This window comes from Amphibalanus amphitrite, unplaced genomic scaffold (assembly GCF_019059575.1).
Source record: "Amphibalanus amphitrite isolate SeventyFive unplaced genomic scaffold, NRLGWU_Aamphi_draft 000736F_arrow, whole genome shotgun sequence".
NCBI classification, from domain to species: Eukaryota; Metazoa; Arthropoda; class Thecostraca; order Balanomorpha; family Balanidae; genus Amphibalanus; species Amphibalanus amphitrite.
The window spans coordinates 217810-355220 of NW_024882230.1; the positions used below are offsets into that span (position 1 = coordinate 217810).

Here is a 137411-nt window from a genome sequence, read left to right on the forward strand (position 1 = left end):
TATACCTACCTAGAGTTCACCTATGCAGTTACTACTACTAGTGCTTATACATCTCGCCGAGCCGAACGACCGGCGCAGCGACGGCCAGCCGAAGGACAGACGAGGCACAGTAGAGGCACGCATTCAAACCAAATTCCACAGAAAATGGAAAAGAGGGAGACTGGAGTGTGGATAATGCCGAGCTTACGAGTGCATACTGGCTACTGCATATCAAAGTCGACGTTCTCATAGAAAAGTGGCTTAGTATGGAAAACCTTCATTTGTGGCGCCGTGAATTGGCAGGCTATGTAGGCCGTGCATGTAGGTGCCTACAACAGAAATTTAATTGTGTTTACTATAAGGGTAACTAGTAATTTCATAGGGAAACGTCCTGAAAACGATACCAGGGAAAGTTTTGTCGGAATCTTTAATTCTCGCAATCAAAGGGTTACGTGTTGCTACTTACGATGAACGATTTTATACGATTGAGTAACAATTTGCAAAAACTGCATTTGCTTTCTCAGTCCAATTTCATCAACACATTTAGCTATGCCTATTATGTTTCATGTTTGGTTTTGCGCTACAGTGAGGTGAGACACTTAAAAAATATGTCGGCCTCATCCACTTAAAGGAAAAGGGCCACCTTCGCGAAATATGAAGATATCGTTGTTTTTCATTTTGACATTATTATTTTTCATTTTCTTTTTAAAACTGGTGCCAGAAGTGCACAATTCGCGAAAAAGTATTTAAAACTATTTAACATATTGGTACTATGTTGATACTCTCTACGACACCTACTGTATGATGGCATAGCGATGACGTCACACTCAAGCCAATCAGCGTTCAGAAGACAGACTCGTCGGATTGTGTCAGATAAGCTGATTGGTTAAAGCTGAGCTGGTTGGAGCCGATTGGTAAAAAACCAAAGCCTCGCCGCGGGTGGCTGTATTGTCGGATAAGAACGCATTCCTGGGATAAGAACGCATTCCTGGCGTATTTTCTTTTAAAATTGCCGATAACTACGAATGGAGGCCGAAATCGGCCGTAAGGAGGTTAACAGATAGGTTTTCGGACACGGGCTACAAGATGGCTATCTTAGTTTCAATCCCCATGTTAAAGGTGGCCCTTTTCCTTTAACCCGCGAGTTGCTGGGGGGGGGGGGGCGTTAAACGCCCCCACTTTTTTCGCTGGGACATAGCATAAAAACGGCGCACCGCAGGCGCGCCAAATTTTGGGTACCTGTAGGAATTTGATTGAAGTTCATTGTGACAAAGTTTCAAAAAAATCGGTCGGAAAATTTTTGAGATATCGAGGTTTTAGTGACGTCATGATTTCTGAGTTTTCGACCAAAAACGGCATATGTTCAAAAAATCATATAAAATCACAGAATAGACATACAGACATGCCGTAAACGCCATTAGACTGCCAATACCATGATCAATCACATGGCTATCTTCGATTATTGATTATCGTTCCGCATTTTCCAACATCTTGAACTGAATCTTGGCAATTTTTCGTGACTACTTCACGACCATGATACATGAATTTCTTAAATTGAACTTTTTGAGCCAAACACGTACACATATGATAAAATGAATGTCACCATCGTGTTCTACGCCACAAATTACCTATAAAACATGTGTCACAGGCTGCGAATATCAGTTTTGATTTTCGGGGATATGTGCCTACCCGGTTGACCTGACCTTGACCCTGACCTATGCTTGACTGACCCCTATATGGAGCTGACACTCTTGTAGGCCTTATAAGATGGATTATGCACCGTTTTGACAGAGTTTATGGCGAGAGGCGCCCATTGCGAAGTCCTGAAGTCCATGCTACTGAAAGCCCGATTTCAGGTGTTTGACCTGACCTTGACCCGACCTGTGACCTCAAAATTCAACTTTAAAGTACTCATCTGAAGCGTCTCGTCGCGCTCTTTCGTTTGCCGCCTCGTGCGTTTCACTGCGCCTATTGGTTCTCGAGTTATCGGCTGGGGGCGTTTAACGCCCCCCCCCCCCCCCCAGCAAACGGTGGGTGGCGAAATACCCCAGCAACTGCCGGGTTAACTACCTACTGGTTCATTGGTTTGTACACGGCAGTGTTCCGATGAAGATAAAATGACACTTGTCAATTTCTATTTAGCTCCTACTATATAATTGCCTGTTTTCTTACACTTCATAGACATAAAAAACGTCAAATCGTCCCAGAATTTGCAATCCCATTCTTTCTCTCGCCCCGGCCCCCTATACTCTACCCGGCCCAAGCGGGTCCGCCCGCGCTCCACGTGGTCCGGCCCGGCGGCTGGTGCTGTCCTCCCCTCATCCGTGCCGCTGAGCTCTGAAGCGCGGGTGCCCTAAAATCATGAATCACACCCACCCGGCCCGAGCGCCGGCCCGAGTAGGCCCGCATGGTCCGGCCCGGGCGGGTCTGGCGGCTGTGGATGGCACCGGCCTCGTCCCTATCGCGTTGTTGAGGAGTGTACCTGGCAAAGCACAGTGGAACGGGCAGCCTCATTGGTCAACCGCTAGCCAATCAAAACCGTCGCTTTTTTGAACCGCCTAAGGGCCTAATGGCGTCAGGCTCCCTGTAGCACTTAATCGCACTAACGAGCAGTCGCACTTCTGAATCTGTAGCACTCGTGTAGTATTTGCACTAATGAACTGTCGCATATTTGATATACACCCGGCTGCACGTGGTCGTGGTAGGTAATCGGTAACAAGGCCCTATATACATCGGTAATGCATGGCGTGGGGTTCGACTTGGTTCAGTTTTTTATCTTTGGGGGGGGGGGAGGCTTGTGGTGGTTAAAAAATAATTTAGCCTGAGATCCAGCCTAAGCTGAGATGGTCTGGTTCGACGTTTTTTGGAAGGGAGGACAGACCGATCGTTAAGCGTGGTCTGGATGTTTGACTGCAGATATAGGTATTCAATCTGAACAGTGGAAATAGTTGGGAAGTGGGAACTCTTCGACAGAAGCTTGCGTCCCTCTGCACCGCAAATGTCAACTTGTGAGAATGAACGCAAAAGTGGACTATTGCTAACCCCGCATTTGCAGTCTCGGATGACGATTTTACGTTGTCGGAGACTCAAGACAGATGCATTGTTGCAGGGAATGTTTAAGTGCAGAAATAACTCTGTTTCAAATGCTGTTACATTGCTGGTAGGCGACAGTCTTACTTGTCCTCCTGGCTTCCACAGATAAATCAGTAAATTTGTACTCCAATTGGCAATTTTTGCAGAGCGCTGTTCGGCAGCCGGCTATTTTGTGTGCAGGGTATGACCGTATGACGCATTCCGCGAGCCGATGTCACGGGCGATGACGTCACCTCACGCGCGAGCCGAGTGCCAACGTCAAACTAACGGGAACCCTTGGACACCCTTGGGGCATAAACCGCGGAGTAGCATATTGAGCAAGTCTTATAAGGGAAATTCATATATTTTCGTTTCTCAAATGATAATTAGGGTGTCTGTTACCTTTTTACGTATCATTTAGGCTTACCTAACACTTCAGTTGCCAAATATCTGCAATTTATTCAAACGAAGGTATTTTCAGTAAATATCAATGCTATAGACCGAAATCTTTTGACTAAAAACTCCAACCAATAGAAATAAAAATAACATTTTATTCCAACCTTTGCCTCCAAATTAACAACCTAACAACTCACTTTTACACACACCATTCATAATAAAGCATACTAACACGCAGCTTTTGACAATTGTGGCGTCAAGTGGCGCGCTGCTCTTTTTTGATCGCAGAGACCCTGCACCCGCGCGAGCACACTACGTTAGGTCCGGGGGGCACAGGTATATGAAAAATCGCAGTGACGTAACACTTTTCTCGCTTCTCATTGGTCAATAGCCCATTGCCGGGGTAACATGCACGTATGTGAGCGCGGGCAAGAGTACTAGCCGACCGCCGATCAGGGCTCAGGTGTCACCAGTTACACAATTTGGGATCCAGTCATACGGCAATGCATGAGTCATGTTCATAAGTATGATGAGATGCAAGCTAGAAGTTAACCCTGGCAATGTTTTCTTTTTGCTATTTCAGCAATTCAACTGGTTGTAAACTTTCACATTTACTAAATACTGGGATCATTTCCCTCTTTTGCACTCTTTTAAAACTGAAGAAATTCACAAAACAAAATCATGAAAAAAGGAAAACATCATTCTCAGGTAGAAAAATGAGATCACACATAGCTAGATACTTACAATACTTTTTACACAAAATATTTATAAATTTCACCCAACCACTCGTTGAGTCAGGTAAGGTTGTGTGGTACCTATGTAGGTAGATTTAGGTTGTAGGGAAGTAGTAGTATAAAGTTGAATAAAGTTGAATAGAAAGTTGAAAGTCCGTATGAAATGAATCCAAATGTTGTAGGGTATGTATTAGGTTGTTTGATGTAGGTTGGTAGGTTTAGGTTGTAGGTGTAGGTTGGTAGGTTAGGTAGGTTAGTAGATAAGGTTAGGTCCAGTTAGATTAGATTTTTTTATTCCTGCTTGTATTGTACCTGATTTTTTTAGCATTAATTGATTGTATGAACAATTTTCTAGGTTGATACATGGTTTGTGACAATATGGTGTGGGTTTTATTCAATTTTGAGCCCAGGGTGCTAAAGAGGGATTTTACCCTTACTGTCACCAAAATGTTGGATTGTGCTCCAAGTGGTTCAAGCTGATCACCATAATTCATATCCCTTCTTTCAGCCAACAGAGAAGCATGGGAATACTTGGTTTTACATCCTTTGTGGACCATAGATGTAAGGCACTTCTGCAGCAAGAGCACATCAACAGCTGCTATTTGGTCATTGATGGTGATAATGTTGCTCACCATATATTCAAGCGCAAGCCCAGGTCCACTGGGTGGGGCACAGACTATGCTTCGTATGCCAGTGACATTGAATCATTTCTTCTAGATTTGAGAAGGTAAGTTGGTATATCTGTATTCTAGTAGTAGTAGTATTAGTTGTGTAATTTGGGTTATTTGTTTGCTGAAATAACCCGCTCCCCACTGGGGGGGGGGGGGGGGGGGTGGGGCAGAATCTTCCCCCTTCCGTTTTTCGCCAATAACTTCTAAACGCGTTACGTCAGCGACGTTAAACTTTCAGTAACTTATCATACATTAATTTAACAAGTTCCCTGAAAATTTGAGCAAAATCCGTCGGAACTTTTTTGAGAAAATGACGTTTAAGTGGCGTTATGTCACACCATTTTAGCTTAAAAATTGCAAAACTTCAAACGCTGCTAACATCTTCATTTTTAAAGGAATCAAGACGTAATTAAAAAAGTTGCCTGCGATTCTACTTTGTCTATCAAATGGCTATCTCGTTTTTTTTTTTTTTTACAAATTTTGGATTTTAGCCCAATTTTATTGACTTTTTTAGAAATTCAACATAAATCCAAAATTTTGTGTTTATAAAAAAACCGGAATATTGTTAGAGAAGTGGTCTATGTGCAGCTACATACCAATTTTTAGAAGACACAATTTAAAAATGTGGGAGTTCTTTAAACTTTTTTGACGCACAACACAAAATTTTCGAAAAATGATTTTGTTTGGAACTTCTAGACCTGATACGGAAACAAAAATTGCACCATTCGATTCGGCGTGAAAAACTGCATCAGATAAACACCTTTTTAGTTCTTAACAATCAGCTTTAAAATTTGACCTCACTTGACCAACCTTGACCTGGCCTCGACCTGAAATTCATCCAGATGTGGTCCATATCACTAATTGAGTGTGCCCGCTGCCTATTGAATTTTATGAATAAAATAACCCATAAAACATGTGTCGCACATGCCCTCTTCTATATTTCGTATTTGGTGACCTTACCTGATCTTGGCCTTGACCTTTGCATGACATTGCATGCAGCAAATTTTGTCTTGGTAGCCTAAGAACACGTTTTGGGTCTCAGTCCATTCTTCGGCAACTACGGTGCAAGACCCGATACTGTAGAAATTTGCATTTTGTACGCTTTTGACCTGACCTTGATCTGACCTCTGACCTACTCAAGCAAAAAAAAAAACGGCTATATAGATCCGCCTTTTGAGAGCTTTCGATTGCCATTTTCCCCGTCTTTATACGATCATCGGTTCCGAAGTTGGGGGGGGGGCAGAATCCCCCCCCCCCACAGCAGGGCGCGTATGGCTGAATAGCCCAGCAGTGTGCGGGTTAAGCTTTTGTTACAAAATGGCCGATGTGACCGCTACCGCCTCGGACCGGCCGGTCTCCGACCGCCAGTTTCTTTCTGTTCGGCCATCGGAGAGTGTGACATCACTGATCACACTCAAGATTGGGCCCTGGTGACTGATTCGTCAGCCAGCTGGTCGTGAAACGTGGGGAAGATTGAAGAATCTCGCGCTGCGGTCAGCTGGACGGGGGCGGAACGCGTGCTTGCTAGAATGATCGGGAATAGTGTGGACTATGGTATTGTTCTTAACCTATTTGGTGATCATGCCGGAAGGTATAAAGAGGACCACGGGTGGAGAATTGTGCTGGACTGGGGGTGCTCGAGATCTCCCAATTCCACGCCGGCCACGCCGGCTTGGCTTTGGAGCCGCGGCCGGGCGGCGCGGGTCAAGGTCACCGCTAGGCGGCGGCGGATTTGCTGCGCCCGAGCACCCCCAGCTGGTCACAATTCTCCACCTATGAAGAGGACTCAGTGTGAGTAAATGAGTTAGTTATCGCCATACCATTAATTTCGTGCATCAGAGTTTTAGACGGGTCGCAACTCGGGAAGATTCCTGCCTGTTTAATATTTGACGAACTGTGAAGCGGATTAGAAGAACCACATACGCCGAACGACTGTAACAATAATTTTGCACTTTTTCTTGTATTTGTCTGTAGTATATTAACGTAAAGCAAGAATGAAATACATAACGAAAGAGTTCAAATAAGCGCCACAAAAAGAACACATCAGCCTCGACCGGCCGCACCGCGCGCACTGTCTGACCCGACCGCCGCGCCGGTCAGCTCGGCGGGGTCACCGTGGTCGTGGCGGCTGCCGATTGGTCCGCGCGCTCGAGTCCGCGCCCGCGCTACTCGGCCGGCGCCGCCCGGCGCACACAGGCACGGCATGATGGAAAGTTCCCAACACAGGATCACGATACCACACTTTTCTCCCCCCTTAAACAAAGCGATCCGGCGCACGTACGACACGTCCACTACGCGTTCGATACGGCGAAGCCGGCTCCGAAGATGACGCCGACTCGTCACCCGCACGCTCGGTCGTCGTCGTCCCGGTTTCCGCCTGGTGATCTCCTCCAGCACGATGAACAGCACCATCGCCAGCGTCGCGAGGTAGGCTAGGCGCTGCGGCTGCTCCGGCGACGGACGACTGCTCCGACGTCACGTCACCAGTGGCAGCGCTGGCAGCGGCGTCGACTGCGATTGGCGCTCGCCGTCGCAGCCCGACGGTCGACGACGCAGCAGAGTCTGTGACTGGCTGACAGGGCAGGTCCACCTCGGCCTCCGGTACTCCAGTGCACTCAGGAGACGGTGCAGACCTGGGAAGATCGGGTGGTGAGCAGCGAGACAGGCGCTCCGCGTGGACACGCACTCCACCCTCCAGCTCATACGAAGCAGGTCCACGACGAGCAGTTACACGACACGGTGACGAGAAACGCGGGCGTCCTTTACGTGGCCGCGGCATCACCCGATACCGGACCCAGTCTCCCACCTGGATGGTCGGTGCACAGACCCGCTTCCTGTTGTCGAAGTGTCGCTTCATCTGGCGCTGCTTTCGGCTGACCCGTTGTCGCAAGGCGGCGTCTCCGGTGCTGCCACCTTCCGGTGCGACTGCGCTGTCCAGGTCCGTCCGCATCTGCCGGCCGTGGAGCAGCTCGGACGGGCTCCGGCCGGTCGTTCCGTGCGGCGTCGCTCGGTACGTGCGGAGGTAGGACTGCAGGTACTGTCGGCGGTCCACCGACTGCTGGTCCGCCATCTGGAGAGCAGATTTGATGTCACGATTCAAACGCTCTACAGCACCACTACCTGCAGGGTGATACGGTGACACTCTGACATGCTTGACACCATGCTTCTTCAGAAACTGTCCAAACTTCACAGATGTGAAGTGAGTACCGTTATCAGTGACAACCTCCCTTGGCCATCCCTCCCGTGACGTCACAGTCAGCAGAAAGTCAATGACAGCATCACTTGACGGTTCACGGACAAACGCCATCTCTGGCCATTTCGAGTAATAGTCTACGAGGACTATCGCATACCTTTGATTTGGTGGTCCTGTCATCGGGCCGATGAAGTCAAGTCCCACCTTATCCCAGGCTGCAGCTGGCAGGGGAACAGGACTGAGTGGTGCGAACCTCGTCTTCGCCGTCTTGTCGGCCACGATGCAGGCTGGGCACTCCTTGATGGTCGTCTCCACCGCTGCGTCCATTCCGGGCCACCAGAACAGCGCTCGAAGCCGCTGTTTGGTCCGGACGATACCCTGGTGGGATTCATGTGCCAGCGTCAGCAACCGAGGTCTGAGCACAGTGGGAACCACGATCCGTTCACCACGCAAAATCAGCTCACCGTCGATAGCTAGCTCCTGCTTACAGCGGAAATACGGCCTGAGGACGTCATCAACATCACTGAAGCGACGGGGCCACTCCCGAGGGATCTGGTCCATCAGGGCCCTTACCTCAGCGTCTTCCCGTCCCGCTACCGCTAGCTCCTCACGGCTGACGGCTGACGTCTCGTCGGCGAGGCAGGCCACCAGCTCGGACTCGTCATCCTCGACCTCTTGCTCCGGTCCCGGCAGTCTGGAGAGGCCGTCAGACGGGTTCAGCTGGCCCTTGACGTGTTCCACTGCAAACGAGTAGTTCATCAGGCGCACCGCCCAGCGAGACATCCTCATGCCGGCACGACCAACACCCCTGACAGTCAACAGCGATTTCAAGGCAGCATGATCGGTACGTAGCACAAACTCTTGACCCCACAGATATTTGTGCCATTTTTCACAGGCCCAGACGCACGCTAACCCCTCACGCTCTGTGACACTGTACCTCCGTTGTGCAGCGTTGAGCGTGGACGAAGCGAAGGCGACGACTCTCTCGCCCTCAGGATGCACCTGGCTCAAGACGGCTCCCAAGCCGACGTCACTGGCGTCCGTCGTGACAACGGTCGGCAGGCTGGGGTCGAACATCGACAGGGCGTCAGAGTCGAGGATCGCCTGCCGGACGTCGTTGAATGCCGCATCCATCTCTGGAGTCCAGGCGAACTCTGGAGCATCCTTCCTCAGCTGGCGTCTGAGAGACTCGACGCGGGTACTGTAACCTGGAACAAACTTACAGTAGAAGCCCAGGGAACCCAGCACAGCCTGCAGCTCCTTCTTCGACTTCGGCACCGCCAGGCTACGCAAGCCCTGGACGCGCTCAGACGACACGGAGATCCTGCCGTCAGTCACGGTGAAACCCAGGAAGTCCACCGACGTCACTCCGATCTTGCACTTCTGACGGTTCAGCGTGATGTTGTGGTCCTCCAGTCGCCGAAGAACCTGTTGGAGGTGGTCATCGTGCTCTTGCCGGCTGCACCCAGTGACGATCACATCGTCGAGGTACACATGCACCCCTGGCACACCGGTCAGCACACACTCCATCAGCTTCTGGAAGCATTGCGGCATGCTCTTCAACCCAAAGCAGCATCTTCGATACCTCCAGGTCTGGCCGTCGTGGATGAACGCCGTCAGGTCCCTGGACGACTCGTGGAGCTCCAACTGGTGGTACGCCGACTTCATGTCTAGAGTCGACATGCACTTCGCACCACGCAGCTTCTCCAGCATCTCCTGCATGTCAGGAATTGGATGACCATTTGAGATGACAGCTCTGTTCACCTCAGACAAGTCGAGGCAAATCCGTAGACCTTTACCTCCCCTTTTACGGATGGCTACGATCGGTGAGAGCCATGGAGATGCAGCACGATCCACTCGCTCAATGATACCCTGCCGCTCCAAGTCCTCCAGATGGGCACCTACCTCATCTCTCAGAGCGTACGGCATTGTCCTCAGCGGCAGCTGCACGGGGACGGCGTCAGGTCGAAGACGTACCTTGTGCACGTACCCTCTGATCGCTGGCAGCACCTGACTGCTCACCTGACAGACCACGTTGCCGTGACGCACGGTCAGTGCCAGCTGCTGCTGCAGGTCCCTGCCCATGAGTGGCAGCTGTCCCACCGCGACGTAGATGTCTGCGAGCACCTCTCCAGAGTCAGGTCCACGGACGGTCACCGTCATCTTCCCCAGGACGTTGATGCCGCTGCCGTTCCACTGAGACAGCGGACCAGCTGGCCGCAGCTGAACGCTGCTGAAGTTCTGGTGGTAGAGCCTCGCTGGAATGATGCTTACCGCAGAACCGGTGTCGACTAGCATCCTCACTGGGTGTCTGTTGATGGTCACGGTGTAGTATGGACATGGCACCTCACGAACAGCATTGACATCTTGGGCAGACACTGACAGAATTTGCACAGCATCGACACTCTTACTCTGGTTGGGACAACAGTTGCTGAAGTGGCCCAGAGACCCACACTTCCAACACTTCTGAGACTTGGCTCGACAGACTTTATCCTTAGCCCAGTGGCCCTTCATACCACACGCCCGACATGTCCCAGACTTCCCACCTGCAAGCTGTTTCTGTGGTGTCCTCCGCGCTGGGGCGCTGTTCCGGCGTCCGGCGAACGCGACCTCCACTGGTGCTGGTGACTGGAAGCTCACGGTGCCCTGCAGCAAGGCCTTCCGCTGCAGACCACGATCGTGCGCGGCGGCCAGTTCCTCCAGTTGGGAGAGGGTCAGTCGGTCAGTCATGATCAGTTTGTCACGTAACGGATCAGACATGCATCCTTCAATGAAAGCATCGCGCAGCATTTCATCAGTCAGTTCCCCAAAATTACATTTTGCGACTGCCTCCCTCAGGTTTGCCAGAAAGATGACATTGGACTCTCCATGACGCTGCTTAATCTGTCGAAACTGCAAACGTGCCGAACGAACATCAGCGTCACTGGCAAACAGTTTCTTGAGAACGCTTACGGCCTTATCAAAACGTAGGTGCGTTCCGGAATGATCATCAGACACGCTACCTTCGCTCTTAAGGTCAGCATCGTCAACTGAGACTGCAGCGCGGTACAGACGACGTGCCTCTGCACCGACAGATGTCAACAGAAACGCCGTCCTGCGGAGGTCAGACCAATCAGACCACCCGCTGGCCTCACCGTACATGATGAAGTCCTCGAACCACGCCTGCCAGTTACCAGGACGCTGTCCCGGCTTGGAGAGGAACTCCGGCGGAGCTGGTGCCTGATACATCTTGATATCTTGAGCGCTATTAACTTAATTCTTGATCCTCGTCGCCAATGTAGTATATTAACGTAAAGCAAGAATGAAATACATAACGAAAGAGTTCAAATAAGCGCCACAAAAAGAACACATCAGCCTCGACCGGCCGCACCGCGCGCACTGTCTGACCCGACCGCCGCGCCGGTCAGCTCGGCGGGGTCACCGTGGTCGTGGCGGCTGCCGATTGGTCCGCGCGCTCGAGTCCGCGCCCGCGCTACTCGGCCGGCGCCGCCCGGCGCACACAGGCACGGCATGATGGAAAGTTCCCAACACAGGATCACGATACCACATTGTCTCATAGGTAAATGCCGTTATTTAGATATGGATGGAAGTTGGCCATGGTCACCCGTCCGTCGTTTCCATCCTCAGGACATTCAAATCCTTCTCCACGCCGCAAGACTCGGTCCGGGCCGGACCGGCAACTTTATCTCATGCGGGCTACTCCCTTGTCCCGAGGGAGCACCAGTGGCGGATACAGGAAAGCTCCAAGGGGGGGGGGAGGCCATGAATAGAAGTGGTGCCCCTACCTATACCCAAAATTAAAAACTCAACGGATTTCGGCCACTTCGTTTTGATGGTGCCCCTATTTTCAGTTTTTTTTTATATTTTTTTAAAAAAAATTTGTGTGTGTTGCCCCTGGTGGGCCTGTGGTATCCCTGCTAGGCCGCAGGTGCCCCTGACAGGTTTGTGGTGCCTCTGGAAGGACGTTGATGCCCCTGACAAGCCTGAAGTGCCAACGACAGGCCCGTGGTGCCCCTGACAGGCCCATGGTGCTCCTGCGAGGCCGGTGGTGCCCCTTCTAGGCCGCAGGTGCCCCTGACAGGTTTGTGGTGCCTCTGGAAGGACGTTGATGCCCCTGACAAGCCTGAAGTGCCAACGACAGGCCTGTGGTGCCCCTGACAGGCCCATGGTGCCCCTGACAGGCCCATGGTGCCCCTGCGAGGCCGGTGGTGCCCCTTCTAGGCCGGTAGTGCCCCTGGCAGGCTTGTGGTACCCCTGCTAGGCCACCGGTGTCCCTGGGCCCTGACAGGACTGTGGTGCCACTGACAAGCCTGAAGTGTCCCCGACAGGCACGTGGTGCCCCTGGCATGCCTGTGGTGCCCCTGACGGGCCCAAGGTGCCCCTGCGAGACCAGTGGTGCCCCTGACAGGCCTGTGGTGCCCCTAGAAGGACTGTGGTGCCACTGACAAGCCTGAAGTGTCCCCGGTAGGCACGTGGTGTCCCTGACGGGCCCAAGGTGCCCCTGCGAGGCCTGTGGTGCCCCTGCTAGGTCTTTGGTGACCCTGACAGGCCTTTGGTGTTCCTGGAAGGACTGTGGTGCCCCTGGGCCCTAACAAGCATAAGGTGCCCCTGACGGGCCCGTGGTGCCCTTGCTAGGTCTTTGGCGCCCCTGGCGGGCCTGTGGTGCCCCTGCTAGGCCGCTGCTGCCCCTGGGCCCTGACAGGACTGTGGTGCCCCTAACAAGCCTGAGGTGCCCCCCACAGGCCCGTGGTGCCCCTGACAGGCCCAAGGTGCCCCTGCGAGGCCGGTGGTGCCCCTGACAGGCCCAAGGTGCCCCTGCGAGGCCGGTGGTGCCCCTGTGATGCCGGTGGTCCCGTCGGTGACCTCCGTGATGAATTAAAAAAAACTCCGTGATGGTGCCCCCTGGGAGGCCCAAGGGGGGGGGGTGGCACGGCCCCCATGCCCCTCCCTGGATCCGCCACTGGGGAGCACACCCGTGGCCGGGTGCAGGGAGTACTTGGGGCCTGTATATTCGAATGGGCTCAGTCCCGGTGACTCGGTAGGGTGCCTGCCCAGTCTAATGTCTCCCCCAGGCCACCGCACACTAGCCATTCGGCCGGTTCATTCGGCCGTTACAGCAGCGATTTTCTCGCGCGAGTCTTTATATCGGCCGAAACAACGAACCAACGACGGTGCATTCGGCCCATATTATTCAGGCATTCGGCTCAAGCGATGTTCACGCGACGACCGAAAAAAAGTTCGACCGGTTGAACTTTTCTCGCCGAAGCAGTCATTTAGCGGCCGAAAATCAACAGCCGCCATATTGTTTTCATACAACCTTGACAAGTCCGGTTGTTTACATTCCAATCATTTTCGATGTGAGGGGCTCGTGTGGTGTGGAGTTGTTTGCGATGGAAATGAAGTAAGTATTCGAATGAATATCTGTGTTGTGTATTTTGTCAATTGCATATGTGATTCAGATTGAAATGTTGTTTAAATATTGGTTTCAACCATCTCTGCTCCACTTTTCATTTCAATTTCAATTTCCATTTCCCCATTTTCTCCATTTGCCATGATTATACATAGTCAGTGGGCATAAATTTGTCTACTACTCAATGCCACAGTAGGTATTCTTGGAAAATGGCCATTTATTATCCATATAAGCAAATATTTTCTGCTTTTGCCAGTTAACTTGAAATGCTGGACACAAGTTCTAAGTTTCAAGGAGCTATTCTTAAATTATTCCATCAAAATTCAAACCTTGCAAGTCAAAGACATTGAAAGTACCTGTAATGTTCTCATATAATGTTCTTACCATGCAATCTGGGTTTTTATTTATCATTTTATTCACATTGCCTCCGACAGGCTACTGTCGCACTAATGTCAATGTGTCACATATTAGATATGTAGGTACTTCATGGCATGGTTGGTGAAAGTGTTGAGCACAACTCTTTCTTATGGTACAAGAAGTGCCATAATTCAAAATCTTGATCTGAGTTGTCAAAGTATAATAGAAATTCCATTTTCAGAGTATTTTTTCCTTTTCTGTGTTTCTGCCAGATCAAGATGTTGGTTGTGTCAAACGCGGGGCCATGAAAGAAAAGTCTGGAACATTGTAAAGGCTTTATGGGATGCACACAAACACTTGCATGCAATATTTGCATTGAAAGAGTTGTGAGATCAGCATGCTGAATGTGTTTTTTTGTGTTTTTGTCTGCTCTACAGGAGCTCATTTTATGTTAAATAAAATGTAATGGCACTGAAATATAAAAATAGCCACCTGTCCTTTCTGTAGTAGGTAACTATTCACCATTCAATACTGTTTTGTGTATCATTTATTCCCCAGAGATCTTTCACAATAGTGATAGTTTTCTTCTCTGCCGGGTCAATGAACCAGGTGTCCACTCCAACCAGTGCAGATCCACCTTTGTGTACAGTTGTACACATTTCAGTGTGATGAGCGGACCTTTGATAGCTGTTCCACCAACCCGCCTTTAGATGGCGCGCGCGTCTCCCAGCAGGCAGCAGAGGCGACATCTACTGTCGGCTCAGCCGGTGTGGAGGGTGTACCGAGTGTCATTACCTGATACCTATAAACACGCCATTGCAGTGGCCTCACTCGAGGTGGGCTGGACCCAAGAGGATGGATGACTCGGGCTAAAACGATGACGCGGGTCGTGGGCCCAGCAGCACAACAGGTGGCGTTCAAAATTAACAAAGTCCCTATGTTTTCAGTTGGGTCGGAGAAGTGGATCTCATTCAAGCGGTACACAACAAGCCAGTTTCATGAAACACGAGTCTTCCTGGACGATGCGGCACCAGCTGAACCGCAAACGGCCGGCGCACCAGCTCTGTCCCCGGGGCCGGCGCCCCGGCAAGCAGCACCAGCTCCAAGGCCGGCGCTCGGGCCAGCCCCGTCTCTGGAGCGGTCGGTGCCGGCATCACCAGTGTCCGCAAGGAGCAGCCGTGCCCAGTCGAAACGCTCGCAGCACTTCAAAGTGTACAACAGGTGGCTAAACCGTTGAATGATGCCGACCTGACTTTCGGTCAGTGTGTAAAAGCGGTTCGAAAAAAAGCCATCGCTCCCGGAACTTCCGCTCACTGGCGCGCGACGTCTCCTCCGTCGGCTCCGGCAGGTACACTGCACCGCGGACGTTCACGATCGCGCAACAGATGTACACCAACGCGCGCGTGGTCGACTCCGCGAGCCGGTAGCTCGGCGCCAGAGCGGAAAAATCAGCCCCCGACGCCAGATAGTGGAGTGTAATCGCCAGCCGCAGCGGTGCGCTCACCGGCTGGAGGAAGGTGGTGGTCGAGCGGGTGATCTGGCTCTCCAGCTCAGTCGGAAATACTGAACCTGTGTCGCTGGGGGTCGTTGAGCCGAAGCTCCTGCTCTCGGTTGGCGTGCTCGCCCGGCTCGTCTCGGCGCTGTAGCACGTCGCTGACCCCATGCGCCGGACCAAGGGTCTGCGTCTCTCCTGCACCCTTTGGAGTGCCAGCTTGAAGTACAGTATCGCGATGGCTAGTTGAAGTGTGTACGGGTTGTTTGGTGGCTCAGCATGCAGATAACTAAATCTTTTGGTCCCAGAGCATCAATACAATGCACATTAATGTTGCTAAGTTTGGTTAATCGCTTGCGATATGCTCAGACCATTTAGACCTCAATAGTCGGTGTACTTTGCTCAATGTTTGTTTTTAACAGCCAATTTGTTTTCATTATCAAGCAAGCTACATACTCCAACTGCAATTAACCTCTAATTTTGTTTCTTTTTTGAACGATGCACTAAATATATGAAGCTGGATTCTATTTGGTCTTTTCCAATATTCATTATAAAACATTCATTACTTGCGCTCTTGGAATTCGGTTACAACAGTTTAGGCGATATTTCAACGACGATATTTCTGCTCTAAGCGATTCGGCCATTCGGCCGATATAGACACTTGCGCGAGAAAATCGCCGCTGTAACGACCGAATGAACCGGCCGAATGGATAGTGTGCGGTGGCCTTTCCCAAGGCCGTATACTAATTCCTATAATTCTCCCGGCTCTGAAATGGTCTCGTCGTCAGACCGAAAGAGCTTAACCCAACAAAATAGACAAGAAATGGCCATAGTGTGGACAACAATGCTTAAATCACTGGTTTTCAATCAAACAAAAAAAGCTTACCTGCTGACTATTTTAGTCCTTGCTTAACTGTTATTGACACTTTACTCTTACCCTTTTTACCGCAATTTTTGTTCAGTCATAATGGTCCTAAAATCTGAATGTCTTCCAAATTTTAACCCGCGACCTGGTGGGGGGGGGGGCTATTTTTTGCCCCCCCCCTCCAGACTTTTCGATATATCTCCAGAACCGCTGCGCCGATCGTCACCAAACTTTCAGTACCCTCCCGGACATCAATTTTACACATTGTGACCAAAATTTTCCAAGGGCTATGATAGGTTGGCCGGAAATGACGTCAGAGTGACGTCATGTTCTGCCGTTTTCGACCCAAAAAAGGGTTTCGCGGGAAGAGCTGTCAGGCCTATAGCTTTGCAAATACAGAAAAATGATAAAGACATAAAAGCTGTAGAATGGACAGGGCTACAAAACTGCTATCTCGGATTTTTTAAATTTTTGGATTTTGACCCCCAAAAATCAAAAAATATTTTTTTTGGATATGATAATCGAAAAATCCAAAAAGTTTTTTGAATTTCGCAAAAACCGGAATATATGTGATAGTCCTTACCGCCTTCCATCCACATACCAAATTTGAGATTGATACCTCTTTTTTTGGCGAAGTTATAGCGAAAGAACTGTTCAAAATTGATGACGTCAAATTTTCAAACTCAATTTTTAGCAATTCTAGACCCCGTAGCGCAAAACAAAGACCACCATTAGACTCCCCGTGACGAGCTGCATCGAATCAATACCCATTTTATGCAAAACTATCAACTTTAAAATTTGACCTTTTTTGGCCTGACCTTGACCTGACCTTGACCTGCACTTCACCAGAAAGTGACCTAAGCCGTACCTGATAGTCTTTCAACCAACACCATTGAGTTGGAAATGAAAAATTGGCCATAAAACATGCATCACACAACCTTAGTAAAGTTGGGCTCATGTGACCTGACCTGTGACCCTTGGTGACCTGACCTGTGACCTGAACTGGTATTGTCAGTGACCTCTAACAGCAACATATCTACTAGGCAACTGACGCCCTATCGCTGATTCTCGACAAAATGCGTTTTCCTCGGTGTTATAGCGCATTCCCTAGAAGACCCGTGAACGGTGAAACATTTCATCTTTGACCTGACCTGTGACGTCATCGGTGACTCTGAGGTCAATGAAATTTGGTTTCCTTCGACAAATTTGACAGGCCTTTCGAACGCCGTTTGAATTTTGCGGATCCGTCCAGTAGTTTCGGAGATACGAGGGGTGGGGGGCAAAAAATAGCCCCCCCCCCCACCAGGTCGCGTTATAAACAGACCTCACCAGGGCGCGGGTTAAGAAAACACAACATGCGGCATATGCATTCCTTTAAATCCACATCATCCACATCGATTCACATGCATAGGTATGATAGGCACACATACCAGGAACGGTCGAACGGTAGAACAGGAACGGTCCACTAAAATATGCATGCCTCGTGCCTGTTCCGCGGTTTCAGCTGTGAGATATCTGCCGTGGTCTTGCTGGACGGTGCCAGAGATGCAGCGGGTGCCAAGCTGCCGAGACAGCTGGGCCGGCTCACTGAAAAGGTGCACCGGTCAATTCGCGTCGCCGCCTCCAGACAACGCGAGGACATCTTCCCGCCTCTTGCTCGCACAACGTTCGTACAGGTAAACAGACTGGCTGGATTTACCTTCAACAGAAGGTAATAATCTTTAATCTCACCAAGTGCGGTAAACTCATTTTGCGGTAAACTACCCCGGAATGAATCTTACCAGTGCCGTTATTTTCAAAGCTACCGCATTTTCTTTTTTATATAACTCAACGTTTTTTTCTAACCGGTTCTAACCGGGTGGCCCATAGAAAAACGTTTCCAACTTTGAATCAACATTTCTCGAAAAGGGATAAATATACAACAGTGAAACTTCAATGTCAACAGTGAAACATCAATGCTACACATATTTTCAGTACATTGTCTGACTTCATGCTATTCGGTGAAACACTTTGAACTATTCGTGTTTCAATCCCTGTCCCTGTAGTACAATGCCCCGCCTGTTTCTGTTGTAGGTGGTCCGCCGTCTCTCTGCCCCGGTGATACAATGTCCCGTCTGTTTCTGTTGTAGGTGGCCCGCCGTCTCTCTGCCCCGGTGATACAATGCCCCGTCTGTTTCTGTTGTAGGTGGCCCGCCGTCTGTCTGTCCTCAGTCCTGTTAGTACAGTGCCCCGTCTGTCTCCGTTGTAGGTGGTCCGCCGTCTCTCTGCCCCGGTGATACAATGCCCCGTCTGTTTCTGTTGTAGGTGGCCCGCCGTCTCTCTGCCCCGGTGATACAATGCCCCGTCTGTTTCTGTTGTAGGTGGCCCGCCGTCTCTCTGCCCCGGTGATACAATGCCCCGTCTGTTTCTGTTGTAGGTGGCCCGCCGTCTCTCTGCCCCGGTGATACAATGCCCCGTCTGTTTCTGTTGTAGGTGGCCCGCCGTCTCTCTGCCCCGGTGATACAATGCCCCGTCTGTTTCTGTTGTAGGTGGCCCGCCGTCTCTCTGCCCCGGTGATACAATGCCCCGCCTGTTTCTGTTGTAGGTGGTCCGCCGTCTCTCTGCCCCGGTGATACAATGCCCCGTCTGTTTCTGTTGTAGGTGGCCCGCCGTCTCTCTGCCCCGGTGATACAATGCCCCGTCTGTTTCTGTTGTAGGTGGCCCGCCGTCTGTCTGTCCTCAGTCCTGTTAGTACAGTGCCCCGTCTGTCTCCGTTGTAGGTGGTCCGCCGTCTCTCTGCCCCGGTGATACAATGCCCCGTCTGTTTCTGTTGTAGGTGGCCCGCCGTCTCTCTGCCCCGGTGATACAATGCCCCGTCTGTTTCTGTTGTAGGTGGCCCGCCGTCTCTCTGCCCCGGTGATACAATGCCCCGTCTGTCTCTGTTGTAGGTGGCCCGCCGTCTGTCTGTGCCGGTGATACAATGCCCCGTCTGTCTCTGTTTTGTAGGTGGCCCGCCGTTTGTCCGTCCCGGTGATACAATGTCCCGGAGAGGCGGACCGCCGTGCCGCCGCCGTGGCACGACGTCTCGGCTGTGCCGTGCTCAGTGACGACTCGGACCTCTGCGCCCTGGGCGCGCCCGTGGTGCGGCTGACGCCCTGGCAGCGGCCGTGCACTGCGCCGCACGCGGCGCCGTTCATGAACTGCGTCGTGTTCCGTCCTGAGAGGTAGGTGGTCCGTGACCGTCTGTGTGTGGGGGAAGAGGAGTCAGAGCAGTGCAGCCGGGGCCCGGGAACCTGGTACTCGGAAAATGGGGGATAGTGTGTAGTGACCAATAGACGGTCCGGCCATATTTTGTGTCACAGTGTCCTCAGCTTTTGATCGTTCACTACTACTTAATTCATATTAGTATTTAGTTCGTAACAGGACTGAATGTCACCTGTTAGAAAGTAACTTTAAAAGAAGTTTTAACGATATAGTAGTGCAGTAATGATTAACCACGAATGATGTATCCTAAGCTAAAGCATCCTGTTTTCGATTTTCTCTGCGACACTAATTAGACGCGGTTTCATTGTCGGCATGGTCTGCGTTTCCCCGGTCGTTCCCGACAGTGGCGGTGGCGGGGTGAGCTGAGCGACCGCCGCGGCGCGCGTCCGAACCCCGGTGACGCTGTCAGTGCACGGGCGGCAGGCTGCTGAGCCACTACAACGTCTCTGCCGAGCATCTGCCGCTGCTGGCCACGCTGCCCGGCAACGACACGGTGCCGCCGGCCGCGCTGGACCCGTTCTTCCGGCGACTGTACGCGGCGCACGGCTCCCGAGCCGGCGGACGGGAGCGGCCAGGGCAGAGGATCAAGACGCTGCTCCGCTGGCTGGCCACGCAGACATCGCGCCAACAGGCGCTAGACAAGGTTAGCCGGGTACCGGCCGGTACCCTACCTTATAAGGAATGTGCTGACTTCTGTGAGCTCGAGTTATGCTGTTCTTGGCCCGACATTGACCTTGATTGCGCTAGGGGCTCCACCCATGGTAATTTCTGCCGCAGCCCTTGACTTGTCGCCGACATTAATTAACGTTGACGTTTGCTATTGCCAGGTGCTCAGCACGCTGCCGGAGAAGGACCGCGCGGTGGTGGAGGCGCACGCGGCGCTGGTCGCCGCCGCCATCGCCGACGACTCGTTCGAGTTCCTGCGTTCGGCGCAGCCAGAGCTGTACGGTGTCCTGGTGGAGCGCTCTCCGCCCGCCGGGGATCCGCCGCCGGTCGGTGCCGCTAGTCTGCCGGTGGCGGGCGCGGTGCTACCCGCCTCCGTGCTGGACGCGGCCGGGGGAGCGCCGGCGCTACTGGAGCCGGCCGTGGAAGTGTCGACGGCGCCTGCCGCGGCTCTGGCGGCGGCGCCGCTCCTGGCGCGGCTCGCCTCGCTGCTGGCCGGCCGGGAGCGCGCAGTGACCCTCTACCTCCGGGAGGGCCGGCGGGTGGCCGAGCGGACCGTCGCCGCCGCCTTGCCGCCGCTGCAGCCGTCGGGGCCGACCGCCGACCCGGCCACGCGCGAGCTGGAGCTGATGACCGTGCTCGGCGTTAGCCCGGCTGCCGTGGCTGGCGTGCCGGCGCCGCTGCGACTGCTGGCCGCGGCGCTGGTGGTGTGGCGGCGCGCCACGGCCGGCCGCAGCAGCCGCCGCGCAGTGTGCGCCGCACTGCTGGCGTGCGTCGCCCTGGCGCCGGAGGTCACGCTGCCGCCGTCCGCCGACAGTGCAGCGCGCTGGCGGGAGAAGACTGTTCCGCTGCGGCAGCGGCCGGCCTCCGCGGCGCCCCCGCTGGCCTCGGTTCACCTGCACTACGAGCTGCAGTATGTGCTGCTGATGGCTGTGGCCGCCAACGAGGCGCTGGGCGTGCCTCTGGCAGCGCTGGATGTAGACCGGGTGGTGCACGGGCCGCTGTCGCTCGCCCTCGGATTCTGCGCCGTGGAAGAAAACGGTACGTCAGTGATAGGGAGAGGAGGCGCGATGTCGGCGGTTATATTGCGTAATTTCTGGCACAGTGGGTGGCGGTCAGGCGTTGATATTTGTCGTTATTGAAGTTTAAACGACTTTTCTCAATTTGCGACATTGTGACAGCACGACCAACCTGATTTGTTTGTTTTAGTTTTTGAATGATTAGTGTCTTGCAATCATCGATTGTTCTTGCTCAGTGACGTTAAAGTCGAGTTCTTACCTACCAACTCGCTGTCGTATGTCTCGTTCCTAGACGCTAATAGCGGGGAACTCAGTGCTCCAGAGACCGGCCCGCGACCTGATGCTGCCCTGGAGGCGTTTGTCGGCGGGATGGCCGACCTGGTCGAGGAGGAGGCGACGAAGAGGAGCCACTCTCCGCCGCCGCTGACCCCAGGTGAGTCCCACGCGCTGCCGCCGGGCGCTGGGTACTCACTGAGCACAGAGCACGTGTCCGCCGGGAGCCGGTCCCGTCAGCTTCTTCGTTGCCGGCTTGGGCCTGGTCTCGCGGGATTCGGGATCCGGCCCGTCTCCACCATGCAGTCCCGAATGAGTCCAGCTTCGGTGGAGAAGCGGTTGGTCCCGTCTTCGGACCGCCGTCCCTGTTGCGACACAGCGAGCACTCTAGGACCGGCTTATATTGTCCGCTCTTCCCGAACACCGATCGAAAAGTGTTTTATCCATCAGCCACGTGTTCTATATCCTTGCTCGTCTTGTAATTGCCGGTGGCGAAATAGCAGCGTTGAAGCATCTTCACTCCAATTGTTTATTCCAACACACAATATCGGAATGCAACAGGCTGCACTGATGCACAGCAGTTAGACCGTTGCTCCCACCGCTGCACTAATTCCTATGCATTTTATGTTATTTTTTATGTACATTCGCCTCGCCAGCTACAGCCATACCTTAGCAATGCCAGAACCGCATGGCACAAAGGAATTTCAGATACAGATTCGTGTATTTCGGCTTCATCTACACAAAGTGAGGTTTCCCAGTTTCCATGTACAAAGTGTGTGTTGAACTGGTGACGCGCACACATACACATTTACTCAACAGACACGCTCTGCCGTCCAAAGGCAAAAGCACGTAACTAGCACTTTCGGAACTTTACAGGAGAGCGTTTTTTTTCATGTTTTGTGGTAATAAGCACGATCTTCAGGCTGCGAATATACAGGCGCTGGCCAGACTCCTGGGTGGCCTTCAGCTTCGAGGCGCTGAAAACTTCCGACGACGCCTGCACGAACTGCTCAGGCTCGAGAGATGCAGTTCTGACACCGGAGCATCCATCGATCAGGTCGACGTAGTCGCCGAAGTCTTCGATCTTTTTTGCCTTCTTCAGTTTTTTGTTGATTGTTTGATGCGCAGCATCGGCGCTCATGCTGGTGTGGCCCCGTGTCAGGTATTTGATGGTGATGGTTTCTGCGGCTAAAGCGGTACTGTTTACCGCCTGCAGCAAAAACCCAAAGAAAACCCAGCACTTATTTTGCGAGCTGCAGTTGTCCGTGAATATGGTTACTTTGGTCATGTTTCTGTTGGCCGTTAGAAATGCCCAGTAGGCAGACACCACGTCCGCGGCGTCTCGGCCCGCCACCCCCTCGTGCCACAGCACTGCCAGCTGTGAGGACTGTCTCCGGTGTTTGTCTTTGTCTTTGGGCTGTAGCGGACTGAACGTCTCATTGAACGCCACGACTCGTCGAGTAAAGAAGCACAATTTTTGGGAAGCTGCGGGATGTAACTGACGCGCATCATATCTGCACTGACAACTATCTCTCCTTCTTCCCATTGCTTCTCTGCCTCTCGTCGGTATTCCGCTCTTGACAGCCTTACTTCTTCCATGTGTGCCTCTTGAGTCGTGCACACTACGCAGTCCTCCTGAGCGCACTCACCCCTTCTCTCTGCTTTATGAACCTCATGCTTCGTACAGGTCTCACACTCTTCACCCCCTAGCTTCGTAAAGCCGATATTCAGCTCCTTGACCACTTTCCGATAAGTTTCCATAGAACAGCTTTGATCCGGATGCGCAACTCTGAACTCTCTGTACATCTCTGATGTTGTTAAGTCATGTGGCAGGTACCTACGGTGTGGGGCGTGCATGTATCTGTAGTGTGGCGTGACGGGCTCGAAAGACAGAATGTGTTCTCTTATAATGTCTTTGTCTTTCTTGTTTGACGGGCGATGAGTTCCCCGCCGATCCGACGGTGCTGTGGCTTGGGAAGCGTTGCCTAGGGCAGTCCTTACAGGTCCGTCTGACCCAGAGTTCAAACCCATATTTATGTTGAAGCAAACGACAATGTTAGATATTTTAATAGTTATTAAAACATATGTTAAAAGTTAGAACAATATTGATGGTACGTTGAACAGAGCCACCTCAGGGCGCACAAATGCTGAAAAAGTCAGCAATAAAAAGGAAATATCGGCATTTCTCCAACTTACCGAAATCAGCGTATAGGCTCAGGCCTGCAGCAACTGAGCGGCTCAGCACCCGAGTTGCAATACTGACTGACATTTTCTTTAAAGGGACCCTCCCACCTTAACATTAGATTTGAGTTGAGATAGCCAAAATGGGGTCCCTGGCTCACAATTACCGGTTTCGGCACTCACAACATCGAGAAATGCCTTAAATCGGAAATATTGAATTTCAAAATTGCAGCATTTTGATTCAGAGGGGCTAATGCATAGGAATACCCCTCTGAATGTGTGACGTCATCGCAGATATCTAACGATTTTTAAATGTTTGACTAAAACGTTTTGTAGCACGCGGTGGTATAAGGTGCTTTGCGCGCAACAAATGCCGCACTTTCAAATAAAGTCGCTAGGAACAGCGGAGATCCCAAAAAGTAAACAAAAGTAAAAGTCTAATATCTTGAAAACCGGTGAATATTTTTTCGATGAAATTTGGTAGATATTCGTTTTTGCTCTTTCTGAACCGAGCGACATCACTTTCATGCCAATTCATTAACTTTTTTGAAGGTGGGAGGGTCCCTTTAAGGCATCAGGATGTAGATACACCGACTTCGGGACAGCTCGCAGCGATCTGCTGCGGTCGGCTTCAAAGAGAGCGACGATGTGACTCCAATTCGCCGTTCTCCCGTCCACCTTGATGTCAATAGTTCATCATCACGTTTCTGACACACTTGAAAAGGTGTGGCATATCAAAGAGCGCCACCACTCGCACATTGTCGTTGAGGAAGCTGTGGCTCCCATCTGTCATACCCAGCATCCTGTAGGTTTGCTGATTGGTGGCGCCCATGTCACAGACACTGGCCACCACCTTCATGCCAGCTTCTTTCAGCTTAGTGATGCAGTCCAAGAGCAGGCTCTTCAAGATCACTGCTTTCACTGGTCCATTTGATAAGAAGTAGCCCACGCTCTGCTTCCACCGACCAGTGACACCGCGCACCATGAACACAAGAGCATGGGTTGCCACTCCCGAGGACCGGCCCGAGGACCATTTATGACCAAAACACGCTTGAAAAACAGTGACATTTTTATTGAAATTTGCCACATTCTGTCACCAGAAAAGAAGAAAAAAAAACGATATATGTCACCGGCACTTGCCGCTTTGCCGGTAAGATTGTGCAGCTCTGCCGGCCCTCACAAACTGTCGGTCGAGAACTCTGGGGGCCACGGGCCCAGTATCGCCAGGAGGAGCTGAATACGCGGTGCTCATTGCTACGTCCCGTGGACAACTGATCGCTGCCTGCTGCCGTCATATGCCTGAGGTACCAACCATCCAGCCTCCCCCCCCCCCCCCCCAGGCTGGGTTGAGAGGAGCAGGCCTCCCACCCCGCTTATCTGTCATGTCCATATCCTTGGCATTTTTTTTTGCAGCGCCGAGGGAGTTGATAGGAGAGCCTGGCCTTATGACGCATGTAGACAGCATAGAAGAAACTCGGTAGCTGTCTGACAGTGAGTCAGACTTTCAGCAATGGGTTTGTTTTGTTACTCTTTGATGGAAGGCGAGCAATGCTGACTACCCCCTGATCACGATTTTCCTGGAGGAAGATTTGAGGTGTTTCTGATACTAGCTCCGGGGCGTATACGATGCCTTCCACCTGGTTGAGGCGGTCAGAGAGGATTCCGGAGATCTCCTCTTCAAACAATGTCCAGGCCGGAAGGGCATCTATTCTACGCGCCACATGCAGCTGCCGGCGCCGCTGCGCGTTGAGAGGTGGCCAACTGGGATTGCAGCGCGGCGGCCTCGCGGTCGGCTGCCTCCTTCAATTTCTTGAGAGCGGCGAGCTGAGCGGCGGCTTTGCCATACTGCTAACGGGCCTCTTCCATCTCCACTCGCACGCGCCTAAGATCATCGGCCATTCGGCCATTCTCCAGCCGGAGACGCGCGGAGCGACCGATACTGGCATCCAACCCGCTCGAGATGGCCTGCTCGTCATGGGCGGTGAGCGGGAGACACAGCGGCTGGGACGCGGCCAGAGTAGCGCGCGCAATCTGGATGGCGCCGCTCTCGCTGGCTGTCCAGGCTCTGTAGGACGAGCGATGGTCGAGGAACCAGGTGGCAGATAATTTGACCAGTCTGCGAAGCCGTTTTCCCATCGCCATTTTCGAGTGAATTCGCCGAATTTAATCAAATCACGTTAATTCGTAGTGGAAAATGGAAGCCTTTTCTCTCCGATAAGTGGACGCGATACCGCAAGTACCGGCACGTTATACGGTTTTTCTTCCGTAGTAGCGAGGGCTGCATTTATGCCCATGTATGGTCATCAAAAGTCTATTTATTGACCAATCAATTTTTGGATCTTCGCCTCGTAGTTTCCCCAACTGATGTTCGCCACCTTCCTCCAACACCAAACTCTCCATTCCGGATCAATGGCTTTGCCTGAGAGCTTTTCTTCTGAATTAGTTTTTTTCTATGCCTGAACATCTGCCTCCTTCATGAGATTTTCTTACATGCTGCTTCAGGTACATTTGCTTGCCTGTCCATTTGCACCCATTTTCACCACAGCTCACAACATTCCGAGACGGTGGACCCATAGCTACATCAAATGTCCCACATACACGCTAAATCCGAATAACACAAATTGTCTCTGCCACTGTATCTGCAGAGAAGCACACTTATTTCAATTTTCAAATCCACCGTCGTAGACGAATGCACATACGCGAGGAACTGGCGCGATTAATGAGAAGGAAAAACCTTCAAACCTATCAGCAAAGGAAAGTGTCACCTTTACACGATCTGCCGGCGGCATGGATTGACGGCGGGCGCGTTGGTGACAAGGGAAACCCCCATTGGGTGTCACCGCCAGCCGATGACAACGACACTTTCTGCAGCGCACGAAACGAATGGGTGAAGTTTTTCACTACCGGTAAGAAAAAAACTAAAACGTATAACTGTTGCTCTGCTAATAAAGTGCAACATTTATGACCAAAACACGCTTGAAAAACAGTGACATTTTTATCGAAATTTGCCACATTCTGTCACCAGAAAAGTAGAAAAAAACGATATATGTCACCGGCACTTGCCGCTTTGCTGGTAAGATTGTGCAGCTCTGCCGGCCCTCACAAACTGTCGGTCGAGAACTCTGGGGGCCACGGGCCCAGTATCGCCAGGAGGAGCTGAATACGCGGTGCTCATAGCTACGTCCCGTGGACAACTGATCGCTGCCTGCTGCCGTCATATGCCTGAGGTACCAACCATCCAGCCTCCCCTCCCCCCCCCACGCTGGATTGAGAGGAGCAGGCCTCCCACACCGCTTATCTGTCATGTCCATATCCTTGGCATTTTTTCTTTCTTTTACAGCGCCGAGGAAGTTGATAGGAGAGCATGGCCTTATGACGCATGTAGACAGCATAGAAAAAACTCGGTAGCTGTCTGGCAGTGTGTCAGACTTTCAGCAATGGGTTTGTTTTGTTACTCTTTGATGGAAGGCGACCAATGCTGACTACCCCCTGATCACGATTTTCCTGGAGGAAGATTTGAGGTGTTTCTGATACTAGCTCCGGGGTGTATACGATGCCTTCCACCTGGTTGAGGCGGTCAGAGAGGATCACGGAGATCTCCTCTCCAAACAATGTCCAGGCCGGAAGGGCATCTGTTCTACGCGCCACATGCAGCTCCCGGCGCCGCTGCGCGTTGAGAGGAGGCCAACTGGGATTGCAGCGCGGCGGCCTCGCGGTCGGCTGCCTCCTTCAATTTCTTGAGCACGGCGAGCTGAACGGCGGCTTCGTCATACTGCTGACGGGCCTCCTCCATCTCCGCTCGAAAGCGCCTAAGATCATCGGCCATTCGGCCATTCTCCAGCCGGAGACGCGAGGAGCGACCGATACTGGCATCCAACCCGCTCGAGATGGCCTGCTCGTCATGGGCGGTGAGCGGGAGACGCAGCGGCTGGGACGCGGCCAGAGTAGCGCGCGCAATCTGGATGGCGCCGCTCTCGCCGGCTGCCCAGGCTCTGTAGGCCGAGCGATGATCGATGAGCCAGGTGGCCGATATGTTGACCAGTCTGCGAAGACAAGATGTAAACATTGTAACACCATAAATGGATGGACGGTAAAGCATTGCACTGATTTGACTGTGCTAACACGGCCATATGGGACATGGAACACTGGAACAGTTTCCGTGCTCGCAGAGCACGAGTGCACGAGTTGGTACTGTTAGTGGAAAACATTCGAGCAGGAGGTCTTCTGTGTATTGAGGTCTTCAGTGTCCTGAGGTCTTCAGTGTAGGGGAAGGTGGGGTAAGACGGACCAGCTAAGGTTTGAGGCCGCATATCTTGCTACACTGCTCTCGTAATTCATATTATTTATAGTCTTCGGAATGCTTGTTATTGCCTATTGGCATCAAATGACCAAATGTTCGATACGAAAGTTCTAATTAAAATGAGCAATGCGGTTTATTGTCAATCACATTTGACACTATAATGATGGTTGATGGCGAACGAAATATCACTTGAATTTAACGTCTTCGTTTCGTTTCTTCGTTCGTTCGTGTCGCTAGCTCATTTTCGCATTATCGTTAATTTTCGTTTCGAGGTTTCGCCTTAGGTCATTTCGATATTTCGATTTCACAATTTCCTTTTCTTGTTGTCACTGGCCCAAATTAAAATATTTGAATTTTCTTTCACGCGCGTTCGTTGTCCTCCAAATCTTCACTCAACTTCTGATTTCGGGATTTTGTTTCTTACCGCACTAACACCCTCCCCTTGAAGCCTCTCGGGGTCTTGAGGGTTCAATTCAGGCTTGCGTGATCTTGACGAGCTTTGTGACAGGACGCTCTAAAGTTGTCCCTTTGACGTTCAGGACAGCCGAACGCACCAAGCCATCCGCACTGTGTTTCACCATTGATACTTTACCTAGTGGCCACTGGCCTCGAGGCACACTATTGTCAACAATGAGTGCCACGTCTCCCACAGCAAAATTTTGCCTTTCTGTAGCAAATTTTGGTGACCGTTCTTGGAGAAACGGGAGATATTCAGCTCTCCAGCGTTTCCAAAACATGTCTGCATAGAATGCCGCCTGCTTCCACCGCTTACGACTGTGACAGTCTCCTCTGTCAAATATGTTTGTGGGCACGAAATCGTACCCATTTCCAGCGAACAAAATGTGGTTTGGTGAAAGTGGTGTAGTGTCACGTGGGTCGGCTGAAAGTGGTGTCACTGGTCTGCTGTTGAGAGTGTATTCAACCTCACAAACCGGACAAAATTCGAGTGGTCTTTGACTGTGCTGCTCAATTTCAAGGAATATCACTGAACGACTGCTTGCTTCAGGGCCCGGACCAAACGAATACACTTTTAGACGTGCTTTTACGTTTTCGGATGGAGAGGATCGCTTTTATTGCTGACATAGAGGGCATGTTTAACCAAGTATATGTCCACGAAGCAGACAGAGATTTTCTGAGGTTTTTGTGGTGGTGGTGGTTTTTATGGTGAGCCAGTCTTTAGATATGCTTGCCGAGATTCATAACGGGTTGTTTGAGGCTATTCAGTTGAATTGTTTTAAATTGTCATCTTAGTTGACCCAGATAGTGATCATAGTCAATCACTCGAGCGACTCCTTGGGGCCCACGCGCTTCTTGCCCCCCTTAAAGCTCCTCTCGAACCTCTTCTTGTGCTTGTCCATGTACCTGGTGGCCCTGGTTACCAGCCCCTCCCTGCTGGTCCTCCCCCTCTGCCTGATCGGGATCGAGGCCTCAGCCGCCATGGTCTCGGGGACGCTCACCCTCTCCGGGGAGCTAGTGGGAGTGAGGACGCTCAGGAGCGAGGTGGAGTCACTGGCCTTGGAAGCGCCCGGGCCGGTGTATACCATCTCGACCGGGACAGAAGTGGTGTCCACAGTCTCTCTGACGTCGCCGTCCGATGCATAGGGGGACTCGGCCATCGGGTCGGATGTCTCCATCCAGGACTGGTCCTCAACAGGGAAGGGGGTGCTCGGAGCGGAGCTGAGCACGAAGGGGATAGGGGAGATGCCGATGGACGCCCTGGTCCTCTTCTTGATCGAGTCGAGGTCCTTCCTGAACACGTGCAACTCCTTCTTGGCCCTTGCCCCGACCGCCTCGACCTCGGTGGGCGTGGAGGTGGATACCTCGGCTCTGCTCACCATCTTGTGGGTCAAGCTCTCGACCTCCTTGTCCTCGGCGAGTCCCTCCTCCTCGGCGCTGGGCTCTCCGCCGTAGTCCAGGGGCTTCTCTTCGGGGGAACTGTCGTCGTCGCTATCCATGTCACCGGCCTCGGGGGCAGCTTCTGCGCCCCTTGCTCCACGGCTTGGGCCTTGGTCTCCGTCTGGGTCGCCATCATCATCAAGACCTCCTGGGGGCCCACGGCGAGGGTGAGGTCCTAGACCCTCGCCGCCTAGACTTCCCCCGACTCCTGCAGCCACTCGGTGATCTGGGCCTTGCTGTAGGGCCCCTCGTGCGCCGGCAGGTACTTGGTCATGTCCCACTTCAGGAGCGGGTACCTGTCCTTGGACTTGTTCTTCCAGAAGCTCTCGTGGAACCCTGGGTTGTAGTTCCTACCGCCCGTCGTCACCTGGTTCTCCCAGAAGCTGGTCTCCCAGGCCTTCTGGTCCGCCATCACCTCATCGTTCACGTAGAGCTGGGCGACCCAGTGGTTGGCGATGAAGTTCTCGTAGGTCCTGTCTTCAGCATGCTTAATGCTCTTCCAGGCCAGGGCGGTGATCGGCGGGACGCAGCCTGGAATGTTGACCACGGGCAGGAGCTTGTTGGGGCCTACGTTGTCGCTCAGCTTGGTGACCGTGCTGTTCAGATAGAAGTTGTAGACCGCGTTCCTCCAGGACTTGTCCAGGAACCTCGTGTTGAGCTCCATGACTATCCGCTCCTTGTTCTTTACCGCCGTCGCCAGGATCACGATCCACGTTCTGGCCTCGGCGTCCAGGGTCTTGGTGGCCTCCATGAACAGCTGTCTGTACACATGGGAGACCTTCATGCCGAACCCCACCATTTCGGAAGGGTTCACGCTCTTGAGGGACTCCCTGTCGAAATGGTCCACCATCTTCCCAAGCTCGGCCATCTCCTTGAACGCCATCCTCTCAAACTCCCTCCTCACTGTCTTGTAGAACACCTCGTTGAACTCCTCAAACAACCCGTTATGAATCTCGGCAAGCATATCTAAAGACACAAAGTCTTGAGCACATTTGGAGATCGATAAGAATAAGAGCACATGAACCGGGGAGTAGTTTTAGGACTTTGTGTCTTTAGATATGCTTGCCGAGATTCATAACGGGTTGTTTGAGGCTATTCAGTTGAATTGTTTTCTTGCAAGATCTTGAAGAATTTTCTTCCCACGAAGGATTGTCGGCGCGATCACCCCTAGCGGATCGTAGAGGCAACTGACTGCGGATAATAATCCTCGTCTGGTCATCGGTCTTGATTTCAGACTTGCAATGTCCAGTGAGATGGACAAAACATCTTCCTCGGTTTTCCAGACAATACCCAAAGCCTTTTCATCAGGGCGATGACCGTCGCTATTTATACAGTTTCTCAAATTTTTGGACTTGTCATCAGGTGAGATCGTATTGACTACCGCTTGACTGTTGCTTGACATCTTTGTAAGATTAAAGCCTCCCCTGCTACATAGCTCCTTGAGCTCATGTACGAGACGAACAGCAGTCTGTTCGTCCGAAGCTGACTTCAATACATCGTCAACGTAAAAGTTTTGTTGAATGGTCTCTATGGCCTCCTCAGAAAAGTCTTCCTTGTTGTCTTCTGCTGTTCTCCTTAATGCGTAACATGCGACACTTGGGGATGATTTAGCGCCAAAAATATGTACTTTCATTCGAAGTTGCCGTATTTCATTAGATGTGTTACCATCTTGCCACCACAAAAACCTCAGAAAATCTCTGTCTGCTTCGTGGACATATACTTGGTTAAACATGCCCTCTATGTCAGCAATAAAAGCGATCCTCTCCATCCGAAAACGTAAAAGCACGTCTAAAAGTGTATTCGTTTGGTCCGGGCCCTGAAGCAAGCAGTCGTTCAGTGATATTCCTTGAAATTGAGCAGCACAGTCAAAGACCACTCGAATTTTGTCCGGTTTGTGTGGGTGATATACTGCATGGTGGGGTAGTAACCATACCCTGCCGTCATTTCTGTTCTCACTTCCCTTTGGTACCACTTCTGCGATTCCCTTTTCTAACATCTCGCTCATGAATGTTTTGTAGTCAGAGGCAAACTGCTGATCCCTCTCTAATCGTACTTTCAACTTGTTTAAGCGTATTCTTGCAATCGAGACATTATTTGGCAATTCTACATTCTTGTCGGCTAATGGTAGAGAAATGCTGTAGTGATGGCCGAAATGCGAAATAGAATTTTCGACCATTTGAAGCCATAAACGATCTTCCGCCGATAAGCCCCTCCGTGTACAGTGAAGACTCTCCTCATACTCGTGGTTATACAAAGACTTAATCATATCTTCTATTGCTGCACTTGCAGTTATGGTTGTCTTAAAAACCGCCGTTGTGTCCGTTCGTTCTCGCCTTTGATTTAGGCCGCTGACTATCCAACCAAATCTTGTTAATGTGGCGTAAGGGCTGCCATGAGCACTAGGAATAACCTTCAGTGGCTCCATTGCTAAAAACGCGTTGGCTCCTAACAGCAAACCAACGTCGGATATATTTGAGTCCGGGAAGGTAACGTCTTGTAAATGAGTCCACCGTTCAATGTCGTGCATATTGGGGAACTGACTGGGGTCAACTGGTATACTCGCCAGAGAGTAAAGCGGAGGCAGCTGCAGCTCGTTGCCGCCCTGGAGATCGGTAATGGACAGGCCGTGTGCTATCCGCGTTGGGACAGAGACAGCACGATCTACCGTAGTCAGTGCCAGCTGCCGACTAGGAAGGTGCTCGATACCGAGCTGGCTCAATAGTGACGTCGATATAAAAGAATGCGTTGAACCGCTGTCAAGAAAAGCGTATGTAGTGATCTGCCTGCAACGGCTGCGGATTTTAACGGCGACTAGAGGCAAAACAGCGCCGCCCTTGGGCTTGATGGTCGCAATCCGGCAGGATGTTGCACTGGCCTCGCCCACGTCCTGGTGTATCTGTGTCTGGTTCAGCGGTTTCTGCCGATCTCTTCCAGTGCTCTCATGAAGCGCCGTTGGGTGGTTTTTGTGACATGTTTGACAAGTAGCTGGTGTGCGACACAACGCACGTCTGTGTCCCTTCCGGAGGCATCCAAAACACAAGGCATTACTCATCACAAAATTTCTCCTTTCATCAGTTGAGGCGCCGTTCAATTTAGTGCATTCCACTCTGCCATGGGTGTCCTCGCCGCAAAACAAACAATTATGCTTGGTGCCAGCCTGTGAATTCGTTACTGCAACGAAAGGTTTCTGGTAACGCCTAGAAACTTCTTTATCAAATTGCTTCGTCTTGTCTGCTTGTTGGCTGTCATACCTATGCTGTCCAAATGAGGCATTTGTCGCTATTCTGGCCTCTCTTGCAACAAAATCAACCAAATCTTCGAATACCGCTGGCCTTCCCTGGTTTTCTTCTAAATCGTCTGCACGACGTCGCCATCTATGGAGTAGTGGTGTTGCAGTGGCGGATCCAGGGGGGGGCTGCGGGGGCTGGCAGCCCCCACCCAAGGAAAACTGGCGCCACTGCGCCGAAGGCGCAGTGGCGCCAATTTTCAATTCGCAACTCATCGGAGTGCCGCATACTAGGACTAGGATGCAAAAATCAGTCGAATAACGTCGTTTCAGTACGCTCCGCACCGATATTTCCAATCGTGTGGTACATACTGATCCTGGGCGCCTCTTGTCAGGGCCACTGGGCGCCAATATTTCAGCGCCAATACGATGCGACTATGGCGCCCATCCGGGGCGTGGCGCCCAATTATGACCTGCAGCCCCTCCCCAGTGAAAATCCTAGATCCGCCACTGTGGTGTTGGTAATTTAACTGTTATGTTACGTAAAGTGCGAGGGTCGCTCATAAAGCTGCAGTCGTTTCCCAGTGCGTTTTTGCAGCTAAGAAGTAGTAACGAGAACTTGTCTAGGGCTTCGCCGTTGTCTGCACTGAGCTGTTGCCGGCTGGCTATTCGGTCCATGAATGCTGCCGCAATTGTAGTCCGCTGGCCATAACGCTTATTCAAAATTTGCATCGCTTGCTGGTATCCATCTTCCAGATACATGCAACTTTCAACGATAGTGTGAGGCTTGCTCCCAGGTGTTAAGTTTTGCTCCAAATAATGTAGTTTTTCTCTGTCATCATCGAGCTTTGAGGCAATCTTCATGTCGAAACTTCGAATAAACTGAACGAATTGAGTGATATCACCCCCGAATTTCTTTATTTTAATGGGAGGCAGACGCAATGGGAGGCAGACTACGTCCCGTGCTGATCGCTGCCTGCTGCCGTCATATGCCTGAGGTACCAACCATCCAGCCTCCCCTCCCCCCCCCCCCCCCAGGCTGGATTGAGAGGAGCAGGCCTCCCACACCGCTTATCTGTCATGTCCATATCCTTGGCATTTTTTTTTTTTTTTTGCAGCGCCGAGGGAGTTGATAGGAGAGCCTGGCCTCATGACGCATGTAGACAGCATAGAAGAAACTCGGTAGCTGTCTGACAGTGAGTCAGACTTTCAGCAATGGGTTTGTTTTGTTACTCTTTGATGGAAGGCGACCAATGCTGACTACCCCCTGATCACGATTTTCCTGGAGGAAGATTTGAGGTGTTTCTGATACTAGCTCCGGGGTGTATACGATGCCTTCCACCTGGTTGAGGCGGTCAGAGAGGATTCCGGAGATCTCCTCTCCAAACAATGTCCAGGCCGGAAGGGCATCTGTTCTACGCGCCACATGCAGCTGCCGGCGCCGCTGCGCGTTGAGAGGAGGCCAACTGGGATTGCAGCGCGGCGGCCTCGCGGTCGGCTGCCTCCTTCAATTTCTTGAGCACGGCGAGCTGAGCGGCGGCTTTGCCATACTGCTAACGGGCCTCTTCCATCTCCACTCGAACGCGCCTAAGATCATCGGCCATTCGTCCATTCTCCAGCCGGAGACGCGCGGAGCGACCGATACTGGCATCCAACCCGCTCGAGATGGCCTGCTCGTGATGGGCGGTGAGCGGGAGACGCAGCGGCTGGGACGCGGCCAGAGTAGCGCGCGCAATCTGGATGGTGCCGCTCTCGCCGGCTGCCCAGGCTCTGTAGGCCGAGCGATGGTAAAGGAACCAGGTGGCTGATATGTTGACCAGTCTGCGAAGACAAGATGTAAACATAGTAACACACCATAAATGGATGGACGGTAAAACATTGCACTGATTTGACTGTGCTAACACGGCCATATGGGACATGGAACACTGGAACAGTTTCCGTGCTCGCAGAGCACGAGTGCACGAGTTGGTACTGTTAGTGGAAAACATTCGAGCAGGAGGTCTTCTGTGTATTGAGGTCTTCAGTGTCCTGAGGTCTTCAGTGTAGGGAAGGTGGGGTAAGACGGACCAGCTAAGGTTTGAGGCCGCATATCTTGCTACACTGCTCTCGTAATTCATATTATTTATAGTCTTCGGAATGCTTGTTATTGCGTATTGGCATCAAATGACCAAATGTTCGATACGAAAGTTCTAATTAAAATGAGCAATGCGGTTTATTGTCAATCACATTTGACACTATAATGATGGTTGATGGCGAACGAAATATCACTTGAATTTAACGTCTTCGTTTCGTTTCTTCGTTCGTTCGTGTCGCTAGCTCATTTTCGCATTGTCGTTAATTTTCGTTTCGAGGTTTCGCCTTAGGTCATTTCGATATTTCGATTTCACAATTTCCTTTTCTTGTTGTCACTGGCCCAAATTAAAATATTTGAATTTTCTTTCACGCGCGTTCGTTGTCCTCCAAATCTTCACTCAACTTCTGATTTCGGGATTTTGTTTCTTACCGCACTAACACCCTCCCCTTGAAGCCTCTCGGGGTCTTGAGGGTTCAATTCAGGCTTGCGTGATCTTGACGAGCTTTGTGACAGGACGCTCTAAAGTTGTCCCTTTGACGTTCAGGACAGCCGAACGCACCAAGCCATCCGCACTGTGTTTCACCATTGATACTTTACCTAGTGGCCACTGGCCTCGAGGCACACTATTGTCAACAATGAGTGCCACGTCTCCCACAGCAAAATTTTGCCTATCTGTAGCAAATTTTGGTGACCGTTCTTGGAGAAACGGGAGATATTCAGCTCTCCAGCGTTTCCAAAACATGTCTGCATAGAATGCCGCCTGCTTCCACCGCTTACGACTGTGACAGTCTCCTCTGTCAAATATGTTTGTGGGCACGAAATCGTACCCATTTCCAGCGAACAAAATGTGGTTTGGTGAAAGTGGTGTAGTGTCACGTGGGTCGGCTGAAAGTGGTGTCAGTGGTCTGCTGTTGAGAGTGTATTCAACCTCACAAACCGGACAAAATTCGAGTGGTCTTTGACTGTGCTGCTCAATTTCAAGGAATATCACTGAACGACTGCTTGCTTCAGGGCCCGGACCAAACGAATACACTTTTAGACGTGCTTTTACGTTTTCGGATGGAGAGGATCGCTTTTATTGCTGACATAGAGGGCATGTTTAACCAAGTATATGTCCACGAAGCAGACAGAGATTTTCTGAGGTTTTTGTGGTGGTGGTGGTTTTTATGGTGAGCCAGTCTTTAGATATGCTTGCCGAGATTCATAACGGGTTGTTTGAGGCTATTCAGTTGAATTGTTTTAAATTGTCATCTTAGTTGACCCAGATAGTGATCATAGTCAATCACTCGAGCGACTCCTTGGGGCCCACGCGCTTCTTGCCCCCCTTAAAGCTCCTCTCGAACCTCTTCTTGTGCTTGTCCATGTACCTGGTGGCCCTGGTTACCAGCCCCTCCCTGCTGGTCCTCCCCCTCTGCCTGATCGGGATCGAGGCCTCAGCCGCCATGGTCTCGGGGACGCTCACCCTCTCCGGGGAGCTAGTGGGAGTGAGGACGCTCAGGAGCGAGGTGGAGTCACTGGCCTTGGAAGCGCCCGGGCCGGTGTATACCATCTCGACCGGGACAGAAGTGGTGTCCACAGTCTCTCTGACGTCGCCGTCCGATGCGTAGGGGGACTCGGCCATCGGGTCGGATGTCTCCATCCAGGACTGGTCCTCAACAGGGAAGGGGGTGCTCGGAGCGGAGCTGAGCACGAAGGGGATAGGGGAGATGCCGATGGACGCCCTGGTCCTCTTCTTGATCGAGTCGAGGTCCTTCCTGAACACGTGCAACTCCTTCTTGGCCCTTGCCCCGACCGCCTCGACCTCGGTGGGCGTGGAGGTGGATACCTCGGCTCTGCTCACCATCTTGTGGGTCAAGCTCTCGACCTCCTTGTCCTCGGCGAGTCCCTCCTCCTCGGCGCTGGGCTCTCCGCCGTAGTCCAGGGGCTTCTCTTCGGGGGAACTGTCGTCGTCGCTATCCATGTCACCGGCCTCGGGGGCAGCTTCTGCGCCCCTTGCTCCACGGCTTGGGCCTTGGTCTCCGTCTGGGTCGCCATCATCATCAAGACCTCCTGGGGGCCCACGGCGAGGGTGAGGTCCTGGACCCTCGCCGCCTAGACTTCCCCCGACTCCTGCAGCCACTCGGTGATCTGGGCCTTGCTGTAGGGCCCCTCGTGCGCCGGCAGGTACTTGGTCATGTCCCACTTCAGGAGCGGGTACCTGTCCTTGGACTTGTTCTTCCAGAAGCTCTCGTGGAACCCTGGGTTGTAGTTCCTGCCGCCCGTCGTCACCTGGTTCTCCCAGAAGCTGGTCTCCCAGGCCTTCTGGTCCGCCATCACGTCATCGTCCACGTAGAGCTGGGCGACCCAGTGGTTGGCGATGAAGTTCTCGTAGGTCCTGTCTTCAGCATGCTTAATGCTCTTCCAGGCCAGGGCGGTGATCGGCGGGACGCAGCCTGGAATGTTGACCACGGGCAGGAGCTTGTTGGGGCCTACGTTGTCGCTCAGCTTGGTGACCGTGCTGTTCAGATAGAAGTTGTAGACCGCGTTCCTCCAGGACTTGTCCAGGAACCTCGTGTTGAGCTCCATGACTATCCGCTCCTTGTTCTTTACCGCCGTCGCCAGGATCACGATCCACGTTCTGGCCTCGGCGTCCAGGGTCTTGGTGGCCTCCATGAACAGCTGTCTGTACACATGGGAGTCCTTCATGCCGAACCCCACCATTTCGGAAGGGTTCACGCTCTTGAGGGACTCCCTGTCGAAATGGGCCACCATCTTCCCAAGCTCGGCCATCTCCTTGAACGCCATCCTCTCAAACTCCCTCCTCACTGTCTTGTAGAACACCTCGTTGAACTCCTCAAACAACCCGTTATGAATCTCGGCAAGCATATCTAAAGACACAAAGTCTTGAGCACATTTGGAGATCGATAAGAATAAGAGCACATGAACCGGGGAGTAGTTTTAGGACTTTGTGTCTTTAGATATGCTTGCCGAGATTCATAACGGGTTGTTTGAGGCTATTCAGTTGAATTGTTTTCTTGCAAGATCTTGAAGAATTTTCTTCCCACGAAGGATTGTCGGCGCGATCACCCCTAGCGGATCGTAGAGGCAACTGACTGCGGATAATAATCCTCGTCTGGTCATCGGTCTTGATTTCAGACTTGCAATGTCCAGTGAGATGGACAAAACATCTTCCTCGGTTTTCCAGACAATACCCAAAGCCTTTTCATCAGGGCGATGACCGTCGCTATTTATACAGTTTCTCAAATTTTTGGACTTGTCATCAGGTGAGATCGTATTGACTACCGCCTGACTGTTGCTTGACATCTTTGTAAGATTAAAGCCTCCCCTGCTACATAGCTCCTTGAGCTCATGTACGAGACGAACAGCAGTCTGTTCGTCCGAAGCTGACTTCAATACATCGTCAACGTAAAAGTTTTGTTGAATGGTCTCTATAGCCTCCTCAGAAAAGTCTTCCTTGTTGTCTTCTGCTGTTCTCCTTAATGCGTAACATGCGACACTTGGGGATGATTTAGCGCCAAAAATATGTACTTTCATTCGAAGTTGCCGTATTTCATTAGATGTGTTTCCATCTTGCCACCACAAAAACCTCAGAAAATCTCTGTCTGCTTCGTGGACATATACTTGGTTAAACATGCCCTCTATGTCAGCAATAAAAGCGATCCTCTCCATCCGAAAACGTAAAAGCACGTCTAAAAGTGTATTCGTTTGGTCCGGGCCCTGAAGCAAGCAGTCGTTCAGTGATATTCCTTGAAATTGAGCAGCACAGTCAAAGACCACTCGAATTTTGTCCGGTTTGTGTGGGTGATATACTGCATGGTGGGGTAGTAACCATACCCTGCCGTCATTTCTGTTCTCACTTCCCTTTGGTACCACTTCTGCGATTCCCTTTTCTAACATCTCGCTCATGAATGTTTTGTAGTCAGAGGCAAACTGCTGATCCCTCTCTAATCGTACTTTCAACTTGTTTAAGCGTATTCTTGCAATCGAGACATTATTTGGCAATTCTACATTCTTGTCGGCTAATGGTAGAGAAATGCTGTAGTGATGGCCGAAATGCGAAATAGAATTTTCGACCATTTGAAGCCATAAACGATCTTCCGCCGATAAGCCCCTCCGTGTACAGTGAAGACTCTCCTCATACTCGTGGTTATACAAAGACTTAATCATATCTTCTATTGCTGCACTTGCAGTTATGGTTGTCTTAAAAACCGCCGTTGTGTCCGTTCTTACCTCGTATTCTTACCTCGTTGGGTTCCATCATGTCTTGGGTTTCAGGATGGCAAGAAGGAAGGCAAATGAGGAATGAGAGAACCCCAAACACAAGAGACGCGCCAGTCCTACGTTACAAAGGCTTTCCTAATTCGTGCAGTTTAACATTGACTGGAATTGTGCGTCTCATCATAGTAAAGCCTGTTGCTTTTCCTATGTTCAGAAAAAACATACATACAATATGAGCACATTGTCGCAAGCATAATCACAATGTCGGGTACCTGTCAATCTGAATAGTTATAAAGGCTGTCTGTTATACATGTGTCAAGCAAGCGTTTGAAACTGGTAACATCTGGTGCGCACACAACATCATATGGCAACGAGTTCCAGAGTGAAATACATCGAATGGAGAAAAATCGTTTTCGCGTGTCGGTTGCTGTGACAGGGGGAAACACTTTGTGGCAATGACCTCTAGTTCTAGCAAGGGATGGGCGTAGGAAAAGATCAGCGGGTGAGATACAAGAATAACCATTGAAAATTTTCCAATACTGGATCAAGTCTGCTCGTAACAGCCTGCCTTGTACCGAGTACAGTTTCAAACTTTTTAGTCGTTCGCCATACGTAAGGCCCTCCATACCGTCGATGTGCTTCGTCCACTGCCGTTGAATACGCTCTAGTGAACGAAGATCCATCGCGTATCCAGTGTTCCATACACATGAACAATATTCTAAAATTGGACGTATGTGTGTTGTGAACAGAAATATCATGAAATTTGGGGTGCGACACACTGTAGATTTCAGGAAACTCTGCGCCAGCCCTCCCGCTTTGTGGACGGTAGATTGTATGTGATCATGAAATCTCATGCTAGTGTCAATTATTACACCCAAGTCAGTGGCCCTGTTAACCACTGGGATCAGATTTCCATCCAAGTAGTAGGAGGGCTGGGTTAGGTTGGCACAGTGTCTTGAGAAACGGAGTACGGCACATTTTTTAACATTCATGTTGAGGCCCCACGACAACGCGGTAGCATGGAGAATATCTATGTCATTCTGCACGGCCGCGTCAGACAGAGGGTTTAAGACGGGCCTATTACTGTGTTTGACACAAGTATAAATCTTGAGATCGTCGGCAAATATCTTATAACTGCTTTTTAGTGAGGATGCAATAGTGTTAACATAAATCAGAAAAAGGAGAGGACCGAGTACCGATCCTTGCGGGACTCCGCTAAGTACCGCTTTAGGTTGACTTTTGTACCCTTTGACACACACTCTCATGGCTCTACCTGTCAGGAATGATCTGATCCACTTTAGGACATTTCCCTGAATTCCAATGCTTTGAAGTTTGTCAATCAACAGGTCGTGTACCACCACATCAAATGCCTTGCTGAAATCGAACAGTATGACATCACTGACAGCCCCGATATCAATCTGTTTAGATACTGTATCATACACTAGGAGCAGCTGGTCCATAGTAGTCCTACCTGCTCTGAAACCAAACTGGTGGGGATTCAGGAGTTGGTTGGATTCTAGGTAAGATGTAAGAGAATCACACAGCAAGCGTTCCATTCTCTTCGAAGAAACGGATGTTAGACTTATAGGTCGGTAGTTAAGTGCTTCATATCTTTGACCCTTCTTAAAGATGGGAACAACCAAGGATGTTTTCCAGTCAGAAGGTAAGGAACCCTCCTGGAGTGATCTGTTAAAAATAACTGCAAGGGGATAAGCTAAGTGAGTGGCACAGTTCTTAACCCACGAGCCGCTGGGGGGGGCATAAAGTTGCCCCCCCTTTACGTTTTGTGAAATATCTCCGGAACCTGATGAGCTACGAACGTGAAACTTGGCACAGCTTCAAATGAACACCTAGGCAATGTTTGAGGAAAGTTTGGTGGTTGTAGCACCGAAGGTGACGTCACAGTGACGTCATAAAGTTTTGTCGTTTTCCGATATGGACCGTTTCTGATGACGCTGAGCATGAAACTCGACTGTAAATGAACTAGACAGCACCTGCTGTCATCCTAAAACATCTTACTACACTTCCATCTAGTTTCTGACCAATAATCGGCCCTTTTTATTCGGTCCCATATATGTGATGTATCGTGAGGAATATGAGAGTCGCAAATCTATAATTTCACTTATGACGTCACTGTGACGTCATTTCAAATGGAATCGACACCAAATTTGGACACAACCTCGGCTAGGTATTCAGGAAGATGTGTGCAAAGTTTCGTTTCTCTATCTCTTCGCGTTGCGACGATATCGTCGCAGAAGTAAAGGGGGGGCAACTTTATGCCCCCCCCAGCGGCCGGCGGGTGGCGCGTAGGCCCAGCGGCCGCCGGGTTAAGTAAGAGTGGGTGGATGTTATCAGGCCCCATGGCAGAGTTGCCATCTAGATCTAGAAGTACTTTGAGAACATCATTCTGGGTAATACTGATGTTATGAAGTTCCCCAAGGAATCGCTGGTGAGGAGCAGGGTTTCCTGGGATTGCTCTGGTGTAGACAGAGGAAAATGAGTCAGCAAATAGTTCAGACATACGACCGGGATCATCAGTAAGTTGTCCTGAAGGAAGTCTCAATGTTCGTTCTCGCCTTTGATTTAGGCCGCTGACTATCCAACCAAATCTTGTTAATGTGGCGTAAGGGCTGCCATGAGCACTAGGAATAACCTTCAGTGGCTCCATTGCTAAAAACGCGTTGGCTCCTAACAGCAAACCAACGTCGGATATATTTGAGTCCGGGAAGGTAACGTCTTGTAAATGAGTCCACCGTTCAATGTCGTGCATATTGGGGAACTGACTGGGGTCAACTGGTATACTCGCCAGAGAGTAAAGCGGAGGCAGCTGCAGCTCGTTGCCGCCCTGGAGATCGGTAATGGACAGACCGTGTGCTATCCGCGTTGGGACAGAGACAGCACGATCTACCGTAGTCAGTGCCAGCTGCCGACTAGGAAGGTGCTCGATACCGAGCTGGCTCAATAGTGACGTCGATATAAAAGAATGCGTTGAACCGCTGGGGCATTCCACGTCAAATCAAGCAAAAATCGGCTGTTTTGCACCTTACCATCAGCGATTTCATTATAAATTTGTGAGCGAGTTCATGTGTGGCCCCGGACATTACATTGGTGTTTTTTGCACATTCTGACCACAGGTCTTCTAAATATAGGGCATCAAATTTTTACAAAATGTTGCATCTTTATTAGGGTGGCACTTAAAAACCAATTTTTGATTTTTAATGCGTGCGGGTGGTTTTCCAGTTCCATTCCCGTAAAAAATAAGGGAGGCAAATTTTTATGGGAAAATATTGATGTTTAGAGGTCGCGAATCAAGGTCAAAATTGAGATTTTGGTAGCATATTTCAATATCATCAAAATCGCTTCTGAGTTTCCTATTACGCTGTAATCGGATGATAATAAGGCGTTTCTTAGTCATTTTCATATTGTTTATTGATATTCCATGCAGCTTCGGCCACGCCAGAACGCTGGTCTATGTACTCCACTACTCCAGTTCCTCCTCTTTAGTAGATTATTGGCGCCTCATTGGAGGGAGGGTATCATGGGCAACGGGCACCCAGATCACTTTGTGTGTAGCCTGGTTAGCAATTGCAGTCGATCTTCGGGTGTCAGGTTAGCGTTTTCTGTGATCTTTTCAACGACATGGAGGAAGAACTGGCGCTAATCTTTGTCTTCCATGAGTGCCAGTCCTACATCAGCGCCATACCGCGCCTGGTGAAGTCATTCACCACCCGCAGCTCCCGGACTACACGAGCTGCGGTTTGGTAGCTGCTGTCCTCCCAGTGGCCTTGGTCATTGATGATGAGCCCCGCGTCCAGGTCATGGATCCTTGAGTTATTTGAACGATGGTATGAGGAAGCTCGCCAACGTCTCGGTCGCGAGAGCGGCGTTCATAGTGTCCACTAAGGACTTATGGGGCGGGTCCCCTCTCCTGCAAGTCTATTGCCCGCACCATGTCTTGATTGAGCACGAGGGTCGGGGTCTAAAAGCTCCAGAGTCACCAGCCGATCACTCAATTACTACAGGTGACGGCCCAAGACCGGGACTGTCGCCTTCGACAGCTCCTTGTCGGGGTAGGTGCAGAACGAGTTCACGAAGGTCAGGTCCAGAGCCGGCGCAGTGGCAGTAGAGTCCCAGACCAGGCGGCGGCGGCGGCGGCGAACTTGCAGGCAACGAACAGCGCACAGCGTCTGATGACCTGGGCCTCGGCCGCCGTCAGCCGGAGCCGCTCTCTGAAGAGGAAGGCATCCACGGTACGGATGGTCTTTGCCATCCACCTAACTGACCTAACTCAGTGGAGTACTCTGAGGCGGAAAAAACGGATGCCGTGCTTGGAACTCCACCGAGAGCAATTACGCAGAGCTCCAGAAGTTTTCGGTAGTCTTCCCGGAGCTAGGCATAGTCCAGCGATGGAAGCGATGAAAGCTGACCAGCAGCTTGTCCCACTCCGGAACGTCGTCGACGGCGAACGCCACCGGTGTGATCCTGTCAATGAAGCATGAACTCCCACCCGCCTTTGAACCTCTTAAACAGCCGGATGTAGAGGCCGCTCGAGATTCTACGGCAGGTGGAGAAGGCCTTCTCTAGGACGCTCTTACACGTGGTGCCGGCAGGCCAGCTGGAGGACGGGCCGATCCAGCTTCTGCTCGATAAGGGCTAAAGTACCGTTCACCAGCATGCTGTTCGCCGTCGTGGCGTCGAAGCAAAAGGCCGCAGTTCCGCTTCTCCAGTTCCTAGTCCCCCAGCGCTGTGAGCATGGCCTCCTGTGCTTGGATGGAGGGGAGTTTGGGAACGGCGAGGAGCTTGACCACCCTTCTCCCCCCCCCCCCCCATCACCAGGACCTAGAATCGGTCGACGCTCCTTCTCTCGCGGTTCAGGATTCGCGGTTCAGCCGGAGTCGTATCAGAAGTTCCGTGCCGCAGTTGATAACAGGTTCACGTGTTCTTCACACATTACGGTTGGGCAGTTTGGTCCGGTCGAGGCCAGTTCACTGTTGGGGACGTCCGATCGCCCGCATGCGCTTGGGAGTGTGAGTCGACGTTTCTCTCTCATGGTCGCCATCGTCAAAGACGTTCCCTCCGTGTGCGCGCCGCAACGGCCGGGTAAGTCTGTTGCTGGCACTGGCACTAGAGTCGGAAGAAGCGCCCACGGAAGAACATCCCGAAAGCACAATAAACCAGTGCAGCTCAATGCCCACTTTCGCCTCTGCTTTCGCCCGCCGGCGATAGGCTGACTCCAACTTCTTCACATTCTCTTTGACAGAAAAGGAGCATGTCTCAAGAACCGATAGAACCGTGGGGCTCGTCCTCCCTTTGGAACAGGAGAGACTGGTCACTCCTCACACTAATAAGAGGATATGAACTCCACTGTGAGAAGGCACCGGTCGCAGGCGAAAAACAGGCCTGACATGGGTAAAACCGCCCAGATCAGACCTGTCTTGGCCTGACCTGGACTGGCTACGATCGACCGGAAGTGATGGGATAAACAATTGTTATACAAATAAAGGTCAAAATACGTCGGATATGACGCTTAATGACCACATATGTCATTCCAAATAGGTTTAAAGTAGTTTCCAAAAAGTTGATTTTTTCCCCAAAACTGCCAACTTTGACCTCAATTCGCGACCCCTAAATATCAATATTTTTCAAAATCATATTGCACACATTATTTTTTACGGGAATGGAACCAGAAAACTACCCGCACGCCTAAAAATCGGATAACATAAAATTCACCCTATTGCTAAGTGCCACCCTAATCTTTATATTTTTGAACGACCATAACTTTGGTTGTACTTGTTTGATTTGAATGAAATAAACCTTACTGTTTAGGTAATTTCTTAAGCATTTGTTTATAATTGCACCTACTTAAATATATGACCTTGAAATTTGCTTAACTCTGTTCTTAAGCACAAATATTGAAATAGCAAAAAACACGTCACATTCGATTTGGCTCATTTTCATATATTCTATTGCCTACCATATTCTTAACAACCTGTGAAAAAATTAGAGTGGGCCATTCATAAGTTTTGAAGAAAATTACACATATGCAGACGTATGTTAGCACGCGCAGTGGAGGGGGAAGAACGAATTTCGCCCACCCCTCCTGTTTTTCGCCAATATCTCATAAGATTAATGCGAAATTGATTATGGCTACCTGTCAAGAATTGAATTGGATATCTCATCGTGCAAGCAATAAGAAAATCGGTTCACAACTGTTCTAGTAATAGCGGTGTAAAGTGAACATCCTGTCGCCGCAGCAACGCGGCGACTCGGCAGCCGGCGCCGACCGCTACGCGCCGCCTGAATTGTAGACTGTGCCGGGACGGAACGGAACGGCTCCATCTTTACATCGCGCTCCCTACCGCTGATTACGTTCGATTCGCGTCAAATTTTGTGAGAAGACTAAGAAATGTACAGGCAATCTTATGGTGAAAGAATTTTGAAAATCGGTTGGTAAACAATTGAAATATGAACGTGTAAACACAAAATTGTGATTGCTGCGTTTCCCGCATCGGCCGAGCCCGCCTCAGCCGGCGACATGTTACTCTTAGCAGGCCTCTCTAACTGCCATATTTATTATTGGATTAACTAGAAATTCCCCATACATACTAAAAATGTATGTTCTTTCGTATAGTGAAGATCAAAAAACGTGAAGATATCGTTGCGTGATAATGTTTTCGTTGAATTTACATCATGATGCATTTCCACACGGCTCAAAATTCACCGCAAAATACCGTTTGCCTGAGACACTTTTACTATGGAACGTGAATGCTTGACTACGATGACTATGCATTTCCATTCTCGCAGAGTTTGGGATATCACTAATCAGCAATCATTCATTTCAGAAAGTGTACACAAGCAAGCATGTCTTGATTCTGTCTTTCAAGGTCACGCGCGGTTGCGTGATGTTGATGCATGAAAACGGCGTTTGCCGCGAAAGTTATGAATGGCCCACTCCAATTTTTTCACAGATGGTTAGGAACATTGTGACGGACATAATATGTAAAAATTACCCAAATCGAAGGTGACGTGTTTTTTGCTATTTAATTTTTTCTGTTTTAATTCAAGGTCAAATGCATTTCAAGGTCACTTCAATTTAATTTTATAATTAAAAATCAAAGCCTTATCAATTGCCTATAAGACCCTGTTAATATCATTTTGATACCAGAAAAGGAACCAGAGCTATAGCCATTTAAAAAGTTGATGTGTGGCATTTTTCGCTATATTCGATGACCTATATCTCAGCGATACGTTATCAAATTTTGAAAATATTATACGTAACTCAGTTTTGAATCATGCCCAGTCTGCCTACAAATTTTAAGAAAAATCGAAGGGGATGACGGATTTCGGTGTTTGTTGTGACGTGGAATGCCCCCGCTGTCAAGAAAAGCGTATGTAGTGATCTGCCTGCAACGGCTGCGGATTTTAACGGCGACTAGAGGCAAAACAGCGCCGCCCTTGGGCTTGATGGTCGCAATCCGGCAGGATGTTGCACTGGCCTCGCCCACGTCCTGGTGTATTCTTGTCTGGTTCAGCGGTTTCTGCCGATCTCTTCCAGTGCTCTCATGAAGCGCCGTTGGGTGGTTTTTGTGACATGTTTGACAAGTAGCTGGTGTGCGACACAACGCACGTCTGTGTCCCTTCCGGAGGCATCCAAAACACAAGGCATTACTCATCACAAAATTTCCCCTTTCATCAGTTGAGGCGCCGTTCAATTTAGTGCATTCCACTCTGCCATGGGTGTCCTCGCCGCAAAACAAACAATTATGCTTGGTGCCAGCCTGTGAATTCGTTACTGCAACGAAAGGTTTCTGGTAACGCCTAGAAACTTCTTTATCAAATTGCTTCGTCTTGTCTGCTTGTTGGCTGTCATACCTATGCTGTCCAAATGAGGCATTTGTCGCTATTCTGGCCTCTCTTGCAACAAAATCAACCAAATCTTCGAATACCGCTGGCCTTCCCTGGTTTTCTTCTAAATCGTCTGCACGACGTCGCCATCTATGGAGTAGTGGTGTTGGTAATTTAACTGTTATGTTACGTAAAGTGCGAGGGTCGCTCATAAAGCTGCAGTCGTTTCCCAGTGCGTTTTTGCAGCTAAGAAGTAGTAACGAGAACTTGTCTAGGGCTTCGCCGTTGTCTGCACTGAGCTGTTGCCGGCTGGCTATTCGGTCCATGAATGCTGCCGCAATTGTAGTCCGCTGGCCATAACGCTTATTCAAAATTTGCATCGCTTGCTGGTATCCATCTTCCAGATACATGCAACTTTCAACGATAGTGTGAGGCTTGCTCCCAGGTATTAAGTTTTGCTCCAAATAATGTAGTTTTTCTCTGTCATCATCGAGCTTTGAGGCAATCTTCATTTCGAAACTTCGAATAAACTGAACGAATTGATTGATATCACCCCCGAATTTCTTTATTTCAATGGGAGGCAGACGCATCAAGGCTGCGGTTCGTTCTCTCTCTGCTATCAGAGCAGCGGACGAGCTATCATGTGTGAGGTGATGTTGATATGGGGTTGACTCGTATCGTGGCGTGGGCTTTGTGTGAGTAAAGGAGGTAGGTGGGGCGTGTTGTGTATCATGTGAGTGTAGTAAGTGAAAGCTCGCTGGAATTGGGCTTGCATCGTCATGTTGATATGTTTTCAACACTCGGTCCCTCGCAGTTAATTCATTTAACGTTGCTTGAATTTCTAATAATTCCTGCCCATGTCTAAGTTCAGCAATCTGACTCTCAATGTACTGTTTTTCTTTCAAAGATTTTAGTCGCTCAACAAGAGCAGCTCTATCAGCTGCCTCTTCAGCATGCTTTAATTCTGATTGAGCATTTGAATGAGACGTGGAAGCAGACTCAGAATGAACATCAGACATACTATCAATAGGACGAACTACGTTATTATCTACACATGGCTCGGCATCGGACGTATTACTCTGGCCTAGTGAGTTTGTCAATCTATCAAGAAGAACGGCCTTATTTCCTTTGCAACTGAGGCCGCGAGATTTTAGTATCGTTTTCAATTCAGCAACCTTCAATTTATCCATAGTTAAATTGCGTTAAACAATGGTGAATCAAATCAATGGTGAACCACAGGCTGATAGGACATGGTCGTAAGGAGCTAGGCGCCCCTCGACTCAATGGACGAAATCATAGATGATCGAGACACCTTACCTCGATAGCAGGAAGGGCCGCTTTTGGAGCGATCAAATCTGTCGTAAACAAACAAACAAATCTTGCTGAACTCTTCGCTTGTGAAGGTGAACTAGCGGTCGTTCAACACCTCACTCGACAAAATGCTTCAAAATCAAGTCTTTCTTGAAATAAATATCTTCAAAGAGCAATACTTAGTCTTCAATATCTTCAAGTCGATAGAACAAAGTTAGGCTTCTCGAAACTGTTATTGCCTATTGGCATCAAATGACCAAATATTCGATACGAAAGTTCTAATTAAAATGAGCAATGCGGTTTATTGTCAATCACATTTGACACTATAATGATGGTTGATGGCGAACGAAATATCACTTGAATTTAACGTCTTCGTTTCGTTTCTTCGTTCGTTCGTGTCGCTAGCTCATTTTCGCATTATCGTTAATTTTCGTTTCGAGGTTTCGCCTTAGGTCATTTCGATATTTCGATTTCACAATTTCCTTTTCTTGTTGTCACTGGCCCAAATTAAAATATTTGAATTTTCTTTCACGCGCGTTCGTTGTCCTCCAAATCTTCACTCAACTTCTGATTTCGGGATTTTGTTTCTTACCGCACTAACAATGCTCAATCCTTCCTCTGTTGATATGTGTAAAGACTAAATTTCAAATTAAAGACATCTAAGTGGTGGATGCTCTTAAAGAGGGACATGTCAAAAACTCAGACAAGAAAAAACGTGGGGTAAGACGGACCACCCAGCAGTGCCTGCTATCCGTTCATGTGTGTTACACTTCTGTTCTGTACTCTTGTAAGAAAAAGTAACCAGAATGGTAAAATAACAAAATGAGCCTTTATTCTTTACTCATGTGTGATGGAAGTGCAGCTAAAAGCTGGGAACATGTGTGTTGATTGTCGTTTGGCATGAATGCATGCTAACTGAGCACTTGCATGCATGGCCCACATGCAACAAATACTCCTTCCTGAAAAATTAGCTTGCTTAACCCGCGCCCCACTGGGGTCTGTGTATAACACGCCCTACTGGGGGGGGGGCTATTCATAGCCCCCCCTCCTAACTCCGAAACTACTGGGCCGATCGTCAAAATTCAAACGGCGTCTGATAGCCCCGGAAAAACTGTCGAGCGAAACCTAATTTCATTGACCTCGAGGTCACCGATGACGTCACAGGTCAGGTCAAAGTAAAAATTATTAGCACTTTGGCTTGTTCACATTTTGGGCTCTGGCCGCCGTCTTACAAGTCAGATCAGGCTCATTTTTGGTTTCCACACTCGTGAACAGATGCTCTAGATACCTTGAGGGTACCAAACTTGTACTTTGATTTTCAGGTCAGGGTCAGGTCATCACAGGTCACGAAAATATTATATCATGCGTCGGTCACGTGACACATGTTTTATGGTCCATTTAGGCCATAGATTTCGAATTTGATGTCGTGTGTGTCATTCAAGGTCATTTTGAGTCGAAATTAGCTTAGGTCAGGTCACTTTCAGGTCAAAAAAGGTCAAATTTTGAAGTTGAAATTTTTCAACAAAAAAGGTGTCTATTGGATGCAGTTTGAGCTCAGGAACACGATGATGCCATTTATATTGGTGTACGATGCCAAATACGTACTGAAAAATTGATTTGAAAAAATAATAATTGTGAATTTTTTGCAATAATGCGTATAACTTGGCCATTTTTGAAGATATTTAGCTAAAACTTGCTAGAGTTAGTCATAATCATGCGTTCTGTCACATATATTCCGGTTTTTTCGAAAAGTCAAAAACTTTTTGAAAAAATATAAAAATATAAATTTTGAATATTATTATATAAAATTTTCGAAATTTTCAAAATTTTGAAAATCCGAGATAGCAGTTTGATAGCGCGGTCAATTCTGAGTCCTTTCATGCAAAGAAATTGGATCTAGCTTAAAAACTGAGCTCTTGGGAGCGATTGCCGTGGTTCAATGTTTTGCGTCGAAATCGGACGAACATGACGTCACTCTGACGTCATTTCCGGCCGACCTATGGTAGCTACGAAGTTCAAATTTTGACACAAGGTGTCAAATTGATGCAGCCGAAGGTACTGAAAGTTTGGCGTCGATTCGTCAAGCGGTTTGGAAGTTATTGCAGAAAAACGGGAGGGGGGGCTATAAATAGCCCCCCCCCCAGTGGGGCGCGGGTTAAACTTGTGTCAATGTTTTGGAAAAGAACTTTCCATATGCAGGGTACAATGGGCCACCACAGGGTAAGATGGACCACAGTGGTCCGTCTTGCCCCAAATCTAAATTCTGTCATTATCATGACGTATATGTCAAATAGCCCAACATTGCAAAACCTTGCCTTTCCTAAAGTGTGACTATAACTAAGTTTATAACTTTGTTCTTCACAGTTAAGTGCAAAATAGAAACTAATCATGTAAGAAAGGCGCCGTAATTGAATCACCCGTAGACCTCTTACATTAGATCGGTTTGACGAAAAACAAAATTTTTCTCAATAACTCAAAAGCTATGCATCCTAGCAGCATGAGCTCAAGGTGGCCATTGTTACGAAGGAAAACAAACATAGTGAGTGCATAAAGCAGTAGATACCAGCAGCGGTTCAGCCGGGAGGGCTGGTGGTCCGTCTTGCCCCGCTGGGCCGTCTTACCCTGCCTTCCCCTATTGAGCCTTATGTCGCTGAGGTCAACCATTCGCTGAACAATTGCCGAATTCGGCCATTTATTAAGGAGTGAATGGTTAAAAAATGTGCTACCCTTACGGTTTGTTCGTGAAATAAAGTGTGCTCAGGAAAAAAAACGTTGTATGCGAGAGTGGATCTGAAGTCGTCCCTCTCCGTCCTCCGTTGTGAAGTGTGCCGTTTCGCCGAGGAACGACTGCATTCGGCGGTTCGACCACAGGTCTAGCGTGACGGTGGCCGTGGTCGCAGCACGTAGATGTTCTTGTAGCTGCTGCTGCAGGGTTTTGGCCTCGGCCAGGATGCCTGCTGTCAGGTCTTTACGTCCAAGCATGTCGTACCTGATAGCAGGAACAAAAATGCACCAATGTAACAAGAAATAAATAAAAAACGTTGCAAAGGGTCGCGTTATACATATGGGTCCCAATGTGTCTTTCCACTGGATTCATATAGATAGGTCATACCTCGAGAACTGGGAAATCGACGTTGATCCTGTCTCGGACTTCTCTCCTGTGCGTGTGGTAAATCAGCCCTCAGAGCTTCCTCTTCTAGCATCTCCAAATCGTCATAGCCATGTACCTCGTCGTATTCCATCATCCCTTATCTGCGACAATGCAGAATGGAGAACGGAAATATTGAGTGAGTCACCCAATATAAATGACTTCGCCCAGTGGACAAAAAAAAAAGATATGGTAAGCTAACCACTTAAGAGTGCACCACCATCTTACTGTTGATTGTTTGCAGAAAAAAATACACTATACCAAGTTAATAGTACGGCCCCAAATAATCAACACCACGACACCAAACACTAGTCTTGCTTGGCTCAGCTTGAGCTTGGCGCCGACGGTGACGAAGGCTCTTTCAATGCCCATTATCAACAGTATTCCACTTCTAATCTTGATGCCCAGATGCTTAACAAATTGGCCATGAATGGTACTAATTTGTTATAGCAATAGGGAAGCACAAATCACGATATTCAGTAATAAATAAGGCCATTTATACCACCTTGCCACCAAAAAAAAAAAAAAATAGACGGAGGTCCCTGTCTTTTTTCGGCAGCTTTTCTACATAAAATGGCGCAAAATAACAATCCATTAATGCAGCAGTTGACGTTGGTGAAACTCGTTGACTGTTTTTCTGGTTGCTATTTTTAAGGTCGATGATTTTTTTATGCGGTTGGTGAAACTCTTCGGCTGATATTTAAAAAAATGATCGCAGCCGTTAGTTTTTTGTTGGTGAAACTGGCCTCTGAGCAGAGTGGCCAAAGTCGTGCTCGCTAAAGCCGTGCTGAAAAGACGGCAATCGACGCAGAAACTGGCCAAAAATCTGAAGGAGAAGGGCACCCGGTGTCGAAGACCACTGTCCACAACTACATGGCCAAGTGCCTGGGTCTCAAACCGTTCAATCTGCGCCTCCAGCCAAAACTGGCTGAAGCCCAGAAGCGGAAGCGTCTGGCATTTGCACGTGAGCAGAAGAACTGGACCATCCAGGACTGGTGGCGCGTCTTGTTCAGCGATGAGTCTGTGTTCGAGCTCATGCACCCGCTGAATCGCGAGAACGAGCGCGTCTGGGCGTATAGCAGTGCTGAAATGCCTGCCATCGACGCGGTGAAGCAGCCGCTGAAAATCATGGTCTGGGCCATGATAGTCATTAGGGCCTGTCAGAGCTCCACATCGGCCCCCGTGGCCAGACCGTGACGGCCCATTACTACGTGAAGGGAGTTCTGAAGAAGTGTGCAGCGTTGCCGATTAGCGGAAGAGGCAGACGGGGGCGCGAACACGGTTGACCTGCTCCCAAAGATGTCCGAGGCGATCTTCCAGCAAGACGGTGCTTCAGCTCATCACGACGCCAGCACTCAACGGTGGTGCTGGGACAACCTCGCAGGGTTTTGGGACAAGGGTGTATGGCCGGGCAACAGCCCTGACCCGTCTCCCATTGAGAACTGGCGGGCAGAGAACTCCCAGAGCGAGCTCGACATAATGGAGCCGGCTACCACCGAGCAGGCGCTATCAGGGACCTCGAGCGAACGTGGCTCAGCATCAGTGCAGAGACACTGTATAACCTGATGTGTGGCATGCCCGACCGTATGAGGGAGTGTGTGCGATTGGGTGGAAGGTATTTCAGTAAAAAAAAAAACATGACCCATGCACGTTTTGTTCCCTTATCAGATGGACCGGAAGAGGGCGCAATCAATTTCCGGACACCCTGCAATTGAGGTGCATCTCAATGCCTATATAGCTTCAATTTCTTTGTTATGAATCAGTACCAAAATTACCAAAATTCTTCCGTAACATGATTTTCTAGTTTGAAACATTGAATGTTGCATGCAGTACTGAGTCTGAATCATGCAGACATGGTGGGAATTCACTCAAGTATATTGCAAAAACCCTACCTCACATATCTTGCTTGTCACATCGTGACATCACTGATTGACATTATACGCCTTATAATACCTACAGTTCTGTGGAAACACTCACCTGTAATCCCTCCATTGTACTTGATAGGTATTGTTTTCGGGATTATGCCTAATGAGTTCTTCGACATAGAACCATTAGCGTTAAGGTTGCTAAGTGAGTCCGGGCTAAGCTATTACGTTCGGTGTTTTGGCATTGGCTGGCCTCGACACCTGACCCCTTCCTGGGCTCTTCTGGAAGACGCCCTAGAAAGAACAGAGGGAGACAAAAAAAATCGCTGCGCGCACTCCGTCGCTCGGCGTCCTAACGGAAAAGGCCGCTTGGGCAGCGTTGCCTCGAGTCCAACATAAGTCGTATGTCGGACTTACTTACGTGCAGTTGTGGTAGCCGTTGTGGTTCCAGTGCCTGTGCCCACGCTGTGAGTTGCTAAAATACATTCATGGTAGAAATCAACGCTGTTACAATATATCACCCACGTTCTAAAATCCATATATCTGCGCCTGTCGTGTTTGCGCGACATCTGGTGGCACTATGCGACCTGTAGTTCTCCCCGGCGCACCTAGGTGGCACTGCCTGTCCCGTGATGAGGCACGACCTGGCGCTGGCGGAGGTGGGAGGTGACTAGGGATGGCGCAACTTCCCGCTAATATAATTTGCACGGTGCCATCGTGAAATGACCATTCCTGGGAAAATTTGTTATTGGTAATCCTAAAGCAATACATTTATGTATGGTTTATCTATAACCAAGGTAACACGTATATCACAAGTTGTAGCTGAATGCACAAATTAAGTACGAATTGAAGATTATTATTATTATTTTTTTTTTTTTTTTTTTTTGAAGAGAATGACATGAGTGGAACCGATGTACGCCTCACACGAGGAGTAACAGTATTTGTAGACAACGCCAGAAAGGCAAGCCTTGGGAACTCCGTCCTTGAAATGGAAACATGATCCGACAGTAATGTGTTACGGAGGATAATTCTGGGGTCAAGATACAGATAAAAGATATGGTTGGTTGCCCATTCTGCGTCCTTGGGGATCACTGCTAGTATCATCTTACCCGGAGCCCAGACCACGAGACGACACCCGGCCCTGCCGCTGAGATGCAGACTCCTGGATCTGATGGTAGCATAGTTCACCAGGGCCACTAGCAGCATCGAGGTACACATCACCATCGCGCCTTCTCTTGAGGAAAAACTTCCCCTCGTCAACCTTGTTGATGAGACCTGCACGAGCAGAGAAGGAGCACATGACTTCCACAGTCTCATCCTCCCCTATCAGACCATTTGGCGACGCCCCTAGCGTGCCAGAGTTGTCTAAAAAGATCCCGGAAGGAACCACCGTTACCTGACACGTTTTCTTCAGCTCTTTTATGGCTTCTTCCTCGTGGTTGATGCCCCGCTGGATGGTGGATGCGGCTGACTCATCGTATCCACCCAGCAGGATCTTTAGCAGGGATGGCGGGGCTCCCTTCCCGGATTCTTGATGACCCGCCCAAAGCTGCTGGCAGTCAGCTGGCCTCGCCTCGCTTCACTCCAACGAGGGTTTCCACGCTGGCCTCGCTTAGCTTTCTCCACGGCCTTGAATGCAAGTGGCAGGTTAGTCAAAATATCTGCAGCTTCTGGCCCATATGTGAACTCGCTCAAGCCTTCGACTATGCTTCCTACATGTTTTGCAAAGAGCTTGCCGGCATATCCACGACAGATGCCGAAGTAGTCTCCCACAAACGCAAAGGTCTGATCTGAGCCCTCATCTAGCGATGACTGCTCACTTTTAGCTTTGGCAGCATTCAGCTGCTCTCGAAGAAGCTGGTTGTCAAAAACCAGGTTCTTAATGTAGTCCCCCTTCAAGTCTGTTTCAGTGCCGACTGCAGTCATGGCACTGTCACACACTTCGGCACTGTCACACACTTCAGCACTGACACCAGCTGTGGCATCATACTCGCTCGAGTTCCACTTTCATCAGAACCAAGAGACAAACGTCACGCGACTTCAGTCGAGATTTGGTTTCATCGTGCATAACTTGATCGGAAGCCAATAAAGCTACGATGAAAAATATATCAGGGAATGCCTGTGTACCGCTTTGGGTTGCGTTTACACCACAGTCTCGTTCTCTGAAGTACGTAGTATTGCTCGTCAAATCCCTCATCATCTACCGAACCGGTCCAATTATGTCCTATGTCTTATGTCTAAATTATGTCCTATTTGTCCAATTAGACGGTGCTCGAGCACGCTCTACCCCCCCCCCCCTTAACCGGCCTGGTCGGGGGAGGGCATGGGGAATAACCGCGGCGCCAGCATCCTCAGGCAGTAGCGTTTCCCTGCCACGAGCACGGTGGTCGGCACATGTGCGCGTCCGCTCCGAACCTAGAATGATAAAAACAGAGTCCGTCACTGTGAGGCCTGCTTCTGGACTGTGACCGTGGGACAAAGCTGCACGAGTGGCCTGAGGGAGACGCTGCAAGAACAGCATACGCAGCACCTCCAGCCTCCACATCCGGCCGGTTGCCGTGGTTCTCGGCCGGCCCTGCGGGATTCTCAGCCTCCTCCACTACGAGCCGCGCAGCTCGCGCCGGGTCCAGGTTCACCAGCCATCGGCCATCGTCTCCGGAGCTGTTGCAGATGTTATGCAGTATGAAGCATGCTTGAAATGAAAAGGTATTATTGTTTATGAGTATAGTACGTACCTACGAATGCCCCATCAATGTTGCTGATTATTGAATATGCTAGTCTATATAGCGAGGAAACAACTGCCTTTTTGTCGCGATGATATACGAAAATATAGTTTGTTTTATAAGTTGGTCGCACCGTCCCGGCAAATAGTACGTAGCGACAGCTATGATATCAAAATCTCGACCGACGCTAGCGTCTCCTCTTGTTCCATTCCTTGTGTTGGCTTTGAGTGGTGTAAGTGGAGGTGTGTGAGCAGTGAGCACCTTGCATTACTCGGTGGAATGAGATACCTGGGGCATTCCACGATAGATCGTACCAGGCCCGTCACCCTCATCACTCAGATTTTAATGAAAATCGGTTCTAGGGGTAATCATAGGCCCCAAAGACGCCTGGCAAAATATCAGACTTCTCAGATCAAAACTTTTTGAGTTATATTGCATTACATTTTTAAATTCGGTATGTAACGGTTAGTTTGATGGCCTATAACTCAAGAACGGGTTAAGCAACCAACAAAAAGTAAACAACACTAAGCTTGCGATGAATCAAAAATTAATATTACTATTTAAGAATTCCAAAGAAAAAATTTCATTGTTGAGCAAAAACCTTAATCTTTTTTCATTTACCTCTAATGACTTTTGGGACCAAAATTTTTCACATTTTTTTTTTCAAAATAATCTTCATGTCATTGCAAATCGACATGCAAAAAATTAGAAAGGTGTTCTTTCTATAAGTTCCTCATTTTCCCGCAAACAAAATGGGTTTCGGAGGGGTTGATACGACCCCAGCACGCCGTTTCGCTTCTAATAGAGCTAGAGCCTCGCGGAAAAAACGAGCGTGTGTGCCGTTACAAGTCGCAGCGATTGGTACCCGATTTTAAGGTCTCAGGTTAACCGATGGCGTCTGAGGTCAGGTCACGTGACTTAAGTTACGGCTTCGGTTTTTAGTAAATAACTTCGCAAAAAATGGCCGCAGAGCCGCGATTTTGGCATCATTATGTTCGCCTAGCTCAGGTGCATCGAATGGTATACTTTTTGCTAGGGTGAGGTCAACTTAAGTAGTTGACCTCGGGTCAAGGTCAGGTCAGAGCCCCTCAAGTCACGAAGCTGGGCAAAGGGTATCATATGGCATATCATTCGATTCGGAAGGTCTTCCCGAGTCCATTGGTGGCTTTCCCGACTCTCTAGCTCCATTTGATCGGGAGTTATTGACGAAAAACTCGTACGACCCTAGTGACGTCATAAATGACGTCACGCAAGGTTAACAATGCAAAAGTAAAGCATTGGACTTTGCAAGGAGTGCATGAAATCACGATACCATGTACGTGGGATAGTTTTAGATCATTCTCGGCGCCAAAATAACTGTTTTTATATTTCCCCATTGATTTATAACAGTGATGTCACGTGACCGACCTGACCTCAAGTAACCTTGAAAAATTCCCAGATATACAAGTTGTGAGACCTCTGGAGGACACCATGTATGCGTCCTGTAACTTTCATCTCGGACAGCTATGGTCATTGGCGTCCAAAACAATGTCAGAACCAAACAGCCTTTTTCACCCTCGCGCTTATAGGAAAGAGGGTTGAATGAACCCTCTTTTCACTTTTTTCAGATGACTCAGACTTGAATTGAAGTTTCAGTAACCCGTGATGTCACTAGGCAGCTTTACCACGCCATTTGTAAGCTCCCCGCCCGAAATCACTATTCGAAACCGTTATCGTGACGTAAAATAAATGCATTTATAGAAAGAACACCTTCCTAATTTTTTGCATACTTCTTAACAATGAGCCAAATATTTTTTTGAAGAAATAAAAAGTAAAAAAAAATTGGTCCTAAAGTCCAAAAAATGCAAATGAAAGAAAACTCGATATGTCATTTATCAAAAATAGCCTATTTTTCGAAATTTCAAAAATACATATTAATCTCTGTTTCATTGCAAGTTCAATGTTATATAACATTTGGCATTTGAATAATCTGTCTTAGAGTTACAGCCCGCCAAACTTAGCGCTGCAAAGCAAGATCCAAAAAATGTTATACACCATAACTCAAAAAATACTTATCTGATAAGCCTGAAATTGTTACAGGTGGATTCAGAGCCCCTGATTACCCCTTAGACCAATTCTCGTCAAATTCCGAGAGATGAGGGTGTCAAATTGGAAAAAAGTGGTACGATCTATCGTGGAATGCCCCACCTGTCAAAGTAAAATGGCCATCTTTATGTTGGACACATTGTAACATCGACACAGTGTGTCCAAAATTGTAATGATGCGGGGAAATCCACCCATAATGAAAAGTATAATCACATCCTAAAAATATAAATAAAAGCATCCATACGGCAGGCATGACTTATAATAACCTCGAACCCAAACGCCTAGGAGCAAGAGAAACACAAATCTCGCAAACTTTCACAACGTGCCAAGACAACCATTCGAATACCTAACCAAAATGTTCAAATATATGACACGACTTAAAAACCTTATGTATCATCCCGAATATCAAAATCAGTATCTAATATTTCTACATCATTTTCTCGAGACACATCAAAACAGTGCTTAAAACGGGTCAAAGTCAAGTTTTACGAAAATAACGACATCCTTTCCGGCCTTTTTTCTACATCTTCCCCCTAACGTAAAATGAATTTAGCCACAGCCGCTGCTTGGCACATCCAGAGCTGGCGTGTCTGGCCGGTCATATGGCGTCACCAATCATGACTGGCTGGGGTATGCCAAGTCAACGAACACCACACCATGGCCAAGAGCGGCCTCGGTGACATGCATCATCAGCATCATCATCTCATCATCATTCATTCAGCATCGCATAGTGCGATAAGTGATAACAATAACAGAATGTAACACATCAACCTCCAGCGCGGTCAGTTGCAGGTGAAAAGCCTGAGTAAAAACACCCTGTAAACAAATGAATGATAATAATAATCGTTTGGGTCGAGCCCGCCTTGACGAGCGTGTGCTCCAGGTGGTAGGCGGCGGTGGCCTCCCAGGTAGTCCCAAAGACCTCGCCGGCCAAACACGGCAGTGGACCGAGCAGAAGCACGCTGCTCTAATGCGAGCGTAGGTGCCTCACCAGGACCTCGGCCAGGCGTCCGATGGCAATCAAAGAGTCCGAAGTGAAGCTGGACATCCGTGACAGGCGGCCATAAACATCGTTACCCCTCAGACACGATGACTTCCCCCGTCTGTTTCCCCATCACCGCTGCCGCGGCCTGCCAGATGGCGATGTCTTCTTCTTCTCTATTGTAGAGCGACCGCCACGTCTCGCCGCCCCTGGCCCGGTTGAGGACCTGGTCCCTTGGGAAGCGGGACGGCAGGCCGACTCTGTTGGCAATCGATTCTCCCAGGAGTAGGTGTAGCACGTCTGGGCACCGATGACCTCGAGGAGAACGGCTGCGAAACCGCTCGTGGGGCTCATCAGGAGCTTAGTGGCGAGCCAGTCCGCTGCCTCCCCATCCTCCAGCTGTAGAACTGACATGGTGAATCGGACAAAATAGCATTATCCGTGGTGCCTCCCTATCAGAAATGTACGTAGTACAGAGGATGCTGACCTGTTTGTCGTGTTGCTGGAATGAGGGTCGTTCGCCCCAAATGTTACACAAGCTTTTGATGCTCATTAGTCATTACTCACAGTTTGGGGAGTCGTGATGTCCGCATAGCACGGGAGTCGTGTGTCCGGCCCGGAGCATGGCCAAACGTGAATGATCTCCGGCATCCGGCGACTGCCACGACGTTTAGCGTCGTAGTGTGATGACGGCTTAAATAGACGTCCTCTTCGGCCGCTGGTACACGCACTCGGACGTGGGTTTTGTCTATGCAGCCTGACACGTAAAATGTGAGTCCATCACACGCCACAGAATGCCGAGTTAGCCCCCCCCCCCCCATTCCCACTACGCGAAAGGGGTATATGATTTATCATGTGCCGAAGTAAGCTTTTTGTTCTGTTCCACAATGCGCCAGCGCTCGGCTTTCCACCGCACCCGGGGAAGTCCACGCTTACACTCTGGCACAGGAACGGTAACAGGGCCAGACTACTTCTCGCTTTGTGCGCACTGTGCGGGGGCTCAGGCCGGTCCTGTAGGGCCTTCGTTACCTCCCCTCCAGACTTCTTTTTTTCTCACTAACTAGGTATGGGCCAGCGACTCAGTCCGGCGAGTCTGGCATCGTCCACCGCAAGCGGTGTGACTGTTTGCTTAGTAACGTGTGTTCGCTGTGTCGTTCGTTGTTTGCTCTGTGACGCTGTTGTTTACCGAGCATGTATGTGCCTTTTGTTCAACCGGAAGTACCATTGGTAGTAAAATGTAAGATGAGACTGATAGGAGGCATAAAGGTGTCAATCACTTACTTACTTAAATCACTGACTTACAGACATTTTTAGTTAGGGGTTCCAATTTTTTGGATCACCCTGTATATTCGATAGGGGTGGCGGCGGGGGGGGGGTCTGGTCGGGCACGGTCAGTCAGGGTAACCTCACCATAAACCGAAGTCCACTATTTTTCGAAGAATTGGTCCACTATTTTTCGAGCGGACACCAAATTAATAAAAAAACATTTTCACTTAATTTTTAATAGTTTTTCGTGCTCAAAAGCACGGACGGGCCCCGATTTTAGGAACAGCGGGAATCAGAATCCCTCAGACCTTCCACGTCGGCGACGCCCCTGATAATTACAATGCGCACCGAGCTGTTGGCAATGCTGCTTACCATCCTTGCATTCGGTTCGCTGCGAGACGAGGCCGAGTAGGGGAGAGTGGGGAAAGATGCCCAGGGTTTTACTATGTCATATATTATTCGAAAATGACGATCGGAAAGCAAAAACTTGTAGTTTCAACGGAAGCCGACATCATTTTTCTCCAAAAATATCACACTTTCGTGCTTGAAATATGATAACTTTTTTTGCTATTAAGCATTTTCCTGAAGAAGTGAAAGGGGGCATCTTACCCCACAGGGTGGGAAAGACGCCCCCTGGCGTTGGGTAAGATGCCCCCTGCACTATAAGTGACATAAATGGGCACGTGAATCGCCTGAACGAATCAGTAGTCCCTTCGGGCCTGCAGTAGACACCAAACGTCATCGTAAGGGCCCTCAAAAGTAGTCGTAAGGGGCTTCAGAGGTCATCGTTAGGGCCATCATAGTCCAGCGCGGCCAAACAAGCCTCCGTGGTGGCGTTCGGAGACCACTGTGGTGCCCTTATAGGTCTTCATGATGCTTGAGGGCCCTCGAGCCCATCGTGGGGACCTCAGATGCCAGCGCGGCCCGTGGAGCCAACGTGGGAGCCCTCAAAGGATGTCGTGAGGGGCCCTGGAGCCAATAATGTGGCCCACAGAGGCCGTCGTAAGGGCTCTCAGAGTCAGATGCCGCCCAAAAAGTCGCTGTGTGGGCCGAGAGACCGGCATGGGGAGTACCCGACCGTACTGGACTCTCAATAGTCCCAGATCGGCTTTTGTCTCTCATCACAGGCATGTAATAAATGATTTGACGGGCTGCTTGAAGGACAGCCTACGGATTTAGGGGGGCGTCTTTCCCCATCAGGACAGGGGGCATCTTACCCAAGGTACCGAGGTAACATTAAATCAGTACAATTTGTTAGCCATAAAACTACACCCTGAAACAAACTGTTTGGGACACAGTACAAGCATGTTAATTTATCACGACTATAGCAAGGGACGCAAAAATTATCTACCTTCTTTGATTTTTACAATGTTTTGACACCAAAATATTTTTTGAAAGCAACAAATAAAAAACATGCAATCACCAGCCAGCCGTTGCCCAACTGAGCCTCGCAAATTTTTGTGCAGTTAACAAAGCAGGCTTCCGCTTTACGCTAAGAACATTAATTTCCAGGTTCGATTCTTTGTTTCGCCGCTAGAGGGGGTGGGGCGTCTTTCCCACCCTGGGCATCTTACCCCACTCTCCCCTATGTAGTCGAGGCGAGCCATGTAATCTTCCCGCCCCTCGTTCCGTGCAGTGATGGGCTGCATCTCGTTCCACATCTGTAACAGATCATACATTGCCATTAGATAGCATACGTTTGTTGTCCTGCTTTATCGCGGTAAAACTAGGATGAACCATTTGAGTCACTGCTTGTACCGTCCATCTAGCATGACACCATGGGAGGGGTGGCAGAAGACCAACTTAGGTTACAACACAAACGGAGGACTGGATGAGACTTGAAGCGATTGGAGGAGCAACTGGAATAGTCGATGACCGTCACGGACCCACAACTAGCCAGTCCGGCCCGGCCCACAAACCTTGGGCCCGGCTCAAGCCCAGCCCGTTCGGGTGAAGGTTATAGAGGCCCGGCCCCGCTACTACTAAACAATCATGTAATTAGGCACTACTTACACCCGCAGCGGCCATAGCGGCCAGCGGCCATAAACATGAGGGCATTGGTTGCCAGCCGGGTCTCCTCCTCCACCTCTCCTGACCCAAGGTCAGCGTGGACCACAGTCCACAAAGCCGCCCTTCTCTTGCGAGTAAACACTTGCTTTACGTATTGACATGTCACCCACCATCAGGCAGCAGTTGGGATTGATTTTATGGTTAGAGACTTGTCCTTTCAGGGTCTGCAGCGTGTCCTGCAAGACCCCCACTTCACATTGATCTGTCTGCCATCCAATGGCTCCTAGCGACGAGAGTCGATAACCAAATTTATCTGTGAGCCCATAGGTTTATAGACTAAAGAGACTTTAAGAATTGTAATAGCAATGTGCAGATGTCAGTCTAAGCGATTATTTCCCACTTCCATGCGAGCAATGGCATTGTAAGCTGACCACTAGTGAATGTTGGTTGTCGGAAATAAGTTCCACAATATCAAACAATTAACACCACAACACCAAACAGTAGTCTTGGTTGTCTCCGTTTGTTGCTGACATGTGACGGACGCTCTCTCAATACGCAAAATCAACAATATTCCTCTTCTTATCTTGATACCCAAATGCTTGGCAAATTAGTCATGAATGGTTCTTGTGTGTCAGGCACCCGAACTGAGAACCACAATACACGTTACACATTCATCTCGTTGCACCATAGGCGAAAAAGGCATGTGAGAATTGTACTTTTCCAATATGTACATAGGTCAATGTACGAAAACCAAAGCCAGTGGCGGCATTGGTGGTGGGGTGGGGGCCGGGGTTGCCGCGTCGGACGGAATTGGGCTCGAAAGTGTTTCATTTTTCAGCCTTTTTGGTGGCAAATCACACCTACCTAATAGGGAAAATATGTTCATCCCTAAAATATGAATGACCGACTTTACTTCATCTCTGAAAAGAGTTTCATGTATTCCCAACAGCCAGTTCACTTGTCACTTGACAGTTGATGCACCCACATCCTTTTAGTTCCACACCCTGTCAAGATCCTGACATGAAATCCTGGTTTATCAGTTAGCAAAAAAATTGGCATTACACCATTTTACAAAAATACTGCAGTTATTTTCCTTCTTTTTTCTCATCCTAGGATTTTTTTTCTTCATCGGCACACCCAACCAATATCCAATTTTAGAACACTGGCCGGTTCGACCAGTTTTAGCGCTAGCACGCTAGGACTGATGGGAGTTCACTTCTTCACTAACCCTCGCTGGGAGGATCACTCGGGATCACTCGGCGGACCCTTAGGCGTTAACCCATTTGCAGCCTCGATGTTCCTAAGGCGGTGCCTGACCAGACGTTCTGTGCTCCCGCCGTTCCGGTCGCAGCTTCCGGACAGCCACTTCGCTACCGCCTTGCCGACAGTGGGCCTGTCATGAGGCGCGCCGACGAATTTCAGGACGTCTGCGGGAAGACATGAGGGAAAAATCAAAGTCATGCAGAAGAGCGTCAAATGCCAAAAATCCATTTGTCTGACCATATCAAGCATAAGAAATAGCTGGACATTACCCAGCGAACAATTCTGATTGGGGCGCAATCGGGCTGAAGTCGGACCAGCCCAAGTACGGCACTTGGGCTAGCCCCGGTCCAGACTGGGATCTTGTTTGGTTTTTGACACACCTAGCCCAACGCAATTCCGAGTTTTGCCCAGTCGGGCCCCACTACGACATGCCCGAGCCAAGTCCGGGTAATGGGATTCAAGTTGCCGTTGGGCTGAGCCCACGTCCTCCCATTGGCTTAACTATTGCGATAATTTGTGGTCCTACGTGGGCTTGCCCGAGTACGCAGCAGCGCTGCCGGTCGGACCCCGGGTGGGCAAGCCCAAGTCATTTCCATCAATCACTATCAATCACGATCAGCGACTGGTGCCATGTAGGCTTCTACTTGAGGGCCCCGGTGGATATTCCCCGAGACTTATATCTGCGGCGGCATCTGCGCCGGCTGCCCCCAGCCACTGATGGTGGAACCATTCCCCGCGCTCCTCCACAATGTTGTGCAGCATTGCACATGCAAACGCCGGCCTTGGCACCGCCTTGTAACTAACCTCGGAACGTTTCAGTGGGCGGCGTCACCCAGCTTTGTACCGGCCGAATGCGTGCTTTACCGTTACGCGAGCGTGACTAAGACGCTCGTTGAAGAAGGCTTGTCTGTCGCTAAGCACGCCGGTGTATCCTTCGTTAACCATGAAAAAGCCCGGATTCCAGGCAATCTTCAGTCGAACTTGTCTATTGTGGAACTTCATACATAATACCCTGCGAGATCCAGAAGAAACAAATAAGTAGTTAGAATGGAAGACATGAGGAGCGAAGTACCATGGAACACTTACACGGTGTTCCTACAACGGGTGGCGTATATAACTATGAAACCAAAGCGATGTCATGCAAGATATTCAGGGAGGTCGCAGATGACGACAAAGACATGAAACGTCCCCATGAACCATGTCCTTTTAACTTGCGCTTGGCTGCCTGAATTTATACCCGAACGTAATTTTCAATAGTAACGCCTATGCATTAAGCACAGTGGCGGATCGGGAAAAATGGGATATCAAGTATCAAATAGTATCAAACATCAATTGAGTACCAAGGACCCAATTCATTCTCCTTCCCTGGACCGTCCTTGTTATAAAAAGGCCCTGACAGGGCGAGTATCGATGTCGGATTTACTGTGTAAACGTCGGAATCTCACCTGTCGGTGTTGACGGTGGCTGCGCTGGCAAGCCGTCGTCGTCTACTCGTCTCGATTGGGAGGTTGAGGCGTTCGCGGTGGCGCTTGGCGAGCGGGTGACGGCACTTGAGGGTCCGGCCGACGATATTCCCCCAGATAATGATCCATGTGCTCCTGAAACATGAACAGAGGAAGGACATTACTTTAAAATCGTTCTAAATGTTCAGAGAAATGCATCGATGAGACCTGGTGTCTGTCTGTAATAATTATTTCATGTGATATGTGATTATGGCCCTTGCCGGAAAATTCAAATAAGAATACATATAGGTCGCAACTAGAAAAAAAAAACTTGTAAGGCCATGAAGAAAGCTAAAAACATTCAATTGCAATACAATGTATTTCCGACTCCGGCGTTGGGGTCTTCATGTTCTTGTTGAGCCAGACGCTCTCCGCGCCCGAGCTCCGCCCCTCCGGGACGGATAACCAATCACCAGACGCGCGCACCTGCTGGGTCATGGCGCGAGGCGGCCAATGTGTAAATTTGTGGGAAATGAACGCTACCGGGCATTGATTGTGCGTAACTGCCCATCAGGCTACTAAACACAATTACCTGCAACAGAAAAGTCAGGAGCAGCAGGGGGCTTAGCCAGTCTGCCCCTCACTCGAGGTCCCAGGCTAGAAGCGTCGTCGTCGATGTGTTCCTCGATACTCTCGAAGGTAGTCATCGTAGCGGGCATTCTTCCTGAAAAGCATCACATGAATTATCAATAAAGATACTTTTCAGATGTCAGTACAGAAACCAGAGTAAAAACCTGGGAACATATCGATATCTCAGCGACTTCATATTTGAGTGGACAGTTGAAAAAATGCAAATTTTCCCAAAGAATGGCCTTTGAGCATCATTACTTTGGAAAAGGAAAAGAAGTGTGCACGACGTACGTAGGTACCTTCTGTTTCGCTGAGCCTGATTCTCTTTCTCGGATTCACTGTTGAGGTCACTCTCCGTCTCTGCCTGCCTCTCCTTGCATCGTGCCCTCTTCAGGTCATCTGTTGAGGCAAACAAACACACCTTTTTGCGTTGGCTTTCGACCATTGGACAAACCTTCGTTGTGCGGGTTAACATATTATAGTTAACATATTCGTCATTTATAGTCGGCATATTTAAATCTAAAATATGAATGAAAAAGATCAAGTATGGAAAAAATGAAAAGATGGAACTGAAATTGAAACGGCTGTGCGCTGCACAGCCGTTAACATATTCTTCATTTATAGTTTATTCGTCATTTATTCCCATTTCATTTCAAAACTAATATGATTCATAATCACTTCTATTGACTCCAGCCATGTGCCTTTGTCCATGCCACCACGTCCAGCGTCGTTTGGGTCGCATCACGCTGAAAGACCAGGTCACTCCGCCACTCTGCTCCAGTCCACTTCCGTATGTTGAAGGAGAGCGAGGGAGTTGGGAACCCTTATCAAGGGTACGAATTTTGGTTAGATCGTCGCATAGTTCTTTTATGAACTACGAATGCAGAACGCCTGGTCATTGGGTTCGAACCATAGGAACAGCTGCCTAGTCGCCCCAAGAGGACACAATGCATACAGTCTACAGGAAAGCCATTGACTAGGTCCAGCTCAACACAAGGCGGTATCAGGTGGAGTGGCGAGACCGAAGCCACGCCTTATTAGTGCTTTTCCATAGAAGTCAGTGCTCGTTTCCCATGTCTGATGAGGCTTTGATGCTACCCTGGAGCCAGCTTGCAGACGCCATGGACTCTGCAGGAGCGCCGTCAGCTGATCCTCTCCAAGGGCTGACGGAACGTCGAACGTCGTCATGGTTACAAGGCCGAGCGCCTCCTCAAGGGTTTTGAATACACTGGCGACCGATGGCTGGGGCTCCGTCTGTACCGTGACGTCACAAGCCGCCGATGGCTGGGGATCGTATGTACGGATAGGATCGTAAATACGTATGCCATGGGCATACGTATTTACCATTGAATTGGTGAATCGTCTGTACCATGCACCAGTATGCTTTTCATGCTTTCTTTTCGGCTCCGCGATGAAGAGTCGCGACGTGGGGGTACCACAGTTGCGTCTTGCGCTTCTTTGTCACCAGAAGTCCTTGAAGCCCATTTGCATTTGTTTTCTTTACACGGTCGCATGCATTTCATTGTGTTATTATGCGGTCTTTTACTCAGATTTACTCGACGTCATCGATTTATATCATCTTGTCGGCATTTCGTGTTCTCCCTTTTATCCTCAGCGTTTTGCTCTTTGGTCTTAATTGCAGTGATGGCTGAGTTTTATGTTTCAATTTATATTTTTGCGTATGCCTTTAATTTACACCTGCAAACCTATAGAATCCGTGTTTATGAGCTGTTTCGTAAGTGATTTGTTCGCTGCGACTGCCTCGGAGTGTAACGAGTCCCTTTTGTCTTCGTACCTGCAAGCTCGCATGCTCGCGTTCTGGGGTGCCACTGTGGCCGTCGAGTTTTCCGACTCTTGCAGTATGCCACGGTATGTCTTCGTCCTCGGCACCAGGTGTTCCATTTTGAATTTAGGTTTGTCACTCACTTCCTCACGGCCTGATGAATGCCACCCGCGATTGAGCGAGTTTAAATCTGTTGAGTGTCGAGCAACATAACACCGCGTTGCCCTCCCCCACGCCACCCCCGGCGGGAGACAGTGCTCCCAAGCGGCTCCCTGCCCGAGCTTATGGGTCGCGCATTTGCTCATCATCCACCTCCGGGTTGAGACGACTGCAGCGCGTTTTAACAGGGACAGTAGTTTGTCTGTGCAGCACCGTCACCTTTGGCTGTCCACAGCCTACACACAACGACATGACAGAAATCCGTAGGTACTTACGGAAAATGCATCGACGGCTTCTTTCAAAATTCGTTTCGTTTGGGAAGAAACGATGCTGCCGAGTGCAAATATTCGTCCTTTTCCGGCTGATTAACTCCGGGGTCTGTCGGGCTGACTGCAGAGTGCAGAGCTTGCTTGCTGCAGTGTTTGTCTTTGTGTCTTCGTTAGTTCGGAGGGCGTCATGCTTTGTCATGCTCTCAGGCTCTTTGTATTTGGATTTTTTTCTTTTGCGTGTTTTCGTGTCGAGCCTGATAAAATCTCATATTACATTTCATCTTCGTGTGCTGCCTTTTTATGGCCCCTGTCTGAAAACTCAAATAAGAATGCATATAGGCCGCAACTAAACTATAAAAAAATGTAAGGCAATGAAGAAAGCTAAAAACATTCAATTGCAATACAATGTATTTCCGACTCCGGCGTTGGGGTCTTCATGTTCTTGTTGAGCCAGACGCTCTCCGCGCCCGAGCTCCGCCCCTCCGGGACGGATAACCAATCACCAGACGCGCGCACCTGCTGGGTCATGGCGCGAGGCGGCCAATATGTAAATTTGTGGGAAATGAACGCTACCGGGCATTGATTGTGCGCAACTGCCCATCAGGCTACTAAACGCAATGACCTGCAACAGAAAAGTCAGGAGCAGCAGGGGGCTTAGCCAGTCTGTCCCTCACTCGAGGTCTCAGGCTAGAAGCGTCGTCGTCGATGTGTTCCTCGATACTCTCGAAGGTAGTCATCGTAGCGGGCATTCTTCCTGAAAAACATCACATGAATTATCAATAAAGATACTTTTCAGATGTCAGTACAGAAACCAGAGAAAAAACCTGGGAACATATCGATATCTCAGCGACTTCATATTGGAGTGGACAGTTGAAAAAAGGCAAATTTTCCCAAAATATGGCCCTTGAGCATCATAACTTTGGAAAAGGAAAAGAAGCGTGCACGACGTACGTACGTTCTGTTTCGCTGAGCCTGATTCTCTTTCTCGGATTCACTGTTGAGGTCACTCTCCGTCTCTGCCTGCCTCTCCTTGCATCGTGCCTTCTTCAGGTCATCTGTTGAGGCAAACAAATACACCTTTTTGGTTGGCTCAAGGCTTTTGACCATTGGGCAAACCGTCGGTGCGCGGGTTTTCATATAAGAGTTAACATATTCGACATTTATAGTCGGCATAGTTAAAATATAAAATATGAATGAAAAAGATCAAGCATGGAAAGATGGAATTGAAATTGAAACGGCTGTGCGCTGCATAGCCGTTAACATATTCGTCATTCATAGTTTATTCGTCATTTATTCACATTTCATTTCAAAACTAATATGATTCATAATTACATACTTCTAGTGACTCCAGCCAGCCATGTGCCTTTGTCCATGCAACCACGTCCAGCGTCGTTTGGGTCGCATCACGCTGAAAGACCAGGTCACTCCGCCACTCTGCTGCAGTCCACTTCCGTATGTTGAAGGAGAGCAAGGGAGTTGGGAACCCTTATCAAGGGTACGAATTTTGGTTAGATCGTCGCATAGTTCTTTTATGAACTATGAATGCAGCACGCCTGGTCATTGGGTTCGAACCATAGGAACAGCTGCCTAGTCGCCCCAAGAGGACACAATGCATACAGTCTACAGGAAAGCCATTGACTAGGTCCAGCTCAACACAAGGCGGTATCAGGTGGAGTGGAGAGACCGAAGCCACGCCTTGTTAGTGCTTTTCCATAGAAGTCAGTGCTCGTTTCCCATGTCTGATGAGGCTTTGATGCTACCCTGGAGCCAGCTTGCAGACGCCATGGACTCTGCAGGAGCGCCGTCAGCTGATCCTCTCCAAGGGCTGACGGAGCGTCGAGTTTCGTCACGGTTACAAGGCAGGCGCGTAACCAGCACTGGGGACACTGGGGACCGGTCCCCAGTAACTTTTGGGTTACTGGGGACCGTCCCCAGTAAAACCGATGACCTCCTCAGTTTGCTTAAATAGCCAAATATTGTCTCTAAATCGACGTGAAGAGTAATATGTAGTCAACGGAAGACAAAACAATGGATGTTTTGTTTAGCCAGCGCTCGGGTGGGCCCCTCGGCCAATCTCGCCATGGGGGTTGGGGGCTTTTTGGCCACACCAGATTATCTCGGAAAGTAAGCAAGCTAGAAAGACGCGGTAAAAAGCAACAGAGAGCTCACTACAGTATCTTTTAAGAATTGACTATGTCATGTTTTATCAGGTCATCGCTGAGGTCACTGGAGGTCACTAAAGGTAAAATTTTCACGAACTTTTGTTCCCAATTTTGACAACTGTTCACACAAATCGGCGCATAAGTCAGGAACCAATAGAGCTGCAGTGCTGCGGGAAAGCGCATTCGATAGCTGTTTCAAATGCTCTTAGCTTTGACCTAAGGTCAACGGCTTAGCTTCCAGGCTAGCGTTTCATTAAAGGGACCCTCCCACCTTAACATTAGATTTGAGTTGAGATAGCCAAAATGAGTTCCCTGGCTCACAATTACCGGTTTCGGCACTCACAACATCGAGAAATGCCTTAAATCGGAAATATTGAATTTCAAAATTGCAGCATTTTGATTAAGAGGGGCTAATGCTTAGGAATACCCCTCTGAATGTGTGACGTCAGCGCAAATATCTAACGATTTTTAAATGTTTGACTAAAACGTTTTGTAGCACGCGGTGGTATATGCTATTTGCGCGCAACATCTGCCGCAAACGCCGCACTTCTAAAATAAAGTCGCTAGAAACTGCGGAGATCCCAAAAAGTAAACAAAAGTAAAATTCTAATATCTTGAAAACCGGTGAATATTTTTCGGTGAAATTTGGTAGATATTCGTTTTCGCTCTTTCTGAACCGAGCGACATCACTTTCATGCCAATTCATAAACTTTTTTGAAGGTGGGAGGGTCCCTTTAATGCCGCATTTGCCGTTGGTGAAACTCGTTGGCTATTTTTCTGGCTGATATTTTTTCACGCCGGCGGATATTTTTCGCCTGATTGGTGAAACTCGTCAGCGTTTTTTTTATAGAAAAATTGCGCCAGGCGGCTATTTTTCTGTTGGTATAGCTGATCTCTGGTGACCTGACCATAGATGACCTGGGGTAAAAATTTTCACAGACGATGCGAAATTGAGGTATCATAACCTATAGGTACAAAGTTTCGTGGCGGTGCGCGCCGCGGTTTTCCTTACACGCGCAAAAAAAAACTGGCAGGTCTGGCCAAAAACGCCCCCCTCTCCCCCCCCCCTCAGGCGAATGCTGATCCTGAAATATAATATTTGGTCTTCGCGACCCTCCATGTGGTCCCCAGTAACTTCAGACTCGTGGTTACGCGCCTGTTACAAGGCCGAGCGCCTCCTCAAGGGTTTTGAATACACTGGCGACCGATGGCTGGGGCTCCGTCTGTACCGTGACGTCACAAGCCGCCGATGGCTGGGGATCGTATTGTTATGTTCTCCGCCAGTGGCGGGAAAGAGATAGATTCCGAGCGAATGCTTTATTGGTAATGTAATGCGGAATAAGTAACTATTATAGCTGAACAAAACAAATAGGTACATACCCCACTCGGGTCGCCGCCCGATCTGCCACCCGCTTAGCCCGAGGATGGCAGGGACGAGTGATGAGATCACTCGTGCCGGGAGAGGAAGCAGAGCATGACCAGATCACGCGGCTGCCAGGACAGGACTGCCCCTCCGCGCTGCGGCCGGCTCGGCGTCAGCGCGGTCGGGTCGAGGTCAGGGAGGGCTGGCGCACGGGAGTTCGCCCGGCGGACGGGAGGGCTGGCACCCGGGGTTCGCCCGGCGGGCGGGAGCCATGGCATGGCACCGCGCGGCAGGCTTACGGCAGGCACAGCGAGATACACACTCGCGATAGTTAACACACATAACACTATCCCCTCCCTCTGATTTGTTTCGACCCGAAAAAAAAGACACAGATACATAACATGGTTCACAGATATATGACATAGTTCACAGAACGCACTCAGCACGGCCAACACCGAGTCACCCAGCGGCGTGCAGCACGAGCCACTTGGGGAACTTTTCCACATCTGCCACCTTCCTATACCCTTCTGGGCTCAGGTGGATCCGATCGTCGCGGAACCAATCCCCGCACTCCTCCGTGACGAGGTGTCGCGACCTCCGGCCCAGCTTCTTCGCTAGGGCCTTGCCCACGCTCACGAAGTCATCCTCGCCGACCGCCTCTTTCGCCTTCCGGTCGACTTTGTAGGCGGCCGTCTGCTCCCACGGCAGGGTGATGTCATAGGCGATCCTCGGCAGGGGCCCGATCACCGTTACCGACGCTGATGACGCCCTGGCGAGCGCGATGGTCTCGGCGATGCACCGCTCCAGGACGGCGACGCGCGATGCCGTCATCGTAAGAAAAAGGTTCCGGCCGGTGCCGCGCTCGTAGCCGTCATTGCCGCTGAGCCAGATTACGATCGACCCCAGCGACAGCTCGAACGACACGGCGAACCGCCTCCATTCGTCCACGTAGTCCTGGAACGTGAAGCGGAGGCGGCTCCACGTTTCGCCGCCCTTGGCCTTGTTGTAGATGATGTCGGCGCCGACGATGTCCATCAGCGAGTATCGGGCGATGCTACAGCCGACCAGCAGGTGAACTCTTCCGGAGGGGGCCGGGGCTCGGAGCGGGGCCCGTTTCCGGGATGATCCCGCTCCGCCCGCTTCGGGAGATGCGGATCTCTTGGCCGGGCGCTCCAGAGGGTGGTATTCGGCCAGCCAGTCTCCCGCCTCCGGATCGTCGAGCACATCCATAGCTGGGCGTGATCAGCGATCCTGCTGAGCACATGAGCAGAGGGGCGTTAGCACATTGCACCTTAGCAGAGTACAGAGGACGAACGATTCTGACGTACATTACAAATAGCCTAACACATTGACATATTTACAAACCCGAAACATTGCGATTCACTGTTCACCCTGAATGATACCGACCACTATGAATAGTTTAGGAAGTCGGGGGGTGTGCGCCGGCGTCCCGAACGGCGCCGACCCACAGTGATCAGCACCATGATCATGACCAACAGCGGCCGCCGACGTATTTACCATTGAATTGGTGAATCGTCTGTACCATGCACCAGTATGCTTTTCATGCTTTCTTTTCGGCTCCGCGATGAAGAGTCGCGACGCGGGGGTACCACAGTTGCGTCTTACGCTTCTTTGTCACCAGAAGTCCTTGAAGCCCATTTGCATTTGTTTTCTTTACACGGTCGCATGCATTTCATTGTGTTATTATGCTGTCTTTTACTCAGATTTACTCGATGACCGTGAGTCATCGATTTATATCATCTTGTCGGCATTTCGTGTTCTCCCGTTTATCCTCAGCGTTTTGCTCTTTGGTCTTACTTGCAGTGATGGCTGGGTTTTATGTTTCAATTTATATTTTTGCGTATGCCTTTAATTTACACCTGCAAACCTATAGAATCCGTGTTTATGAGCTGTTTCGTAAGTGATTTGTTCGCTGCGACTGCCTCGGAGTGTAACGAGTCCCTTTTGTCTTCGTACCTGCAAGCTCGCATGCTCGCGTTCTGGGGTGCCACTGTGGCCGTCGAGTTTTCCGACTCTTGCAGTATGCCACTGTATGTCTTCGTCCTCGGCACCAGGTGTTCCATTTTGAATTTAGGTTTGTCACTCGCTTCCTCACGGCCTGATGAATGCCACCCGCGATTGAGCGAGTTTAAATCTGTTGAGTGCCGAGCAACATAACACCGCGTTGCCCTCCCCCACGCCACCCCCGGCGGGAGACAGTGCTCCCAAGCGGCTCCCTGCCCGAGCGTATGGCTCGCGCATTTGCTCATCAACCACCTCCGGGTTGAGACGACTGCAGCGCGTTTTAACAGGGACAGTAGTTTGTCTGTCTCTGTACATCACCGTCACCTTTGGCTGTCCACAGCCTACACACACCGAAATGAGGACAGAAATCTGTAGGTACTTACGGAAAATGTATCGACGGCTTCTTTCAAAGATCGTTCCATTTGGGAAGAAACGATGCTGCCGAGTGCATTTATTCGTCTTTTTTTCCGGCTGATTAGCTCCGGGGTCTGTCGGGCTGACTGCAGAGTGCAGAGTGTTTTGCTGCTGCTTGCTGCGATGTTTGTCTTTGTGTCGTCGTCAGTTCGGAGGTCGTCATGCTTTGTCATGCTCTCAGGCTCTTTGTATTCGGATTTTTGTCTATTGCGTGTTTTCGTGTCGAGCCTGATAAAATCTCATATCACATTTCATCTTCGTGTGCTGCCTTTTTATCGTATTTTCTATTATTATATTTCTGGCCATTCGCTATTGGGTCATTTGTTGACTTTTTTCTTGCCGTTAGATATTGCATTGCCCATGGAGTGTTTTTTTTTCTTGAACTGTTCACATTGATTGATATCGGGTTTGCGATGCTGTGCTGTGTCCGATGCTCGCTCCAGTCGGCCGTATTATTCCAAGACCACAGCACGGTGTGAAACGGTACGATCTGTATTAGTCGCAGCGCACGTGCGAGCCGGGTTGAGTCGCACCGCGGACGGAACGCCACGACTGCTCGTTTACCAGCCGGCCGCCGCGGCGGCGCAGGCTCGGTCCAGTAGCGGGTGTCCCAAGTGGCGGCCGGGAAGGGGGATGGCTCAGTACAACACATATTTCACACTGCTTTCATCGAGCATCCTTTGAACTGGTTCTTAATTCGTAAGTTTGAGTCGAATTTGTCACGATATGATTTCGCTTTTTCTCCAGTGGTCTGTATTTTGCTTTTTACAGTCTTCCTTTCGACGCTTTAGGTACTCCAATTCGTCTTTCCTGCAAGGATGATTAAATGTTTTTTTTCCGATTTTCGTTTTTGCATATGCCCTCACTTTGCACTAGCAGCTTTGCTCTCTTATCGTAATTACACTCAATATCTTACGTATGAGGTGAATGTTCCTCTTTGTATTGTGCGCTTTGACCAGGTTACTGATAGTGCTTTTGTGGGATTTGTTTACAATACCGCACGCCGTGACTGTGCCACAGCGCCACGTCGTTACAATATGTATTTGGTCTCACGAAGATCCGTCGAATCGCAAGGACAAAGCGGCACTCGCGCTGTATGTGACTTAACGGCGTAAGCGTTCAACCTAACCGAAAGCCTTTTTCCAATGCTCCTACGCGCTAGCAAAGACGGTGCGAAAGTGATTCGGGGCTATATTCTCACGAAAACAGCGTCTTTGGGTGAGGTGACGTGACAGCCCGATGAGGTATAACACGCGACAAGCGAATAACATGACATGGCGGCGGCGGGGAGGCGGACGGCAACGCGTGTGTCGCCAGACAGACCAGGCAGAAATGGGACACAACGTTATCGCGGGCGCGCGTCCCCTAGCCTAAGTCACGTGACCGCGACGGACGTCTTGGCTGCGCAGCGGCCGCGCGCTGGTTCATTGCCCGTAGAGGGCCAAACAGAGAAGTCATGGCACCACAAAATTTTTCGCTCGTATACGATTGGAAAAAGCTCCTTGCTGCGCTAAACGCCGATTTTCCAATGCTCCTACGCGCTAGCAAAGACGGTGCGAAAGTGATTCGGGGCTATATTCTCACGAAAACAGCGTCTTTGGGTGAGGTGACACGCCCACAAACCCCACTCTCACACAAACCTGGCGTGATGGGGACGCTAGCCCGGCCCTAGCTCGCAGAGCATTGCCCGGAAACACCACTCATCAGTATAACACAACAACACATGCACAGCACACCGCTCTAAATTGATCACCACCAAATCGAGCACATATAAAAACCGGGAAGCCGAACGGCAACTGTGTGCGAAAGATATATGCGTACCTTGTAACGCCAGTTGGTTGTAAGAGCGGAGCGCCAACGCGTGTGTCGCCAGACAGACCAGGCAGAAATGGGACACAACGCTATCGCGGGCGCGCGTCCCCTAGCCTAAGTCACGTGACCGCGACGGACGTCTTGGCTGCGCAGCGGCCGCGCGCTGGTTCATTGCCCCTAGAGGGCCAAACAGAGAAGTCATGGTACCACAAAATTTTTGCTCGTATACGATTGGAAAAAGCTCCTAGCTGCGCTAAACGCCGATTTTCACCCAGTGAGGCAGACTGCAACAAGGACACCCATTCCGCGTTTCGTCTGTCACAAAAGCGTGCGACTCAGCCAGAGGGAATTACCGATTCACACAGGTTTACGAGTGCGCAGCACAGTTACCACTTTCCCAACAGTCGACTCCCAGGTCGCCCTCGGGACTGAGAGAAAATCGATGGATTGACATGCACTAGGTATTGCATATTTCTGGCGTAGCAGGCCGCTGACCTGCTCTACATGAATGCTGCATTGGCTATCCGGCGCGTTTGCTCTACCCCGACCGCACTCAGCTGCTTCTTCCCGCTGGTAAATGCGGGGATGCATTTTGTGACCCAGAACAGTCCGGTGGACTTCTGGATGTCGAATCCTCAGTAGGCTAGGATGACATCACCTTGGATCAGGTTCTCCAGTAAGCCAGACTCATCAGTCAGTCTTTTGTCACTGATACGGCCACCCCATGGCTCGGAGATAAAGCAAACTGTACCCTGTGGAGTAATCCCTGTGAGGAACTTCACGGTGTTGTGACTCTCGTACTATGAAAGCGACGGAGCACGTGCCGCAGCGGCGCTCAGTCTTCCTTGTAAACGCCGTTGGATATCGTAAGCCGCCCTATGTCAGCGTTCGTCGCCGTAAGCCCATCTCGTCCAAACTTCTTTCTCTCGTGGGCATCTTTGGCCGCCCTCCTTCCTTTTAATCACATCGACAGGCGTACAATGTTACAACAGCGTCGGCGGCGGCGCCATATTGGTGGGCACTGGGCGGATGCCGCCGCCGCTCCGATGACCAGTCTCAACGTTCTTGGCCGTCACACCTGTAGGTAGCTCAAAGCACGTGTCTGCCATGCACGCACAGACAAGCACAGCAATATTCCAAATTCTACATCAGACTTACATATTTTACACATGCATACGTGTAGTGTAGCGGAGTTGATTTTCGCTGTCACTGTAGCGGAATCGAATGTCTGTCGCTACGATATAAATCCGTTCGGGTGCTCGATGATAAATGTCCTTCGGGCCGCCAAATCATTGTATTCTTTCACGCACAACGAGAAGCATTGTTCTCACGGTTGGGAATCGAACTGTTTTTGCCTGCCGGCATGGCTACCCGCTGGAGCGGAGGCCTGCACGGTTTGGCTGATTTACCATGCATGCTACACAGCGCGCAGTTATGAAGGTGTGACTCAATCATTGTGTGTCCATGCCCGGCCACCAGTCGCAGCGGCCTTCCGAAGAGCCTGTCGCAGCGGCTCAACCCGAGCTGAACCTGGGAACAAACTGGGAGTAGAAGCCGAACATCCCCAGTACAGTCTGGAGCTCCTTCAGGGTCGACGGCGAGGGCATCCGGCGCAGACCGGTGAGCCGCTCCTAGCTGACTGCAATCCCAGCTCCTCCCACTGTGAAGCCCAGGAACTCGGCAGCCGCCTGTCTGACACAGCACTTCTCCAGGTTGAGAGTCACGTTGTGCTGCCGAAGCTTATCCAGAACAGTCTCCAGCCTGGTGTCATGCTCCTCTCCGTTCTGCCAAAGACAATCACATCATCCATGTACAGTGTACATCTGAATTCCAGGCATCTTGCCCAGGATCGCCACCATCATGCGCTGAAAACACTGTGGTAGGGACTTCAGGCCGTACGGACAGCGCTTGTAACGCCAGACTCCCTCATGGGTTACAAATGCAGTCAGATCCCTAGAGTCATCATGCAACTGCAGCTGGTGGAACGCCTGAGACATGTCCAGCGTTGAAAAAAACATGGGCCCCGTTCAGGTTGTCCAACATGTCCTGCCTATTCGGCAAGGGGTGGCCATTGGCAATGACAGCTTCATTCACCTTCTTCAGGGCCACACACATCCTGATTTTACCGTTTCTTTTCCGGGTGACAACAACAGGGGAGATCCACGGTGAGCTCCCTGTGACCCTCTCGATGATGTCCTGGCTCTCCAAGTCCAGCAGGTGCTTCTTCTTCAGCAGGTGAAAATTATCTTACCGGTAATTTAAGAACATTAACTAATTTCCGTGTTCCGAGCCAAGGAAACGACTGGAAGGAAACAGCGTGACATCAGATTGTGGACGTCCTAGGTCAGTTCCACGAGGAAACACAAATGACGTACTTGCTGCTTGAATTTTCGCCAGCACGCTCCTCCAGACCCGCTGTAGGTGCCAGGAACAGAGCAGGTACTGCAGGTGCTGGTGACCTGTGGCCGACACTCAGCCGTTGTAAAAGGCCATGACTTTTTCCGACATCAGGTACTGAGGAGCTGGGAACTGATAGCCCAGCTCGTCGCAGGTGTCGCGAAGGCCGCCCACCATCGCGGACACGGCCGCCTCGTCCTCGCGACTGCTGATGGCCCAGGGCACCGGCAGGTGCTCACTGACAGATATTGGCGCCAGGACTGTGCCTTGGAGAAGGACGAGACCAGACGTGTAGGTCAGCGGGACATCCTACCAGCCAGGACACGTATGGCTGTCGTGTCGTACTGCGCAAGGCACCTAATGGAAAGGCTCAGTCACACACACACAACACTCGTAGGAATATTACAGTAACATGCATATTTACTTGCTTAGCAGAGCCATTCTGCAGTTCACACCACGCAGGCAGTACCGCTTCTGCAATCGCTTTCTGCCTGTGACTTGCTCTTCCTGGTTAGCTTTGTTTTCCCTGAGCCCGGACATCCGGCCGCCGACTCAGACAAGTACAGCAAGGACTCAATCTACATTGGCCTGCCGAACTACGGGAACTCCTGGTATCAGAACGCCACCCTGCAATCCCTGCTGGTTTTACGGTTCCTGGGCGAAATGGTATCCCTGATATGCCGAACTGGCGATCCGTAAAAATCTGCCCGGCGCACACTGGCGCACTGCAAGTGCCCACTGAAACGTCCGGTTTATTTTATTGCGCTGGCCCTGCGCTCTGTTGACCTGCGGCGACTCGTTCCGTCAGCCTCACGAGCGTCTGCTGCTACTGCAGAAACACGCTCTTCACTGAGCATCCCCCCGCTCTATCATTAGGTTGCTCTGTCGTAGTGCGCTGTGCGTAGCGCTGGCTAAACGGACGGTCTGTGTCAATCTCTCAGAGTTCGCCCGAGAGCCGTACGACGGCCGGCAGAGCCTCAGTCAGCTGTGGCCGATGCGACCTAGTCAGGTCGTTCGTGTGAATCTCCGTGTTCTTCCCTCGTCTCAGAGTAGCCGCTCTTCTCCAAATGCCCGAGCCGTTTTCTGTGTGTTTTTGTCTTGCGTCGAGTAGGTATAGCGAACAGCAGAATCGAAACGAATTGACAATATGAAAATGACAACATGAAATGACAAGGCACATAGATGATCCCTACAGCTCTGACTTCGTACTTATCATTTAGTTGCTGGCTTCGTGCGGATTTTTGGTTGCTGCCTGTCCTTTGCTTTCGTGCGTGTTCTGATTCAAACTATGATCTGCCTCAATACGATGACGGTTTACTCTTCTTTCTCTCACGCACTCGGTCACAAGCATTGTTGTGACTGTTGTTTGCGAGTGTGGCAGTTTGGCTGTAGTTTGTTACTGCGAACCATTGATGCGTTGTGCTGTGTTCGCAGGTGGGAGCAGTGACGCGTTGGAGGACGCCGACACCAAGTCGCCGGAGCGGCTCTGCCGACTGCTGGCGGCGGCTCGCGGTCCGGGCGGTGCGCGAGGGCACAAGCGTGCCCGCCGAGCGGCTGTTCGCGGTGGCCGCAGCAAGAAACGCTCCCGACGATGACCCGGGGCGACCCAGTGCCGCCCCGCCCGCTGTCAATGGACTGTTGTACCGGTCTCTTGCAGACTTGGTGGCATGCTAACACCCCTCATGGTGCTCGCCATTGACCCATCCAGAGGTGACGCGCTCTTGCTGGCGGTGTGCGTATAAATTGTTTATTGCAATATACGATGCGTACTTTTTGGAAGGGTTTTGTATGCGAGCTCGGCTGCATCAGCTTCCACGGATTGTTCAATCAAATGGGAGGAACACGAATCTTGGTATTTCATGGTGAAATTAGGGGTGGATGGGTTCATGTTGGATTCATGTGTTTCGTTTTTAGATCGCCAGCTTCTTCACGGATTACTTGGGTGGGTCAATGTCATTTTAGTGGCCTCTTTAGTTAAAATGCATAGACGCGAAAATGCCAATGTAGAACTAAAGTCTCATATGCGTAGTCTAGCTAGACAGGAGCGTCGCGTGTACCGGAAAGGATTACTAAGTCTTGTCTTGTTACCATATTGGATTGGCGCGGCTCGCCAGACGATACAAACTGCATAAATAGTGGCGTCTGCATACCACGCAATGTGCGTGCGGTGTGTAAGAACATAGTGTTGACTCGGTTCTCTCCTGCAAGTGGAGGAATCTCACGCCCACATGTGCGGTCTCATCACTGATGGGAAAAGTGATCGGGAGGATACTAGTGCATCTGCGAACTACTGTAGGTGCCAGAAGCCGATACCTACGGGGCGCTCGGCGCTGTCCGCGCAAAACAATCAGTGTTCGCCGGGGGTTACAAAACCCCAATCGGCCCAACCCATCCCGGCCCAGGCTCATGGGTTCACAGCCTGAGCCCGTACACGTTCATAGTAAAAATGTCGAAGCCCAGCCCAGCCCGTCGAAAAAAACTAAATTGATTCAACAAATTATTGAATTGATTGAATTAACTCCAGTCCATTCAATTCACTACCACAATAACTTGTATCTGACAACATATGACATGCACTTGCACTCTGCAGTGCATACTTAAACCTAGTTAGGGCTTTCGTCTCGGACGAAAATTCGCAATGCCTGAATCCGTTTGATGAAAGTTCTTGGCCGAGCCCGTTCACAGTCCGTTGATTCTTCATATTTGAGGGCCCAGCCCATGGTTCTTTGGGCTGTCCCGGCCCATGGCGAACACTGAACGATCATTAAAAATACGGGACCTCGGAGCTTTCAAATTGTTATCGCGCTTAGCAGTTAGCCGCTTACCTAACATTATCTTCCAGGCTCCTTTGCCAGATTCGTGGCGCGATAACTCATAAAATACTTGCGTCAGGTGAAAGGTTCGGTCATCAGTGGTCAATTGTTCATTTGTCGACTTTATAAGACAGCTTATCTTATAGCTCGTGAACTAAGTACACTACTAACAGAAGCTGAAACATGGCAGGGAAAGCATTCGACAGTCCTGATTTAAGTCCTTTCGTGTTCCAAGCTTCGAAGCGAAGTTATTTCGATTTGACCGAGGGTCAACTGTAAGGTGACAAAAAAGGTGACAATCACAAAACGATACAATTTTCAGCGAGCAGGGAATTAAAATGTCCGATAGGTATGCCTTATGCCTTGAAGTACGCTACATAGGGGAGAGCGGGGAGAGTTGTATCATGTCCAAGTTGTATCAGGGCGAATTGTGCCAAACTTATCCAATGGATGGCGCTCGTGACACGACCAGCCGACGAGGTTTTCCGGGCGCCATCTTTCCCTGTTCTGTCTTGTGGCTGAGTGGACGCGTCTCGAGGTGAGAGCCGATTTTATGTTTTTTTTTTAATGTCATTCTAAAAAAAATAAGTCGCAAGAAAATGTGTGTTTTGGGCATTTATATGTGCACGAATTTGAAAGATCTCCGTAGCGGTGGTGAGGGTAGGTTCTAAGGCTGCGTGAGTGAAAACGGAAATCTCCAGCTGTCCGCTGTTTTTTTTTTTAGCACGAGGATCAAGGCCATAACGAGGATATTTTTTCCAAGATGGCGGATAGGTACATGTTGTATCAGAGCCGGGTGGGGTATGTTTGTAACATGTTTGTATGTATGTATGTATGCATGGGTATGTTGCTTTTGATCGCGAAAGCTAAGCCCTGGCTCGCGTTTGTAGGTACCTAGTCAATGCTCGTTCCATTTCGGCACAATGTGTTGGCTTCTTTGCTCTTAACGGGCCACTTTTGCGTCTAGTCTGTTGATGTTTCGTTCGGATTGCATTGACCTAAGTTTGGTCTAATAAAGTGAAGCCTTTGAGCATACCTATACATTGTATTAACCCCATTTAATGTTGTTGTTATGTTCAAAACCAGTAGCAAGCACACTCCCTGAAACGTGAAATAGTGATACAAATTACCCCACCATGCGATACAACTCACCCAAGCCATGGGGCAAGTTGTATCAAAAACATTGTTCTATTCGGCAGACCGTAGAAGAAAAACTGGTAGAGGTAGCGGAAAAGTTACTTTGCACAAAAAAGCAGAAGAATCAAGCAGGGCCTATTTTAAGACAATTGGACTGGGGTGGCCAGGCAGTGGTGGCGCCCCTGTCTCTTGTGTGGGCGCCCCCCCCCCCACCGAAATACTGCTGTGCGCAGCATTTCGATGGGGGGGGGGCGTCGCAATCGAGTCTCAGAATCTTTTCTTTGTGACGGCAGTACGTAAGGGCTAACGTTTCGGGAAAGACGTCTGTATACTTAGCGAATTATTGACATTGACGTTCAGCGACAGATTCGCGGACCCCTAGGAATCCGCTGAAAATCCCTATATAGGGGTAACTTGGGGCGTAGAGTCGCGTGGTGCAATCCGTTAAACCCTACACCTAATACTTTTCCCGCTAGAGGGCAGCAAAGTTCCAGCGACAGATTCGCCGGACCCCTAGGATTCCGCTGAAAATCCCTACATAGGAGTAACCTGGGGCGTAGAGTCGCGTGGTGCAATCCGTTAAACCCTACACCTAATACTTTTCCCGCTAGAGGGCAGCAAAGTTCCAGCGACAGATTCGCCGGACCCCTAGGAATCCGCTGAAAATCCCTATATAGGGGTAACTTGGGGCGTAGAGTCGCGTGATGCAATCCGTTAAACCCTACACCTAATACTTTTCCCGCTAGAGGGCAGCAAAGTTCCAGCGACAGATTCGCCGGACCCCTAGGATTCCCCTGAAATAGGGGTAACTTGGTCGCCGGACCCCTAGGATTCCGCTGAAAATCCCTACATAGCAGTACCTTGAGGCGTAGAGTCGCGTAGTGCAATCCGTTAAACCCTACACCTAATACTTTTCCCGCTAGAGGGCAGCAAAGTTCCAGCGACAGATTCGCTGGACCCCTAGGATTCCGCTGAAAATCCCTACATAGAGGTAACCTGGGGCGTAGAGTCGCGTGGTGCAATCCGTTAAACCCTACACCTAATACCTTTCCCGCTAGAGGGCAGCAAAGTTCCAGCGACAGATTCGCCGGACCCCTAGGAATCCGCTGAAAATCCCAACATACGGGTAACTTGGGGCGTAGAGTCGCGTGGTATAATCCGTTAAACCCTACACCAAATACTTTTCCCGCTAGAGGGCAGCAAAGTTCCAGCGACAGATTCACCGGACCCCTAGGATTCCGCTGAAAATCACTACATACGGGTAACTTGGGGCGTAGAGTCGCGTGATGCAATCCGTTAAACCCTACACCTCATACTTTTCCCGCTAGAGGGCAGCAAAGTTCCAGCGACAGATTCGCCGGACCCCTAGGAATCCGCTGAAAATCCCTACAAAGGGGTAACTTGGGGTGTAGAGTCGCGTGGTGTAATCCGTTAAACCCTACACCTAATACTTTTCCCGCTAGAGGGCAGCAAAGTTCCAGCGACAGATTCGCCGGACCCCTAAGAATCCGCTGAAAATCCCTACATAGGGGTAACTTGGGGTGTAGAGTCGCGTGGTGTAAGCCGTTAAACCCTACACCTAATACTTTTCCCGCTAGAGGGCAGCAAAGTTCCAGCGACAGATTCGCCGGACCCCTAGGATTCCGCTGAAAATCACTACATAGGGGTAACTTGGGGCTAGAGTCGCGTGATGCAATCCGTTAAACCCTACACCTAATACTTTTCCCGCTAGAGGGCAGCAAAGTTCCAGCGACAGATTCGCCGGACCCCTAGGATTCCGCTGAAATAGGGGTAACGTGGTCGCCGGACCCCTGGGATTCCGCTGAAAATCACTACATAGGGGTAACTTGGGGCGTAGAGTCGCGTGGTGCAATCCGTTAAACCCTACACCTAATACTTTTCCCGCTAGAGGGCAACAAAGTTCTAGCGACGGATTCGCCGGACCCCTAGGAATCCGCTGAAAATCCCTACATAGGGGTAACTTGGGGCGTAGAGTCGCTTGGTGTAATCCGTTAAACCCTACACCTAATACTTTTCCCGCTAGAGGGCAGCAAAGTTCCAGCGACAGATTCGCCGGACCCCTAGGATTCCGCTGAAAGTCCCTATATAGGGGTAACTTGGGGCGTAGAGTCGCGTGGTGCAATCTGTTAAACCCTACACCTAATACTTTTTCCGCTAGAGGGCAGCAAAGTTCCAGCGACAGATTCGCCGGACCCCTAGGAATCCGCTGAAAATCCCTACAAAGGGGTAACTTGGGGTGTAGAGTCGCGTGGTGTAATCCGTTTAACCCTACACCTAATACTTTTCCCGCTAGAGGGCAGCAAAGTTCCAGCGACAGGTTCGCCGGACCCCTAGGATTCCGCTGAAAATCACTACACAGGGGCAACTTGGGGCGTAGAGTCGCGTGATGGAATCCGTTAAACCCTACACCTAATACTTTTCCCGCTAGAGGGCAGCAAAGTTCCAGCGACAGATTCGCCGGACCCGTAGGATTCCGCTGAAATAGGGGTAACGTGGTCGCCGGACCCCTGGGATTCCGCTGAAAATCACTACATAGGGGTAACTTGGGGCGTAGAGTGGCGTGGTGCAATCCGTTAAACCCTACACCTAATACTTTTCCCGCTAGAGGGGAAAGTATTAGGTGTAGGGTTTAACGGATTACACCACGCGACTCTACGCCCCAAGTTACATTTAGGTAGTGATTTTCAGCGGAATCCTAGGGGTCCGGCGAATCTGTCGCTGGAAATTTGCTGCCCTCTAGCGGGAAAAGTATTAGGTGTAGGGTTTAACGGATTACACCACGCGACTCTACGCCCCAAGTTACTCCTATGTAGGGATTTTCAGTGGATTCCTAGGGGTCCGGCGAATCTGTCGCTGGAACTTTGCTGCCCTCTAGCGGGAAAAGTATTGAGTGTAGGGTTTAACCGATTGCACCACGCGACTCTACGCCCCAAGTTACCCCTATGTAGTGATTTTCAGCGGAATCCCAGGGGTCCGGCGACCACGTTACCCCTATTTCAGCGGAATCCTAGGGGTCCGGCGAATCTGTCGCTGGAATTTTGCTGCCCTCTAGCGGGAAAAGTATTAGGTGTAGGGTTTGACGGATTACACCACGCGACTCTACGCCCCAAGTTACCCCTATGTAGGGATTTTCAGCGGATTCCTAGGGGTCTGGCGAATCTGTCGCTGGAACTTTGCTGCCCTCTAGCGGGAAAAGTATAAGGTGTAGGGTTTAACAGATTGCATCACGCGACTCTACGCCCCAAGTTACCTCTATGTAGGGATTTTCAGCGGAATCCTAGGAGTCCGGCGAATCTGTCGCTGGAACTTCGTTGCCCTCTAGCGGGAAAAGTATTAGGTGTAGGGTTTAACGGATTACACCACGCGACTCTACGCCCTAGGTTACCCCTATGTAGGGATTTTCAGCGGATTCCTAGGGGTCCGGCGAATCTGTCGCTGTAACTTTGCTGCCCTCTAGCGGGAAAAGTATTAGGTGTAGGGTTTAACGGATTGCACCACGCGCCCCACTGGGGGGGGGGGCTATTTGGTAAAAGTATACATAAGGTCCGAGTGCCTGTTAAAAGATAAAGTTTTCACATTCTTACATTATTTGACATCCTGAATCCAAAAATGATACTTACATGTACTGGAAACGTGGAAAAAAACCCCTAATCACCAACCCATTTCACTACAATACCACCCGGCGGCATTAACACGCGACGAATGAAAAACGTGGGCGTTGTAGCGCTGCCATATGTGGATTGCTGCCATTTCAGGGGAAATTTTAGGAACAGGGGTTTTGGGTGGGGAAAAAGAAAACGATACGAATGGTGTGATGAAAGTGACGTCATAATTACAAAAAAAAGGAACCTAACCTAACCTAACCTAACCTAACCTAACCTAACCTAACCTAACCTAACCTAACCTAACCTAACCTAACCTACTGATGTTTGCCTACCGGGGATAAGGAAAAAGTTACTTGCAGGAATAGATTGCAGGCAAGAGTAAATCAAATATTTTTAGGTTAAGTGGTCATGCATCAGGCTTCAGGCCTTCGGCCTGAAGCCAGATACATAACCACTTAACCTAAAAATATTTGATTTACTCTTGCCTGTAATCTCTCCTAAGGCATTGCCTTCGGCACTGCGCTGCTTCGCCGCGAGAAGTATTATGACGTCATTATTCACAGTTGAATAGCAACTGTTAGATATCATCCTTGATTTACTTGACCTTGGCCAGCTTTGCGCAAGTAATTGCCGCCCGGCACATTGCGCTCGTGTGAAGTTGGTGTGGAGTGCGGTAGCGATTTGCGGTAACTGTAAGTATTTCATAGGTGCTTTGATACTTGGTTCCAGAAGGAATAACTATCAGATATGAAATGAGGAGGTCAAAATACATCGTATAGAATGCTTTTCATAATCGGTTCGCCACTCGGACCTTATATATACTAATACCGGCTATTTATAGCCCCCCCTCCCGTTTTTCTGCAATAACTTCCAAACCGCTTGACGAATCAACGCCAAACTTTCAGTACCTTCGGCTGCATCAATTTGACACCTTGTGTCAAAATTTGAACTTCGTAGCTACCATAGGTCGGCCGGAAATGACGTCAGAGTGACGTCATGTTCGTCCGATTTCGACGCAAAACATTGAACCACGGCAATCGCTCCCAAGAGCTCAGTTTTTAAGCTAGATCCAATTTCTTTGCATGAAAGGACTCAGAATTGACCGCGCTATCAAACTGCTATCTCGGATTTTCAAAATTTTGAAAATTTTGAAAATTTTATATAATAATATTCAAAATTTATATTTTTTATATTTTTTTCAAAAAGTTTTTGACTTTTCGAAAAAACCGGAATATATGTGACAGAACGCATGATTATGACTAACTCTAGCAAGTTTTAGCTAAATATCGTCAAAAATGGCCAAGTTATACGCATTATTGCAAAAAATTCACAATTATTAATTTTTCAAATCAATTTTTCAGTACGTATTTGGCATCGTACACCAATATAAATGGCACCATCGTGTTCCTGAGCTCAAACTGCATCCAATAGACACCTTTTTTGTTGAAAAATTTCAACTTCAAAATTTGACCTTTTTTGACCTGAAAGTGACCTGACCTAAGCTAATTTCGACTCAAAATGACCTTGAATGGCACAGACGACATCAAATTCGAAATCTATGGCCTAAATGGACCATAAAACATGTGTCACGTGACCGACGCATGATATAATATTTTCGTGACCTGTGATGACCTGACCCTGACCTGAAAATCAAAGTACAAGTTTGGTACCCTCAAGGTATCTAGAGCATCTGTTCACGAGTGTGGAAACCAAAAATGAGCCTGATCTGACTTGTAAGACGGCGGCCAGAGCCCAAAATGTGAACAAGCCAAAGTCCTTATAATTTTTACTTTGACCTGACCTGTGACGTCATCGGTGACCTCGAGGTCAATGAAATTAGGTTTCGCTCGACAGTTTTTCCGGGGCTATCAGACGCCGTTTGAATTTTGACGATCGGCCCAGTAGTTTCGGAGTTAGGAGGGGGGGCTATGAATAGCCCCCCCCCCCCCCCAGTAGGGCGTGTTATACACAGACCCCAGTGGGGCGCGGGCTAGGGGTCCGGCGAATCTGTCGCTGGAACTTTGCTGCCCTCTAGCGGGAAAAGTATTAGGTGTAGGGTTTAACAGATTGCATCACGCGACTTTACGCCCCAAGTTACCCCTATGTAGAGATTTTCAGCGGAATCCTAGGAGTCCGGCGAATCTGTCGCTGGAACTTCGTTGCCCTCTAGCGGGAAAAGTGTTAGGTGTAGGGTTTAACGGATTACACCACGCGACTCTACGCCCAAGGTTACCCCTATTTAGGGATTTTCAGCGGATTCCTAGGAGTCCGGCGAATCTGTCGCTGGAAATTTGCTGCCCTCTAGCGGGAAAAGTATTAGGTGTAGGGTTTAACGGATTGCACTACGCGACTCTACGCCTCAAGGTACTGCTATGTAGGGATTTTCAGCGGAATCCTAGGGGTCCGGCGACCAAGTTACCCCTATTTCAGGGGAATCCTAGGGGTCCGGCGAATCTGTCGCTGGAACTTTGCTGCCCTCTAGCGGGAAAAGTATTAGGTGTAGGGTTTAACGGATTACACCACGCGACTCTACGCCCCAAGTTACATCTAGGTAGTGATTTTCAGCGGAATCCTAGGGGTCCGGCGAATCTGTCGCTGGAACTTTGCTGCCCTCTAGCGGGAAAAGTATTAGGTGTAGGGTTTAACGGATTGCACCACGCGACTCTACGCCCCAAGTTACCCCTATGTAGTGATTTTCAGCGGAATCCTAGGGGTCCGGGGACCACGTTACCCCTATTTCAGCGGAATCCTAGGGGTCCGGCGAATCTGTCGCTGGAACTTTGCTGCCCTCTAGTGGGAAAAGTATTAGGTGTAGGATTTAACGGATCGCATCACGCGACTCTACGCCCCAAGTTACCCCTATGTAGTGATTTTCAGCGGAATCCTAGGGTCCGGCGAATCTGTCGCTGGAACTTTGCTGCCCTCTAGCGGGAAAAGTATTAGGTGTAGGGTTTAACGGGTTACACCACGCGACTCTACGCCCCAAGTTACCCCTATGTAGGGATTTTCAGCGGAATCCTAGGGGTCCGGCGAATCTGTCGCTGGAACTTTGCTGCCCTCTAGCGGGAAAAGTATTAGGTGTAGGGTTTAACGGCTTACACCACGCGACTCTACACCCCAAGTTACCCCTGTGTAGGGATTTTCAGCGGATTCCTAGGGGTCCGGCGAATCTGTCGCTGGAAATTTGCTGCCCTCTAGCGGGAAAAGTATTAGGTGTAGGGTTTAACGGATGGCATCACGCGACTCTACGCCCCAAGTTACCCCTATGTAGGGATTTTCAGCGGATTCCTAGGGGTCCGGCGAATCTGTCGCTGGAACTTTGTTGCCCTCTAGCGGGAAAAGTATTGGGTGTAGGGTTTAACGGATTGCTACACACGACTCTACGCCCCAGGTTACCCCTATGTAGGCATTTTCAGCGGAATCCTAGGGGTCCGGCGAATCTGTCGCTGGAACTTTGCTGCCCTCTAGCGGGAAAAGTATTAGGTGTAGGGTTTAACGGATTGCACCACGCGACTCTACGCCCCAAGTTACCTCTATGTAGGGATTTTCAGCGGAATCCTAGGGGTCCGGCGAATCTGTCGCTGGAACTTTGCTGCCCTCTAGCGGGAAAAGTATTAGGTGTAGGGTTTAACGGATTGCACCACGCGACTCTACGCCCCAATTTACCCTTATGAAGGGATTTTCAGCGGAATCCCAGGGGTCCAGCGACCAAGTTACCCCTATTTCAGGGGAATCCTAGGGGTCCGGCGAATCTGTCGCTGGAACTTTGCTGCCCTCTAGCGGGAAAAGTATTAGGTGTAGGGTTTAACGGATTACACCACGCGACTCTACGCCCCAAGTTACATCTAGGTAGTGATTTTCAGCGGAATCCTAGGGGTCCGGCGAATCTGTCGCTGGAACTTTGCTGCCCTCTAGCGGGAAAAGTATTAGGTGTAGGGTTTAACGGATTGCACCACGCGACTCTACGCCCCAAGTTACCCCTATGTAGTGATTTTCAGCGGAATCCTAGGGGTCCGGGGACCACGTTACCCCTATTTCAGCGGAATCCTAGGGGTCCGGCGAATCTGTCGCTGGAACTTTGCTGCCCTCTAGTGGGAAAAGTATTAGGTGTAGGATTTAACGGATTGCATCACGCGACTCTACGCCCCAAGTTACCCCTATGTAGTGATTTTCAGCGGAATCCTAGGGGTCCGGCGAATCTGTCGCTGGAACTTTGCTGCCCTCTAGCGGGAAAAGTATTAGGTGTAGGGTTTAACGGGTTACACCACGCGACTCTACGCCCCAAGTTACCCCTATGTAGGGATTTTGAGCGGAATCCTAGGGGTCCGGCGAATCTGTCGCTGGAACTTTGCTGCCCTCTAGCGGGAAAAGTATTAGGTGTAGGGTTTAACGGATTGCACCACGCGACTCTACGCCCCAAGTTACCCCTATGTAGGCATTTTCAGCGGAATCCTAGGGGTCCGGCGAATCTGTCGCTGGAACTTTGCTGCCCTCTAGCGGGAAAAGTATTAGGTGTAGGGTTTAACGGATTACACCACGCGACTCTACGCCCCAAGTTACCCCTATATAGGGATTTTCAGCGGATTCCTAGGGGTCCGCGAATCTGTCGCTGAACGTCAATGTCAATAATTCGCTAAGTATACAGACGTTCGGGAAAGTGTCTGGAGGCCTTTGTTGGCATAGTTTTTTTCTAACATAGCCCTTTCGGGCGATGCATGGAAAGAATTAAAGGGACCCTCCCACCTTCAAAAAAGTTAATGAATTGGCATGAAAGTGATGTCGCTCGGTTCAGAAAGAGCAAAAATGAATATCTACCAAATTTCATCGAAAAATATTCACCGGTTTTCAAGATATTAGACTTTTACTTTTGTTTACTTTTTTGGGATCTCCGCTGTTCCTAGCGACTTTATTTGAAAGTGCGGCATTTGTTGCGCGCAAAGCAGCATATACCACCGCGTGCTGCCAAACGTTTTAGTAAAAGATTTAAAAATCGTTAGATCTCCGCTGACGTCACAAATTCTAAGGGGCATACCAATGTATTAGCCCCTTAGAATCCGAAAACTGCAAGTTTGAAATTCCATATCTCCGAATTAAAGCATTTTTCGATGTTGTGAATGCCCAAACTGGTATTTTCAGGCCATGGCCACCAATTTGGCTATCTCAACTCAAAACTAATGTTAAGGTGGGAGGGTCCCTTTAAGCCAAAAGTCGGCTGTGCATGGTGCAACCCCTGTAGTGGCCGACGGCCGCTCTCCGCCCGGTTACGGCCGAGCCATGTGGTGGCCACGTGCGTCCGGTGGTCCCGCTCGAGGCGAGGCCCTGCTCGGGTCACGTGAGGGCCCGCTGTCGTGATTGGCCGCCGCCGGCGTGTGCCGCGAGGGAGGAACGAGGTGACCTGGGGCCGGTGCTCGCTGCGCCGGCCCACTCTCTGTCTGTGACTCGTGCGGTGAGGACGGTAAAGAACAAATACAGCGTCCTACTAAGTGCATCTTTGTGTGGCGGGCGGTGACATAAGTGGCGGAAGACGGTGCGAGCAGTGCTAATCGTGGCTGCTCCTGATACCTGTCTTTATGTCCTGGGGCCCACTACTTTCTCTCTCCTTTTCTCATTGAGAGTGTGGAGGGAGGCGGCTGCGGTGTCTCGCCATCGAGTCATCGAAGCTGACCGCGAGTGACGTGTTTCGCCATCGGGATACAACACTCGTGGCCTCCTCGTTCCTGGGGCGGCCAGTCGGTTTCGGTCAATCTCGCCATCGAGATCCCGGAGCATCTCAGATCCGTCTGACCACAGCAGCCTCGCCATCGAGGGGCTGTGGTCACTCGGCGGCTACCGCATTCCTTCCCATCCTCTACCAGAATCCACTTTCTCCTCACCCTGCACCACAGCCAGTCAGCCAAATCAAGTGTCGCTGTACGCAACTACAGACCAGAGGACGGCGTGGCGACAACCCCCTTTCGTCAGAGAACTTTTACTGCCTATGCCGATGGCCCTCAAATCCCCCCCCCCCCCCGATCCGTCCATGATAAACACCTTCCTATACCAAGCAGCCGGCGTCACTCGAGGTCACTTTATCTTGAAATTTCGATATCGATGATCTAAGGTCAGGTCAATTTTTCGACCTCTCCATTAGGTATAAGTCAATGGAAGAAAATTGAAAAGCGCCTCTTTTAGACAAACGCCATTCTAAACATTTTCAAACACTAAATTACGAGTTAACATGACACGCTGAACCAGAAAATGGCACCCGTGACCCCTCGTTATGCCCCCGAGGTCATATCAGGTCACGAATGGTATCTAACAGTTTTTCGCTAATAACTTCTGATAGAGGCAAGCTAGAGCGATGAAAACGCCTTAGATGTGTTTGGCTCGACGATACGGATCGACTGATATGCAGCACGACCTTTTCCGGTCAGGTCATTACCTTGACCTGTAGTCAAATTTTGAAGTTGACCTTTCAAGGTCAAATTATAGTTCATTCGACGCGTCTAGACGAGAGGAACACGATGCTGGCAAAAATACTGTCGTGTCTCTCTTGAGTCAAAAGTTATTGAAGAAAACATGTTTTCCCAAAAAGCGGCTATTTTTGAAGTTTTTGCACTCTGGACTCTGGAGGCTAAACCGTTGACCTGGGGTCAAACCTGAGAACATTATTCAGAAAGCCCTGTAAAAGAGCTATCGATTGCGCTTTTCCGCGGCGCTGTAGCTCTATTGGTTCCCGAGTTGTCCGTCGGCAGTTTCGAAAAATGTTGAAATAACAAAATTTGACCTTTGATGACCTTTGGTGACCTGACCTTTGACCTGACCTAAAAAATAACAAGTGGGTATTTTCGTCATGGTTTTTGACGTCCTTTCGGATGCCGCTTACCGCGTGTCGCTACTTGGCCCAGGAGCCGACTTAGAAGGGGGGTGTTCAAATCCCCCCCAGCAGGGCGTGGAAATCCAGGACCCCCAGCGGGGCGCGGGTTAAACCGCCGCCCGCCAGATTTTTCTCTTGGAAATACCCTCGTCAGAAGCAATGCGTGCACGTGCGTTTGAAAATCCATTGTTGATCACACGGCCTGTCTCAAAGCCACATCAGTGTTGCCAGGTCTAGAGGTAAACCTCCAGATCTAGAGGTTTTAGGGGAGCGTTTCGGGGCTCCTGGAGGTTTTTGAAAAATGCCGGATTCTAGAGGGTTTTCTAGAGGTAATCTGAAAATGCGAGAAAGGACAATTAGCATCAAGGTCGAGAACTATTTAGGTACTTAATTTCATGTTATTGCAGTATTGCATGCTTAAACACACTTTTTTTTTACAGATTGATGGAAACTAAAAACCTACTTTTGGCTTGTTTAGGTACTATTTAGGCTCCGGCCACCGTCTGCAGCTAAAAGTTCTCGATATACCGTGGGCACCAAGGCTATGTAAACGTGGGCACCAAGGCTATGTTAACCTGGTGCCCACCGTGGGCGGACACCAAGTTATGTGGACAAATATGCGAAGGCATGCGAAGGATGAGTGAATTATCTTGATTGGGGATACAACCGGGCTTTTCAAAGCCCGCCGCCAGCTGCTGCCAGCGCGCTGACGTCACACTTTGGGTCTGTTCCAGTCGCACTTCCTAACACCTCTTAACTCCTCCAAGAGCAAGATAGAGGAGGTTGGAGCAGGGCTCCTTTGATTTGTATGGGCTGGAGCTGACACTGGAACAGGGAAGCAATCTTGGAGGAGTTTAGAGGTGTTAGGAAGTGCGACTGGAACAGACCCAATTTGGTAGTGTTGGAGCAATGGGCTTGATGATGTCATCACGCGCTGGCAGCGGATGGCAGCGTGCTTTGAAACAGCGCCACGGTTTATCGTGATACGGAGGTAGGTATGGACCCCGCAGGGGGCTGACCGTGGTCAGAGCTGCTGCTTAGCCGAGGTCATCTGGCCCCGGCTTTGCGGCGGCTGTGACTTCGGCCAGTAAGGGGAGTAGCGCCCCCTCGGCCCCAGCTTGACGCGCGTTTGACCTGGACTTGCTTTGGTTGCCGGATGGATTGCCTGCTGGATTGGCCCCGCAGGGGGTTGGCAGTGGCCTGGGTCGCTGTTGGACTGGGCTCCTTGGGCCCTCGCCCCGCGGCGGCCCTGGCCTCGGTCAGCAAGGGGAGTAGCGCCCCCTCGGCCCCAGCTTGACCCATGCTTGCTTACGATTTGCTTTTGATCACTGGATGGACAGATGGTACGGCCCGACTTTTCTTGGTTTCCGTGGTTTTGTTTCTCTTGAGCGGTCTTTGTTTGCTTTTGCTTTGCTTCTCACCGGATGTCCGCGTTTCGTTCGATCACAGCTTTCTGATTCCTTCCCCCCTTTTTTTCGTTTTTTTTTTGCACCCGCAGGAACACAGCCGAGTTGGGCTAGTGTAAGGGGAGTGGCGTCCCCTCGGGTACCAGCCGGTTTTACTAGGCTAGGCGAGCCGACCCGTACCCCAGGACAACGGGATCCTGGAGGTTGAGCCGCCCACCGTGCGGAGCCAGTCGCGGTGGCTGGGCAACACGCCTCTTTGGCCCTGAGTTCTGTAAGGGCGGGACACTCAGTGGGGCGCCGCACTTGAGGAGCCATTCCCAGTCGTGATGCCGCTGGGGGTGGTGTCGGAGAGGTGTCGCCGCCGGGGTTCGGGCACTTGTGCTCGTCCTCCGTCGGTGGGACTGATCTGTCGCTGCCCCTGGCGGTGACTCGGCGAGGCGTCAAGGGAGGAGGCGGTATCCGACCGTGGGGGGGTGGTGAGTCTCTCTCTCCCTCTCGGAAGGTGCCGCCAAGTCCCGTACAGTCAGCTCGGCCGTCCCAGGCCTTGTAGCGGCGCCGTTGCGGAGCGTCGGCGGCCGAGCTGGCGGAGACCAACTCTTTCACATGGATAACTTGACCGATCCCCCTTCCCCCCAGTCCAATCCCTCGGCCTCGGCCGATCCTCGCCCGTTGGCCTCGGCCGACAGGCGAACGGTGCTCGAAAAAGGTCCACGCTCTCCTAAGATCCTTATCTTCCGGAGCGCAGACAGGGAGCTGAGCTCTCTGTCGCCCTTCCAGCGGAAGGATGGCTGCGACCGGTTTGGTTCAATCGTTCGTTGTGACCGGATGCGTGATGGCGCGCTGGAGGTCGAGTTCAGGAAAAGCGAGGAGGCGGCGAAAGCGTTGGACGCTACTCGCTTCGTGTTCTCCGAGGGACGGGCATCCGGCCGGAGGCTCGTCTCCATCCCGCTTACAGTGGAGCCCCACCGCTCTAAGAACTCCTCACGAGGGGTCATTAACTGCTTCGATCTGAGGGGAGTGAGCGACGAGGACATTGCGGACGGGCTCGCCGATTTCGGCGTGACAGCGGCTCGCCGCATCATGACGAAGAGAGGCACGGTCTCGACCAACAACATCATTCTAACTTTTGACTCTACTGACTTGCCGAGTGAGATTCGCGTGGGCTACGTGAAGGTTCGCGTGCGGCCTTTCGTCCCAGCGCCCATGCGCTGCTTCCGCTGCCAACGTTTCGGTCACACAAAGGACAACTGCCGAGGAAGACCCACGTGCTCTAAGTGTGCTTCGCAGGACCACACTGACGAAACCTGTGACTCGGAGACCCCCCGATGCGTCAACTGCGGAGAGGGGCAGACGCCGCACTCCGCGTATGATAGGTCTTGCCCTGCATACGCCAAGGAGAAAGAGATCATGACCATCAAGGCTACCAGAAATTTGTCTTTCAAAGAGGCCCGGGAGGTGTACAACCAGAGTCACCCGAAGACCTCGTATGCCCAGAAGGTGAGAGTCACAAACTCTACCGATGCCTCCCAGATGAGTGTAGCACAGCTCGTGCAGCTTCTCAAACGATTCGGCCTCACCGTCGTAGCCACTGGTGACTCAGCGGACACCACGGCGCCTCGTGCGCCGCCGAGCAACACAGAGCAGGCTGCTCAAGAGTCAGTGTGGGGTCCACCCAGTCCCGCTCCAGCCGCGAACGGTGATGGAGACGGCTGGGCCGTCGTCCAGCGCCGACAGGGTGGTCGGCGCCCCCCGGCGCAGGGTAAGGCGCCACCCACCCCGCCCCGCCCCCGACCGTCTACGGCGGTGCAGGAGGCGCTGCGGCGGGGGGAGGAGGAGAGGAGGGCACGAGAGGCGAGGAGGGCTCGCCTCGTCCAGAAGGCCCTCGAGGCTAAGGAAGCCTCGTCTGCCGACTCCGCCTCCGGGAGTGCCAATGCGGCTGTTGCCGCTGACACCCCGGAGACACCTGAGGCGGGGACTCGGCCCATCATGGGTCCCCCGCCGCCTCCTCCACCTCCGCAGCGGCGGCCACCACCGCCGCTGCCAGAGACGCCTGTGTCGAGGACACAGGCCGCTGCCTCGACATCCCCGTCGGGGCGGCAACAGACCTCCGCGGCTCCAGGGCGCCTCGCCAAGCGGCAGACGCCCCCGAGCTGGTCACCCTCGGAGGGTGACGCCCCCCGGGCGAAAAAGCCCCAGCAGGGCTCGAGCCACGCCCGATCTGCCTCTGCTGAAGGGAGGCTACACCGAGAGGGCTCGGGGCATCCCCGTATCCGTTACGGGGGGAGCGCCTCCTCGGAGTTAGAGGACCTAGTCTAGTCTTTCAGTCTAGTCATTTCCTCTTTTATCCTTTTATCTTTTTCGCGCTATTGCGCTTTTTTACCAGGTGCATTTCTCTCGGTGCTTTTTACCTTTTTTGTGGTCAGTCAGGTATCTGTGTGCGCCTTTGCCTCATGTTATACGCGCCCTTTTTGCGCCTTTTTAACCACGCCTTTTATTCTACAGTGGAACTGTAGAGGCCTCCGGGCCAACTACCAGGACCTACAGTCTCTTATCCGTTGGCGCACACCACTTGTTTTAGGTCTCCAGGAGACCAAGCTAGCGCCAAACGTTACCTTTGCCATCAAGGGCTACTCTGTTTTTAGAAGAGACCTGGACACCCCTACCATTGCCCATGGAGGTGTGCTTCTGGCGGTTCACCACAGCGTACCTGCTCGCCAGGTGCCGCTGCAGACTCCCTTGCAGGCGGTGGCCGCCAGAGTTGATTTCAACCACCGGGAACTGACAGTGTGCTCTTTATACCTACCACCAGGTATAGCGCTCCCGGTGGTTGAGCTGCATCGACTTGTCGATGAGCTTCCACCTCCGGTCCTGGTAGTCGGCGATTTTAATGCCCATAGCCTGGCGTGGGGATGCGACACGACTGGCACTCGTGGTCGACTTTTAGAATCTTTTATCCGCGATGAGGCGCTGTGTATTTTAAATACAGGACAGCGCACCCATTTTACAACACCCTCCGGTCAAACATCGGCTCTGGACCTGAGCTTAGTCAGTCCGCGGCTAGCTCAGCTTTTTACCTGGTCCGTCCATGACGACCCACTCGGGAGCGACCACTTCCCAGTGTGGCTGGAGCACCAGGAGTCCCCAGTGTCAGGCAACCGTCCACCTAGGTGGAATGTTCGGAAAGCCGACTGGGGCGAATTCCAGGCCGCTGTAGAGGCCTCTGTTTTATCCAGAGCCGACCCCTCTGTGATGTCTACAGAGGATTTTACATGTTTACTCATTGACTCCGCAAACGGGTGCATACCCAAGACGTCGAGTCAGCCTCGTCGTCCTCCGGTCCCGTGGTGGACCAAGGAATGCGGAGATGCGATTCGTGCCAGGAAGCGCGCTTTTAGAAAGTTTGACCGGAGTAGTACTACTGAGAACCTCATCGCTTTTAAGAGAGCGCGGGCTTTTGCCCGACGCGTTTTAAAGGAGGCAAAGGCTGTTTCATGGCGCACTTACGTAAGTTCCTTAAACCGTTTTACTCCTACGACCCAGATATGGGCACGCATGAAGCGCATTGAAGGCCGGTTCAGCTCTGTTCCGCTTCCGGTTTTAAGAGTGAACAACACGGACATATCTCACCCTTCAGACGTCGCAGAGACGATAGGCCGTGCACTCTATCAGCGCTGCCGAGGAGAGCCGTCCTCACGACCTGCACCAGCCGCCGTGGACTTCAGCACAGCTGAAAATTTGGTGTACAACGAGCCTTTCTCTATGGCTGAACTCACGTCTGCCATCAGCTCGTTGCGCAGCGTCTCAGAAGGTCCGGATGCAGTCCACAACGACATGCTCCGTCATCTACCCACGGTTGCCCTCGAGGCGCTGCTAGAAACCTTCAATTCGCTTTGGGAGACTGGCACCTTCCCTGAGACCTGGCGGGAAGCCATTATCATTCCTATCTTGAAGGCTGGCAAGTCGGGACATGACCCTCTCCATTATCGGCCCATCTCTCTCACATCATCGCTTTCAAAGCTGATGGAGAAGATGGTCAATGTGCGTTTTAGCTGGTTTCTGGAACATCACGGTGTTTTTACAAACGCCCAGTGCGGTTTTAGAAAGCACCGCAGCCCTGTTGACCACATTTTAGCCCTTGACACCGAGATACGCACCTGTTTTACTGAAAAGAAGCACCTTGGAGCACTGTTCTTTGATATTGAGGCGGCCTATGATACAGTCTTACGACACAGCATACTTTCCAAAGTATATAAGTACGGCATACGCGGCCGGATGGGCCTCTTTATCAAGAATTTCTTATCGGGTCGTCGGTTTAAAGTCCGAGTTGGCAGTGATTTCTCGAGCAGTTTTACCCAGGAGAACGGAGTTCCCCAGGGTGGGGTGCTTAGTGTGGCGTTGTTCGCGGTGGCAATCAATGACATCGTCGACGACCTCCCGGTTTCCATCGGGAGATCGCTTTTTGTCGACGATTTTGCCATCTGGTTTGCTGCTTCAAGCGCTCGACACGCGGCTAGACAGCTGCAGCTCGCCGTAACACGTTTGGAGAGGTGGAGCGGTAAGAATGGTCTTCGTTTTTCCACAGCGAAGACCGTGGCAATGCACTTTTGCCGCCGACGTTGTGACGACCTAGCTTTGGGAATCAAGCTCTACGGACAGGTGATTCCCACTCGGCCGGTGGCGAAGTTTCTTGGGATTTATTTTGACAGTCGCTTGACGTATAAGGAACATTTTAGAACGCTTCGGGAACGGTGTTTTAAATCCCTGAACGTTTTAAAATGTGTTGCTCGCACATCTTATGGGGCGGACCGCAGGACCCTTCTTCTCCTGTACCGATCGATAGTTCGGTCGAAGCTGGATTACGCTTCTTTTGTGTACGATTCAGCGAGCCAATCCAGCAAAAAGGTCCTCGACGCAGTCCATCATGCTGCAATCCGTGTCGCCTCCGGAGCATTCCGCACCTCGCCCAGCAGCAGCCTTCTTGCTGAGGCGCACGAGCCGCCTCTATCCCTACGCCGCCAGATGCTTGGGATGCGCTATGCGCTGAAACTGCGTCAGTTCCCGACGCATCCGACGTATCCGTACGTCTTCTCCACCTACTACACTCGACTTGACAGAGCGCGACAATCGCTCTGCTTTGGAGCGCGCATGAGAGGTCTCTTCTCCGCAGCCAACATAGGTTTACGTGTCGTGCGACGTAGCTGGGGTACGTCCTCTCCGCCTTGGAAGCACGCAAAACCTCAAGTAGATCTCTCACTCTCCGAAGTTAAGAAGGATGACTTGCTGCCTTGTGAGGCGCGAGTCAGGGCCTTGCAACACATCGTCTCGTACGATGGTTTTAACACCGTTTTTACAGACGGATCAAAAACACCTGAGGGAGTGGGATGTGCTTTTATCGCAGGTCGCGATACCCGCTCATTCTCTCTACCTTCTTTTGCCTCGGTGTTTTCATCTGAGCTAGTCGCCATCGAGAAGGCTCTGTGTTTTATCGAGGTGTCGGACGGCCTTTCTTACTTGATTTTATCGGACTCCCTAAGTAGCCTTTTGGCGTTACGGAGTTTTAATCCAGTTGACCCGATCGTTCAAGACATTTTAGCTCGACTTCAGTCAGTGGAACAATCGGGAAAATTTGTTCAGTTCTGCTGGATTCCCAGCCACGTCGGCATACACGGCAACGAGCTGGCAGATGCGGCCGCGAGGCGCGCGGCCGCAGCCTCCTGCACTCGACGTCTGCCATTGCCGGCGCGTGACCTTTATTCGGCTGTGCGATCTTTCATTCTCTCTGAGTGGCAGGCAGAGTGGAGCCTACGTGGAGGCGGAAAGCTCCGTGAGGTGAAGCCGACTTTGGAGCCATGGAGGTCTTGCTTGCAAGACAACCGGTCCAACGAGGTGATCTTGTGCAGGCTCCGAATCGGCCATACATATGCCACGCATGGCCACCTCCTCCGCGGAGACGAGCAGGCCATTTGCAACGGTTGTTCCGCGCCTCTTACCGTCGCTCACGTGCTCTTATCTTGTCCACTTCTAGAACCAGACCGGACGCGCTACCTCGGCCGCATCGCTCCGGCTACCACTGTCCGCCACCTGCTGGGTGACGAGTCACCCTGGGTCTTATCTGGCAACATCTTTTCCTTTATCCGCGCAGTCAAATTCAAAGCGATTTACTCGACCTGACCCAAATCCTCTCTAGTCTCCTTGTCTAGTCAGTTGTCTATTACGACGCTCTTGCGTTGTTTTATTTTACCCTGTCTTTTTTATAAAGTCTTTTACTTTCTAGTCTTGATATCTAGAAAGTTTCTTCTTTTGAAACACTTGTTTTACTAGCGCGACGTTATGGGCGCAAAATGACCTTTGCAGTCGACGCGCCCTAAAGCCCCAATAAACAAACAAGAGGTAGGTATGGAGGTATACATAGGCGCGGGAGCCGGGGGGGCAGTGGGGGCAGCTTGCCCCCCCAACTCTGGGGCCGTGGGGGCGGTGCCCCCACAGCTTTGAGACGGAATACCACACTTGTTTTGCAAATGTTTTCTTTTTTTGTTGAAAAAGCCGAGGGGTGAAAAATAAGTGGCCTAAAACCGGTGAGAAAACTAGATTTGGGGGTACCCTAGGTTAATCTCTATTATGGTGTGCCCCCCAGTCGGAGAGTAGTTCCCGCGCCCCTGGAGGTATATATACCTCATAATCAGCGGCAATGGAACAGAGGTTTCTAGAGGTTTTTACAACATTTTCTGGAGGTATTGGCATCACTCGACCTGGCAACACTGAGCCACATGACAAATTTAATTTTGCGGCCAATACTGATAGGGCTCCCAAAGGTGCAGTTGGCGCCCCAGTAGTGGTGTGGCGCCCCAATCGTGTCTGGGCGCCCGAATGTTGATAGGGCTCTTCAGTCGTGGTAGGCGCCCAAGTGCTGGTAGGGCGCCCCATTGCCGGTAGTGTGTCCCAATCGAATTAGAGAGTCCCGTAGCTCAGTTGGTAGAGCACCGGACTCCCGGTAGTGAGAGCCCGGGTTCGAGTCGCTCCGGTGCTCGATATTTGAGACTCCTGACGGGGATGGTCTGCGGTTGGTGGGAGCAGCCGCAGCCAGTTGAAGTCAGTTGAGTGGGACAGGTTGTGTCCGGCTTTGAAGGGCACGTTAAACTTAGGCATCTAAATTATTCCGTTACCCGGAATTGTGCGATCGGACGGTAGGGGTCGGGGTCTACGCAACAAGCTCTGCTTAGCGTGGGCTCCGGCTCTGTCAATCCGTCCATTCAAACATTCAAGCTAAATTTATATAAAAAAGTAGGGCGCCACAGTTGCGGCAGGGCGCCCCCAGTAGTGAGAGGGCACCCCATTGGTGGTGGTGGCGCCTCAGTGAGCCCTTTTCCCCCTGTCAAGCTGAGTTCGCCCCAAGAATGTGTCGCCTCCGTGATTGTCGGCAGCCAATATCTGTGGGCAGACTTTTGGGCTGTTTTTCACTGGGGTGGCAAAGCAAGACGACTGGGGTGGAAAACTGCACCACTGGGGTGGGTTTTGCCACCCCAGTTAACATGTTAAAATAGGCCCTGGAATCAAGGAAGGGAATAGTATGGAAATAATGAGTTTATCATGCGTAGTTACGAGGTTATGGGTCTCGGAGTAAAAACTGATGCAACCCACCCCACTCTCCCCTACGTTCCGTTGCTCTAGATCGCGGCATAGATGAGCAGCATGAGTAGCTTCAAAGCAATTGTCTTCTGTCCATCCCGATGTAGCTTGGGGACTTACTTTGTGGATCAAGTGACGTGACATTATGTCCAGGCAAATCAAAATGACTTGGGTCTAAAATTTTAGCTTGTGCGAAAATAAATTGTGCAAAACTGTGACGATAGGTACCTACTGTTCCTGAGAATTGGGAGCGGTGTGACGTCCCCTCCCCCTCCCCCTATCCCTCCGCTACGGCGCGGCGTATAGAAGTGAGCCGCTCGGCGCCCGGCGGGCGTAACCTGCAACCTACAACCTTCACTGCAGCTACTTCTATAGGTATACCCTGGCAGTCACTGCAGTTTCTCGCCATACAAGTTCGGCCACCGAACTTCTGTGTGTAAGGTGTGTCGCGGTATGTTTGTTAAGGTGGATCGCGGTATGTGCTTTTTGGTTTATAGCTAGAAATTCGTAATCGCGGTATTCTTGTTTTCGCTCGCCTTTTGACATTTAGAAACACGTCGAGGTCAGCGTAGTCAGAACCGTAAGTCACTGTCGCCCGATCGATTTTAGCCTCAGACCGAGTGACAGGACTTATCCACCTTCGGGCGAGTATATAACCGCAGCGGGGAGTGAGAACGGGGTCAGTGCCTGTACGCCGACCAGGCTGCAACGCTGCACCCGACCTCAACCACGCTGCTGGTAAGCTGGCTCGAAGGTAGGTTCCGACTACGCAGGGATGCTGTGCGGGCTCAAGGCACATCCCATAGATAGGTACATGGGTGTAGGAGCGCCAAAAATATTGGTGAAGGATGCCACCTGAACCTTATGAAAAGGGACAAGACCGTGCCAACCAACACGCACAGTGCAAGCGGGGGGGGGGGGGGCGAATTTCGCCAACCCCTTGTTTTTCGCAGATATCTTACGCCCGTATCATCCCATTAACGTCAAATTTTCAATGCCTGCCTAAAACTGAATTGTGCATCTTGCCATGACAGCAAGATGTAAATCAGGGCCTCGGCTAAGGAATTTTGACTTCTGGAGCAAATGGTCAAAGTGTGTTAACCCGCGCCCTGCTGGGAGGGGGGGAGGTTTTTGAGCACCCTCCCCCCCCCCCCTGCGGTTTTTCGCGGATATCTGACAAACGGCGGCACCATATCATCTATCAATTTTATGCATTTTGTGAAAATTTCAGACCAGGGTCCTTCAAGGTCAGGTCACCAGGTCGCTACAAGTGACCTCACCTCATAAACACATCATAAAATGTTTCAATGTATGCCATAGCTACACCAAGTGACGGATCGCTTTGAAGCTTTCAGCAATTGATAAGTGCAACAGTATGTACAAAATTCGGAATTTTCATATCGGTGACCTTAGGTCGGGTCAATTTTGCGACCTCTCTAGGCATTATAAGTCAATGGGAGAAAATTCAAAACCGTCTTTTTCGGAGGAAAGTCATTCTAAACACTCTCAAACACTAAATTACAAGTAACTTTGACACACTGAACATGAAAACGGCACCCGTGACCCCTGTTCATGCCCCTAGGGTCATCTCAGGTCACGAATGGTATCTAACAGTTTTTTTTTGCGACTAACTTTTGAAAGAGGCATGCTAGAGCGATGAAAACGCCTTATATATGTTCAGCTCGACGATACAGATCCACTAATATGCAACATGACAATGTCCGGTCAGGTCATGACCTTGACCTGAGGTCGAATTTTCAAGTTGACCTTTCAAGGTCAAGTTATAGTTCATTCGATGCGTCTTGACGAGAGGAACTCGATGCCGGTAAAAGTAAGCTCGTACAAGGCTTGAGTCAAAAGTTATTGCAGAAAAACTGTTTCCGAAAAAATCGGCTATTTTTGCAGTTTTTGCCCCCTGCAGGCAAAACCGTTGACGTTAGGTCAAATCTGAGAGAATTATTCAGAAAGGGCGTTAATAGGGCTATCGAATGCGCTTTTCCGTGGCGCTGTAGCTCTATTGGTTCCCGAGCTATGCGTTGGCTTCTTGGAAATTGTCGACATTCGACCTGGAAATCGGCGAAATTTTGCCTTCAATGACATCTGGTGACCTGACCTTTGACCTGACCAAAAAAGTGACCGAGGTGGTTTCGTCATTATTTTTGACGCTCTTTCGAACGCCGCCTTCTGCGTATCGCTACGTGGCCCAGGCGCCGAGTTAGAAGGGGGGGGGGTGTTCAAACCCCCCCCCCCAAGCAGGGCGTGGAAATCCAGGACCCCCAGCCGGGCGCGGGTTAAAGGAAAAGTGCCACCTTCGTGAAATATGAAGATATCGTTGCTTTTCATTTTGACATTATTATTTTTCATGTTCTTTTTAAATCTGGTGCCAGAAGTGCATAATTCGCAAAAAAGTATGTCAAACTATTTAACATATTGGTACTATGTTCATGTACTCTCTACCGCACCTTCTGTATGATGTCATAGCGATGACATCACACTCAAGCCAATCAGCCTTCAGAAGACAGTCTCGTCGGCTTGTGTCAGATTAGCTGATTGGTTAAAGCTGAGCTGATTGGAGCTGATTGGTTAAAAACCAAAGCCTCGCCGCGGGTGGCTGTATTACAGGATAAGAACGCATTCCTGGGATAAGGACGCATTCCTGGCATATTTTCTTATTTCGAGGGGGTACCTCCAACTGACTTGTGCACGGCACCTTACTAACCGGTCCCCAACTGTGTACCAAATTTGAGCGCAATCGGTCGAGCCGTTCTCGAGATCTGGAAACGACCCCTGCACGTGCGCACGTGCAGCAGCACCTCAACTCTGGCACATGGATATGCAGTGCCTAGTAGGTGTCTACCTGCATGCCAACTTTCAGCGCAATCGGCTAAGTAGTTACCGAGATATTGCAACAATTACAAAACTGACACCTCTTCGTTTTGCACGTGGCACGTGCATAAGGGGTCACCCACATGCATCGGGAATAGTCCAATACTTGGTAGAAGGAATGAAGCTACCCTACAAAAATTACCGCATGTAAATCGGTCAAGTGGTTGCTGAGATATAGGCCTCGCAAAAGCGTCCGCACGGCCGGCCGGCCGGCCGGCCGCTCATACTCAGAAATTTCTACATACTTTCAGAAATAAGGAAAGACTACGCTCGCTTCGCTCGCTCCGTAACAAATGGAGGCCGAAATCGGCCGTAAGGTGGGACACTCTCGGGGTTTTCGGACACGGGCTACAAGATGGCCATCTCAGTGTCAAACCCCATGTTAAAGGTGGCCCTTTTCCTTTAAAAAAACAGACATTTGATCAACCGTCGAATCCAGTAGTTCTAAGCATAGGTATGTGAAGACCCTCCCTTGCATTGTCCAAGATTGGTGAAGGATCCTTCACCAATCTGAAACTTTGGTGAAAGGTATCCTTCACCAAAGAGATACGTTGCTACACCTATGGATAGGTAGGAGCAAGCGGGTGGAGGGTTAGGTTAGCATGCGTGGCGTTAGGGTATTGTTAGGGTAGATTGCGTTCGCGGTAGGAAATAGGCTTCTAAAATGATAACGTTAAATTAGCGCAGTCCGTTATGACCACATTACGAAATTATGAACAATAAATGGGGCGTTGAATTGACCAGATGCTTTTGGAAACGGGATGAGTCGGAGGAGAACGGTGATTGAGCGGAGTCTAACTTTATCGGTACATTAGTAAAGTCATCATCAATGGCCAGGAGCTTCACTCCTAAACCCATAAGGGCGCGCTACCAACCGCGGCGTGCCTCAAAATGGCGGAGTGATTCACACTGGTACCACGATGCATTGTAACTTAAAGGAAATAGTTCACTTTTTAACATGGGTTTTGAACTGGAATAGCAGTTCCGTAGCTTGGGCTGAGACGAGCATAAATCAGGAGCTTTTACAGCCCAACGATCACCCTAGGCAAAGATATTCTATTTCTCGTCCCGAAAAAGGTGTCTTGCGCTGAGGATGTGTGCCTTGCATATATTTCCATCCAGTATGAAAAGAGCATGGGTCCCGAAAATTCTTTAGAAACTAGAAGAATTATCTACGAGAACTCTAGCGAAATTATCGTACTGATCAATTAGGACATTCAGGGGAACATTATCAGATCGAGCAGATCGCCCAAATGCCGGTGGCTGCGATAATTTCTCTGTTTCTGAAGAATTTTCGGGACCCATGCTCTTTTCATACTGGATCGCGTGTGCCTTACAGAAACTGAAAAGTTCTTCCTATATCAAAATATAGAAAATAATATTTTGTTATAAAAAGGTTTTATTTTCTTTGCTGATTATTTTGAACATAAAAAATCATAAATCCGTTGCAAAAAAAATAATTTCGTGAAAGTGAACTATTTCCTTTAACGTAAAATAGTAGAATTAGACATTGGGATGTTCGTGGCCCGAGTGGCAGTCGGGCACAGGCTGGGAGACGTCTCAGCCTAACACGGACATCAAGTAGAGAAGTAGTAATACAATCAGAGGGGAGGCTGCGAAAGGCCAAAAGGACCGGCACGAACCCCCCCCCCCCTACATGTGTAGGGCTCGTGTTTTGAAGGTAACATGAGCAGTTAGGATCTGGTAGTTGGAGGTAAAGTTATTTGACATTGATATGGAAGCGACGAGAGGAAACAACTGCGGCGCACTAGTTTCATTTGTTGGTTTTGTGCGTTACTGTATGCCTGGCCTATTCAAATACATTAGCCAGAGGGGTGTGGTAATAACTGGTGTAAGCAAATTGACCACGGTCAAAAATGCATTACCAGAATGCACTTAAGCGAACATTTTGGGATGGTCTCGTTCCTAAGTCGGCTAAGAGCTTCGGTCCAGAAAATAAATTTATCGTTGGCATACAGTAAAATACATACCAAACTCGGCCGGTGATAAATTTTCAAGACCTCAGTCCTTACTGATTTTTGAACTCGGCCTTCGGCCTCGTTCAAAAATCCAGTAAGGACCTCGGTCTTGAAAATTTATTTACACCGGCCTCGTTCAGTATTATATATTGTTGACCGCCGCAGCCACCGCGCCGCATAACACGCCACCAATACACAAGGCGGCGGGGTAAAACGCGTAAAACGAAGCATGATAGCTAATACAAATACCTAACTCATAGCATAAAACAAGCAACGTAAGGGTCGAGTTGATGAAGGATTCACGACTGGTGTGTATCAAGGCTCAATAACAAGGTAAGTATGTGGGTAACGGCTCATTTTTGAGTTCCAATTTTGAGTTATTCATGCTTACGCGGGATGTGTTTAGTTGCTTTGTTCATCTTTGGTTTGGCTATTTTTTCTTAATGAAGCTCATTTACACTTCATAAGTATTCTTGATAATTGAAATGAGAAGTCTAGTAGTTATAAGTGTCACTCAGCTATTGTAGCCAGGCTGGAAATGACTGGAAACAATCCATGTTAATTGTTACCAGCGACAGGTCTGGGCTCTGGCACAGGTGGCACTGTGGCTGGATTGTGACATAACCTTGTATTGCATGCCAGAAATAAAAATATTTACATGACAGATGATCAAAGATTTTTTCGGAAGCGGATGATCTCAAATTTTAGCATAAGGCAATGAGAACTAACCTTAGCTAACTTTATTCCTAATTCAATCAATTCCTACACTCATTATGCAAATCAACTACCCTCTAACAACCAGACTGGAAAAGTACACGTTATGCCGGATTGGGATATGTCTGGCGTAGTGGCAGGATCACTGTCAAAATTTCAGCACATGTCTGGCGTACCTTCACATGCACTGAATTCAGCACATGGTGGCAGCGGAATTTTGTAATACAGGGCGGCCTCAAAATTTTTCTTTAAAAGACGGCCACAGAATTTAGTCAGCACGCTGGTCAATCTAGCAGCAGACTCGCCCTGCGATGGCTCTGGAAAGGTTTCAGGATGACACGTCCCCACCCCAATCGTCAACGTCAAGTGCTTGAACTGGCAAGCCACCCTTAGTCTACTCAGCGGTGGAGCGTATGCTCAGGTGAGGCCTCAATCTTTGGCGTGGAGATGGTAAGGAAGACCTTATTGAACATTGTCGAGCGTCGTTAAGTAATACTACAGTGGGTTCCTGCCCATTGTGGTATCAAGGGGAATGAGAGTGCGGACGACCTGGCGAAACAAGCGGCCGCCCTGCCCTCAAACGCCTGCTCGCTGACCAGGGTGGTTCATTGTGCGGCCTCGCATCAATGGCGCGACAACTGGTTCGAGTCACTATTCAAGCCACTCCTCGGGAGCACGCCGCCGCTCCCTATCCCCGGAGAGGACCGAGAGGACGCCGTTTCGGTGCACCAGATGAGGGCGGGCCACTGGGATCGCTCGCTCCAGTACGTGCACCGAATCGGCTGTCTCCACTCCGCGGCATGCCAGCAGTGCCCAGACAAGCTATGCCCCGCGGCGCTCTGCGCCGTGTGCCGAGAAGAGGCTGATGTGCCGGAGCATGTGCTGCTCCAATGCCCGGCCCTCGCTGGCTCCCGAGTCCCGCCAGCCTCGAACACACCGCTCCGCCGATTTTTGTGGCCCCGGAACTTCCGGCTCCAGCATTTTTTCACGACACAATGCTACAGTGGGCTAAGCGTATTATGATAGGTGTGTCCGTGGAAATAAAAAAAAAACTTATTCGGACGCTCAAACATGGGAGAGCGTGCAAGGCTCCGGAACGCTCTGTCTGGTTGATATAACCTTGATTGCTAGATGTGCACAGTGGCTTAATTTTGGCACAAATAGGCACCCAATTCTTAGCGCAAATCATGCAGAAATGTCAGCGAAAAATCGCTTGCGCCGAATTTCGGCGCAAGAGGGTCTCAGGGGCGTCCGGCGTAGTGTATTGATGTTTTCCAGTCTGGCTCTCTCATGCTAAAGCACGGGAATCAGATGCGTGTAAACCCCAGCCAATGAGTAAGACAGCGCTTACCACCAAGTCACTCATAGACAATACTATCTATCCAGGTACTTCAGTACTTGACTTTCACCATGCAGACATTCTATAACTCAGGCACCACTGGCCACTGGGTTGATTGATGCAAAAGCGCTATCCAAATCAGGGTAGTATATTTTATGAGCTGTTTCCAATATTGTGACCTCGAGTGACCTTTGTGACTAGTAAGCTTGGAAGGTCAACTCGACAAAAAACGGACGGTGGGCAGCTGGTGGTGTGCGCCGACTGGCGGGCTGACGGTGCGGTCTGTGCTGCAGTCAGCCGCCGCGGGCGGTCCGCCGGTGACCGGGAGTCGCCGCCATGGACGGTCCCCCGGAGGCTCCTCCCGATGAGGAGGAGCAGCTGGAGGAGCTGGAGGCCGAGCAGGTGTACCTGCTGATGCGCAAGGAGTACCGCATCTCGCGGAACGTGCGCGCCCAGTGGTACTTCAACCACCTGGACCGCGTGATTCAGGTGCCCAAACGGCACCGGCTGGTGAGTAGTAGCGCACTGCCACACGTCCCGCCCCTCCTCTCTTCTTGAACAGTGCTTTCGCCTTCCCTCTCTACCATCTAAACAAAGCTTATAAGTGAGAGTGCGACAGCATGCTGTTCTACCTGATTAGTTCTGTTCAACTGTCTCTGTGGATGCTGATAAAATGGTCTGGCTGCCATCATTTGCATCGGTAGCCCTCTTAACACGGGTCGGGGGGTGAGGCTGGAGGATTGGCTTCGGATGGATGTCTAAGTTTTAGTTCTTTTCACACCACCCGCTTTGTTTACCAGTTTTCTCCGAAGCCTTCAGAGTTGATCGAGTCCGTCTTTGTTTTGTTGTATTTCATTTCTGTTACCATATAAGAGGAACACTTTCACTATACCTCGTTGTCTGGCTGTTTTATGTCTCACCATGCAGTGGTGCTGAACCTCTTTGTGACCTCCGGCCGTCAGGAGGAGTTTGGCGAGGAGCTGGACGTGGTCTCGGTGATCCCGTCGGTACCGCCGCCCGACTGGGACTCGGACACCAGCCACCTGTACCGGTACCGCGTCACGGCGCGTACCGGGCTCACCTTCCTGGCGCACGTGTACCGACTGGTGTTCTGCCTGGACCTCAGCCCCTCCGTGGCCACCGTGGTGAGTGGAGACGGACACGCGGTGCGGTGGCCCGCGGGATTGGAATGTGACTACGCTTTGATGGGATTCGACACTAATGCCACATGATTAGCAATTATTATAGATGGTAGATAGTTAGGTTAGTGATTGGCCAGTGATCAGTGAGATTGATGTCCCGTAGATAAAAGACCTTTTCTGCTTATCGATGACACTCTAGTCCGGCGCTCTTCACGCTCTTCGCTCTTCACGTACCAGATTTTGAGGCTGTTTGCTGGGCGGTGGACAGCTAAGGAGCTCCATAAAAACGTACCCACACTGTGCGTCATGCGGCTGCGGACAAAGTCTGACTGAACAGATCATCACTGTCCGCCTCTAAGCAAGTGTCCGCCTCTGACCGGCGCCTCTCTGAGCGTCCTCAGGTCCGTCTGACCGTTTCACCGTCTCTGAATGTGCCGTCAGGACACCAGCAGCGGAGTGGTGCTGCTGGATGCCGTGTTCCCCACGCTGAAACGCTGTCTGGAGGGCATCACACGGCCGGTAGGTGTCCGTCTACACCGTATGGTGATTGATAGCACGGTCGGATGTGGTGGCGCGCGTGCTTAATTGGATATGACACTGGACAGCTGTAACGTACGGACATATATCGATGATTCGTCTTGTTCTTGGTTACGTGATCGTATTGTATTTTTTCGCCTTATGCTATTTATGCCTTTATTCATCACCATCAGCCAGCTATCTCCCGTGTTTTAAAACCGTTAATAGCCACTTACGACGTGCTACACACATGTATCGTCCTTTTTCACTTGCTGATCATGCGCTTCCGTCTTTACTCTTACCAACCGAATATGTCGCTACCTTGTTGTAGTGCGTACGAACGCTCATCAAAGCGTCTGAATGTTATTACAGACACAGTATAACCAGTGTTTGCCATAACCGGCGTCCGTCCGTCTTTCCGATTGGCTTGTTGAACGTTCGGCCGAATCATCTGATTATTGCCCATTTGTCCGTCAGTTCTACGTACCGGGCAGTGAGCTTCTGTACAAGCCTCATCTGTACATCACTGTCATCGCACATACGCCCTTCTTCACCACCCAGACACACCAGGTAAGCCATTTTCGCCTGTTAACTTTCAGACTTCCTAACCACACGAACGAGCACTTCTTATTTCGTAATTAGCTAGCCGTTCCGACGTATTTTAGGTGTTTGAGTTGATGGATAATAGTTGTTTGTCATTTACATATGATGCTACGGCTGTACTTGTGTAGGTGGCCTGTGAGCGGTCCCGGTATCGTCATGAATTACCGTTACACATCCAGCCAGTGAGTGTCCGGTGGTGCCCCTACACGTCCTCCGCTCACGTATCCCGCTCCCTCGTCGCCAGGTGCTGGTGCAGGGCTGGCTGCTGACCGAGAACAACCTCACCTCCTTCCTCGACTGTGTGGCCACCAAGCTGAACGACATCGAGGACAAGTTTGCCGACGTGACGGCCATGGCCAACGACCAGCTGGAGGCTCAGAGGGTTAGGGTCGCGGATACAGCGCCGGTTGGGTGGTCATGGTAGCGCTGCTCGAGCCCTGGAGTTGAGTGCGGCTCGGTCACTGCGGTGTCGCCGTTTTTCAGCTAGTCTGGACGGGCTATTAGTGTGTGATTTGTCCCTTCTGTGCACTGTTTGCTCCCCAGCTGGAGTCTGAGCTGGAAACTGTTGTGTTTTGTCTCACATTTTGTTATTTGTGTTCCCCAGCCACAGTCAGAGCAGCTCAGTCATGTGTTTTGTCTCACATTGTGCTGTGTATCCTTAGCTGGAGTCGGAGCGGCTGGTGGGTAAGCTGTTTGAAGACGAGCCCTGTGGCGGTGACAGCTCGGCCGCTTCCCCCGCCGTGCCGATGGTTTCCCCGGACATGGGGTTCGTCAACATGCTGCGATACGGCATCCTGGCCCTGCAGCTGCTACCGGAGAACAGCAGCGCAGGTAAGCGCAGACAGACGGAGACGCGTTGATACTGGACGGGGATGGCTGACACAGACTCTGCCTCGCGCTGTCTCGTTTCGTAGAATCTCAGTCATCTCAGCGCAGCGCAGAGTCAGTCTCAGCGCAGAGTCAGTCCGCCTAGCACTGGCTTCTAGAATGGATCTTTGTCATAGCCCGCATATGCCCCCGTCGAATTTAATTACTTGTTTGCTGAAAATCTTTTATGTGTAGGCATACCAGCTTCTCCTGGCTACTGCCTTTGGTGGTACTGCTGTCAATTACGGGTCTGAAGCGGTGCCTCGACCCTACACCGGTGGCGATAATTAACTCATCCTTCCATCTTTATCAACTCATCATCCAAGGCTTGTGGTATTACTATGAAGTGATGACCAAGCCTATCGTGTTCTGGTCTGTTGTGATTGTGGTGACGTCTGGCGGACTGGGCTGGTCTGGTGGTAACAGTAACCAGACAACCTCCCTCCTTCGCCCGCCTGGGTCTGACGGTGGTGATATTACGGGAATGATGTTGACCTCCCTCTCCCTCCAGGTCTGGTGGTGGTGACGGACGGCGCCATCGGCCTCCCGGACGCCACCATGTTCGACTCCCTCCTGGTGCAGCTGCGTAACAACACGGTGGCCTGCTCGTTCCTGCGGCTGGGCTCCGGGTGCCAGCCGAGCGCCGGGCTCGGCTCGCTGCCCTACACCGACCTGATGCACTTCCTGGCCACGGCCACGTGCGGCGCGCTACTGGTCCGACTGCCGGCCGTGCTCAGAGACTACGACTACGTCATGAACGTCTACCACCGCGCCTTCCTCTCCTGGGGATTCCAAAAGAGTCTGGTGGGCCTCAGCCAGCTGGAGGAGGAGCACGCGACAGGAGCGGGACCGGCCGACGCGACCTGGTCGCCCGAACAGTATGGATGGGAACGGGGAAGGAGGGAGGGAGGCTGGACAGTACGGAGGAGGACGGGGGGGGGGGAGAGGGAGACGACACGGCCTGTTCGCACGAACAGTACGCAGAGGGGCGGGGTGATAGAGGGAGGGAGGACGACACGGAACAGCACGGAGAGGGGTGGAGTGTCGTAGGGAGGAAGGGAAGGAGCTTCTGATAAAAAAAATGCGAACATGAATGCCCTCAGGCCTCAGCTAGCTGTATTTAGAGTAGTGTGGTGTATCAATCAGTTGTTGAAGGTCATTCGTATTTTTTTGCATAAAATCTAAATTTTTCGCATTTTGGTAATTTGGAACGAAAGATTCCAACGGTACCTATATGAGAATGTGAACTCGTGCAAAGTGCTTCGATAAGTCAAACACAGTGAATTCGTCCTACATTCAAACAGTATTGATCGGAGACGGGCGACATCGTCTGACCGCTGCGTTTCTGTCCGCCAGTCCATCCGGATACCTGCCCGACACGCGGGAGGACCTCATCTGCAAACACCAGTCGTCTGGAGAGCTCCGGTCCAGTCTGGAGAGCGTGCTCAGCTGCAGACTGCGGGAGGGGTACAACATCCGGTCCGTCAGCGTCGAGGACAGCACCATCCAGGTGGGACGCCGGGCCGGTCATGCTGCGAGGGAGGGGTCGCTTTAGTTACTTACTGACCGATGGATGGGGATGGGCCGTATTTTGGTCGCCCAGCTGGTCATAGGGCTAGGGAGATGTGTAACTATGTTTAAACGCCTTACCTCCGTGCAACGATAGGCTCACTGTCCCTTAGTGATTAACTTCGATATGATATTGTTTTCTCAGTACGTAATCGACGTTCAAGATCGCAGCCTGCCGTAACCGCGAGTTCAGAACAGCTGCTGAACTGGCAATTGAGTGGCCTATCTTCTGTCTCAAGCGCTAGTAGCCTGTCAGTCTGTACTCTTACTGTTACGGCAGGCAAAAGATTCGTTTCATAGGATTTATCTATTGTCGCCTCTGAAGACGCTTGGCTCAATCTGAGGCAGACGATCTCTCTGAGCCTGCTGAGAAAGAAGCTCAGTCAACACAGACACAGTCACTGGTCCAGTTGCTGGCTCAGGACCTGGGGGTTGAGATGGTTCAACTGCGGTCAGCTGCGGGTTGGCACAGTTTGTCATGTCTGTGTTTGCTTCATGACAACCAGTAGTACATTCTCCCGTACTGACCTGGTTCACCTTCCTTGTCTGCAGGCTACCATCTCCAACTTCTTGTGGTGTCAGAAATGATGTGTCAATCTCCCTTTCCATATTCTCAATCACTTCTGTCTTTGCTTGCTGAATCTTCAGTTCAGTGTTCAGTTTGTGTCGTTCTTCTTTCCACTTCAGTTCTTGCATTTGGGTTTCCATCATTTTCATTTCTCTTTCCAGCTGGCACTTCTCCTCAAGAGCAGCTGCTCTTGTCTTGAGCTCCACTGTGCTTTGGCTTTCTTTTACTTTCAACATGTACAGTTGGGCTCTCATTGACATTCCTGATCTTGATGACCCGCTCTTCGCAGATGAACATTCATCTTGATCCTTTGCCTTCTTTTGGTAGACATCCTCTCCTTGGGCTGGTGTCAGAGATTCAATTGTTGCTCTCATGACCTCCAACTCCATCAGTTTCTGCTCATACGTTGTCCTGTGCTCATCATAATCTCCTCCCAGAAGAGTACGCAGGTCACCATCTGTCTGTTTCAGTCTAATGTAAGTGTGCTGCCATCTGGAGATCTTTGCAACTGTTTGCTGCATCCTGTCTTCATCATCTTCAGATGTCAGATCATCCAGAAGCATCTTTCCGTCTTTCTCCAGCTTGATCAGCATTTGTCTGAACATCTTCAGCTTCAACTCCTTTTGGTACTGGTAACCCTTCTCAGTCATTTTCAGTGCCTGGGCGGGCCTTGTGACAACCCGCTCTTGATCATCAGTCGGATCCATGGTGTGCAGGTAATTGGAATGACGAGGTGGGTAGGATTCAACAAAATTCTGTTCTAAATCTACACTACCAGTTCATGTTAGTCATGTTTCACAGTTAGTGCCAACTACAACATAATAAAACAGGATCAATCATGGGTAGGTACACTGTTAGTTAAAAACACACCTCAAAATTCAAGCAAATAACTACACTGGAGGGAAACCCTGGTACAGCTTTGTCTCATTGGGCCAGAGAGGAATTCATTGTGCCATAACTGAGAGATTATTACTGTTACGGCAGGCAAAATAATCTCTCATCCTAATCCGTCGTGCGGCCTGCGACGGATGGCGGCTGTTGCTTCCGCTCCCTGAGGAGATGCCGTCCTTGTGGCGCACAGGGCGGCTACCCACGGTTGCAGCCCGATGGCTTCATTCTCGGGACGCGGCCCGTTGGATGTGCGACGACCGGCACCTTGCGACCGCTGCGGTGACCGGCAGCGGTGCCCGCTCTCCTGACTTGACAACGGACTACATCTTCGTGCTGCCATGGGGTGGCGCCACTGGTGGGACGAGCGCCACTGGTGGAGCAGGCGCCATCTCTGAGGCGGTACAGCCGACCGGCTGGCTAACGGCGTCGAGCGCCTGATGAATGCTGCGCTGAGCGGCGATACTGAGTCGCCGCTCTCGAACTGTCGATGTCCCACTGAGCTTGTTGGACATGACTACGGGGCAGCCGACTAGACTACATCCTCGGCCGCGGCCCGTTGGATGTGCGATGACCGGCACCTTGCGACCGCTGCGGTGACCGGCAGCGGTGCCCCCTCTCCTGACTTGACAACGAGCTACATCTTCATGCTGCCATGGGGTGGCACCACTGGTCGGACGAGCGCCACTGGTGGAGCAGGCGCCATCTCTGAGGCGTTACAGCCGACCGGCTGGCTAACGGCGTCGAGCGCCTGATGAATGCTGCGCTGAGCGGCGATACTGAGTCGCCGCTCTCGAACTGTCGAAGTCCCAGTGAGCTTGTTGGACATGACTACGGGGCAGCCGACTAGACTTCATTCTCGGCCGCGGCCCGTTGGATGTATGATGACCGGCACCTTGCGACCGCTGCGGTGAGCGGCAGCGGTGCCCCCTCTCCTGACTTGACAACGGGCTACATCTTCATGCTGCCATGGGGTGGCGCCACTGGTGGGACGAGCGCCACTGGTGGAGCAGGCGCCACCTCTGTGGCGCTACTGCCGACCTTGGACCGGCGGGATGACGGCGTCGAACGCCCGATGACTGTGTGCTGGACGGCGATACTGAGTCGCCGCTCTCCGGGCACCATCCCCATCGACCAAGGCCCGGCTGGTGCTTGGCGCCGGATGCCGGATGGCCGCTGCGCTCGGCGGCGGTGCTGGGTCGCCGCTCTCTGGAATGACCGCTGACTCGTCTTTTTGATCTCGTCTTTGTGTTACCGTCTGGTTAGGCACTGTCAAACTCCCCAATATAACCTTTAACACTAACTGTCCGTATTCTAACAAACTAACATGTGAATCCTTTCCGACCAATCCCGTTTGACAGTGCCATAAATTATGAATTGTTCAATGTGTGATCCCAAATTATAATCAATAAACGGAACGGAACGGAAAAAAAAGATTCGTTTGATAGGATTTATCTATTGTCGCCTCTTTGATGTACGTAATAACTGAAAAATACATATAAATAACAATCAGTCCATAAAAACGATAATTGATACAAATATGACGCTCATTCATATAAAGCATAGATTATCACAGCCAAAATTATGAGAAATAAAGCAAATAAATGGTTAAATCAGTAACGTAACAAGTCAGTAACATATTGGCAAATCATTTGGATAATAACATAATCATAAATATCATCTATTCTGTCACCTACTCTCTCCTTCCTTTGGCATAGCCCACGTGTCAGATATCTCAGCGCCGAATCACTGGCCACGACGCGCAGTGCGCCACGCAAACAAATCAAGGGCCGCGTTCGCCGCGCTATTCCTGGGGAAACCCGCAAGCAAATTGTAATGCGGGAACACTTACACCTTGTATTTTACTGTCTGTGTGCAGATCGACCTGGTGTTGCCCTGGAAGTACTCCATCTTCATCGAGTACCGGCTGAGGTCTGCCTGGCCGGCCACCCGCTGTGCAGACAGCAGCGTTCAGTTCGAGCTCGATATCCGAGGTGGGTGCACTCAGACGGCAGCGCGTGGGCTCTGTGCGCGATGCGGGATCTCTGAGTGCTGGCGGTAGAGGCTGTGTGTGTGGGCGCGTGTAGGGGCGCCAGGGGCTGTGGTCTATATCAAGGCTCGACATAGGCTAGAACTGCTTACCTGCGCGAGCCGGCAGAGGTTTTACTCTGGGTTAAGTCGACAGCCGTTTGTAATTGTACTCTTCTTATTTTTGGCATGACTATCCTCCATGACTGCTGAATGAACGTTGTGACTGCCGAACCATGCAGTGGTATTTTACCTTTAGCTCAATGTCTCGTTTTTTCTAACTATTTCCTTCTATCTCTTTTTCCCGTTATCTCCGGCAGCTAGCTACGACTTTCTTCACGACGTGCTGGCTCCTTGCGCGGCCAACCGCGCCCGCTCGCCTTACCGCCAGGCCATGTTCAACAAGTTCTGGAGCCACCTGCAGGCGATGCGGAACAGCGACCAGCTGTTGGAGCACCTGCACTCGTTCAGCAGCAGCCCCACGCTGTACACGGTGCCGGAGGTGGTGCGCAGCGGCGGGCCGCTCTTCTACCTCTCGGAGACCACCGGCGCGCCGGAGCCATTCTCGGGGTGAGAGAGACATCCTCGGGCGGTGGTTCCGACTAGTAAAGTCACTGAGCAGAACAGGCATGGGGAGAGACACGTGCTGTTTGCCAATTAGAGAGGAAGTTAGTGGGTTTGATGTCATTTTTTTATGTCCGTTGGACGTGGATTGTTTGGAATATGGATGTTTTGCATTTGAGTCCCACGTCCGAGGTCGAATGTATACTATGGTTGGTAAGGATTGTTTGACATTGTGATAATTGTGATAATCACTCATCCGGTGTTTCTCTCTGCCACTGCCGCCTGGTGTTGCAGCGACCCGACGCACCAGGCGTTCTGCAACTTCTGGACGCCGGTCTGCATGCTGGACATCAACATCTGGCAGAAGTGGATGCACGCGCACCGGATCGGCTTGCTGCTCGAGCACGACCACCCGCTGCCGAAGCACCTGTACCTGCCCAACACGAGCGGGCGGTACAACCCGGTCCAGTGTCGACAGGCCGCCAAGGCCGTCACCGCCATGCTGGCTCAGGTGACCGACTTTGCGCTGCTCGACGGACACTCGTACATCAAGTTTCTGTATGACAGTGAGGAGGAGGGCAGCGGTGCGCCGCCCACCTCCTTCTACATGCTGCGGGTCAACCTGGCGGTGCGGCCGCCCTGTATGGTGGTGAGGCTAGCCTTCCTGGGAGGCACGCCCGGGCACCGGCGCAACCAGATCGTCAAGGACCTGCGCGAGCGGATCCTGGCGCTGACGTTCACCGAGAGTCAGACGGCGCTGTCGGCCGATCCGCCGATCCGAAAACACGCCCGGCTCCTGGAGAAGCCCGACCAGCCCAAGACGGTAGCCATTGATGACGGCACGCCCGAGCGGGGAGTGATGGTCGAACACTACGGAGGCAGCCGCGCCGCCGCGCAGGAGGTGCGCTGCTGCGTGCTGCTCAAGAAGCCCGTGGAGAAGTTTCTGATTCGGTACGACCGCGTGCCGCGCAACTTCCTGAGTCCGGTGATCCAGCAGACGCAGCCGGCGGGCCGGCCGCGGCCGCGCGCGCCGCCCCACGCCAGCGCGGTGAGCTCGCAGAACCGCACGGCCAGCACCATGTTCAACACACTGTCCCGCTACCTGCACCACCGGCGCTGGGTGTGGGACATGCAGGACGCCGGCGGGCCCTCCCTCTCCATGGCCGCCATGGGACGCATCATCGCCACCGTCATCAAGACGCGCCTGCAGGAGGGCTTCAGCTTCGCGCACACGTCGAACGGGGTGCTGAACCTGGTGCTGGAGCTGGAGATGCAGCACCCGCACTGCCGGCCGGCCGGCGGCGCGCTGGCGCCCCAGTCGCACCCGTTCGTCGTTCAGTATGTGCTGTTTCCTCCACACATCACGGCTCCGCCCGGCAGTGGCGACAAGTGAGTAGACCCGGAACCGAACTTGCCCGTCAGATACTTCTCATTGCACTAAGCGCTGCAACTGGTCACTGACCCACTCTTAATAGAATTAACACGTGATTGGCCAACATAAGATCTATGATAACTTGTCTTGTATTTTGCGATTGTCCATGTTCCATTGACGTGGTTTGGCTGGTCGTCTGTTTGACATCGTCGAGGTTTTTTTTTTCTAGAATAGCCATCAGCGATCTGCTGCATAATATTTTACAATGTTTTTCATGTCTTGTCCAAACAGCTCCACGCCTTTGAGTACACCCTCACACCCGCTCCCCTCCCGTGTCCCACAGTCTCTCTGTGTCGGAGGATGAGCCCGGCGAGGCCGAGATGGAGTCGATTGAGTCCGACTCGATGGCCGAAATCGTCACAGAGTGCTGGATCGAGCCGCAGAGCGGTCACCTGGTCACCCAGCGGGAGCGGCAGGTGCACTTCAACAACCTCACCTACGATCGGGTGGCCGGCACGTTCTACCAGCTCGACCGCGAGTGCATCTCCACGCTCGTCACCATGGAGTACCTGGCCATGATGTGCGAGACGGCTGGCACGGAGAGCGTGCCCGCGCCGCCGGCTGGCTCGTCACAGTCGCACGTGCCCGGCTCGGCGGAGACCTCCATTCAGCAGGTGCCGTTCTGCTTCGACCTGCCGCGCCTGCTGAGACGCTGTCAGCAGGCCGAGGTGCTGCTCTCCACGCTTGTGCAGGGTGAGTGCAACTCCACGCGAATACGACTTCACGCTGTACAGCAGTTGTGTGCAAGTGAGTGCGCGGGAGACGCTGGAGTAGGCGCTGGATGCGTACATTGTATGCGAATATAATTATAGGAGTTGGCTAATGAATTTTGGTGCTGGGTTTTACGAGGGAGGGTGGGGACTGGGTAGTAATGGGTTTTTCTGTATATTGCTTTAGGAGTTAGCATGTTTGGTATTTCGGTGAGACTCATCCGATATCTTGTCGTTTTTTTCACCAAACTGCGGTACTGTAGCAATTCGACTCATATCGGACTGCTCTGCTCACGTCACTGACGGCCAGCGCTTATCTCCTTGTCCACAGACCTTTCGGAGCTGGAGCTGCCCTCGCCGGCTGGCGACCCGGACCGCTACGATCCCGACGCAGCTAACCGCGAGCTCTACCGACTTCTACTGGATACGGTGGCGGCGCTCCACCAGCGCCAGGTGACGCTCACGGCCCGGGACTGTCGGCAGATACCGCAGCTGGTGTGCGAGCGGGAGAGGACCGAGCGCCGGCCGCACCCGCCCTTCGCGCCAGGTGAGATAGCTGGTCGTGGTACAACAGAGGAGCGGCAGTCCTATTGGATGGATGTACTGAGTAGAGAACTACGTGTTCTGGCTCTGTGCTTTTGTGTCTTGCAATGGTGGTGAACTGAAGAAGACGTGGTCTTTGAATAGTTAAGTTATTCTTTGAAATATTTTGTCAATAAGGCAATACGATTTATGAATCACGAAATTGTTTCGAGGCCAGCGTAAATGCACAGGTGCTTTTTTACTGATGCAGCACTAATTCGTATTGTTGCAGGATTTTGAAACCTTGAGTCAGTGGCGTGCGTTTATTTCGTTCGGCGTGTTTCTATATCATCTGGTAATCGCGCCCACTGAATGAATTATGGTAAGGTTCAGCTTTATTGCTACTTATACAGGATGTTAGTGCGGCGATGTGCCTCGGCCACAGCTAACCCAACACGCCATCTTTCTGCCGCAGACGCCGGCGGCAGGGTGGCCCGCTGGCGCTGCTACGTCAAGGCCATCAGCCCGACCCACGTCATGACCACGCTGCTGCCGGAGAGTTTCGACGACCTGAAGCTGCTGATGGCGTCGGCGGGCTCCGACGGCTGTCAGTACGTGCCGGAGGACGCCGAGGAGAGCCTGCGCGCGCTGTTTGACGCCGACAGTCGCGCCGACAGTCTGGCCGACACAGTGGGCTCCGGCTCGGTGTCTGTGCCGCCGCGCTCCGCGTCCCTGAGTACGCGGCTGGCCGGCTGCGGCACGTCGAGCCGCCCGGCCGCGCCGCCGCCGCAGCCGGCCGCGCGCAGTCGCGCCTGCTCGGCCGGCGCTGCCGCCAAGAAGACGGTGACACTGGTGGCGGCGGAGACCGAGAGCGAGGAGGGTGCGCCGCGACCGCCGCGCCGCCGCTCCCGTCACCCGTCTTCTCCCTCCAAACTGCAGCACTGCGAGTCAGACCCGGCCCAGTGCCCGCACCGGTCCCGGTCCTTCCCCAACAGCGATGCGGGCCAGCGGCGGCGCGCCGGCGGCCGCCCCAGCCGGCGCCGACCGGCGTTGCTCGGCTCACTCTCCCTGCCCGTGTACGTGTACGACTGTTCTCTGCGCTCACTGACGCAGCAGCTCGGCTACCGTGTGCGGCCCGGCCGGCCGCCGGACCTGTACCGAGACGCGCGCTTCTCCCTGTCGGAGGCGCCTCCGTCTCCGGGCTGGTCAGGCCGCGGCACGGACGAGCCGGCCGAGGACCCGCCGCACCTGGCCGAGCACTGCAACGTGCTGCAGCTGGCGCATACGCGCTCCTTTGTGGTCGGCGTGTTCCGCTCACTGCAGGCCTGCCGCAGCGTACACCCTCTGGACGTGCAGTGGGCCATAGACCTGTGTGACGAACAGCCCCTCGAGGTCGACATCACCGACTTCCTCAAGGTAGGGCGAGTGGCTGGGCGATGATGGTGAGCGGTGACTACATTGTAGACAATGCATGTTGTTTTATGTAACGCCGAGTGTTTGGTTTTAATCTGCTTTAATTTGTTTTAATCTGCTTTCGGACGTCGGACGCCGGCATAGGCATTAGGCAATGCGTGCCATCTTCGATGATGTACTATGTCAATCATCAGTCTACACGTACGCAGGTCTTATGGATTCATTAATTTGCGTGACAACCTGTCTGTGTGGCTACCCTATCCTCCTGGCGAGCCCTGTCATGAATCTGTCAATCCTCTTTGGCTGAACCCTCTCCTCTCGTCTACAGACGATCTGCGGCCACATCCGCGACTTCACGATGCGCTCGGCGGAGCAGCAGCGCCACCGGCCGGCCGACTGCGCTTCCGTGGCTGCCTCGGACTGCGAGCCGCACCTGCCGCTGTCCCTGCTGGCCAGCCACCAGCCGTGCGGCCGACTGCAGAAAGTGCACGCTGAGGTGCGCGCCAAGTTCGCCCGTCTGCTGCGGGCCAACTTCGGCACGGTGCCTTCCAGCCCGCATGTGCTTTTCTACCTGCCGCCCGGGTTGCGGACGGGGCTGGATGATGATAGCACGCTACCTGACGACTACCCAGAGAGAGTGCCCTCGGCGGATAATGACACCGGCACCGTCCAGCTCAACGACATCGACGCGTCGGATGTGTGGCGAGACGTGCATCGTCATCCGGAGGAGATTTTCAGCGTGGTTACAAAGACGTCTCTGTTGTCTAACGTCGACTCTGAGTCGGTGGGAGATCTTGACGACCGAGCTGTGGAAGTCGGTGACGAACGGGAGGAGGAGAACATGCCGCCGCTGTTCCTGCAACTGACCTGCACCACGCGAACGGGTACTAACACGTACACGCGTCACATCCTCGATCTGCCCACCTGTATCGGCGAGCTGGCCGGAGAGATGACGGAGGCCGAGCTGCCGCTCGACTCTGTCCAGGTGACGCTGGACATGTTGTGTCTGACGCTGCCCTACCAGGTGGACGCGCGGATCTCGGAGCACACCAAGCACCAGGTGCGAGCGACCTCGTTCTGTTCGGACGGACTTGGCTCGTCGGAGGTGGTCGAGCTGGGTGCCTGCGGCAGTGACGACGCCAGCGAGCACGACAGCTTCAACGCCAGCCAGCTGGGCGCGCAGCTGGGCCACCTGAGCGAGTTCCAGCTGCAAGCGGTGACCGTGACCAAGGCTGAGGTGCAGTGGCTGCTGACGGACGAGATTGCTGCCCTGCTGCTGGACAGCTTCCCGCCGCAGCTCGCTGTGCTCACCACAGTGGCAGACCACGTGCGGCGCTCGGCCGGCCAGATCCAGAGCTCCCGCTCCCGCCGCGGCTGTGTACACAAACCGATCCCGCTGTACTTTGTGTTCGGGCCGGACAAGAGCATGGATTTGTTCATGCAAGAGTTCCGGCACTTGCAGGTTCCCGACTACAAGCTGGCACAGCTGGACAACCTCTACTATCTGGTGCACGAGTCGTCCACCACGCAGCCGCTGACGTGGAATCTGGTGCCGCCCCTGGGCTCGCTGCTGCCGCCGGCGCGCTTCTCGCCGCCGCTCGACTCGGCGGGTCTGCGGCCGCGCACGCCGGACGCCCTGATGGCACAGACAATGCTGGCGCGCTCCACCAGCGTCGATCTGTGCCAGTACGCGGCCAGCTCCGGCTCCGTCTCAGACGCCGACGAGTGCACGCCCGAGAACCACCAGCGGCGGCCGGCGCCGCGCCGCCTGCGCCGCTCCATGTCGCACCGACCGGAGGCGGCGCTCTGCGGCGAGGACCGCGAGGTGGCGGCGCTGTTCGTGCAGCCCCGGCGCCGACCGCGCAGCCAGGTCTGCGAGCCGGCCGCCGGCGGGCCGCTGGAGACCCGCCGCTGCCGCTCGGCCGCCGAGGTGCGCTCCGAACAGGTCGGCTTCCCGAGCGCCGAGGAGGGAGCTGCGGCCGGCGACAAGACCTGCCGGCCGGACGAGGCCGTGCACCAGGAGGGGTACGAGGGTGACGGCTCTGACTCGGAGCAGGACGTCGGCACGGACACGGAGCGCGGCGAGCACATCCTGCTGCCGGCCTTCTGGCTGATCCTGCGCGTCGCCGAGGACGCGGTCGACACCTTCTTCCACTGCCGCTACAGCCAGGAGGACATCTGTGAGCGCAAGGCCGTGCACGATCAGGTGATTGCACGTATCAACGCCATCTGTCGGCGGGTGAACCAGATGCTGCTGCTGCAGCAGCTTGAGCGCACGCGCTACTGCGACAGTCTCCTGGAGCCTGAGTCGAGCGCCGACATCTCGGCTCGCCGCCGGGCCGGCGCAGAGCAGACGGACGGCGTGTATGCGCTGTCGGCCGGCGGCTACATTCGACCGGACGCCCTGTCACCCGACGGTACGTGGCGGGGTGGAGGGGTTACCAGACGGGCACGGGGGTAGAGGTGGGGTGGGGGCTACTCCGCCGGTCGGTAGACCCGCCTCAGGCTTACGCGGTTGGAATATTTTGAGTTGTAAAAATAAATTTTGGTTTTTACTCAACGGTTTATTCCTGATGAATGATTTGATTGTAGTTATATGAGCTATTCCAAACTCGAACACAGCTGTTAACTTTCCTTCAACCATCTACTACAGTCAGCTCCGTACCCTAAATGTGGAGAATGGAGATCTGACGCGACAATCATTCCATCCGTCGGCAGAGCACAACCTGCACCACCAGGAGGCCAACGTCAGGTACCAGCCGGGCCACTTCAGCTGCGACGTCAGGTGGCAGGCGCGGTTCGCGCTGCACCCGCGGCTGCGCGGCGCAGCGCACGGAGCCACGCCCGGCCTGGCCTACCTGCGACAGGCGCTCGAAACGTTCGCCGTCAGCAACCGGCTCAACATGTTCGTCTTCAAGGACCCCAAGCTTGGTGACGTCTTCTACCTGAGGTGGGTGCGGGGGTCGCGGTCAGGATAGCTCGCAGGCTGGGCTGAGGTGGTGTTGAACTCCTTTGCAGTTTGTAAGGGATGATAGGGGCTTGTCAGAGGGCGTTGGCAATAAGACAGTCGGAAATAACTAGGATAATGAGCTCCCGCTACACTCACGATTCTCTCTGAGTAAACATCGGCCTTTTGGCCGATGTTGAGTGTGGTACCTTGAACCTGGCTCCGTTGTGAGTCGGCACTGACCGACCGCGTGTTGCCGTCAGACTGAGGGAGTGCAGTGGCTCCGGAGACCACTTGTCCTGGCACCGCTGTGTGTTGTCACTGACCGACCACGTGCTACCGTCAGACTGAGGGAGTGCAGTGGCTCCGGTGGCCATCCGTCCGGGGACAGTGCGTCGGCCGTCTCCCTGGACGAGCGGCTGGGCACGCAGCCGGCCCGGACCAGCATCACCAGCCTCACCAAGGACGAGGTAGGCGCGCCGCTCAGTCCAGTTGCCCGTGGAGCTACCGCGTGTGACTGCGTGACATAGGATGCCTGGAGAGGGGCAGGATGGGGCTGTGTGCACTTTTTCAGTGACAGATTTCAGTGTGGATGTTTTAAACAGCGAAACCTGCCACACACTTTACACCGATGTCCAGTTTTTTAATCCCCCTACCCGATTTCTGACTCGCACTATGCTGCCACTAGTTCCAATAACACCATCGATACTCTGACACCCATTGACAGTCAACACCCTCTGACACCGACGATTCTCCCCGCCCTCAGCCGCCGCGTGGCCGGTGTACCTCTGTCGGTGAACGTGACGCCAGCTACCGAAGCGACTCGGAGGAAGGAGTTCTGCTGCTGGTGCATGGCATCACGGAGCCAGGTAAGCCCGGTGTCTGGAGGGGGAGGGGAGGGGATCTTTGGGGAGGGTCTCGTAAGGGGGCTTCTCAGGGCAGCACACAGTCGATGTCCGATGGTACGTGCCTATTTCACGGGGTCACCGGACTGAACATGTGCTGTGGGGATGAAGTTGACCTCATCAATCGGAACTCAATTGGTTCACTGTTACTGTCCCGTACCGGGTCAGTATGTATACGGGATGTACTTGCTTACTGCTTGTTCGTTTGTGAGCTAACCTGCCGTCATGGATCGGCGTCGTCTGCGGCAGGTCCGTGCATCAAGGAGGACCTGGTGCGCCTGCTGCACAGCCGGCTGGACGAGCGGCTCCTGGAGCTCTTCACCAAGGCGCTGCTGAGGAACCCGCAGACCAAGCTGGCGCCGGAGGACGTGCACTTTATCCAGCCGCCCAACACGCCGCCCGATCACTGCCTCAAGGTCAGGTGACATACTCAGACGATCGAATGAGGATAACGGGAAGGATTGTCTCGAGGGCAGTTTCAGGAATGATGCCCCTTGAAATCACTATCAAGTAACGCTACCAGCCGTAACAGAATTCTTGTGACTAGCGATTGCGTTCAGAGACGTGCTTTCACTTAAACGGTGCTGAAGGCTAATACCGGATCCGCTGGATTGACCTTGCTCCTACCCTGAGGTGTGCTGCCTGCCGACGCTCCTCGTGTAACGCTATTTTGCCCTGTGTCGCCAGTTCACCCTGCCGCCGTCTGCCAGCGGTCACCTGTCGTCGGTGGTCGGCTACCTGAGGAACAACCTGCTGCAGATGCTGCACCAGCCCAAGTACACTGACACCAGGGAGGAGAACCAGTTCCGGGTGAGTGCGCCGTCGACGCCGAAAGGACGGGGAGTGGTGGACCCAGCCTCCCTCTGCTGCTGATAATTGTTTGCTGTGTGTTATATTTATTGGTATGAGTTTTTTTTTCAAGTGGCATTGTAAGAATTACGGTTGAATTATGAATTGCTCCGTGTTCCCGTTCGTCTATCTGACTGTATCTCTCCACAGGACTGGGGCGGCCGAGAGGAGTTCGAGATGTTACTGTACGGGTTTATGTTCCTGTCTGTCTAATACGTATTTCTGTGTTCTCAGGACTCTGGAAGCAGCGAGAAGCCTGAAATGTTCTGTTTGTCTCTCTGACTGTGTCTCTATCACTTCTATTCACAGGACTGGGGCAGCAGCGAGGAGTCTGAAATGTTCCTGTACGTGCCGTCTGAGAAGCACGGTGGCCGCGGCATGGCGTGCGTCTCGCTCTCGGCGGTTCGACCGGCCGGCGCGCCGGCGGCGCCTCCCTCGGACGACGATCAGCACCACTGGAGCCCCAGTCGGTTCGAGGCGCTCACCACCACTCGGCTGTACGACCCGGAGGTAGACGGTACGTGGCTGGCTCTACACGGCTGTGGGACGAGCCGGGCGCCGCAGCACTGCCAGGGGAGCTGCGGACGCCGCCGGAAGGGCTAAGGGCTTGGTGTGTTTTTGAAAATATACAGTAAAAGCTTTGTCAGGCGAAAGACCGGGTCTAGGCATCAGGGCGATACGGAATATTGTATCGGAGATAGGTATGTCTGATTGTGTATGTCGTGAGGTAGTCGCTAATCAATGATCATTGTGTGCTGTATTGGGCCTCGGTGTTGATCCTGACCCGTGCGACAGGCGCTTCTGCCGTGCTGTTGCGGTTCAACATCTGGGAGAAGGGGCGCGCCAACCTGTCGTGGCTGGAGCCGCGGCTGCCGTCGGCCATCCGGTACGCCCTGTGGGACCGCTGCATGGTGTGGCACGTACTGCCGCACTCGCCGCTGGAGGGCGCCGGACCGGGACCGGCGCGCGACCTCTCCGGTGCGCTCAGAGGTCAGTGGCACGCCGGGGCTGCCTAGGGCCACAACCGCGGGACGCCGGAGCAGCCGACGGGCGGCAGGGCCGATGGGAAATGCGGAGTACCGCGCGGGCTGCGCTGGGATGGCAGTTACGCTGGGAAGATAAGGGATTTGTGTGGAATGTGTATGTTGTGACGTGTGCTGGGATTAATTTTGTGTGGGGTAGGTGACTGACGTGCATTTTCACAGCGGGTCGTGTGGGGTTTCGCAGTCTCAGATGCGTGTTGGGTTAGTGCGCTGCTTCCTGAGCTGTGAATGACTTGGTTGGCTTTGATGTGCTGGCATTTGAGGCTCACTTTGTTATCACTTACAGTATTAGTTTGTCTTTGCAGCTGCTGCTCTAGTGTGCACAACTCTACAGCTGGGCCTTTGTTTGCATTCACTCATTATTCAGAATGATGACGGTTACTTGGAACGTTTGTTTACCTTCCATATTTTACGTTCCGATGGCTTGACAACCTCCCTACACACCTCCTTTCACTTGTATGTATTACCAACTAACGAACACTTTTGCACCGTGTGTATTTGGCCGGCCGTGTGCGGTATCACAGTCCCCCTTCCCACACAACACACCGTCACGCCACACGCTCTGTGTGTACCATTCGTGACGTTACGTGACGACAGTGGGTGCGCCGCCACCACCTGCACTGCGCTCATTCTCGCTGTTCGAGTCTCCGGCGTCGAGCCGCGCGGCTGCCTCCGGTAGTGGTGGCGACCAGACCCCGTCCATCGTACTCACTTCGCCGGCACTGGAGAGTAAGTGGCGGCCCGCATGACACTTCAACCGTTCGGTAACTCAGGTGCATGTTCGCATGCCGTCCGTCCATCCATCTGTCTGGCTAAGCTAACTCCGCGTGGCTGCGACCGGCACTGCAACTGGTGGGCTGATCTCATGAGCTGAGCCTCACGGGCTGAGCCTCACGGGCTGCTCGTGGTGTCTGCATGTGCTGCCTGCTAACCTGAAGCCTGCGGCGATGCCTGGCGCACGCACACCGACTGTCTGGGCAGTGTGTAGGGCTGATTGTGTAATGGTTAAGACTGACTACTTTAGAAGTTGGTGGAATTGATCTTGGTGGTGCTGCGTTTGTTAGTGGGTAGTTTTTAGTGGATAGGATTGACAGTGTAATGTGTAGTGACTAGTGAGCAAGAGTCACACCGTCTGGGTAGCGGCTGAAATTTAGGTGAAGGTACGGCTGTTGGGAAACATTCATCGGAAAAATAGGCACACGGCGGATATTTTCGTTGTCATATTTCGCTGCCAGTTTCTGGGAAGGGGTTTAAGTTTGCAATACAATGTTTTAGCTGCTGTTTTTTTTTATAGCGTTTGCAATGTACCAATGTACGATGTAGGTACTTTGCAATGCAGCGTTTTAGATGTTATTTGTGTTAGTGCTGAGTTACTGGCTGGCTGGTTGTTGCCCGTCGCCTGTGTGGTCGTACCGCTGCTGCTGTGAGCCTGGCTGTGAGCTGTAGTGTTGTCTGTGTGCGCTGTCGGCTGTGTCGATCGGTCCGTTTCCGCTGTGGTTTGAGCTTATGTGTTTGTTTGTTTATTTGTTTTGTTGGTTTAGGCCCTTTCGGTCTGACAAGACCATTTCAGAGCCGGGAGGAAGATAGGAATTAGGGGAAGACATTGGTCCGGACAGGCACCCAAGAGTCACCGGGGCTGAGCCCGTCCGAATGGATAGGCCGACCCCCCCCCCCCCCCCCCGGCACCCTCTGCACCCGGCTACGGGTTAGCCGGTGCTCCCTTGGGAGCAGCGGTGCCGCTCCAAGGGAGCAGCCCGCATGAGATAAAGGTGCCTGTCCAGCCCGGAGTTGGGGTTGCGACGTGGAAGAGAAGGATTTCTGTGTCCTGAGGATGGAAACGACGGAACGGGATGTGTTTTGAGCTGAGCCCAGCAATAGACTGCTCTGCTCTCAGTGTCGTCCTGCCTTGCCGTCTGTCTCTCTGGCTGTCGCGGTGGGCGACTCCGTTTTTCAGTTAGTTTGATCGTGCGTTGTATAGACTGATGCAAACCATGAGTCCATGCGACGAGTGCTGCTCATGGCGTAGCTAGTTTTTGTAACCGAAACCAATAATGGAACCCCGTCAACTGCTGGTCGTGTCGCGCTCAGCCAGGAATACGCATTACGCTGCGCCTCACCCGCGGATCTCACAAGGCTGGGCGCTGATATGCGCTTATCTGCGGGTCTTATTGAGCTCATCGCTGCCCGGCTTGAGCGGCTGCGCTCCGTCCGTCCGTGCGTCCGTCTATTGTCTGTCTGCTGGACGATTATCTGTATGTATGTGTGTGTCTCTGTGTGTATGCCCGTCTGTCTCTGGTCATCTGTCCTTGTCTGTCGATAGATAGAATTAGTTTATATTTCAGTTTGGAACAGTCAGGTCTCTGTAAAAGCCGATATTGTTGGCTGCCCCGTAAAACAAAAAGACGTTGTCTTGGTATATTTTAGTATTCACAGTACAGTTAGTCTTGAAAGTACCGCGCATAGGTACGGTGGATCCATCAAGCCCAACTGAGGAAGACGTTGGGGATGGATGAAGATATCGATTGGTTCAGTGACTCTCAAATTTAGCAGCCCTTCCCCGGTTGGGCTTGATGGACCAACCGCACCATGCACGTTACTTTCAAGACTCTGACTGACTGTACACAGAACGCTGTATCAACTTCAAGAGCACCGCCTATTGTCTCTAAAATCAGTCGAACGTATGACTATGATGAATCTCAGCGCTACCAAACCGCGAGCACTTGGGTTCATAACAATGGCGATCGTAACGCAACGAATAACACTATTAACCCTATCATGAAACCGGATCTTGCTGACTTTCAACCCAATAACACATAACACTACAACCAATAATGATAACTAAACCGAATTGGCTGACATTAATTTGGTGGCGGACATTGATAATATTGTCGCCTGTTTTACTCGATTTGTCTCGACAATGCTGTTCGACATTTAATGTTTGATCTCGGGTTAATAACAAATATACGAATCCAGCCTCGTCTTCTTATGGAGCCTAACGGATTTTTGACGAGTTTTTGCTGGTAATGTTTGTCTGACCTGACCCGACCTGACCTGACCTGTGTCGCGTCTGCCGCAGCCGGCCGCCCGCTGGAGGACCCTCCTCCCTCGGCCATGGCTCGGTTCCTGGACCGCCGCATCTCGTCACCTCTGACCCAGCTACAGGTCAGTGACCCGACCTGAGCGGCCGACCGCACGTCCCCAGTCTCGAGCTGCATCAGGCTGTAGTGCAGGCTGCACGCTGCAGTTTAGTTTGCTCCCTGTCCATGGTGTGTTTCTAGCTAGCGGGCCCACCTAATATTGTTTCTGTTGCACTTTTCGATTTTACATCACCGATGAATTGCTTGTTTCACTCGTTAAGATGATCGCTTAGTTTCTCTAACATATTTTAACCAAATACTCAGTTTCTTGCACTACTCACTAGTGTTTGGTAATTCGGTTTTGAATAACGTTTATAGTCTGGCAAACGTGAGGACGGACGGATTTGAAGCGTAGCTCTTTGATGTACTTTGATGTACTTTGATGCACTTGATATTATAACTCCAATGCATCCGAGAACATTTTAGTCGCGACTTTTCAGAGAGTTTTTTTTCAGCATTGCATTTGCAGTGATACGTGCATTAATACGTGCGAAGTGATCGAGGCACTTTTTGCAGTCGACGCGTCCTAAAGCGCCAATAAACAAACAAATGATTCAGGCACTTTTAAGCCGTTCTTTCTAACGTTTGCCAGACGAAATTTTCGAAGTGCCTTGCAAATTTGAAAGTGCAAATAACTTTTACTACTACCGTCCCTATTTAGCAGTGAATTAGCACTCTGTTGGACGCCTTTCGTAGTTTTGCTGTAGCATTGGCCATGCACCCTGTATGTAGTACCGCTGAACTCCCAGGGACTAGTTCACTGTCGTGGGGGAGTGTCGGCTAACGTTGCGCACAGTCGACAGTCAGGCCGGTCGGTGTTTGGTCAGCAGGTGTTTGCGCTGCAGCTGCGGCATTTAGCCAGCTCCGCTCCACAGGACAGTAGCGAGCCGCCGTTCCCGGTAACTACCCGGGCGGGGACCGGCGCGGCACGCGGCTCACACCGTGCCTGACACGCTGACACTGACACACGCTGACACGCTCGGCCGCCGTCCGCTGACACGCTGACACGCTGGGCGCTGACACATAGCGGGTGCCCCGCTGAATAGTCGACCTTAGTTTCCAGGGATCTCCACCGTACATAACAGGGTCACCGTCACAGGGGCTGCTTTGGATGTGCCGCTTCATTGCCTGCACGGGAGGTGTAGGGATTGTCGCATCGTATCTGTATGAACATGCAATACAGCACATGTGTATTGTGTATGTATGTATTATGTAACTACCTACTTGGCTGCGGTGTTGTCTGTTGCAGTTATTTTGAGATACGGTTTAGGGTTCAACATCTCGTCTGAGAAACTGTCTTGAGACATAATTCACGGGAATTAGGGTCGGCGCTCGCCCGTAATCCCTGCACGTCGAAAGAAATTGGTAAAGCAGTCCTGCCTTTGCTACTTCCCGAGCGTGATGGGTGGAATGATAACAATCTGATATTATTCCCGATATTCTTTGTTCATGCACGATTGCGCTCCAGATCCTCTCTTCCCTTTGCCTTGCGGATTAGCTCAAAGTCTCATGCTGTCCATTCTGAAAAGCTATTGATGTTTATGTTATCGACTGCTCTTCATTTTTCTGCAGTCCTGGGCTTTCGTGAGTAATACTCTGTTCATTCAATGCTAGCTGTTGCTGGTAGCTCAATTCCACCCGCACTTACAGTTGGCTTTCGACACCGTTCATACCTTATTATGTTCTTTAGGCTAACGATAACCCAGTGCAACTGCACTCCGCGGAAATGGGCCCACAAAGATTTGAACGGTGCCTTGCTTATCAGCTGTTTTCACTTTTCATACCAGCTTCATTGCATTACCATGATGGTCCTTCTCTCATATGCGTTCCCTATGGCAAGGGAGCTGTTATAGCTGGGGTTTACGCTCTTATTTTCGTGCTTGAGCGCGTGCTGGGAGGGGCTGCGCTGTGTGAATTGCTCACTGCCTCACACCAATTGCGGGCTTGCGCTGTTGTGTTTCTTAAAAGAACTTATATTTATACCTCGCTCGACCGTTTGTAGTTGTCATTTTCGGGCACCGCCATGCAACCGAGTATCTTTATGGATCCGTCTTGCCTAATTTCTTTTTGCTAGTTGAGTTGGATCGTCGCTATTGACCATTGCATGATACGAATCTTACGCTGTTGTCACATTATTTACGTGCGCGTAATTGCATATGCTCGGAAACAAATAACCATTTTCTTCAGCTTCTGTCGTTACTTTTTCAGCAGGAAACGTCATAAAGCGACAGCAAACTGGTCACCCAGTAGGCTCTCCCCCAATTAACAGTTTGCTTTTGCGCCCCGTGTCGATAAATTGACTCTCCTGTAGCCCACTATTCGCCATGCTAACAGAACGATACATACTGCTCATTGCCCACTTACGTATGTCCGACCACTGACTTGCAACCACTGACCAGGACCCGCCGGCGGCCTGCTCGTCGGGTCAGTCAACGCCTCGCCGCCCCGCCTCCGGGGAGCCGGTACCTCTGCGACCCATGTACGGGGACATGCTGAGGCAGTGGCTGCAGTTCGGCAGTGAGCTCAGCGTGCCCAACCTCAAACGGCACACGGTCGTACTCAGCAACAGGTGAGAGAGCGAGCTTCAAACGGCACTCGGTCGTACTCAGCAACAGGTGAGAGAGCGAGCTTCAAAGGGCACTCGGTCGCACTCAGCAACAGGTGAGATATCACAATCCTCAAATAGCATACGGTCTTCTTCAATAGTTACGCGCCTCAAACGAACCACAAACAAATTTGTCCTCTCGCCCGGCCTGTCCGCTTCCAACTCCTGGCACAGGTGTGACGTGTCGTTTCTTGCAACTCCCCTGGTAGCTCTCTTTCAATCATCGCGTGGGTAGATGACACTGGCCGTATGCCCTGCCCCCATCCTTCTGAACCGGTTGTGTTCGGCCGCGGCTGCGGCTGGCAGGCGGCGTCCGCCAGCATGCCAACATGTTAGTCGCCCCGGTAAGGCATGCTCCGGATGAGTTCATCGCTATGCCGATATGTTCTGCTCCCTTTTTGGGCTTTCAGGTACACTGAGGTTCGTTAGTCACTGTATTGATAGTTTTTTGCTTCAGCCAGATACACTGGATGTACTGATCGTTTTGCAACTCTGCCAGGTAACTGTTCGTCACTATATCGATCGTCCCCTTTCAGGTACACCGTTGGCGCGTTCGTGTCCGGTCTGATGCGACTCATTCAGGAAGAGTGTCCGTCTCTGAGCTGCCACATATGCCGAGCCGTGGACGGAGGTCACGTGCTGTGTGACAGTGCCGACCTGGACAGTCACGACTGCGAGGGACTGCTGCTGGTCGGACATGGCCACAGGGAGGACTGTGAGTATCACAGGTGGGACTGTGAGTATCACAGGGGGGACTGTGAGTATCACAGGGACTGCGAGGGACTGCTGCTGGTCGGACATGGCCACAGGGAGGACTGTGAGTATCACAGGGGGACTGTGAGTATCACAGGGGGACTGTGAGGGACTGCTGCTGGTGGGACATGGCCACAGTGAGGACTGTGACTTGTGAGTCTCACAGGGACTGTGAGTATATCAGGGGACTATGAGGGATACAGGGGGACCGCGAGGGACTGCTGTTGGTGGGACATGGCCACAGGGAGGAGTGTGAGTATAACAGGGACTGTGAGGGATACAGGGAGGCTGTGTTACACGGGGACTGCTGCTGGTTGGACATGGTCACCGTGGGAGGACTGTGAGTATCACAGGGAGGGATGGGAGCTACACGGGAGGACAGGGAGTGCGTTCCCGCTCTGAGTTGCGGAAGGGACTGCGGGCCGTGGGTTACACAGGGCGAATGTCCCAGCCAGCAATTTTGATCCGGGCCCAAGCAGGCTCAAGTGCGGATTGCCCGAGATTTTTAGTCGGGCTAAAGTCGGCTAGCGCTTGGGCTAAAGTCGGCGTATGACACAAATACGCCGACTAAAGCCCATGCTCTGCCGGAGGTATGCCCGCTCTGCGAGCTCCGGACAGCCGTAGTTTAGCCCTAGTTGAGCGACGATTGGCGATAGCCCGATTTAAGCCCGAGCAGTGAATCCATTTATATAATGGAGATTACTCTGGGCCCGAGCGGGCTGAACTCCGGCAAGCCCACTCTGTGTGCCCTGTCTATCCCGACTTAAGCCATAGAAATGAATGGGGTTTATACATTGCAAACTGCTGTGGCTTTGCTCGGGTTCGGCTCGAGTGATGGCTCCTGTTTTCTCAAGTCTCGACTTGACTTCATCTTGCTTTTGCTTCACACTGGATCAAGTAGCAAGGAGCAGCCAATGCACTTTCAGCAGGTTGTGCGGTTTCAATGCATATTTAAAAGTGTTACGGTCACTCATATGCTCTGTTAACCGGTCATCGAGGCTCGAGCATTACAAAAGGAAAGTAGTGGTTGACTTTGATTGAATATATATTTCAAACGACTACAGACACGTCAAATGAAACACAAATACATGAAACAGTGGACTGCAAACTGCAGCAGTAATATGGCATGAGTCATGAAAAAACGCCATCAAAACTATAAAACAATCACAAGGCCCGCTAGCCTCCCTCCCCGTTCATAATACTTGGTTAAACACTCAACTGAAAGCATAAAGTAAGGACAGCAAGTAATCGCTCATAAGACATAAAGCAATAAGCAAACAATCGTTTATAAGGAACTTCACTCTGGTGAATGGGAGCTTTGGAGGCGTCTGGCTCCTCCACACACACACATCTGCAGTAGTGGTCGGCCAGCTTTCGGCGCAGTTTCCGTATATGTAGGTATACCTACTTAATTATAAGCAGGCAGTTTCCGCTAAACCACTTGGCGAGGGCAACTGCGGCGTCCACCCGGTCCTGGTTTGTATAACTATTCCATTTTTTGGAACCATTTGCTCTAATGGTACGTACCTGAAAAAGAGATTAATTGGTTTAATTTACATTGCATGTTTGCTTGAAAAATAACTTATTGATGCATTAATACTGTAAAAACACTTCGCATTGATCCGTATAAAATGTTCATTTGATTTTAAATGCGGACAGAGAATGAGCGTGCTCGGTGATAAGTAGATAAATATTTGTGTTTTGTATTTCATTTTCCTGGGTCAGAAGTGCTGGTATTTCACAAAGATATAAAGGCACGGAATGCAGCTTTTCTGAGCGAGGTATAAGTCGCCAGGCTGAACAGCTATTCAGCTTCATGTTTGATGGCGTCAAACTCAGTCAAAATCATGACGTTTACATACGATCAAGCGCACCATTCAATACACTTATGACTTACCTACCGTAAAACTCCATGCCAGTCCACTTGATAAGAGCAGTGAGCACTATCCCTTCTTCGCGCTGTCACACGCGCCCAAACATCAACCACCAAATGCCCCAACACCGTGTGTCGTTTCGTCGCACAGCGCACAGACTGTCACAAACACTGCACATGATTGGCGCAGAACTGCGCATGCGCGAACAGCCGAACAAGTATGGCTAAGCTCCGGCTTTACTCCAGTTAGCCGAAGGACACAGCCAGCTTGATCAGCCCGCGCTCCGCCCAAGTTAAGCCTGTTTTGGATGCGCGGGCAGATGTCGGGCTGAGCTACTGCTATCCGCACGTGGGCATAGCTGCGGCATGCCCCAGCTCAGCCCTAGTAAAAAATACATTGGTTTTGATCAAAGTGGGCAAACCCAAGCTAAGCCCAAGCTGCCCGACGCTTGCCACAGTTCAGCCCAAGCGAATTGCTGGCTGGGGTGAGGAAGTGTGGGACCGGGGGAGGTTGTGATTTACACGGCGAGTGCTATGGAGGGGGGGGGGGGGGGCAGGGGAGATAACCCTTGCCATAATGACAAAGCTCTGCCCGGCCTTTCCCTGTGTCTCGTCGTGCTTTGCCGTTTTGTCAGCCCGGCCCCACTATGTTTCAGACGTGCGGATGGCGGCGCACCGGCTGAGTTTCAGCGGTCAGCTGGGCACCCCGACGCCGGCCGAGTCGACGCAGTGCTCCTCGGTGCCCCCCTCCCCGGGTCCCTCCACGGGCAGCCACTCGTTCCGCAGCCCGGGCGACCTGACCGCCTCGCCCGGCTGTCTCACCACCTCCATCCCACTGGCCAAACAGAAGCTGGCCTGGGCGCGGGTCAGCGGAAACCAGGTGAGGGGGTGAAGAGTGGCCACTTGTGCGTTTGCGCGGTGTGAGTGTTATGTCAGGATGGCCGAGCGGTCTAAGGCGCTGCGTTCAGGTCGCAGTCTGGTTCTCCAGGCGTGGGTTCGAATCCCACTTCTGATAAACTGTTTTCACCGGCCCCCTGTAGATCTACTGAATGGGTGGCGTTGGAGTATTCATCCGAGCACCAACCGACGTGCATCGCTCGACCGTTCCGTGCTCATCTATCCTCAGGATACTAAAATCCTTCCACTCCACGCCGCAACCGCCCTCCGGGCTGGACAGGCAACTTTATCTCATGCGGGCTGCTCCCATGGAGCGACACCGCTGCTCCCGAGGGAGCGCACCCCGTAGCCGGGTGCAGTGAGTACCTTGGGGCTGGGTGGCCTGTCCTCTGGACGGGCTCAGCCCCGGTGACTCACTAGGGTGCCTGCCCAGACCAATGTCTCCCCCTAGATCCTATCATCCTCCCGGCTCTGAAATGGTCCCATTGGACAGAAAGGGCCTAACCCAACAAAACAAAACAAACGTGCATCGCCCGTAAAGAGTGAATTACTTGGTGGTACTGTTTATGCAATTATACCTTCAAAATGGCTTGCTTCCACGATTATCCCATTCCTTTCTGACTCAGATGCTCGACATGTTGAAAGAGGCAGGCTGCATTGTGACTTGTAAGCTGTGGGTTTTTAGGTAGCATCAAAACAATGCAATTCACTGGGGGTGACATCCCTTATTAGATTTTTGTGAGAATCACATGCCATTTGTCTTTTAGGTGGAGCTGTACACGTACAACTGGCCCAAGGAGAAGTGGGACCACCTGCACGTCAAGTGCTCGGACCTGTGTCAGTGGACGAACGCGCGCTGCTCTCTGCTGCACTCGATCGTGGCGCAGAAGCTGGGTCTGTTCCACCATCAGCCGTTCACCAGGCGGCCCGACCAGGCGGCCGGAGAGGTGAGGACTTCCCTTTCCCCAGGGACGAAACGAGA

The 137411-nt window shown here is 51.4% G+C and overlaps 2 protein-coding genes, 1 long non-coding RNA gene and 1 other non-coding gene across 5 annotated transcripts; all 4 read left to right on the forward strand.

The window, feature by feature from the left end:
- The first annotated feature begins 2493 nt into the window (after positions 1 to 2493).
- LOC122365378 (protein asteroid homolog 1-like) lies at positions 2494 to 79990 on the forward strand. 2 transcript variants are annotated; one of them, XM_043336536.1, is made up of 9 exons: positions 2781 to 2901; positions 4690 to 4908; positions 17674 to 17845; positions 19097 to 19118; positions 19177 to 19372; positions 19836 to 20055; positions 20240 to 21116; positions 21387 to 21527; positions 79651 to 79990. In XM_043336536.1, exons 1-9 carry the CDS (start codon positions 2882 to 2884, stop codon positions 79809 to 79811), a joined length of 2028 nt encoding a protein of 675 aa, XP_043192471.1. In that variant the 5' UTR covers positions 2781 to 2881; the 3' UTR covers positions 79812 to 79990. The 2 variants fall into 2 exon arrangements, with proteins under 2 accessions (XP_043192472.1, XP_043192471.1); XM_043336537.1 differs by lacking the exons at positions 2781 to 2901; positions 19097 to 19118 and adding an exon at positions 2494 to 2680 and having other exon boundaries at positions 19155 to 19372.
- Positions 13233 to 15762, forward strand: LOC122365379. The gene is made up of 2 exons (XR_006253729.1): positions 13233 to 13446; positions 14760 to 15762. It is a non-coding gene; the product is annotated as an uncharacterized LOC122365379 (long non-coding RNA).
- A 26807-nt stretch (positions 79991 to 106797) lies between the features above and the next one.
- LOC122365381 (KICSTOR complex protein SZT2-like) lies at positions 106798 to 137376 on the forward strand (the record flags this gene model as incomplete). Its single annotated transcript, XM_043336540.1, has 29 exons — positions 106798 to 106878; positions 108892 to 109108; positions 109561 to 109743; positions 110182 to 110259; positions 110734 to 110826; positions 111104 to 111241; positions 111522 to 111690; positions 112238 to 112604; positions 113083 to 113236; positions 116631 to 116745; positions 117100 to 117349; positions 117638 to 118732; positions 119059 to 119468; positions 119817 to 120032; positions 120483 to 121423; positions 121749 to 123837; positions 124139 to 124370; positions 124714 to 124837; positions 125134 to 125236; positions 125522 to 125688; positions 125960 to 126082; positions 126431 to 126638; positions 126917 to 127111; positions 127762 to 127893; positions 130241 to 130326; positions 132701 to 132870; positions 133443 to 133621; positions 136189 to 136412; positions 137197 to 137376. Coding segments are annotated over exons 2-29 (8595 nt in total), but the record flags the coding sequence as incomplete, so codon positions are not given.
- Positions 136464 to 136547, forward strand: Trnal-cag. Its single transcript has one exon. It is a non-coding gene; the product is annotated as a tRNA-Leu (tRNA).
- Positions 137377 to 137411: the final 35 nt, after the last annotated feature.

Bases quoted from the DNA above. Each gene is read 5' to 3' on its own strand.
- LOC122365378 (XM_043336536.1), top strand. From the start codon at position 2,882: ATGTTTGACTGCAGATATAG. The intron at 19,119-19,176 runs CGGTGATACAAT...GTTTGTCCGTCC, and splicing joins GGCCCGCCGTCTGTCTGTGC to CGGTGATACAATGTCCCGGA. The intron at 21,528-79,650 runs GTGAGTCCCACG...CTGTGTTCGCAG, and splicing joins TCCGCCGCCGCTGACCCCAG to GTGGGAGCAGTGACGCGTTG.